This window comes from Pelodiscus sinensis, chromosome 1 (genome assembly GCF_052426305.1).
Source record: "Pelodiscus sinensis isolate ZL-2025 chromosome 1, ASM5242630v1, whole genome shotgun sequence".
In the NCBI taxonomy this organism is placed as follows: domain Eukaryota; kingdom Metazoa; phylum Chordata; order Testudines; family Trionychidae; genus Pelodiscus; species Pelodiscus sinensis.
The window spans coordinates 192,075,412-192,219,590 of NC_143052.1; the positions used below are offsets into that span (position 1 = coordinate 192,075,412).

Here is a 144,179-nt window from a genome sequence, read left to right on the forward strand (position 1 = left end):
GCTACACTAGCGCTCCGTTAGTTCGAATTTAATTCGAACTAACGGAGTGCTTAGTTCGAACTAGGTAATCCTCATTCCACAAGGATTAAGCCTAGTTCGAACAAGCTAGTTTGAATTAAGGGGTGTGTAGCCCCTTAATTCGAACTACTGGGAGGCTAGCCCTCCCCAGGTTTCCCTGGTGGCCACTCTGGCCAACACCAGGGAAACTCGTATGCCCCCCTCCCGGCCCTGGACCCCTTAAAGGGGCATGGGCTGACTATGGTGCCCGTGCCAGGTGCAAGCCTGCCGGCACCCAGCCAGCAGACCCTGCACCTGGCACGGATCGAGCCACCCACCCAATGCCCCCCAGCCCTCCCCCTCTTCCCGGGACCAGGCTGGCGGCTCCCGGGAGCTTGCCCGGAACCGCAAGAGGCGGGCACCCGCCTGGACTATTGTGGACCTCGTCCACGACCCCTGCACTAGGCACAGGAAAGTGGCCGGCTAGGGCAGGATAGCTGCCAGCCTGGCCACCCAGGAGCAGGTGTGCAAGAGAATCAAGGGGGTCCACTGAGACCCCCGACCCTGAGCCCTGAGCTTACAATGGCCGTCCTGGGTCAGACCAAAGGTCCATCTAGCCCAGTAGCCTGTCTGCCAACAGCGGCCAACCCTAGGGACCCTGGAGGGGATGGACCGAAGACAGTGACCAAGCCATTTGTCTCGTGCCATCCCTCTCCAGCCTTCCACAAACCTTGGGCAGGGACACCACTCCTACCCCCTGGCTAATACCACTCCATGGACCCAACCTCCATGACTTGATCTCACTTCCCTTTAAACTCTGTTCCAGGTCTAGCCTTCACAGCCTCCTGCAGCAAGGAATTCCACAGGTTGACTTTTTGCTTTGTGAAGAAGAACTTTCTGTTACTAGTTTGAAGCCTGCTACCCATTCCTTTCCTTTGGTGTCCTCTAGTCCTTCTTTATCGGAACTAATGAAGAACTTTTCTGTATGCACTGTCTCCATCCAACTCCTGCTTTTAGAGACCTCTATCCTGTCCCCCCTCCGTCTCCTCTTTTCTAAGCTGAAAAGTCCCAGTCTCTTTAGCCTCTCTTCATATGGGACCTGTTCCCAACCCCTGATCATTTTAGTTGCCCTCCCCTCTCCCTGCCTCTCTCTTCCCCTCTCCCACCTCCTTTTCCCAGTCTCCCCCAGTTTTGTTCAATAAAGACAGATTCCATTTTTGAACACAATTGTCCTTTATTTTGTACATCAAGAAGAGGGGCTAGGGAAGGGTAAGTGGAAGGAGGTGAGGGAGGAATGGGGCACGAGCCCCCGATGGGGAGGACTGGGCTGGCTCTGTGGGCTTCTGGGGGTGGAAGCTCTCCTGCAGCCCCCCAATTGCCCCCTCTCCCCAGATGGCAGCCTGCGGCAACTGCAGCCGGTCTGATGGCCGAGTGGTGTGATGTGCCCAGCGTGGGCATTCAGGGCAATCCAAGCCAGGACTGATTTGCAAGCAGGGCACCCCTGAGAACTGTCTGTCTGGGGTGGGGGTCGGGACCCTTTAAGCGCAGCCCTCGGCTAGCCTGAGACAGAATCTCCACGCTCTAAGTCCTCCTCTGATGCCCTGCCGGCACTGCTTCCGGCCATCCTTAAGCCTGGTTCAGGGTCCACTTAATGTGGACGCGCTAGTTCGAATTAGCAAAACGCTAATTCGAGCTAGTTTTTTAGTTCTAGATGCGTTAGTTCGAATTAGCTTAGTTCGAATTAACTAATTTGAACTAAGTTAGTTCGAATTAGCGCTGTAGTGTAGACATACCCTATGAGAGACAAAGGGGAGAAAGGAAAAAACCCAAATTCCTTTGTCCCAGTTTGAAAAGTCCCACCTACATTCCTATTGGTCACTCCACCTGGCTAGGTGTAGTTAACCCCTTAATCCCTAGGCTGCTGGCTAACCCTCATAATCATGACAGAGAAGACCCCAGTATTTTGGATTTACTATAGAGATTTATATAACCTGGTAGATTTAATATCACTGTTACCCCAATCTACACACTCGGAAATCAATTGTAATGTATAGGATTCATTTTAACCTTTTACTAACTCTCTTCTTTTTTATATTAATTAACCTTTAGTTTTAGTTTGCTCAAAGTTTGATTTTTGGGTAAGGTCTAAAGTATATTCTGACCTAGGATGAGTTGCTGGCTCTTTGGAGCTGAAAAAACCTAATGTGATTTATGTAATTTATTATTAAAACCAAAAGTTCAGTTTGTCTGGGTGATACACATGGGACTAGGGGGCCTGAAGATAACAGTTTGTGGTTTCATAGTAATTCGTCTATTATTTTGGAAGCACATTTTTTTAACTGGCTTAGTGCAATCTCATGACAGGATACCACCAGTTGTCTTCTGACAGTCTGACCTAAGCCTGGCACTTTTAGCCATGGGTGAACTGAGGCTGAACAAGGCAAGTCCTCAGCCTCACTTCTGCTGCCCATGTCCCTTGTGGAAGCCAAGCTTGCTCCCACTGTTGGTGCAGCCCCACCCACCCAAGCATGACTGGCCTGCAGCCTTCCCCAACTGTCCCGAGCAGGGGTGGTCCATAGCTTTCTCTGGCCTCCCCAGAGCACAGCCTGCTCACACTCCCACCCCTCCCCCACAGCACAGGTCCCCCCTTCCCTGAGCATGGGCAGCCTATAGCCTGACTCCTCTCCCCCAAGCATGGGCAGCCAATGCCCTGCCTCCCTCGGAACACTTGCCACCCATGTCCCTATCCTTCCCTGCCCCTCGCCTAACATGGGGAGGGCAGGCAGCACGTGGCTAGGGCCCTCCCAGAACACAGGAAGGGCAGATAGGCAGGCAGGCTGGCCCACAACATTTTGGCACCTGCGGTGGGGAGCTCAAATAACGCCCCCATGTCCCCTCGCTTGGGCCTAAACTTTGAAAGGTCTCAATTCTCTGGGTCCTAGTGGCACTCCCCATAATCTGGCACCTGAGGCAGCCACCTCATGGTATGGCCAGCCCTGGGTGGGCAACAACCCTACCCCAATCTTCTCAGCCCCAGAGGACAGGGAGGGCTGGCAATGCAGGGCTGAGACCCAGGCATCCCCAGGAGCCACACTGAAAGAGGTTGTATGGGGCAGAGTGTGAGTGGGGCCTGTGAGGCAGTTTGGGAAGGCATTGCCTTCCCTTGCTTCCTATACCCGCCACCCATTTTCTTTAGCTATGTCCCAAGCCAGCAACTGTGCCAACTTTCTCTCCTGGTCATAGGAACTGATCCAAAGCTCACGGGAAGTCAGTCACAAGACCTCTACTAATGTTGGTGGACTTTAAAGCAGGTTCACAGAGAAGGGAGAACTGTCTCTTCTGACAGTGCTAGCAGTAAAACTGGTAAGAGGCACACGATATCCAGCACAAGTTTCAACTCAAAAAAAGTTCTTAGTAATTCTGGCCTGCAGAAGCACAGTATTCACTCTGTGCAGTTAAAAGGGACATTTTCCTCCAACTCTTCTGCAACACGGGAGACTTAAATACACAGAAGGAGCTTTTGTGCAGACAGTGGAAAAATGAGTCCCTTTTAAAATCTGCAGGATCTTATTGATGTCTAACTTTGTTGTAAAAAGATGGATAAAGACTGGATTTATGGTTATCCTGAGTAAAAAGTTGCTAACTAGAACTCAGAGGCTAGTGAGGAGGAGGTTGGAAAGTATATGATCTGCTTTCATTTGCCTCTTCCTACATAGCTTTGTGTCATTCCTGGAACCACTGAGCCATTTGATAAGTGGAAGGATAGCTATTTAAGAATCTCTCCCCAATATGAACATTTTCATGAACTGCAGCCCTACTGCCACTAGGTCTGCACTTCTCTAAGTCTCTCAGAAGTGGCTGAAACTATTAATATTCAGATAAATTACATGTGGGTTTGTATGCTGTGTTATATGTCTTTCAACATGAAATATACCACCTATTTTCTGTAACAGCCTAAAAGTCTGCCTCTGATAAGAGTAGGAGACTCCCTGGGTTTTGTTATTATAGGGCCAGTTCCAAAGCCCAGTGTAGTCAATGAAAAATTTCCATTGCCTTCCATGGGATTAGGAACAGAACCGTGTCCTTGGTAGTATGGCACACCCACGGAACTGATTATGTTGTGAACAGTTACTGGGTTTGTTAGCCATTTAAAAGAAAATATGCCTGTTACAGCCTGGAGTGTCAACTAGTCAGTTCAGCAGATCTAAGAAGAAAAATACAGTGGCAGCTGCTAATGGTGAGTTAACTATAGTAAAACTCTCTTTCTAGTAGCTTGGAAGTCTAATTGTTTCAGTGCATTGCAGTGTGTAAACTACATTTTGGCCAGTAACATCTTTGTCAGAAAAATAAATTGCTAAAAGAAAATGTCACTGAATATGTAAACTTAAAAAAATCTCTCCCAAATCATCCAACTCAAATCTAAGTCCCACAATACACACTCATGAGATCGCATCTATGACATCAAATTTAGGCAGTTGTTTTAATTACATAGGTTTGTGAATCAATACTGGTCACTTAATTTTATTTTTAAAATTAGATAATTATGTCTTATCCCCAAAATTTGCAATTGCAGCAGGGCTTTATGCCAAAATTCTGCCAATTTGTTCAACCTCCCATCTTTGACTACAGTTATGTATGCCTACATAATGGATAATAAAAAGGCACACTTTTGGAATAAACACCTAAACAAAAGGTAATCCCCTCGCTAATAGGAGTGGCATAAGTATTAGAAAATAGTCAGTGGAGCAGACTCTATGTCTGTACCTTGGGCAAACATTTGCACTAGCACAACCTAAGTATAAAGTGGGCGTAAAATCGTCTCAATCAGAAGAGTGGCCATTTACACTTCCTTTGCATTAATGTAAAGGAGCCAAGTTTTTGTTTCTCTCAACCAGCAGGCTTTCCGTCTGGCCTACACACAATACCTTCATGTGGTTGGGAATTTTGACAAAGAGATTTCAATATTATTTCAGTCACTTCCATCAACCAAACAGAAATGAGTCCTGCTTTAGTCTAATACCTGGTCTAAAACTAAAACTTAGATTGCTCTAGTTACATTGGTCTGGGCTGTGAAGCATTTTATTGCCTTAATGCCATAGTTTGGTCAACATAACCTCCTGAATAGACATGAGTAGGTTGTCGGAAGGATTCTTTTGTCAGCATAGCTACTGCCTCTCAGGGCATGTCTACACTGGGGCATTATTTCAAAATAACTCCCCTTATTTTGAAATAACAAGGACAGTGCCCACATAGCAAGCCCATTCTTACGAAATTATTTCAAAATAATAGGCTTGTTATTTCAAAATAAGAACTCCTGCTTGTGAAGATATTTTGAAATAGCATTAGTGTGAATGCTCAGCTGCTGTTATTCCAAAATAACTACTTCACAAAGTTATTCAAAGTAATTACTCTCCAGTGCTTCCTGGGGCTCTAAGTCTAGGTAGCATGCCCACATTAAGGGAGCCTGCCTCGGACTAATTTTGAGGCTTCCCTGTAGTGTGGACACACTATTTCGAAATAGTTATTTCAGGAGTAGTTATTTCAAAATAACTTATTTCAAAATTATTTCCTAGTGTAGACATAATCTCAAAGCGGTGGATTATCTACATTGATGGAAACCCCCCTTCTGTCACTGGAGGAGCATCTATGTTATGAAGCTACAGGCCATAGCTGTGTTGCCATAGCAGCCTGAGTATGTGGCCTGAATCACTGCTTTTCAGTACACCTCCCATAGCCCCTCTCATAGGGACTCTTGGTTTTCTGTGTGCTGAGAGCCAGGAGGAGAATTTATCCTAATCTGGGCTGTGCCACCAGTTTTAGGGCCTCAAGTGGGCAGGTATCTGGTTTTCAACCAAACACCTGGTTGAAAAAGGACCTTTGCTAACCTGTTGCAAATGAACGAGTGAGTGAAAGTGAAGTAGAGCAGGCGATGGAGGGAGGGGAAGGGAGTGAGCAGGATGGCGCCTCAGAGAAGGGACGGGGCAAGAGTGTTAGGTTTTGTTTGGTCTGAAAGTTAGGGCCCAGTCCAGCAAAGGGCTGAGTGCTCTCATTGGCTTCAGTATCTCATAGTACATGCTTAGCCTTATTCAGGATCGAGCCTCTGACTTGGGGCCTTTGGCAAGTCCTTTGATTTTCTTGTGCTTCAAACAGATAGCTGGCTTAAATGCAGTGATTGACTGGCTGTTATTTCTGTCCCCTCTCTTCTACTTTTCACAAAGTAGTGTAGGAATTTTACTTCCCTGCACTGTCTGACAATACTACTTTCTCTCCAAGCCACTCAATAACTTAATAACCTTTTTTTCACTTTGGTGTCTGATCCTGAAATGTGCTCCTTTTTTCCTTTTCTTACCTTACTGCCTCATTCTATTCTTCCCACACCTTAACTAGTCTCTACTTTTTGCATATGTGTAAGACACAGAATGAACTAGTGGTTGGAGAGAATAGAAATTAGGATTGCCAGATCATATTTCTGACTCTGCTGTTTACTTAGGCTACGTCTAGACTGCAAGCCTCTTTCAAAAGAGTCTTTTTCGAGAGATACTTTGGAAAAAGCCTCTTTCGAAAAAGAGCGTCTGGACTACAACTAGTACTTTTGAAAAAGCAAGCCTTTTTCGACAAAGCACAGTTTGCATTACATAACGCCTTTTTTCGAAAGTGCTCTTTCGAAAAAAAGCATTCTTCCTCATAAAATGAGGCAGTCGAAAAAATTGCCGCATTCTTTAGATTTACTTTCGAAAGAATGCAGCAGCAGTCTAGACACAGGGGAAGTTTTTTTCCAAAAAAGGCCACTTTTTTTCGAAAAAACCCTGTAGTCTCATTGTCTCAACACAAAAGGCCACATTTTCAAAATACTCCACTAATTCCTGATGCATCAGCTTTGGGTGCCCAACATGACTTTTAAGAAGGGCTGAGTAGTTGTGGCCCTCATTTTCTCTAGCTGAAAATTTTGATATTTTGATTTCTATTTATTTTATAGGATTTATCCTATAATTCTATTTTTAGGATAATCTATCACCATGGTATCTGGAGACAAAAGCATTCAAAAAATGACATAAAAATTAATGGACACTTTTGAAAATAATGGCCTTAGTTTCTGTGTGCCTCACTTTATCCATCTGTTAAATATTTTATTTCCCAGGAATTAAGTTTGTGGGGTAACTTTAGATTTTAAAATAAAAATGATGCCATCAGTGTGTAGTTTCTGTTATCTTTACTCTGGTAACTTTCAGCTGTCTATTATTTAGTTTCTTCTCTTTTTGTTATTTTCCCTTTCTTGTCAGAATACAAGTTGCTATACACAACTTTGCAAAGCATTCTCATTGTAATATATCTTTTCCTTTATTTGTAGTCAGTGTCCTTCATGCAAAAGACATTGCATTAATTATAATAAAATTAGCTAGTTTAGGAAGAGATGTGCCTAAGGAATTAGGACTCCTAGAATTTTTGCTATGGACTCATAGGACCTTAGGCAACTTAATTCATCTGTGTTCTTAGTTTACTCATTTGTAAAACGGGAGTGCTACTGCTAATACTTACCTAACTCTTTCAGGCTGTTGTGAAGACTATTGTTTGTAAAGCATTTTGAAATTGGCAGATGAAAGGGACACTGTTTGAAAAAGATGGCCCCAACTTGCCAAAAAATGCTCTTGGGAGAGGAATGTGATAGATATGGCAACTTCCTGCCATATCCTTTGATGCCCTTATTGAATTAAGTTTAAGTATCTTTGTATTAAATGGTTTGTGTATGATTGTGCTGTACATCTTAGGGACGGCTGCCACAGCTTCTTCGGGAACCAAAAACTGGTGATTAAGGCAAATCATCAAGATTGTAACAACTTCAGAGTGGTACCACCTCCCAGGAAGGCTTCCATATAAAAGTTAAAACTAGATTTTCCTGAGAACAAGAGACTGTTTGATAAATGGCTTGAGTTTAAACTGGCTCATCTCTCTTCTACCTGATCCAGCAGATAGACAGGATTTTTTGTCTCAGGGGGACTCCAGCACTTGCAGAAGAGGTGGACAGACTTAAGGGACCCATAAGAGTGATGGGTGATCTCTGGTGAGCTTTTAGTGTGCATGTAGGACTGTCTATTATTTTGTATGTTTTCTCTGCAATGCTTTTGCCTGAAGAATAAATATGCTCACTTATAAAGAGCTGTGTAGTAACTTGAAACTGTTAGTAATACTCTAGTCCATAGATACTCAGACTGAGGCTTGAGAGCTGCTAGTGGATTTTTAATGTTTCACACATACAGAATGGGAAGCGACTGTCTAGGAAGGAGTACGGCAGAAAGGGATCTAGGGGTTATAGTGGACCACAAGCTGAAAATGAGTCAGCAGTGTGATGCTGTTGCAAAAAAAGCAAACATGATTCTGGGATGCATTAACAGGTGTGTTGTGAGCAAGACACGAGAAGTCATTCTTCCGCTCTACTCTGCGCTGGTTAGGCCTCAGTTGGAGTATTGTGTCCAATTCTGGGCACCGCACTTTAGGAAAGATGTGGAGAAATTGGAGTGGGTCCAGAGAAGAGCAACAAGAATGATTAAAGGTCTAGAGAACATGACCTATGAAGGAAGGCTGAAAGAATTGGGTTTGTTTAGTTTAGAAAAGAGAAGATTGAGGGGGGACATGATAGCAGTTTTCAGGTATCTAGAAGGGTGTCATAAGGTGGAGGGAGAAAACTTGTTCATCTTGGCCTCTGGGGATAGAACAAGAAGCAATGGGCTTAAACTGCAGCAAGGGAGGTTTAGATTGAACATTAGGAGAAAGTACCTAACTGTCAGGGTAGTCAAACACTGGAATAAATTTCCCAGGGAGGTTGTGGAATCTCCATCTGTGGAGATATTTAAGAGTAGGTTAGATAAATGTCTATCAGGGATGGTCTAGACAGTATTTGGTCCTGCCATGATGGCAGGGGACTGGACTCGATGACCTCTCGAGGTCCCATCCAGTCCTAGTATTCTATGCTTCTATGACCCTACAGCTCTTTGCAGCATATGGCAGTAAAACATTCCATTATTTAATTATTAACTGATCTAAGTTACTATCCAGTCAGGATGCTTTTGCTGTGCTCTTGACCTGTTGTGATGGATACAATAATAAAGCTTCATCTGTCATTTTACTGTGGCAATAATGTGTCTACATATAAAATAGTAAAGGAAACAATGAATTCACATTACTGCAACTCTTCTGGATAAGGATGATCACTTTTTTGGCTCCTGAACAACTGAGGTCTGAGTATCACTGCTCTTGGAGAGAAAGCAAAGCAGACTGATTGCTGGGAATAGTATAGTATAGCTCAGGGAACTGTGCAGCCTTCAAAGCCCAGGACAGAAGGGAGCAAGACACTGGCCTCTGCCCAAGAGATGTGGTTACTGGGAGCCAGAAACCTTTAAGTGGGTGCTCATGAGAGAGGGGGAAATAAGCATGCAGTTACTCTGAAAATGTGGGTGTTTAGATTTGGGCTTTGGCTCAATATACTGCTGAGATAAAGACCAGCTGTATAATTTGAATACAGATTCAAGTTTGTATTTCCACCCTCTCAAACTTCATATCCAAGATTTTGGTTAAGGCCTATATCTATGATTTATGTTTCTTTCCAGATGATTGTGAGGTTGAATAAGGGAATCTTTAAATTCTGGGATTGAAACTTGGCAATAAAGTGAACCTGGAATGTACATCTCTAGGGAATAATCAGTCTTAGACTCGAAGCTAGATAAAATGTAATGATTCCCTGTGGTACTGGTACAGATTTGATAGTCTTTTGGTCTCTTTGAGGCAGAGCTCTTGCTGGCTCTGTCATTGATTATGTTAAGAACATTATTTAGCAAGCAGAAGCCTAAGAGCTTGATTTGAGATCAAGCAATAGCTGTGATGTTCTTGGATAGAGTCCTTGCTTACCCATCTTGAGTTGGACTCGTGAGTGAACTGGAAAAGATACAGAGGTTTGTTTTGCATATACACACCCAACAGTTCAGGTTCTCATGGGGCTCCTCCATAAAATCTGAACCTCTGGAGTCTCCAAAATTGGATGGAAACCTTGTATCTCAAAGCACCGGATTTCAGATACTCTCTGCTTCCAATCAGACCAGAAGTAGTGTGAGAATAAATCTTCTCGTGGTATTTCAACACTTCCATTCCTGGCCATAATCTGGAACCGCAGACACATATGAAAATAAGAAATAAGGGATAGAGTTGATTGATTTTCTTTTTCATACCAAAAAAGAGCAAATCAAATACCAAGTTCCCCAACTGTGAATATGACTGATTCCCATAAATAACCCAAATATTACTGATCTTCCCACGTAGTCTGATAATTTAGTACTCTCTGGGCCTGCTGCTGTCAGCAGAGAGGAGAATAAAGATCTCCTCCCCAGCTGATTCAGCTCCTCCCCTCTGGAGGGAAGAAAAGCTCTTTTTCTCCCTGGCTGGTTCAGTTTCTGCCTCCAAAGCCTGAGCACGAAAGTGAAGACCCTGTTTAGCTCTTTGTTGTAGCTTGTATTCTCCAGGACTGGTGAGGGAAAGGAAATGATCCTCTTCTTCTGGGAGCTGCAGGACTTCCAGCAGGAACTGCAAAAAGAGAGGTGTGTCTAAATATTGGCTGAATATTCCAAATGGGAGAGGACCACTGTTCTGCTGAATGTTAGGCCCCTTACATATTCTCTCTCTCTTTCTGTCTGTCTCTCTATCTCTCTGTCAAGTTGAATTTGGGGTAGAAGTTTAAATAAATTTCTATTTTACCCAAACTACTTTGCATATTCTCACTTATTGGCCCTAAAGTTAACTACCTACAGGGGGAGGAGATGGAGAGGGGGAAGCTGATGATTAAATATTGTGATAACATACTGGAAAAGAACTTCAGAGAGAGTCTCTTTCTTCTGACACTGAACAGGGAACAATTGTTCATGGTAAGAGTGATGCTTAAAGCCATTCCCTCTTTCTTTTGCTTCACTAAAGTGACTCTTTAGTGCCTTTCCTAGTTCCCTGTCTGCTTTGTTTCCTACCACACATGCTCACAATTAAGTGTGAAATGTCATGCATTCATTAGTTATATGAAAATGCTAGTACTGAGGAAGAACCCAGACTTTTTAAAAATTAAGTGCCAAAATTTTAGTAGGAAGAATCCAAGGTTTATACATTTACAGGTATGTGATGGTGTGTTTGTTGCTTTAACTATTTATATAGCCATTCAGACATCCTAAATTGCATATTGAAATTTGAATGTGTATCATGTAAATTTGATTATGTGCATTGAGAATGTCGACTGGAGGCTTCTCTCTGACAAATTATCTGTAAATTATCTAAACGACTAATTTAATTAGAAATAGAAAAAATAATTTATTTTCTTTTTAAAATAACAGAGTATATATAACATATGAAAGTTGAGACTTCAATTGAGATGTTATATAAGTAATTTGCTGTACAACAAAGCAAGTAAAAATATAGAAGTATTCATGGAATCATATAATAATAGAACTGAAAGGGACCTCAAGAGGTAATAGAGTCCAGTCTCCTGCCCTGATGGTAGGACCAAGCACTGTATAGATCTGTGTTTCTTAAACTGTGTACTGTGGTACACTGGTGGAGGTGTGCCGCAGAGAACAGAATTCAAAATGGCCACCCTTAAAGGGGCAAGTGACTTTTTTTTTCCCCTGGCCCTTTTTCCTCCAACCTTTTTTGCTCAACAAAAAATCTTTGGTGTTTCCCATAAAAAGTTTGATTGGTGTTCCTTGGTCTTAAAAAGTTTAAGAAATACTGGTATAGATCACCCCTGACAGTTGTATCTCTAACCTGCTCTTAACTATCTCTAGTGATGGTGATTCCACAACTCCCCTTGGCAATTTATTCCAGTGTTTAACCACACTGATATAATGGTAGATATGGTGGCCATTGTATAAATGGAAAACAACTGCAGGAACTGTCCCTCCAGACATTGTCAATAAATATATGTGTTTTAATGTAAGGTAGTGCAACAATTATATATTAGATGTAGAATTCTTTGTTCATTGTATGTCCTAGATTGAGGTACTAAATTAATTCAGATTATTTTCTTTTCCTCTCAACTGAAACAAAAATAATTTTACAAAAACTGGACATAAATATAGCAGCAAGATGTGAAATTAATATCAGTGATTTACCTTAATGTGTTTTTGGTAATTGAGGATTTCATTTACTTTTAATGTTTAATTTTTAAAATGCAGAAATGCCACTTTTCACTAAAAAAATTACACACTGGAGTTATCATAGCTTTCATTGTTTATTTTTAAATACCAGTTCTTAGTGGGTTAAACTGAAATTCAGAAACTATTATACAAAGTATCATTCTACAAATCAATCTCTAAAGACCTGTCAGTTTTTAAAAGCAAAACATTCAGTTATTTCTTTCAGTTGTTGACTGAATTATTTACATTTCTTTAAGCAATGTAGAGGAGTTGGGATGAAAACCTGATTGGTAAACAAAGTTATCTAATTCTACAGTTAAAATTATTTTTCAAATATTTCAGTATCCAAACCCTGACTAAAGCCATGTATTGAAGCATGTGCCTAACTTGAACTATATTGTTAGTCATAGGTAGGACTTAGGGACCTTAAGAGTTTTTTCTCCTGCACTCATGTCAGGACTAGATGTTGTCTAGACCACCCCCAACAGGTGCTTGTCTAACCTGCTCTTAAAAATCTCCAGTGATGAGATTTTCCTCCAGTTTATTCCAGTGCTTAACTTTTCTGACACAAAGGACATTTTTCCTAATGTCAGACATAAACCTGCCTTGCTGCAACATAAATCCATTGCTTATTGTCCTATCTTTGATGTGAAGAGGAAATTTTTTTCTCTCTCCTCCGTGTAACAACCTTTTTATGCACTTGTTATCATGGCCCATCTCAGTTTTCATGTCTCCAGACTAGATTAAACCCATTTTTTTCAATCTTTCCTTATAGTTCATTTTTCTAGACTTTTAATCACTTTTCTAGCTCTTCTCTGCACTTTCTCCAATTTATCCATGTTTTTTCTGAAAAGTGGCACACTGAACTGGACACACCTACTCCAGTTCAGGCCTAATTAGCACAGAGTAGAGCAGAAGGATTACTACTTGTCCTGACAACATTTCTGCTAATACATCCCAGGATTGTGTTTGCTTTTTTGGCAACAGTGTCACACTATTGTTGACTTATATTCAGCTTGTGATTCAAAATGATTCCCAGATCCCTGTCTACAGTACACCTTCCTAGGCTGTCATGTCCCATGTAATAGATTATTTCCTCTTAAGTGGACTACTTTGCATATGTCTTTATTGAATTTCAACCCATTTACTTCAGACCATTTCTCCAGTTTGTCCAGTTCATTTTGAATGTTAATACTATCCTCCAATGTACTTGCAATGCCTCCCAGCTGGTAACATCCATAATTTTTATAAGCATATTCTCTATGCCATTATCTAAATCACGGATGAAGATATTGAACAGAAGTGGACCTCAAACTGATTTTTTGAGATGCTCTTCCAGCCTGACTGAACTACTATCCTCTGGCAACAGTTATCCAAAGTTTTATATCCTCTTTATAGTAGCTCCATGGAGATTGAATTTCTCTAGTTTGTTTATGGGAAGGTCATGTGAGACAATAGCAAAAGACTTATCAAAGTCAAGAAATATCACATATACCTTGTGAACAAGTTTTGATACCCTATCAAAATGAGCTATTAGGTTGGTATCACATGATTTAATTCTTGGCAAATTCATATTGACTGTTACTTATTGTCTTCTAAGTAGTCACAAATTGATTCTTTAATTATTTGTGTCATTATCTTTCCAGACACAGATGTTAAACTGTAGTTCTCTAGGTTGTCCTTTTTAGAGACTGGCACAATACTAGCCCATTTCCAGTCCTCTGGAATCTCTCTTCTCGTCTATGACTTTTCAAAGATAGTTACTAACGTCTCAGCTATTTTCTCAGTTAGCTCTTTGAGTATTCTAGGATGTATTTTATCAGGCCCTGGTCAAGACTTCCTCCAAACCAGTGGTTCCCAACCTTTTTTATACCAGGGACTGGCAAACCCATTCGCAAACTTTTGGCAGACCGGCATCATTTTATTTGCATAGTTGCATATTCATTATGCAAATAATGAATATGCAAATACACAAAACTGTTACTAACCTGCCAAAAGCCCTGGCTCCCAGAACCCCCCAGCCCTAACCCCTAGAGCACCCCCTCCATTACCCTCCAGAGTCCCCTGCATCCACCCCCCCAGTGCCAGCCTCCTGCCCTCAGAGCCTCCCAGTGCCAGACCCCATGCCTCAGTGCCATCCTCCACCCCTTAGAGCCCCGCCACTAGGCCCCCCAGTGCCACTTTCCTGTTTCCAGAGCCCCAATGTACCCAACCCCCACTGAGCCCTCCCCAGTGCCAGCCCCTAGGGCCCAGTATTAGCCCCATCCCCAAAGCTTCCCAGTGCCAGCCCAGGCTCCTTAGTCCCCCACTACTAGTCCCACCCCCAGTGCCTCCCAGTGCCAGCTCCCCATCCCGGACGTCACAGGGCCAGCCCCCCTCAACTAGCCATGTGTTGCTTCCCAGCACCAACTGAGCACTGTTGCTCGGGTTGCAGCTGTTCTAAGGCTGACATACTGGGCTCTGAACAGTGCTCTTCCATGTCTGGGAAGAGACTCTGCACCTGCCCAGTGCTGGCTGGTTGAGAGATGGGGCAGGACATGCCTTTCTCAATAGCCACACTGGCTCGGCAGCGCTGGCTATGGTACCCTGGCACCCAGAGCCACCGCGGCTCGGCAGCAACCTGGCGGTTGGGAACCGCTGCCCTAAACTACACAGCAGCAAAGCCCTGCAGCTGTTTAATCAGTCCTGTCCAGCCAGGCAGCACCGTGTGTGGAGCCCTGAGCCCCAAAGTGCGCGGGGCTGATTAAGGAGCTGCAGGGCTTTGCTGCTGTGTAGTTTAGAGCAGCTGCTATGCAGCTTATAAGGGACCCTTGGCCCTGGTGACTCAAAGATATCTAACTTGTCTAAGTGAATTTTAATTTATTCTTTTCCTATTTTAGCCTCAGATTCTACCTCATTTTCACTGCCGTTCACTATGTTGGACATCCAGTTTCTACTAAACTGTTGGTGAAAAGTGAAACAAACAAAAAATTGGTTAACTCTTCATTTCCAAATTTTCTGTTCTTGTTTTTCCTCCCTCAGGGTACGTCTACACTACAACGTTAATTCAAACTAACTTAGTTCGAATTAGTTAATTCGAACTAAGCTAATTCAAACTAACGCATCTAGAACTAAAAACTAGTTCAAATTAGCGTTTTGCTAATTCGAACTAGCGCGTCCACATTAAGTGGACCCTGAAGCGGGGTTAAGGATGGCCGGAAGCAGTGCCGGCAGGGCATCAGAGGAGGACTTAGAGCGTGGAGATGCTGACTCAGGCTAGCCGAGGGCTGTGCTTAAAGGGTCCCGACCCCTTCCCCGGACAGACAGTTCTCAGGGGTGCCCCGCTTGCAAAGCAGTCCTGGCTTGGATTGCCCGGAGTACCCACACTGGGCACATCACAGCACTCGGCCATCAGCCCGGCTGCACTTGCCGCAGGCTGCCATCTGGGGAGAGGGGGCAATTGGGGGGATGAAGGAGAGCTTCCACACCCAGAAGCCCGCAGAGCCAGCCCAGTCCTCCCCATCGGGGGCGCGTACCCCATTCCTCCCTCACCTCCTTCCACTTACCCTTCCCTAGCCCCTCTTCTTGATGTACAAAGCAAAGGACAATTGTGTTCAAAAATGGAATCTGTCTTTATTGAACAAAACTGGGGGAGACTGGGAAAAGGAGGTGGGAGAGGGGAAGAGAGAGGCTGGGAGAGGGGAGGGCAACTAAAATGATCAGGGATTGGGAACAGGTCCCATATGAAGAGAGGCTAAAGAGTCTGGGACTTTTCAGCTTAGAAAAGAGGAGACGAGGGGGGACAGGATAGAGGTCTCTAAAAGCAGGAGTGGGGTGGAGAGGGTGCATACAGAAAAGTTCTTCATTAGTTCCCATAAAAAAGGACTAGAGGACACCAAAGGAAAGGAATGGGTAGCAGGCTTCAAACTAGTAACAGAAAGTTGTTCTTCACAAAGCAAAGAGTCAACCTGTGGAACTCCTTGCTGCAGGAGGCTGTGAAGGCTAGAACTAGAACAGAGTTTAAAGGGACGTGAGATCAAGTCACGGAGGTTGGGTCCATGGAGTGGTATTAGCCAGGGGGTAGGAGTGGTGTCCCTGCCCAAGGTTTGTGGAAGTATGGAGAGGGATGGCATGAGACAAATGGCTTGGTCACTGTCTTCGGTCCATCCCGTCCAGGGTCCCTAGGGTTGGCCACTGTCGGCAGACAGGCTATTGGGCTAGATGGACCTTTGGTCTGACCCAGGTCGGCCATTGTAAGCTCAGGGTTCAGGGTCGGGCGTCTCAGTGGACCACCTTGATTTTCATGCACACCTGCTCCTGGGTGGCCAGGCTGGCAGCTCTCCTGCCCTAGACAGCCACTTTCCTGTGCCTAGTGCAGAGGTCGTGGACGAGGTCCATGATGTCCGCACGAGCCCAGGCGGGTGCCCACCTCTTGCTGTCCCGGGCAAGCTCCTGGGAGCCGCCAGCCTGGTCCCGGGAAGAGGGGGAGGGCTGGGGGGCATTGGGTGGGTGGCTCGATCCGTGCCAGGTGCAGGGTCTGCTGGCTGGGTGCTGGCAGGCTTGCACCTGGCACGGGCACCGTAACCAGCCCGTGCCCCTTTAAGGGGTCCGGGGCAGGGAGGGGGGCAGACGAGTTTCCCTGGTGTTGGCCAGAGTGGCCACCAGGGAAACCTGGGGAGGGCTAGCCTCCCACTAGTTCGAATTAAGGGGCTACACAGCCCTTAATTCGAACTAGTAAGTTCGAACTAGGCTTAATCCTCGTGGAATGAGGATTACCTAGTTCGAACTAAGCGCTCCGTTAGTTCGAATTAAGTTCGAACTAACGTCCGTTAGTTCGAACTAATGTTGTAGTGTAGACATACCCTCATTGAGTAATGGGCCTAACATGTCCTTGGTGGTCATCTTGTTTCTAATGTTTTTGTAACATGTTTTCTTGTTACCCTTTATGCCTCTTGCCTTAGCCTTTCTAATTTTATTACTACCTATTTGTGTTATTTGTTTATATTCAGCCTTTGTCATTTTACCTAGATTCTACTTTTTGTAGAATTCTGTGGCGGGTTTTAAGGGTGCAAGCTCCACACCCCGGAACTCCCGTCCGTGCCCCTGGCCGGGGCCGGCGGGGCGGGGTGGGGCTCCGCGAACCCACCGCCTCAGAACGCCCAGGTACCCCATCCTCCGGGGCCCGTGGGTGAGTCTGGTCCCGGGTGCGATCACCCCCCGCCCGGAGTAGGGCCGGGGGGGCTCGGCGGACCCGGGCCGGTACCTTCCCGGGCGGCCCCCGGCTGGGGGCCCGACCGGGGCTCTTGAGCCATCCCTCTAGTCCTGCTCCCTTCCTCTCGGTCCCCCTCGGTGGGGATGGGGAGGTGGGGTGGAGTGTGCGGCTGTTGCCGCCTTGAAGACCTACGCTGAGGTCGGGGGGTGGGGGAGTGGGGGACCCGGGCCCGCCCTCACCACCGGGTCCCAGCCCGAGGCCCTAAGTGGGGTGGGTGCCTTAAAGAGATCCCCCCACGGCAGGCGGGGCAGCCGCCCGAAACTCGCCTGCCCACGGGCGCCAAAACGGTCCCGCCTCGGACTCTTTCCAGTCCCGCGGCGCTGGACCCCCGGGCCGGCGCAGAGTTAAGTCGCTTACCCCGTCACAGACGCCGTGCCCGTCCCAGGGCGAGTCGCCAGCTGCCGGGATCGTCTCCCTTCGTTGCCCGGAAGGCCGGGTGCTTGGGGTGTCAGGCAGCCAGGGTGGCTGCCCGCTTGCTCCCCCTTTCCTGGGCGTCTCTGAGCCCCTGTTATGGGCGCGGGCGGGTGACGTCAGGGGCGTAAGCCCCGCCCCCTCCGGAGCACTCCCGCCCGGCTCCCGCCGGAGTGTGCCCGCGGCTCTGCCCCTGGGCACAAACCGGGGCGCCCTAGCCGGACATCTCCTGGTAGCCCGGGGTTTCCCCTGGCGCGCGCCCGCCCCTGCGTCTTGCCGCGGCAGGGCCGGTGGCGCCGCGCCGAGCGGCTTTCGGCCGTCCCTGGCCGCCGCTTCCCGCTTGCGAGGGGGGGCCTCCCCCGCTCCTAGTGCGGACCTCGCTGGGTCCGTCACAGATTCTTTTTTTAAATTTCAGATCATTGAAGATTTCCTGGTTAAGCCAGGGTAGTCTCTTGTCATATTTCCTAACTTCCTGCACTTCAGTTTGCTCTTGTGCCCTTAATAATGTTTCCTTGTAATATTACCAGTTCTCTTGATCTGTGTGTCTCTGTAGACTTGCTTCCCATGGCATCTTACCTACCAACTCTATGAGTTTGCTAAAGTCTTCTCTTTTAAAATCCATTATCTTTACTATGCTGTTTCCCCTCCCACTGTTAGAATTATGAATTCTGGAATTTTATGATCAGTTCCACTCAAATCGCCTTCCACTTCCAAATTCTTATCCACTTTCTCCTAATTTGTCAAAATGAAATCTACAACAGCCTCTTCCCCACTAGCTTTCTCCATCTTTTGAAATAAAAAAATGGTCTCTAATACGTTCTAAGAACTTGCTGGATAATCTGTGATCTGCAGTGTTATTTTCCTAACAGATGTCTGGGTAGTTGAAGTCCCCCATCACCACCAAATCCTAGGCTTTGAGTGATTTTGTTGTTTTGTCTGTCTCTTCTTCCTAGTTTGGTGATCTGTAATAACCCCTACTATAACATCCCCTTGCTTTTTGACCTCTTTTATCCTTATCCAGAGACTTTCAACAAGTCTGTCTCCTATTTCCATCTTAGTCTCAGACCAAATGTGTACATCTTTAATTTTTAAGGTAACCACTCCTCTTTTTCACCCGCCTATCCTTTCTGAACAAACTGTATCCTTCTGTACCAATATTCTGCTCATGTGTATTATCCCACCAAGACTGTAATGCCAATTACGACATAGTTGTGTTTATTAATTAGCATTTCCAGTTCTTCCTGCTAATTTCCCTTACTTCTTGAATTGTATACAAACACCTAAAATGATTAGGGATTTCTCAATCTCTCTCTCTCTCTCTTATTCCTGCTGCAATGTCCCATGATCCTCCCAAGTTCTGACCCTTCTCTCAAGTCACCATGTTTTTGACTTACCTGTGGACTTTTTGTCTTCTTGATTCCTTCTAACCTAGTTTAAAGCTTGCTAGGTGAACAAGTCTGTATCCAAAAATGCTCTGCCCCTTCCTCAATAAGTGGACCTTTTCTTTGCTCAGCAGACCTTCTTCCCAGAATAGCATTGCATGGTCAAGAAAATCAAAATTCTCTTGGTGACACCATCCACGCAGACATGGAATCACATGTCTGATGTTTCTGTCTCTGCTTAGGCCCCTACCCTCGGTGGGAGGTATTGAAGAAAAAAAACACGTGTCTCCTTTTCCTTCACCCTTACTCCCAGAGCCCTGTAATTACTTATGATCTGCCCAGGGTCACACCTCCCAATCTCACGCTTGCCCATATAGATGAGAAGCATGGGGCAGCATCAGAAGGCTGGATGATCTTTGTAAATCCTTCTGTAACATCTCAGATTCTTGTCCCTGGCAGGCAACATAGCTCTCATGATGCCATGTCATGAGATAAATGGGTGTCTCCTCCCTCTCAATAGTCATCAAACATCACTGTGATAGGGCGCAGTCACAGAAGTCCCCTTGGAATTGTTTCCCAGTGTGCTGATCATGACACTGACACCAGCCTTCTTGCTCTCTGGGACTCCCTACCACTCTATCCTGGGGGGCCACATCTTCTGGTCTCCCCCAGACAAAGCACAGGGTTGGGGTAACCACTCCCTGCCCCCGCAGAGCAATGCAAACACTGAACCACTTCATCAATGGGAGGATACAGGTCTAGAGCTCAGCAGCCAAGAAACAAGACCTCCCCCCAATTGAGACCAAAACCTTCCAGTGGGATCAAAATCACAGTGAAAGCTCATCGGGGTAAGCTCTGTTTATCGATGAAAGAGGGATATGCACAGTTCCTCCCCTCCCCCAGGTACCAGTTATTTACACTGGGCCTGATAGTAAACAAAAGCATTTTTAATAAGTGCACTCGGTAGGATTTAAGCAGTTGCAAGTGAAAACAGACAACTCAAAGTAAGTTGTTGAATTAAAATTAATACAAAACGCATAGCTAGGTCTAATTCTCTAAAAATCTTATTGCACACAAATTCTTACTCCAAAGAGCTGTTCTTATTTCAGGTGTAATCTTCAAGTCAGACACAAACCCTTTTTCTCAGACTTGGGGATCCATCCCTCTTTGTATTCTAGTGCATCAGGCCATTCTCCAGGCTGGCCAAAAGCAAAGGGCTGATAGCTTCCTATTGCTTAAATAGACTCCAAGGTGGCAATCTTTTTTATAGCCCCCCTTCCGTGATAAAATACTATGGTCAAAATAAAATACAGGACTATGTAGCACTTAAAGACTAACAAGATGGTCTATTAGATGATGAGCTTTCGTGAGCCAGACCCACTTCCTCAGATCAAATAGTGGATGAAAATTGTCACAACCATATATACCAAAGGATACAGTTAAAAAAAATAAGGGATCTTTCGGAAAAGGCTTTATTTTCTGAAAGATCCGCATCTAGACTTGCGCTTTTTTCCGGCAAAGCTCCGAGCTGGAAAAAAGCGGCAGCCATGTTTATGCAAATGAAGCGGGGGAGATTTAAATCCCTGCTTCATTTGCAATTGCGATGTGTCTAATTTGCATCCCTTTTACGGAAAAGGGATGCAGTCTAGACACAGCCCATGTGAATACTCACTATGAATTCTTCATTGTGCATGGATGCTCCAAAGCCTCAAGACCTCTTCCTGTAGTTCTACCTCCTTCCTGAGAGAGTCCCCCAGCAGAAACCTTCTACACAGTAGAAACCACCTTGGTTTTAGTGAGTGGAAAATATAAACCAAAGTCCTTGCAAATCCACACCAGGGTCTGGGTAGAGGCATCCAGAGCCAGGTTCTTTGTCTCAGTAGAGGTGCAAATGGGGACGGCAGGAGCAATGTTGTCACTGATGCGGCCCTTCCTAACTATAGCAATTATATTATGACTCCCTCTTACAAACTCCATCTCAAACTCTGGTGTTTGCTGTTCTCCGTTCACCTGCTTTCCTTAGCTTCTGGCTTTTAAGTAGGGTTGCCAGGTGTCTGGTATTGTACCGGACAGTCCGGTATTTGCGCGCTCTGTCCGGTAAAAAAATCAGAAAATACCGGACATGTGCAATGTCCAGTATTTTCTGATTTTTCCGGCTGCGCACCGGACATAAGCTTGGCATGGGCAGGAGGAGCGGCTGGGAGTCCCAGCTAGGAGGTGGGGCTGCGATTGCCGCCGGGAGCCCTCAGTCGGTTGAGTGTGAGGAGGAAGGGAAGCCTCCTCCTCGTTTGTGCGTCGCCGGGAGCCTGCGCGGGACAGGCAGCAAGTGCCCAGGTCAGTCCTGCTCCCCACCGGACGATTTGCTCACCCCCCTGTTCCCAGCCGGCCCCTGCACCCCCCCAGCTCTGCTTCCCGGTGGCCCGTTCCTCTTCCTGATCTCCCCCGGCCAGCGCCACTGCCCCCCTGCCCCCCACCAGCTCTGCTTCCCGCCCCCCCTCCTCCCAGCCACCCTCCCAGCCCCCGATCCTCCCCAGCTATGCTTTCCACCCCCCCTTACTCCCGGCCAGTCCCGCCCCCTCCTGGCTGGACCCCGCACCCCCAATATCCTGCAGCCAGCCCTCCCACAACCAGCCCTGCTTCCCGTTGGCCCCCCCAATCTCCTCTGGCCAGTCCTGTTGCCTCCCCCTTCCCGGCTAGCATCGCTCCTTTCCTGGTCGGTCTTCCCCCGCCCCTCCACCCCCACCCCCACTCCATGACTACCTGGTAACCCCTAGCAGTGATCCAGGTTCTTGGAGTTTTTTTTTTGCTTAACAACTTTGGTTCCCCCCCCCCCCTCCTTTTTTATCCTTCAACAAAACTTTTTCCCGGTGTTTTTTTTTTTGGTGGGGGGGGGGGGGTCGGTATTTTTGTTTTGGCCATCTGGCAACCCTACTTTTAAGGCCTTCTCTCCTACGTCAGCACCTGTTAATCACAAGGCTAGTTGAGGCTGGTCAGAAATGATTAGAGGAACCACGGTCCAAACAAGCCCCAAACACACCAACCCAACTGACCAGGGGTGATGTGTGTGGGGCACAAGAGTGGGCTGGGGCTGAGTCACTCTGCTTCCCCCCACTGCTTCCAGTGAGTGAAGGGGGGCCCGACCCCTGCTTCTGGCATCGGACGTCTGCTAGTTAACCCAGGCTACATCACTCAGGGGAGAGGGCTTAGGGGAAGAGGTGGAACAGGAGCAGGGACTGCAGTGGAGGGAGGTTGTCTAGGCCTTCCCCCAGGGCTATGTGTGGTGGTGGGGGAGTCATGGGGAGAGGCCTAGACAACCTCCCTCCACTGTAGTCCCTGCTCCTGTTTCACCTCTTCCCCACATAACCGGGCCCCCTGTTTTCTTCCTCAGACGTTACCCCTGCAACTCACCCTGTAACTTTAAGTCACCCAGGGTATGGCTACACTACCACCCTAGTTCGAACTAGGGTGGTAATGTAGGCAACCAGAGTTGCAAATGAAGCCCGGGATTTGAATTTCCCGGGCTTCATTTGCATCTCGCCGGGCGCCGCCATTTTTAAATGTCTGCTAGTGCGGACTACGTGCCGCACAGCTACACGCGGCACGGACTAGCTAGTTCGGACTAGGCTTCCTAGTCCGAACTACCATTACTCCTCGTGAAACTCCTACATTACCACCCTAGTTCGAACTAGGGTGGTAGTGTAGACATACCCCCTGTGCATAGGTGCTGACTTTACTTTCACCCAGGTGCTCCACCCCTGCTCCGCTCTGAGGCCCCACCCCATTCTTTCCCTTCCCCTGAAATCCTCTACTGCTCTGCCCCTTCCCAATGCCCAACCCCCACTCTATCCCCTTCCCCAATGCTCTGCCCCTAATCCACTCCCAAGGCTCTACACTCATCCCACCACTCCTGCCAGGCTCACACTTGCCAGCCACAGAGCACCCATGAAATTGACGTGTATGATTGGAAGAGAAAGAAAACCATAAACAGTTAAAAACCAAATAACCTAAAAAGGTCCCTCACCCCAAGATGAGTAAATGCACCTTGTTCATTCTCTTCTTCTCAAACTCCCCTGTTTGCTGTCCCCCCCCCCCCCCCACTAGCTCCCTTCTGACTTGCTAGCCACTCACTTGAAGTCCATGTGTTTCAGACGGGAGTTACTTTTGTCAAATACTGTACAGCAAAGAATGTAAAGCTATTAGAAATCAATATTTTTCTTTTGAAATTTCATCTGTGCTTCAATGATAACAAAAATGTTGGTAGGAGACCAACGGAAATAGTAAGAAAAGAAGCTGATTAGAACATTCCTTTGTCCCCAAAGGAAATAATAAATGCAGCGTCCTTCACATAAAATTATTTCTAAAATATTAGCTATAAGGCTTGTCATTCCTCCCATTGAAGTTAGTGGCATCAAACCCAGAATGGATACAAAAAATAAAAGGAGAGTAAGTGTTGAAAAGGCAGCCCACAACAAATACTACTAACTCATGCACTTTACAGCAAAAAAAGAGCTTGCAAACTAGTATTCAGCTGTGCCAAACTAGAATTCAGCCTACTAGATCAGTTAATGTAGCCCTACTGCCAAAGCAGGTTTTTGGATTAGATTCAGTAGCTGTTTCTTTAGAGCAGGAGCAGCCTACTGATGAAGAGTGGATAACACTGTCACATAAGGGAAAATGATGATTTCTTTTTACGGTATAGCTATTGCACACAAAAAATCGAGGAAAAAAAACAGAAGTAGTGCAGAATTTCATAACGCTCAAGGAAAACATGATTGTAAGCAATATTCATTAAAGAGACCTCCATATTTCCCAAAGGATACAACTGTCACTCGTAGTGTGAAATACATACCAATTCACTAAGCAACCAGAAGATGGCATAAATGCAGCAAGCCTGATGTGAGGAAAATTTCAGATCCCATTAAACATTACAAAAATCAGATGGCGAAATTGCCTGTATCGTGCTCAATACTGGGAACCTCACCAACAGACAACTTTCAAAGAAGAGCAACAAAAATGGTTAGAGAGAGGTGAATTTGTGAGGAAAGATTAAAAGCACAAAATCTCTATGGCTACGTTAAGCAATGTTGACCAAAGGAAATAGCTATCTACAGATATTTGAAGGAGATAAACAGCTAGAAAGGAGAGGGGTGATTTGAGAGGCACAGAAGTTATGGGACAAAGTTAAGAAAAGTTCAGTTTGTATATCAAGAAAATAATTCTGACAATGAGGCCTATTATAATGTGGAACAGATTCCCAAGGGAAGAGCTGGAAGTGCAAGCACCTCAATATTTTTTAAAGGACAAAACCATAGAAAATTCAATCCTGCATTGGCAGTGGAAGTTGGAATAACTGGCTGTTAGGGCTTTTGTATTTCTAATCTCTAGGGGTATGTCTACACTACCCCGCTAGTTCGAACTAGCGGGGTAGTGTAGACATACCCTAGGATTCTATGAAGAGAGGAAAGAAGGAAAGAACTGGCACTTTTGGTGATGGTCAAGAGCTTATATTCAGCAACCTAGCTGTATATTATTTTTTGTTATAACATAGCACCTTGGAGCTCCAGTTATGAATTAAGACCTCATTGTAGTAGGTGGTGTACAAACACAGAACAGTAAAAGACCTTGCCCCCAAAATAATACAATCTATTATTAGAATATTACCTAGTACCATGGTAGGAACCTACTGTAGCCTCTTACAGTCTGTTCTGTACCTCACCCTCAGTCTATTTTGATTATAGGGATGGCTTTTGATCTCTACAGCTACATGCTTTATACCTATAGGCTACGTCTAGACTGGCATGATTTTCCACAAATGCTTTTAACAAAAAAGTTTTCAATTAACAGCATTTGCAGAAAAGAGCGTCTAGATTGGCACGGATGCTTTTCTACAAAAGCACTTTTTGCGGAAAAGCGTCCATGCCAATCTAGATGTGGTTTTGCGCAAGAAAGCCCCGATTGCCATTTTTGCCATCGGGGCTTTTTTACGCAAAACAATAACGCGTTGTCTACACTGGCCCTCTTGTGCAAAAGCATTTGCACAAGAGGGCTTTTGCCCGAACAGGAGCAGCATAGCATTTCCGCAAGAAGCCCTGATTTCAGACAGTAGGAAGTCAGTGTTCTTGCGGAAATTCAAGCGGCCAGTGTAGACAGCTGGCAAGTTTTTCCACAAAAGCAGCTGCTTTTGCCGAAAAACTTGTCAGTCTAGACGCAGCCATACAGTACCGGGGAGAAGTTTTGAAGTGTGAATGAAACTGGTGAATGTTGATGTGTTCTGAAAAAGATAAAAGAATATCACTTTCTGCCAGTGCAAGGGGGTTTATTCCACCAAAGGGAAATACAACTTTGTTTCAGGGTGAAGTGGGAGGAAGAGTTCAGTGGGAATACTGTATTTTCTATAAGCAATTTCATCAGATGGTTCTTGTCCTCTTAACAAGCAGCACTTATGCTTGGAAAGAGAAGATTTGGAGAGAAAAAGAGTTTGTGCAGACATGTCAGAAGACAAGCTCTTTGAAAACTTCACTGAAACATTAATTAAGAATGCCAGTGCAAACCCATGTTCTCTCAAGTTCTCATCCAGTTATTACATTCTGTTCCTAGAATTTGTGCCAGCCTTGCCACAGCATTGTTGCCAGCAAAGCCTATTCTATATCACCGCTTATGAGGGAGTCCGGGCTAAACCCCTGCTTCCCCTTAGTCTTGGAACCCCAGAAGCTCCCATTAGCTTAAGAATTCTGGGAAGAAAATGAAGTTGTGAATTCTACTGCTAGAATGATATCTCATACTTTTATGTGTGTTTACTGATACTATCACACTCTGCATATGATAGCCAGGCCTCCTGATTTGTGTGCCAAGTAGGAAATTAATGAGCAGAACATGTGATTAAGGTATTGGACTGGGTTCTGGCCCTGGCTCACAGACCAACCTTTTGTAAAAACATGGCCAAATCACTTACTCATATGCCCCATCTATAAAATGGGGATAACAATATGCTGTTGCATGCTTTGTCTTGTCTGTTTTTAGACTAAGTTCTTCAGAGCATAGATTTTCTTTTTTCTTGTCCCTTAGAGTTGAGCAAAAAAAATCAGAATTGTGGGGAATTCCAACACATTGACATTTTTTTATCACCAATTGGGATGAAAGTGAAAATATTAACATTTTCCAACGTGGAAAAATTCTAAATACATATTCAATTCAGAATATGGTTGGCAGAGCGGAGGCGTGGCATTCTCTGCTTTCAGTGCCTTGCCTGCAGGAAGCAGCCTGGCTCCCTTCCCCACAGCTAGGGCAGCTCCCCTGCCCCAGGCAGGGCAGCTCCCCCCAGCTCCCTGCCCCCCCACTCCTCCTGCTGGCCAGGACAGCTCCCTGCCCCACTCCAGCCAGGGCAGCTCCCCCCAGCCAACACAACTCCTGACAGCTCCCCCACAGCCAGGACAGCTCCTCCCAGCTCCCTTCTCCCCCTCCCCAGCCAAGACAGATCCCAGTGCCCACTGCCCCAACACAGGTCAACTTCCAGTTTGGAGCTCCCAGGCTCCCAGCACCCTCCCCCTTCTGAGCAGGGCAGGTCCCAGGCCCCCAGCCACACCTTCCCCTGTAGCAGGTTTGCCCAGTCCCCTGGCCAGGCCACGAGGGACAGGAGAACAGCCCAGCCTTCTCCCCTCCTGGGGTTAATCCCACTGGGGCACAGCTCTGCCTGCAGAGCAGGGACCCCTGAATCCCAGCTCCAGTGTCTGTAACAGTCACTCCCATATGGCAGCCAGATGCTGCTCCAAACAGGGAATAAGTTAGCAGCCCATGGGCCGAGTGTGGAATGGAGGCTGTGCCTCACCAGGAGCGCAGGGAGTCCAGCTGCAGGTCTGGGCAGGATCCGGCCCACTGGCACCTGGATGACAGACTCCAGCAGCCCCCCCGGCACTGTCCGGCAGGTGTAAGTGCATGGCACATGTAGGCAGCACAAGATGGGGGCGGAGCAGTGGAGACACAGCCATGGCAGCAGTGGGTCCTTCACGTGCAAGATGGCAGCCAGATCTGCTTTTGCCTCCCGTGCCAGGCCAACCTGAGTGTATGTCTACTGTCCCAACAGGCCAGATAATGCTAGTAATAATAATAATTCTTAATGGAAGAAAGTGTAGTCTAGATAAAGACTAAAACCAAAGGTACTATGAGAAAAATGCCAACAAAAAACAATGACAATGATTCTTTCACCTGTCCTTTCCCCAACTGATCTGCTTGCCTTAAAGTATTGCTACCTTTCTAGGGACACTGAGGTGAGGGATAACCTCACCTGAAGGGGACATTTTCTAGAATGCACTGTACTACTTTATTAAACAATTAAGCATTATTAGTAACCTGCTTTCTGAATCAAAGTCCAGCCAGTAGCCTGGTACAAGTTTATAGCACTACAGTTTTTAAGGTTGTGTAGCAATAGCATTTACTAGTTACACTAAGCTTTGATATTGTAATGGTGGCAGCTGTTAATCAAGAAAAAAGATTAAGTGAATGTTAATGTTGGTAGAGGCTCTTCCTATGTACAAGAGCTGCAAATGGAATGTTCATTTCACAAAGAAAGAACTTATTCCCATTTCTTTGTTTAAATTGCATAGGAAAGGCAATCCTGTGGATAATTGAGAACAATTGATAGAAAAGTGTCTCTAATTCTGAGATAATATTTGTGATTCTTGCTTTTAACTTGTTTTAGCCAGAATTATTTATGAAGGACTCCTCATCTCTATCCTTGACATGCCCTATATGTGAATATTGATTGTTCAGTTTAGTATTAAAAATATAACAATCAAATGAATCCCATGTTTTCATCCTAGTCAAAATGCACACCAATTGATGCCGATCCCTGCTCAGCTTGTTGAAATCATGCAAACTGAGAGATGTATTGCACAATTTATGAGTGATAGATATAGCTACAGAAAGAGTTGAATATGTCTGCTATACTCCTAAAAGCAAATAACACACTTCACTTATGATTGTCGGAGAAAAATTAACTCCCAGTCAGACACCTAGAGCAATGTGAAGTAATTTCATGAACAATCATAGTTGGAAAGTAAGTGACATTCTCAATATAGCTGTACAACATACTTGGTGAATAAAGTAATCAGAAGGATAAGATGAGTCATACAAAAAAGCAGTCATAAAAGAGAATTAAAAACTAACCTTTTCCTGTGAAAAAGCATTACCAATATCATTTCTAATTATCAACAAACTCATTTCAGCACCGAAAATATTGTCATCACTAAGCTGTAAAACTGAAAGCTGTATGTTCTTTTAAAGACTGGAATACATAGAAAAATACACAGAAATGAAAGTTAATTTAATTCAATATGATAGTTGTCTGCTGGGTGCAAATTCTGTAAAAGGTATCCCAATCAGCCATCTTATTCTCCTTTCATAGAGAGGGATTCTTGTCAGTGGTCTTAGCACAGGACTGAACCAAGGAATTCCTCAGTTTTAAGCCAAACTCCGTCTCAAGCTTGCTGTGTGACAAGGAAGGTCACTTGAAATCAGGGAAGTTACATCAGAAGTGAAGGTGGGCCACTCTGTTTCTGTTCCCCATCTGTTAAATGGGGATGATCATACTTAAATACCTAATGTAGGTATTGGGAGGATGAATTAGTTGAAGTTTATAAAGTGTATTATATAGGAAATGTTTATTATTAGCTAACACGTTTATGAAACTGAATATAATTATGGAATTGGGCAAAAATTTTGTAACTACCTTCTTCCAGGGTCTTTATTCCTGAATACATCACCAGCTGTCATAAAGCACCAGCATCCTGCATACTCTTATGTATATTAACAAAGTACTTCGTTTTAGCTTTTCACCCTGCTGTAGAATGTTCCTGTAATTCTAACTTGTGCAGAATTGTTCTTCTACAGTCACTTCCTCCCTGACATCCCTTCTTGTGGTCAGTCTTTCCTATTTCCCAACCCTCATAAAATTTGGAGCCCTTGTTGAATTTGACCTGAAATGTTAGCTCTAGCTTATCCTCAAACTCATTCTCTGAACTCCAGCCTCATCCGGATGTGAACACAGCCTCCTTGGTCAACCTCTAATCTAAAACATAGACTAGATTTTTCTGTGTTACTTTAGGGTTGCACCGCTCCCAGTGATTTAATCCTGGGCCCATTGACTGTATTTTAGGCTTTGGCAAAATGCAAGAATTTTCAGTTTACTATTAAGACATTAAAATAACATTAGAGATAATGTATAGGGTACTGCTTGCCAAAGTGGTGAACATACTGTCCCTCAGAGTTTGCAAGTTCACTGCTGTTGACCCATTAGACTCATTTATTGTTATAACTTGGTCAGCTGCCAGGTATTCCCATAATGAAGACTGAGCCTCCATAGTAACTGACATTCAGCCATTTCAAGCACAGGAATCAGCTTAGCAAGGGAGCTTCACTAGGTACTTGTGTGCAATGAGTGTGTGTAGCCTAGGCTAGCAGACTGAAACCTCACTGGTTGTGGGGCAATACGACAATGGTTGTGGTGGCAAAGGACCTGTCAGAAGGACAATGCAGGGCAGTGATGGCTGGTAAATGAGTTCATGTTGACTGAAGGTGGGGTAGAGGAAAGAAGGGGACACTCAGGCTGGGTCTTGGAAGGGGAAGGTCACAGAGGGAGAGTGGGAGGTGGAGAGAGGAGTAGTTTTTATTCAACTTTCCTAAATGTTTTAAAAAATCAGAAGAAATCTGATTTGATTCAGTTGTAGGGTTGTCCAAAGAATCAGATTGATCTTGAATCTTAACTAAAACAATTTCACTATCCATAGTAGGCAGTCTATACCTATTCTGAATATGCCCTGGCTGTGTCTAGATTGGCAAGTTTTTCCGCAAAATCATCTGCTTTTGCGGAAAAACTTGCCAGCTGTCTACACTGGCCGCTTGAATTTCCGCAAAAGCACTGACGATCTCATGTAAGATTGTCAGTGCTTTTGCGGAAAAACTATGCTGCTCCCGTTCGGGCAAAAGTCTTTTTCCGAAAAACTTTTGCGCAAAAGGGCCAGTGTAGACAGCAGAGATTTGTTTTCCGCAAAAAAGCCCCGATTGCAAAAATGGCAATCAGGGCTTTTTTTGTGGAAAAGCACATCTAAATTGGCCATGGATGCTTTTCCGCAAAAAGTGCTTTTGCGGAAAAGTGTCCTGCCGATCTAGACGCGCTTTTCCAAAAATGCTTTTAACGGAAAACTTTTCCGTTAAAAGCATTTCCAGAAAATCATGCCAGTCTAGACGTAGTCCCTGTGTTTATTCCACATAGGAATGGAAGAGGTTAAGGGGGGCAGGTAGGGCTATTAACTCGGAGCCCTGGCCTACACTAGGGAGTTATTACAAAATAACAAGTGCAGTGTCCTTGCTACAAAGCCCGTTATTTCAAAATAAAGGGCTGGTTATTTCAAAATAATAACTCCTGCTTTCCACAAGGAATAATGCTTATTTTGAAATGCTTATTTCGAAATAGGGGTAGTGTAGATGCTTCACTGCTGTTATTTCAAAATAATTACTCCCCAGAGTTATTCTAAGTAATTATTCCCCAGTGTTTCCTGGGGTTCTAAGTCAAGGTAGTGCATCCACATTAAGGGTACATTTACACGGCAACATTATTTCAAAATAACTTAGTCTGCATCTACACAGCAGGCAGTTATTTTGAAATAATGTCAAAATACTGTCAAGCTGGAAGGCTTATTACTCCAGCTCCCGTAACCTTCATTGTACAAGGAATAAGAGAAGTCAGAGGAAGAGCGCTCTATTTTGAAATAAGTGCTGTGTAAACACTCCCAGTTTTGAAATAAGCTATTTCAAAATAAGCTACACAATTCACTTAGCTCAATTTGTGTAGCTTGTTTCAAGTTAAGTCCTGTTGTGTAGACGCACCCTAAGGGAGCCTGCCTCGGACTAATGTTGAGGCTTCCCTTCTGTGTGATCATGCTATTTCAAGATAGATATTTCAGGAGTTATTATTTTTGAAATAAGTTATTTCAAAATAATTTCCTGGTGTGGACATGCCCTAAAAGGCTTCACCCGGAAGGAAAACCAGGAAGCAGGCAATTGATTTCAAGCAAGCTCAGCTGTGCAGAAACAGACAGGGCCTCTAAAGCAGGAAGCTGGCAACAGACAGGAAGTGCTGCTGGGATAAAGCAGTCACTCTCTGGGAAGCAAGGTGAGAGTTTGTAGCTGATATACCCTGAAAAAAGGAGGAGAACCAGGAGTGATAGGAAGCAATCCAGGGAAGGAGCAGTGAGGATTGGGAGAATGAAGTCCAGAATTGCTGGGTTGAGGGACCCAGGACTGGAACCCGTAGTAGAGGGAGGGTCTGGGTTCTCCTTTCAGCAATTGAAGGAGTGGCATCTGAGGCAATGCATGGGAAGACTGCCTAGGATTTGGAAGAGGAGACTTTGATGTATCCTGAAAGGGAGGAACAGTGAATGACTTGGCTGGAGGGCTAAGATGAAGGTGACGCTGTAGTTTCTAGAGTGAAAAAGGGGTTGTCAACTAGAGAGAGCAATGGAGTGATGATGTGATGGGACAGAGCGGTGAGGAGGAGGCACCTGGCTAATAGTGTATGTATGGACCATCTCATCACAGGCCCCACGTCAGGAAACCCGTAAGTACATGCTTGACAATAAACATGCAGTTACTATGTCACTTTGACTTCAATGAGACTTGAACTGAAATGTTTCAGCTTAGAAAAGAGGAGATTAAGGGGGAGATATAATAGAGGTCTATAAAATCATGTGGAGAAAGGAGATAAGGAAAAATTATTTACTTGCTCCCATAACACAAAAAAGAAGGGTCACCAAATGAAATGAATAGGTGGCAGATTAAAGAAAAAAACGAAAGGAAGCCTTTCTTCACACAACACACAGTCAACCTGTGGAACTCCTTGCCAGAGGACATTGTGAAGACCAGGGCTACGTCTAGACTGGCATGATTTTCCGTAAATGCTTGAAACAGAAAAGTTTTCCGTTAAAAGCATTTGCAAAAAAGAGCATCTAGATTGGTACGGACGCTTTTCCGCAAAAGCACTTTTTGCGGAAAAGCGTCTGTGCCAATCTAGACGCGCTTTTGTGCAAAACAAATCTGAGCTGTCTACACTGGCCCTTTTGTGCAAAAGCTTTGCGCAAAAGGGACTTTTGCCCGAACAGGAGCAGCATAGTATTTCTGCAAGAAGCACTGATTTCAGACAGTAGGAAGTCAGTGTTCTTGCGGAAATTCAAGTGGCCAGTGTAGACAGCTGGCAAGTTTTTCTGCAAAAGCAGCTGCTTTTGCAGAAAAACTTGCCAGTCTAGACACAGCCCAGGAGTTTAATAGGGCTCAAAAAAGAACTAGATAAATTCATGGAGGATAGATTCATCAATGGCTATTAACCAGGATAGGCACAAATAGTGTCTGTAGCTTCTGTTTGTCAGAGACTGGAAATGGGCTGGAGGGGAGGGATCACTTGATGATTACCTGTTCTGTTCGTTCCCTCTGGAGCATCTGACACTGGCCACTGTCGGCAGACAGGATACTGGGCTAGATGGACCTTTAGTCTGACCCAGTATGGCCATTCTTATGTTCTTATGTAGGCAACCTGTGCCCGTGAGCCACATGTAGCCCATCAGCGTAATCTGATCGTGGGTTGCAAGACATTTTGCTGACTTTGACCATCTGTGTGTACCACAGTGGCTGTGATTCTCTGTTCCCAGCCAATGGGAGCTGTGGGAAGCTGTGGCCAGCATGTACATGTGGCCCCTTCGCCTGCAGGCACCATCCCCTCAGCTGCCATTTGCCAGGAATGGTCAACCTCAGCAAAATGTCTGACAGCTGCAGGTTCATAGAATCACGGAATCCCAGGGCTGGATGAGACCTCAGGAGGTCATCAAGTTCAGCCCCCTGCCTAACGCAGGACCAACCCCAACTAAATCAACCTGGCCAGGGCTTTGTCAAGCTGAGACTTAAATACCTCTAGGGATGAAGATTCCACTACTTCCCTAGGTAACCCATTCCAGTGCTTCACTACCTTCCTAGTGAATTAGGTTTTCCTAATATTCAACCTAGACCTTCCCCACTGTAACTTGAGACCATTGCTCCTGGTTCTGCCATCCATCACCACTGAGAACAGCCTCTCTCCATCCTCTTTGGAACCCCCCTTCAGGAAGTTGAAGGCTGCTATCAAATCCCCCCTCACTCTTCTCTTCTGCAGATTAAATAAGCCCAAATCCCTCAGCCTCTCAGAGGTCATGTGCTCCAGCCCCCACCACTGGACTTGGGCATGCGCTTAAAGTTAAAATAAGTTCACATCTTTGTGGTTTCCTGACTTAGGCCTTAGCTAGAAACAAAGAGTTCAATCCTACAAGGCTGACTTTAGTGGGGGCTGAAAGGAATCAGTGGTGCCTCTTAAAAGCTCTCAGTAGGGTGACAAGATGTCCTCTTTTTAAAGGGACAGTCCCATATTTAAGCCCTCCTGCAGGTGTCCTGACTTTTTCAAAAAATTGGCAAATGGTCCCATATTTTTGTCTCTTTCCCTCCCATCAGTGGTGGTGGGTCGTACTGCTGGCTAGCTGCTTGCTTAGCAGCCACCTCACCACCAGCAGTGAGTGGAGAGATCCAATGACTGATGATGGGGGTGTGTGTGAGAGGGTGGTGATTGGACAAAGCTGCAGCATGTGGAGGTGGCCACTCCCCCTGTTGACCCGCCAGTGCAATCCCTGCTTCATGCCAGCTCAGCAGGTTCCCCTCACCTCTGCCCCATTTCCAGCCAGCACAGGCTGCTTGCTGCGGTGACAGGTGAGTGCGGCCTGTTGGTGACCGGTTTATGCGTCACTTCATCTGACCACCCATTGGTCCTTAACTTGCTTCTCTTCTCCCTACCACCTCCCCTGAAGCCCCACCGCTTCTCCATGTCCCCTCCCCCGGCAGGCTGCATCCCGCTCCCGGTGCTATGTGGAGAACCAGCCCCTGGTCAGATCATTCAGCTCACCCACAGCCTGGCTGGTGGGCTCTTTCCTCTCCCCACTGCATCTGGCTGGGCTGGCAGCCATGAAAAGCACAAGAGCCTCTGGCCCAAGATGCTGGCCAGGAGAAGCCAAGCCCTGCATATGCCAAAGCCCTGCACAGCATTGGCAGGGGGAAGCTTCTCCACCACTCATCTAAGCTCTGGAGCAGCAGGGAGAAAGCTATTTCTAGACTGTTTGCACCCTGATCCTATAGGTCCCCAGAGAGGGGTGCTTAGCACCCCCTTCATATGCTGCAGCTATCCTATATCCTGCCTCCAGGGAGTGAGGGGCTGCTCTGTCCTCTAGGCAGCTGAATCCCTCCCTCTGGCTGGGTTCTTGGAAGCCCCTGAAGTCAGATTCCCTGAGCATCCTTAGGGCTTAACTACCTTTCCTGCTGTGCTGTAGCCAGAAGACATAAAAAAATAAAATTAATGGAGATTGCCAATCTCCTTGAGCTGAAAGGGACCTTGCAAGGTCATCAAGTCCAGTCCTCTGCCTTCACAGCAGGACCAAGTACCATACTCCCCAACAAATTTTTGCCCCAAATCCCTAAATGGCCTCCACAAGGATTGAACTCTCAACCCTGGGTTTAGCAGGGCAATGCTCAAACAGCTGAGCTGTCCTTTGAGGACTACATCTAGACTACAGCCCTTTTTCGGAAAAGGGATGTAAATTAGACGTATCGCAATTGCTAATGAAGCAGGGATTTAAATCTCCTGCGCTTCATTAGCATAAAAATGGCTGCCGCTTTTTTTCGGCACGGAGCTTTGTCGGAGAAAAGCGCCAGTCTAGATGCTGATCTTTCGAAAAATAAAGCCTTTTCCGAAAGATCCTTTATCCCTCTTGAAATAAGGGATCTTTTGGAAAAAGCTTTATTTTTCAAAAGATCAGCATCTAGACTGGCGCTTTTCTCCGACAAAGCTCCGTGCTGAAAAAAAGCGGCAGCCATTTTTATGCTAATGAAGCGTGGGAGATTTAAATCCCCGCTTCATTAGCAATTGCGATACGTCTAATTTACATCCCTTTTCTGAAAAAGGGATGTAGTCTAGACGTAGCCGAGGTGTCTGGGTTATGCTGGTGCCAAGCAGCAGCTTGGAGGTGTTAGCTGCATTTCTACACTATGTGGGCAGGAAGGGACAAGCTGCTTTTTTCCACAGAGGAATGGGGGAGTGGGAGGGAAGAGAAAACCTCTTAAAAAAAACATGGGCCAGGTCATCCCTACCCTCATCCCCACTCCCTTTTGGCTGGAATCAGATCCCATCCCTTCCCTCCTGTACAGTCCCAAAGGCTCCTGATTGGTGTGTTCTGGTGTGAACCCTGACAGAAATGGGGCAGGGGGGAGTGGAGTAGGGTAGCTGTGACCCTATATACTCCCCACACATTACCTTGAGACAACCCATTGCCAGGTATCATGAGAGGAGGGTCTGTCCTGGCGGCCCAGCCAGGCATGGAGGGTAGGGAGCCCTGGGTATGGAGGGTTGCATCAGGTCAGTTAGTCGGTCACCTCCATCCCCACGTGTGAGAGGTGCACAGGAATGTGTGTGCGTGCCACCACCAAATCATGCAAGCCTTAAAGATAAGAAAGTAAATAAAAAGATTCCAGCTACTCAGTATTTCCTTTTAATAGAAAGGAATGTTAATGCAATGTTCATTTGAATATTTGTACTGCATAGTTCTGGTTGATTCTCATTGAACTTGCTTGAATAGGAGTAATTTTGCCAGGTGTCCTGTATTCACAGCTGCCTATAGGAGGGGGAGGCGGACAAAAGGGTCAAATGCCACAGGGCCTGGCTGTTCTAAGGGGCATGAGACTCCAACCTGTGGCAGTGGCAGCATCTGAAGCCCCGGGCCCACTAAATCACTGCTGGAGGGCCACATAATGTGCCCAGGCAGCTGTCAGGCCTAGGGGAGGGGCGGTGTGCTCTGGGTGGCTCTGAGGGCTGGCTGCCCCTGGCTCCGTCCCTTCTGCCCAAGGCCCTGCCCCTTCCGAGAGCATGGAGCCGCCTCCCCTTACTTTGCCCAGGGGTCTGACGTGGCTGTTGGCTCCCCTACCCGTATTCAGCTTAGGGAATTATGGTCACCCTAGCTGTCAGCATCCTGCAGGATCAAAGCCAGTAAGAAACAAATTCCACAGTAGTGTGGGGGTGCCCGCAGCAGTGGGCAGGACGAACTGTGATTTAGTCTGAAGGAGAAGCCTTTTGTTTTTTAACCCACCCTGGGAATAGCCAGGTTAGGAACGTTCTGTGACGCTGACCCCTCTAGTTTGCTTGATCTTGGAAAAAAAAGTCATTCTGGAGCTTATTGGAGCAGTATGACATGCCCACACTGGCTGTGTCTACACTGGCCTCCCTTTCGGAAAAGGGATGCTAATGTAGCACTTTGGAATAGGCAAATCTGTGGGGGATTTAAATATCCCCCGCGGTATTTGCATTAACATGGCTGCCGCTTTTTTCCGGCTTGGAGATAAGCCTATTCCTTATTCAAGTAGGAATAAGAGATCCTCTGGAAAAGGCTTTATTTTCCAGAGAATCACGTCTAGACTGGCGCTTTTCTCCGGCTTATCTCCAAGCCGGAAAAAAGCGGCAGCCATGTTAATGCAAATACCGCGGGGGATATTTAAATCCCCCGCGGATTTGCCTCTTCCAAAGTGCTACATTAGCATCCCTTTTCCGAAAGGGAGGCCAGTGTAGACACAGCCACTAGGATCTACCTCACTGTTTTTTTGGGGGAAGGGGCGGGGGGTTGTTGGATTTTTTAGGCAATACATTATTCAGCCTTAGATTACAAAGAGTTGTACTCTCAGAACAGTCAGTGACCTTGAGGTTTTTGGAATGGGCACCTTAAGCAAGGTCACTGCTTTCACATCCTTACAACAAAGATTGTTGTCAAATATCAGCCACCTTCTATTGAAATCTTTAATTTTCCTTAACTAGAGAGAAGTGTATTATGGCTGCTCATAGAGGTCTTCTAAGCTATCACACATTCTGGATAATTTTTTTCCAATTTCAGCCCTGATTCAGCAAAGCACATATTTATATCCAGCTCTGTTCATCAAAACATTTAAGTATATGGTTAAATGATATTGACCTCCATGGGAGTTAAGCATGTGCTTAAAGGCTTGGCTGAGCAGAGAAAAGACTTAAGCACATGCTGATGATCAAACTCACATGCAAGAATATTGCAGAATTGAGATCTTAGTCTATTGAACAAGACATAGAGCTCAGTTGTGCAGTCTTCACTCATTTTGGAGAGCACTTACCCAAGAAATCCCCATGTGAACAAATTTTGCACAGTCAAGTTTGTTGTGATCAGACAATATAAATATTCATCAAATGTCTCCCAGTTGCCATATGGCAACTCAGGCCAAATCTACACTAAAGAAGAAGGTTGAATCAAGATACACAACTGCAGCTACATTAATTATGTAGCTGGAATTGATATTTCTTGATTCAAATTTCCCCGACATCTCCACAGTTGGAAGCCAACAGGAGCAAACAGTCCTGTTGGTTTCCCTTACTCCTTGCAGCAGCAGGAGTACCAACCACCAACGGTGGTACCCTCTGAGTTCAATTTAGCAGGACTTTATTATACCTGCTAAATCAGACTCCGGAAGATCGATCCTGGCAGAGTGAATCATCCCTCGAGTGAAAACATGGCCTCAGATACACAGGGGCAGTATTCCCTGTAAACTGAGCACAATGGCAGCCACCCAGGAGAAATTCAAATGCCATCTATCTGATTAGCAGAGCGCTCACAGCCTCCCATAGCCAGCAGCATGTATTTCTATTGGTGGTATACATCTGGTGGATGGAAAACAATTAGAGGGAACATTGGTTGAGGATGACAAATTTTGTAAGTAAAAATCTAGAGTAATTCCATTAAAACCAGGTGAGATATAATCTGAATTTATATTAGGGTAAATTGTTACTGAATATGGTCCAAGGTGAGTTTTTTTGGGTAAGGAAGTAACAAATGAAAAGCAAAGGAGAAGGACTGTGAGTATAAGATGTAAACCACAAAGACAGGAAGAGTATTTATGGGGGGATTTTAACAATCCAGAGAGCTGCTGGGTAGAAAATACAGACAAATGGGTATAATCAGAAAGATTTCTCAATTGCTTAGTGTAAAGACAACCTTTTGTCCAGAAATTAGAGACTCCAGCTAGAGGACAAGCCATTTCAGTTCTACTTCCTCCTCACAGGGAGGCATTGATAGAGGCTAATGGGGGAACTTGGAAGCAATGAGTTCAAACTCCTTGAAGTCAACATAGTAAGGAATGGGAATCATAGAATACAGCAGCACAAGGATGTTCACTTTCACCAAAGTACATATGGGAGAATTGTGTACGCTGTGATTAAGATGCAATGGGAGTAAGGTATCAGAGGGGTAGCCGTGTCACATGCATCTGACGAAGTGGGTCTTTGCCCACGAAAGCTTATGCTCCTACACTTCAGTTAGTCTATAAGGTGCCACAGGACTCCTCGTCCCTTAATGGGAGTAAGGACGACTGTGGAGGAAGGATTGAGAATTCTGAAAGGCACGTGGCACAATATTTCAATAGCGCAACAAATATATATAGCATTGGACAGATATAGGTCAATGCCAAGCAGACAGGTGCCTGCCCTGAAAGGCATTGTTTCAACTGGTTAATGACATTCTTCGCTTCTTGGATTAGCCTATTATGTAGTGGTTAAAAAGTCACCATGTTTCACCCTGCACAGGGCATTATTTAAGGCTATGTCTAGACTACATCCCTCTTTCAAAAGGGGGGTGTAAATTAGAGAGATTGAAATTGCAAATGAAGCTAGGATTTGAATTTCCCACGCTTCATTTGCATAATGGCAGCCACGCGTTCTTTTGAAAATGGGTATTTCGAAAATGAAACAGCTGTCTAGACACAATTCTTTCAGAAAAAAAAAAACCTTTTTTGAAAGATCCTGTAAATCTCAGGGCTGTGTCTAGACTGGCAAGTTTTTCCGCAAAATCAGCTGCTTTTGCGGAAAAACTTGCCAGCTGTCTACACTGGCCCCTTGAATTTCCGCAAGAACACTGACTTCCTACTGTAAGAAATCAGTACTTCTTGCGGAAATACTATGCTGCTCCAATTCGGGCAAAAGCCCTCTTGCGCAAATCATTTGCGCAAGAGGGCCAGTGTAGATAGCACAGTACTGTTTTGCGCAAAAAAGCCCCAATGGCTAAAATGGCGATCGGGGCTTTTCTGTGCAAAAGCGCATCTAGATTGGCATGGATGCTTTTCTGCAAAAAGTGCTTTTGCAGAAAAGCGTCCGTGCCAATCTAGATGCTCTTTTCCGCAAATGCATTAATGGAAAACTTTTCCGTTAAAAGCATTTGCGGAAAATCAAGCAAGTCTCGACGTAGCCCAGGTGTACAGGATTTTTTGAAAAAGGAGTTTTTTCAAGGGAACCGCATCTACACAGCAGTTTCACTTTAAAATACCTGTTTTCAAAAGAACGCGCGGCCGCCATTATACAAATGAAGTGTGGGAAATTCAAATCCCGGCTTCATTTGCAATTTGGATCTGTCTAATTTATATCCCTCTTTCAAAAGAGGGATGTAGTCTAGACATACGTGTGTGTATGTGGAGGGGGGAAAGGGGGAGTTAAACACTTTGCAAGCCTGGAGGAAAAATGCAGTCTAAATCTGTAGTAAGTTGTTATGAAAGTCTGTCAGCTGCTATGCTTTGAAAAATGGGTTTTGACATGGCATGAGAAGAGAATTAGGAAAGAGCTGTTGTACACACATACACTTGCTGAAAGTACATATCAATAACTTAGAAAAAATAAAAGAAACAATGCAATTACCAAAGGGCACAGGAAATCCATTGCATTCAGAATCAAGGTTAAAAGAACATACAAGGATCCCAGGCCTCTGAAACTATGAAAATGCCCTGTTAAGGTAGCCAAACAACCTTATCCCAGGGGTGGTGCCCTGAGCAAGGAAAAGAAAAACTGAGACAACCTTTTCCATTCATCACAAAGATGTTCCTTCCACCAGTGACGTTAGACTCTGTATGAAGACTGTTGTTCCAGATATGTGGTCATGTTCTTGGAAGGCTTTTTAACACCTGCTCTCGACTAGGGATGTTAAATATCGGTTAATTGAATAGTTGAGTAACCTCATGAATTCTTACTGGTTAGTCGACTATTCTATAGTCCCTGGGGGTGGGGCCGTCTGCCAGTGCGCTCTGGTCTCACTCCTGAGAAGACCCATGCCTCTCTGTGCTGCTGCCATTGTATCAGAGCCAGCAGCATAGGGTACCAGGTGAGAGTTGGTCCACAAGGGGAGCCAGTTTAAAAACCAGCTCCCCTTCTAGACTGGCTGCCTGTTGCCCTGTGCTTCTGCCTGTGATAAAGAGGCAGCAGTGTGGCGCGGCAGCAGACCCTGTCTAGGGTGAGGTCTGAGTTCCCGGACTCAGTGCGAGCCAGGACTGAGCCAGGCTGCTGGCCAGTCTGCTAAAAAATGTACTGGCAAGTGGGGGTTGGGGAAAGGGGACAGAATATATGTGTAGTCTATAGCATTAACCTATAAGCTTTTGCTTATTGGTTAATCAGTTAATCAACTACACTTTTACATCCCTACTCTTGACCTGCATTAACCAAGTTGCATGGAACAGTTTGTCTGTTTGGTCTGGAAACTTCCTTGTTTGTTACCAGGGTCCCAGCAGGAGGGTGAGAAGGACAGAGACCTGCTGTATGGGTACTGGAGAGCATCAGGCTATGACAGTATAGGTGGTATAGAAGTGCTTCATTTGCCCAATCCTTCCTGCATGGGGCCAGGAGAGTACCATCATGAGGCGAAGGGAAATAGTTCTTCCCTCCGCAGAGTTCTCTCCTCCTCCTTTCAATACAATGGGCCTTACTGGGAAGTTCAGCCATTCAGTGAGCCTAAATGGCATCTTCAGCCACAACAAACATGGGTGCTTCTTTCTAGCCTTCCCTTTACATTCCGCACTCCATGCTTCCCAGCTCTGGTGCCTGCATTCCATCCATGTTCTTCTCTCTCCATTCTCTACTTTCTCCCACCAGCTGCCTGTAAGAATTGTAGACAATCCCAAGCAAACAGGTGAAACACTTCCTGGGACAGTGAAACTAGTTTGTCTGACCCCATGCCTTCCTGTTATATGTGGTTTCTATCCATAAGGACCAAGAGTCCAAAATACTACTCTCCTTGGAAGAAAATGTCCCATGATTTAAAACTGCCTTAAATAGCTACATCAGACCGTAACATCCGAGGTTCTTAAAATCCACCATTGATGAGAGTATGAGACCCCACCAAAAGCATAATGCTAGAGAGGAATTTAAAATAAGGCAGCTTGTGATAAACCAGTAAAAAACCTCCCACCCTTTAATCAAGTACATTCCAGATGTTCAGGGGATGGGATCACTGTGCTTTATATTTAGGTATCATGATGTGGAAACAAATCAGTTTTTGCCTGAAGTAACTAAGGGGGCCTTGAAAATATAGGGCTTATAATAGCTGTCTAGACTCAACTTTGACTAAGGAATTGTTCCCAACACCTGTGTACAGTTGCACATGGCCAGAAACAAGGCCATACCAATATCTATTCAGCAGCACATTCCACTACATTTTCTATTATTTGTTTTACTGCACCCAAAAGTGTGCTGGGCCTTTTACAGACATATAAGTAGACAGTTCTTTACCTTATTTGTGTTTTATTGTGAAGTGTCTCAAAAGAGCTAGGACTTAGGCATAGTTCATATATATATATATATATATATAAACCATTGACCACAAGGAGTAAATTAAAGTAATGGTTAAAAAAATGAACTGCTAATTCAACCACAACTTCAATGGAAAATTCATTTTACAGCAAAAACACAAGCATATTTCTCTCTCCTTTGTGAGTTTAACTTGGAACACTACACAGCTTTAATTTTGGACTGGAAGCAGAGAGTTCTGGATGGAGAATTTCTAGCATCTGCTTTGCTGTGGCTGCTGTACAATGAAAAAATGGCATTTTTGTTAAAAATCTGCCAGTGAACTTAAATGTTTGGCTTGAATTTTCTGATCATTGTTCATCAGGTTGCAGCTGAAAAGAATCTGATCAATACACTGATGTATTTTTTTGTCTTGGAACAATAATTACATTTACACTTTGTTCACTGAAATACTAGGAAGATGTTTCCAGGGCTTTGTTATAATTGTTAGGTCTTTCCTCTTGTAGAAGATGACAAGATGCATCTTTTGAAATCTGTTGAATTTTAAGAAAAAGTACACTACAATTTAATACAATCCTTTTCTTTTTTCCTGCCTCCCAAGCATAATCCTAACTCACTGAAAGCTAATGGCCTAATCCAGCAACCATTGCAACTGATGGGAACCTTCTTGGGGACTTCTGTAACCACTGCATCAGCTACCATGAGAATGGTCAGATTCCTAATTCCTTGACTTATGCAAGTTCTTCGACTGGGCTTAATGGGATTGTTTAGGTGAGCAGGATTTTTCCCTATGAACATATTCCAGGTTGGCCTGACCTCAGTGACTCTTTATACTTTTAACGATTTGGCTGAGGGGCTGGTCAAACTGAGCTAAAAATTCACGCTGTGATTATTTTATAACTTGCCTTGACGTGCCTTTGTCAGGATCATGCTCGTCAAGAGCAGTTAAAACATACCTCAGAATTTGTTAATAAGTAAAAGTAGCTACAATAACACATTTCACATTAAAGAGGATGAAGGTGAACATTAAAGTTAAAATATTAAATATTAAGTTAAATATTAAACATTCTTCATCAAAGGTGCTAATATGTGTTATTTCCTTTCTGTAGTTGCAGGTAGAGGATTGTTCTTTGAACTCAGTGTGTTTGATGTAAAAGGGTGAAATCCTGGCTCCACTGAAGTCAATGGGAGATTTGCCATTAACTGGAATAGGGCCAAGATGACTTTATTACTACTTTTACTTTTCACCCATAAGTTTTATTGTCTGTACAACCTCTTCCAAATAACATTTCATTATACTTGGGGGGAGGGGGGAGAATAATGAAGTTTTTTGTTATATACAGAATTAACACATCTTTATCAATAAAATCACTGGAGAACTTCAGCAGATTACTTAAAACTTCTGATTTGTGACATTTTGTGCTAAATATGTCACACTGATATCAAGTCTCAGCGCATATGCTGGGGGTTAATTTACAATAGCCAGCACAATTAATGTGCTAACTAGTATTCAAACTTATGTTAGCTGAAGCTAGATTTCCACCTACTACAAGGAGAATGCTAGTTAATAAAGGCCTTACTGCTGGACATATCTGCATGTGAAAAGTTACAGTGAGTGGTGTTATGAAAATGAAGAGTGAAGTGCTGCTTCACTCTTGTGATTTACATTGTGAGCTCCTTTGGGTAGGGAACTGAGTCATGTACTTTATTAGAAATGCTAAACAAGAAGGAAGCTAGCTCCCTGCTAAGAGCTCACATGGATTGTTGGAGGAAATGATGAAACAGGACTGAGGCAGTAAGTTCCATTCAGATTCTTAGGTTATGTCAACAGCTATAAAAAACTTGTGTCATGAAGTCTCAGAGCCCAGATCTGCTGATTCAGGCTAGTACGGCTTGGGAGGTGGGATTAAAAATAATGGTGTAAATGTTCATGTCCATGCTGGAGCCTGGGTTCTGAAACCCACCGCTTTCAGGTGGTCTAAGAGCTTGATTCCAGACCGGGCCCAAATGCCTACACACCAATTTTATAGCCCCCGTTCTGAAGCCCATGTTGACTAACCTGGGCAAGTCACAGTCATGTCACAGGTCTTTCATCGCAGTGTAAGACACAGCCTTTGGCATGGGACACAAGTCACTTGGGAGACAGTATAAAGATACACTGGAGACTGTGGGAACTCTGCACACTTGTGTTGAATGTCTGATGCTATAACCTTTGCTGGGGATGTTTTTCTTTTGTTTCTGGATCTGTGAGATTGTTTCCCCCCTTTTCTTCTTATAACAAATACACTCTTAAATCCGCAAAAATAAAACCTTGAGAGAGAAAATTCCCTCGAATCACTTTTAAAAAAAAATGTTTCAGTTACTTAAGCCACACCAACAATGCATAGATCTTAGCCCATGGTTGTTTTTTGTTTGTTTGATTGTTTGGTGTGTGCCATATAAAATTATAATTCTCAGTGCTGCGAGAGAAACATTTGAGTTTCAACAATAGACTTTCATGTGTCGTCCACAAGGCAGGACCACAGAAAAGTTGAGTTTAGGTATGATATCTATGATAAATAACAAATGTTCTAACAAGCAAACTTGTTCCTGAAATGTACATACTAAAAATATTTCCTCTGGGTTCAGCAACACTCACCAATGTGCTATGTTAATGTTGAGTCTTCCAGCGGTTCCATAGCCAGTCCCTAATTAGCATCAGTTGGTGTCTAGGACTCTGGCAATTTCAACATCAGGTCTTGGTCCTTGTTAGCAAGAAAACAAACCTCTCCAGAACAGGTTCTTGTGCATAGTCACAGCCTCTCTTACACTTCATTGATTATGACTTCAGTGGTGGGGTGTAAATCCCATCAAGAAGTTAGGAAAATGATCTGCCCATCTGTAAACATGTTCAAGTTTTGTACATGTCTTGAGGGTTTGTGAGCTGTGCACAGTGTGTGCACAAGTAGCTACAGAAATTGGAAGCCCAGTCAAAGGCTAAGGCTTTATATTCTTTTGTTGCTTTATACCCTGTGTTCTGTTACAGAGTGTGCAGGAGAGTCATACAGGGGCCTCATCCAAACCCACTGAAGTCAATAGCAAGTGTTGCATCAGCATTTTGGCTGTAAGTAGAAAAACAGTTGACTAAAAATAGTCAAATAAGGAACAGTGCTTCAAACATGAAGATTCCCCTTTGAAATCATCTGTAAAGGAAAGTGATGCAAGGTAAGTTCTGCCTGTCTTGTGCTAGGACGAAGCATTTGAGAAATCTTCTCTCCTTATCTGTTGCCTACCAACTAATTTGCACAGCACAGGGGCCAGATAGAATGGCGACTTAGTGTTCCGAGTACTATACTGTAGTTGTGAGCTAACTAAGATGCTTGGGGTGTTCGTTAATTCTATGTTTGTTTATTGGCCTCTTGAAATGTGGCTGTGACTCCAGCACTTTGAGAATCTGCTGGCACCCAAAGGAAGTGCTTGGAATAGTGCACTTCTCTCTTTTCTGGGCCAGCTGTAGGAAGGGATATCTGACATCAGATTCATTCAGGCATTGTGCTTACATGTTTCCGAGGGAGACATCACAAGTCTCAAGGGAGAGTGAGGATCATAGGAGTGGAGTGTAAATAAGTATGGCCTGAGTACATGATCAACCCCTTGTTTTACTTTTAACCTTTAGTTCTCCTTGTGCCTCTTTTCAACTCTGCATTTTGCTTAGTCACTCCTGAAGGTAGCTTTATGTCAAGATAACATTGCTATTGTTTGAATTTCATTGTGTATCTTGGATAAATATCATCACACATTGGTGTGTGTCCTGTATATGTGCTTTCATGAACTCATTCTAGTAGATTTAACTAAAGAGGAAAAAAAATGAAGCTTAACTAAATTCCAAATCTGTCTGCTTCAGTATACTCCCAATTCAACAATCCTAAATGAAATTATGAATTAACAGGTATAGAATAAAATAATTTACATAATACTTTACTTGTCTCCATTAAATTAAAATTCTCAAAATTTCTCATGTGAGATTTCAAGGTGATAGAGCACAGTACATTGTTTTATTTCCTTAGAACTGCAAACACTGATTAGATGTTTCCAACCACAGAAAAGTCAGTGCTATCTAATATATTGTAAGATCAGTTCTGGACATTGCATTGAACTAAAATAAAGGAAAGCAAGCAAGCATAGATAAGTTGTTTTTCTGTATTTTACTGCTAACATAGAATATAAACACAGGGGTTTATTGTAGCACCAATGTGAAAGAGAAATAGTGTGATGGAACAATTGAGTACTGCACCTAGATAGAATAGTTCTCTCTCTCTCTCTCTCTTGATATACAGTGAAAGCTTTGTTATCCAGCACTCATGGGGTATGTCTAGACTACAGAGTTTTGTCGACAAAAGTGGACTTTTGTCGTCAAAACTATACCTGCGTCTACACTACCGCTGAGTTCTGTCGACATAATGTCGACAGAACTCAGCAGTTTTGTCGATGCTGGTAAACCTCATTTTACGAGGCATAACGCCTTCTGTCAACAGAGTTCTGTCGACAGAAGGTGTTATTGCATGTAAACTGTCCTTGCGTCTACACTGCCATGTCGACAAAGCAGCTTGCTTTGTTGACAGAACTGAATGTAGTCTAGACGCTCTTTGTAGACAGAAGCTTTGTCGACGGTATCTGTCAACAAAACTTCTGTCGACAAAACTCTGTAATCTAGACGTACCCATGGAGAATGAAACAGAAGACAGGACTATGTAGCACTTTTAAGACTAACAAGATGGTTTACTAGGTGATGAGCTTTCATGGGCCAGACCCACTTCCTCATTTCAAATTGTGGAACTAACCATCTTGTTAGTCTTTAAAGTGCTGCATAGTCCTGTCTTTTGTTTCAGCAAGACCAGACAAACACAGCTACATCTCTATTACTATTCCTCATGGAGAATGGACATGGCTGGTTAATTGAATGTGCCAGACAACAATGTGCCAGAATGTGCCAGGCTTATGACTCTGCGCTAGCCCCCTACTAGCAGATTTGGTTCCCAGCAGCTCAAGGAAGGCTGAGTGGGAAGGAGGTGTTCGCTGATGACATCAGTCAGCAGTCAGAAGCCCTGCAATGGCTGGCTGGCTGGAAGAGGTGAGAGTCAGGCTTGCATGCCTGAAGATGTGGCGGAATAGTGGCTGCGGGCAATGCTAGTGAACAAACTTTTCTGGTTAACAGAGTGATGGATAATAAAGTTTTCACTGTATATCCTAAATAAAATTAGGATGTTTCCCATAATATAAAATGCTATGACATACTCTGGATTTAAATAATCAGTATATTAAGAGTGGAAACACTAAAACATTATCAGAGAATCAAAACAATACATAACAATGTTTTATTTGTGTGACTGATTTATCTAGTTAGTGCAGAGGCTAGGGATGTAAGTGCCTGATAAGCATATGCTTATTGGGTAGTCGAGAAGAGACTTGGCTAGTCGCTCCCCCTCCCTCCCTGCCGGCTTAAAAGTCAGTTCCCCCCAGCACTGTCTCTGTGGGGGGCAGGGGAGGCAGAGGCATAGTGGAGGGACCTGGCACAAGCTGGCAATCAGCGGTCCCGGACACTGCGCCTCTGCTTTTTAAATTTATTAGAAGCCTGGCAGCTCTTAATACATGTAAAAGGGAGACCACCACCCAGGTTAGCTCCCAGGGCCAGAAGCTTACCCTGCTGTGAATCTGCAGTTTCCTCCCTTATCGACTAATTGAGTAGCCGATGGAAATTTCATTGACTTTTCAATTAGCTGATTAAATGCAATTTAATATCCCTAGCAGAGGCAGCATCTGTTTTCATTGAATTGCTGCTTTCTCCTCCTGTTATGCAGCAGCTGGGAAAAATGAAGTCAAAGTCAAGATCTGAATTAATGTTCCAAAGGTGACAATTAAACTGAATGAGGGCATGAAAAGGATGCACAGTGACAGTGGCTGCAGGCATTTTACCTGCAGAGGTCAGGAACAGGTATACTAGTTCAATCTAGTCTGTGCAGAAAGCTCCCTACTGCAGTCTGAACCTCTCTAACCTGGGACTCACTGGTTCAGCAACATCTGTGGTCTGGCAGGACCACAAATATTCCAGGGCCAGAGAGTCCTGATGCAGGGCTGGTGGCCAGAAGTCCTGTGGGCCAGTAGAGCAGCGGCCACAAGCAAGGCCAAGAGCCTGGTGTGTGGCCCAATGGACCCAGGAAGCCTGGTGGGGCTGGCGGGGGGGGGGGGGGGGGGCATGGAGGGGGAGAAATTACCTCATTTGGAACCAACCAGGTGCACGGGTACCAGACCAGGGACTAACCTGAACTCCTTGTTGCATTTTTGGAAAAATTGTAGCTTGCTTTTTCCAGGGCAGCTACTTTGTTTGCCATCTTCTCTCTTTCTGCTGCTCGGCAGATTGAAGAAGAATCCAAGACATTTTAACAAGAGGAAACTGTGAGTCGAGGTTCCCTCTAATTTTTCCATTCAGACGCTAATCAGCTGGGCAACATTTGAATCTCTTCTGAGTGGCCGCACAAGCACACAGCTCCCTGGGAACATTGCTATGGGCCCATAGCACATCACTGGTGTTGGTAATTAAAAATTATTAGGTTGCTGGATAAAAAGATCTTTGCCACTTGAATTTGGCTGGAGCTTTGTGGCCACTGGGGAGTTTCTAGACCTCTCCCCTGAATTGTGCTTTTATGGGGGGAGGCTGCTTTCAGGGCAGACCTGGCCATTAGTAGGCCAGCTCACTATGTGTGCTCAGCACCTCTACCTTCTCCTGTGAGAGAGGAAGTTGAAGGAATGTCTGAGATGAGGAGAAGGGGAGAAAAACTGGCAGGAGAACTGAAGAAGGGAGATTGCAAGTCTCAGTTATCAACACAGCGGAATCAAGAGCAAGCTGTTCAACAACCGTCTGCAGAAGGTGCTGCCAAGAAGAGCCTTGAGTACTGGTGATGGCAAGAGGCATGTGTGGAAATGATGCATTTTAGGGCAGAGGTGGGGAACCTCTGGCAAGCTGGCTGCATGCGGTTTGTCAGGGTTAGCCACTGGTGGGCCACCAGAGGGTTTGTTTACCTGAGCATGCACAGGCATGGCTGTACACAGCTCCCAGTGGCTGCAGTTCATCATTCCTGGCCAATGGGACCTGTGGGAAGTGGCATAGCCCTCACCTCCCGTTGGCCAGGAATGACAAACTACAGCCACTGAGAGCTGCAGGGCTCCATGCCTGTGGATGCTCATGTAAACCAACTGTCCTGGGCCTGTCAGTAGCTAACCCTGGTGAACCGTGTCCACCCCTGTTTTAGGGGGATAATAAGGTTTTGACCAATTAAACTATGACAATTAAAGGTGCCACAATATTTCTTTATGAAAATATGGGTGCATTAAGCTTGAAGTCCTGGCTACACTGCAGCTTATGTAACCACACTGTGCAAACCTAAAGTCTTCCCCACCTCTTCCCAGGTGGAGGGTCCGATTTTTATGTAAGCTCCCTGCGTGCTGCCAGAGAAATGTGAAGAGTCCAGTATTCCCACTGGGCTGTGAGGCAGCTTCACAGGGGATGAATCAGCCCTGCCCAGTCAGAGGCTCAGGGCTCTCTCCAAATGTAAGAGGACTGTGAGCCCCTTACTAAAACTCAGTGGGAGTTTTTGGTTGGCCAGCTCCCAGTACCAAAAGGGGAAGGGCCCATGAAAAATCAGGGCCCTGAGACTGACTGATCCCAGGGACAATGGGAAAAAGCCAACAAAAAGCCAGGTCAGTCTGATTGACAGGTTGGACAGGCCAATGAGGGAATTAGAGGGCCAGGTTCCATGGTCTGTGTGAGCTAGGATTTTCTGGGTCTGAGTCAAAATGGGGTGAGAGCTAAGAAGAGTAGCAAGGGGTCCAGGCTGTTCTGAGGAGCAGACCTGCAGTGACAGAGCCAGACACACACACATCCCAAGGAGTGCAAGCTGTGCTGAGAGACAGACCTACAGTGACCAGAGCCAGAGGGGTCAGAGGAGCAACATTATTATAAGTATTTTGGATGTTCTATATTTTAATATATAAATATTATAATTATAACACAGAATGCAAAGTGTACAGCGTTCACTGTGAATTATATGTTTGCCAGGCAAATAAGAAGAAGGCAGCATTATCTCCTGTAAATGTAAGTAGGTTTATGTTAGCGATTGGCTAAGCAATAAGTAGGACTGAGTAGACTTGTAGTTGACTTTGGTTTGTTTGGAGTGCAATTGCATAAAAAAAATCTGCATTTATAAGTTCATGACTGAGAATTCATGACTGAGATTACACTACAGTACTTGTTCTAAATGAATTGAAAAAGTACTGTATCTTTTGTTTATTTGTTACAGTGCAAATATTTTAATAAAACTAATACTTTAAAGTGAGCATTGTACACTGTGGCTATGTCTAGACTGCAGGCTTCTTTCGAAAGATGCTCTTTCGAAAGCATCTTTCGAAAGAGCATCTTTCAAAAGATTGCGTCTAGACTGCAAGCGGATCTTTCGAAAGAAAAATCCGCTTTTTCGAAAGAGAGCACCCAGCGAGTCTGGATGCTCTCTTTCGAAGACGGCCTCTTTACATTGAAGAACGCCTTCCTTCGAAAGAGGAACTTTCGAAGGAAGGCGTTCTTCCTCGTGAAACGAGGTTTACCGCCATCGAAAGAAAAGCCGCGTTCTTTCGAAATCATTTTGAAAGAACGCGGCTTGAGTCTGGACGCAGGGGAAGTTTTTTCAGGAAAAGGCTACTTTTCCCGAAAAAAACCCTGAGTCTGGACACGGCCTGTATTCTATGTTGTAATTGAAACAAGCATTTCAAACTGTAAACAAAATCCAAAATATTTATAATAAATGTAAATTGGTATTTTATTATTGCTTATCTGTGTGATTAAGCTGCAATTAATCAAGAGTATTTGCCTCTAGTTAATTTGTTTTGTGTTAATCTCTTGTGTTACCTGTGATTGACACACACACACACACACATACACACACACATATATATATATATATATATGTGTGTCAATGTCAAAGGCCTTCATAGTGGTCCTATTCTTAACCTGGCAGGAGGAGAGTAAACGAGGCAGAGTTCTAAACTGATTAGTTCAATATACTGGAAGGCAGAGGAATGAAATAGAAAGGAGACTGAATGGAAGTATCACTTAAGGACATAGGAAAAAGTGGTTCTCCCCCCCCTCCCCCCCTGGAGAATATTTTGAAAGGGTGTGGTACAAGGAAACAAGGAGCCTGTAGATGTGGCCAGGAACTCTCTGCAGGCTTAATGATTCACTCTTAATTTGCAAATATATATAGTATCAAACTTGATTATCTTGATTATTTTATTACTTGTTTTTAGGCTTCAGAAATTGCTGGCAGAGAGAGCAGTAGCCCTGTAGTCCTTACCTGCTTCGGGGAGGAAGGGCATTTTCTTAACCACCTTTGAGTAACAGTCAGCTGGTCTCTTCTTGGCTAGAGCTGTGTGAAATGTTTTGTTCATAGTGCAAGTGAAAGGCCATGCAAACAGCCACCTGGTGTAGAGAGTGAACTCAAAACCAGACAACAAGGTGCCTTGTGAATCATTTTTGAGCCTGCAAACTTCTTACCCAGAATTAGAAGTGCCTGGAGTAATGTGAATGTCTGGAGGTTAAGTTTAATGAGTTCATTTCAGGCTGATTGCAAAAGATCCTTGGTGCAAGTTATACTGTAAATTCTCTGGAACTCTGGCTGAACAAACTCCATATAATCAAAGGGTCTATCATGTTACTGTCTGTGGTTGTATGTTCAGACAAGGTAAAATTCATCCTTGTGCAGAGGGCTGGCATGTAACTAGACTGCAAGTAGGATTTGGCTGTTTCTTGCCCTCCTCAGATAGTCAAATTAGACCCAAAGAGAATTTTTTTCACTGAGCTTTGCATATCGTTTCCCAGGAGTAAAGCAACTGTATATATTGTAGCTTTTAAAATTAACCTTTCATGCACAAAGATAAATCTGCATTTATAAATTCATGACTGAGAATTCATGACTGAGATTACACTACAGTACTTGTTCTAAATGAATTGAAAAAGTACTGTATCTTTTGTTTATTTGTTACAGTGCAAATATTTTAATAAAACTAATAATTTAAAGTGAGCATTGTACACTGTATTCTATGTTGTAATTGAAACAAGCATTTCAAACTGTAAACAAAATCCAAAATATTTATAATAAATGTAAATTGGTATCTGTGGGAGGAATGATCAGAATTTATATTTTTTTCCATTTGTAATACAGGCAGTCCCCGGGTTACATGGATCCGACTTACATCGGATCCCTACTTACAAACGGGGTGAGGCAACCCCGCACTAGCTGCTTCCTCGCAGCAGACCAGGGAGATGCGACGCTAGCGCCTCCCCCAGCAGACTAGGGAGATGCGGAGCGGCTTTTCTCTGCAGATACCTCAGCTTGAGAATAAAGGACTGAGGGAAGTGAGGTGTGGGAGAATAAAACTGAGCTCTGGAGAAATGTTTGGCTAGAGTTTCCCCTACAATATGTACCAGTTCCGACTTACATACAAATTCAACTTAAGAACAAACCTACAGTCCCTATCTTGTACGTAACCCGGGGACTACCTGTACTGTATTTTTTTAATGTGTAGCTCTGATTTTCTGTTCAGAGACCAGGCCTGTGTAAACTTAAATCTCCACTATTTCCCTTTCTTTGTCCAGCTACTAATTCCATCTCTAATAATATGTGTACAATTCACTGCGATAAAGAGGTGCGATTGCTGCATGTGTAAATGTACACGCTAGTTTTGATCCAGCTAGTACAAACTTAGCATCCAGGACCTTAGGAGCCAGGTTGGGGAGTGAGGGGAGAGGACCGCACAGGCCAGACTATGGCTCCTCTGGGGAGGCTGGAGTTGTGCTGCCTGTCTATTGCGGGGACACAGAGACAGGTTAGGGGGAAGGTTTTCCCTCCCATGACATGGCTACGGGCCAGAGGGGAGGGGTTTGGGACAGGGGAGCTGCTTAACTTGGCTAGTATCTGGCAATACAGTGAGGCCTGGCCCCAGCTGGCCACTCTCTTCCTTGTGAACCATCTCCCTGTTGTTACTCTGCAGTGCAGCTGTCCCCTGCATTTGCTATCCCAGTCATCATTGCAGAGCATAACTGTCCCTCTGATCAGACCCCTCCTTTTCCTTGTTATGGAAAACAATGGAATTCCAGGCACATCCTATTGTCCTGCACAACCAAATCCTGACCTTGCTTTAAATTAGGATAAGAGGAAGTTGCCTACCAAATTTAGTGGTGGTGGCTCTTCCCATTTAGGAGGAGTTCTTGAACAAATGGACAGACTTATGGACAGACAAGCACACAAACTCTCTAAGGGTATGTCTACACTACCACCGCTAGTTCGAACTAGGGTGGTAATGTAGGCATACCGCACTTGCAAATGAAGCCCGGGATTTGAATTTCCCGGGCTTCATTTGCATAAGCCGGCCGGCGCCATTTTTAAATGCCGGCTTGTTCGAACCCCGTGCCGCGTGGCTGCACGCGGCACGGGCTAGATAGTTTGAACTAGCAAGCCATTCCGCACTATCTGTACACCTCGTTCCACGTGGAACGAGGTGTACAGATAGTGCGGAATGGCTTGCTAGTTCAAACTATCTAGCCCGTGCCGCGTGCAGCCACGCGGCACGGGGTTCGAACAAGCCGGCATTTAAAAATGGCGCCGGCCGGCTTATGCAAATGAAGCCCGGGAAATTCAAATCCCGGGCTTCATTTGCAAGTGCGGTATGCCTACATTACCCCGCTAGTTCGAACTAGCGGGGTAGTGTAGACATACCCTAAAATATATAAAGAGATTTGGTAGGCCATGTTCCTTGTTTGTTAGACCAAGATACATATCTCTGGCTATGTCTATAGACTGCAGAGTTTTTCCAGGATACCGGAGGTATACCAGAAAAACTCTGCCACGTCCAGGGAACACATCCGCTTTTTCAGAATGGTTTCCGAAAAAGTGGGCATGTTCTTATGGCATCCCTGTATTCCTCTCAGTGAGAGGAATAAGGGATGTTCTGAAAGAGGAGGTTTTTCTGAAATTTGGCCCTGTGTAGATGGGCCAAATTTCAGAAAAGCCTCTTCCACAAAAACCAGAAAAAGATACGCAAATTGTGGTTCGTAATTTACGTATCTTTTTTCAAAAAAACCCTACAGTCTAGATGTAGCCTCTTTCGTACCAACTGCAAAAAAGAAAATGAAATAATCAGAGCAGGAGAAATCAGTGAAGCAACAGGCAGGAGGTTAACTTCATAAAAAGAAAGCTTTTTCAAGGGGCTATAGTTGGAAGATGGCAGTGCTGAGGCCAGGGTGGCATACATTTATCAAGAGCAAAATAGATCATTTAGCTTTACCTCAAAATGTCAAATAGTTTGTGCATTAAAATCTAAGATAAACTAGAAATCCCTGCAGGTACGCTTCCAGTGGAGCACAGCTGGGTGAGAAATCATTTTCCAGCCTTGGGAATTTTTAAGAGTCCCAATTTGTTTCCTTTCACAAATCAAAATGCAAATGTGAAAACTCAAAAATATACGCAAACTGACAAACCAAGCACTTTTTCGTTTTGGTTCAATTGAAACAATTTTGGCTTTTGTTTTGATCTTTTTTTTGGTTTTCATTTTTTCAGTCTAATCAGCCAACATTTTAAACTGTCATTTTGAAACAAACAAAAAAACCCAGATTTTTTTGGTTTGAAATTGCCTAAATGAAATATTTTGACCATTGTAAATCTTTTTGGTTGCATGTTTTTAAATGTATTATACCCCTGTTTTGCGATAAGTTTTGATTTAGATAAACTGGCTTTGGTCAATAGTTCTCAACCAGCTTTTTACACTGGAGAGTCAGTGTTAGCCAAATGGTAATGAACTAATATCAGCTTTCCTCTGCTGCAACTTGTATTGAATAACATGAAGTATGTATGAGATGAATCATCACAAATTAGACTCAACAAAACAAATGTATTTGCAAATCCGGAAATCTTTAGACAAGTCTAGTTTTTGCTGCTGCCTGTAAGGAGACTTGTTTTTCCTGTTGTTCAGTGTCTTAACAACATGTCTTATGTTGGTGACACTTTCAGGAATGTGGGCACATGAGGCTGCAGATTCCCTGGACTGTGGTGGTGGTTTACTGCCATGTCTTAGTTTAGCTTTGGATGTTGCTGCTCTTCAAGTTCCTTAGTCATACTTTAGTCCAGGATTGCTACAGCAATGAATAATGACCCTCAATCTGTATACTGTATGGCTAACTGAAATTCATGCTTAGATTCCTAAATAAGTGGCCTGATTTTTTTCAAGGAGCAAAGCATCTGGAGTGCCCACTGATATCAGTATAGGTTGTGAATTCAGCCTGTCTGAAAGTCAGTTCACTTACTTGCCATCTAAGGTGTAGATGTAGGTGCCTAAACAAGGGTGAAATCCTGGTCCTATTGAAGTAAATGAAAAAACTCCTATGGGCTTGAACAGCGTAAGAATTTCAACCAATGATTTTATCTCCAACTGTGCAAAAGATCACATGTCGGTCTCCTGTCCCAGGCACTTTGAGACTCACCTTCCTACACTGGTTTCCCCTTGCTCCAGAAAGGAACTAAGGGTATGTCTACACTGCCACCCGAGTTCGAACTAGGGTGGCTAATGTAGTCATTCAAAGTTGCAAATGAAGCCCAGGATTTAAATATCCCGGGCTTCATTTGCATCTTGCCGGGCGCCGCCATTTTTAAATCCCCCTTAGTGCGGACTCCGTGCCCGTGGCTACACGCGGCATGGAGTAGGTAGTTCGAATTAGGCTCTCTAATTCGAACTACCGTTACTCCTTGTGGAACGTGGTGTACCGGTAGTTCGAATTGGAGAGCCTAATTCGAACTACCTACTCCATGCCGCATGTAGCCACGGGCACGGAGTCCGCACTAAGGGGGATTTAAAAATGGCGGCGCCCGGCAAGATGCAAATGAAGCCCGGGATATTTAAATCCCGGGCTTCATTTGCAACTTCGAATGCCTACATTAGCCACCCTAGTTCGAACTAGGGTGGCAGTGTAGACATACCCTAAGTTACTACTGGCCCATACCAGTTGTAGATTGCTTCATACTCTGTGCCAGCTTAGGTGTTACAGCCAAAACTCCAACCATTCTCTAATCATCTCTGTCCAGTCCCCTCTTGCCTCTATGGGAGTGTTGGGAGAGTGTGTGTGTGGGGGCGGAGGGGGAATGATAGAGGATACAAATCAGACATCGGGAATGTTAACACATAAACTTGTAGGGGAACATTTTAACCTCCCTGACATTCAATAATGGATAGAAGGAACAAAGGAATTTTATCACTGCTGAACTGGAATTCATTTACAAGTTTGACACGGTTAACCTGGATTTAAATAAAGATATTAACTGATTAACTCACTAAAAAGCGGCTACGTCTAGACTGGCATGATTTTCCGCAAATGCTTTTAACGGAAAAGTTTTCTGTTAAAAGCATTTGCGGAAAAGAGCGTCTAGATTGGCACGGACACTTTTCCGCAAAAGCACTTTTTGCGGAAAAGTGTCCGTGCCAATCTAGACGCGCTTTTGTGCAAAAAAGCCCTGATCGCCATTTTAGCCAACGGGGCTTTTTTGCACAAAACAGTACTGTGCTGTCTACACTGGCCCTCTTGCACAAATGATTTGCCCAAGAGGGCTTTTGCCCGAACGGGAGCAGCATAGCATTTCCGCAAGAAGCACTGATTTCTTACAGTAGGAAGTCAGTGTTCTTGCGGAAATTCAAGGGGCCAGTGTAGACAGCTGGCAAGTTTTTCCACAAAAGCAGCTGATTTTGCAGAAAACCTTGCCAGTCTAGACACAGCCAGTTTCCCCAACTTTTGAAAATTGCATTTTCACATCAATAGCTATGAAAGGGACCTATCCTGCCTACTTAATTAGCTTCATTAACAGAGGTCCTACAATTGACAGGTAACTACTTTTGCTGTTATATATATTTTGGATTCTGTATTTTTCACTCCAGTTCTTCTAATGAAGTGGGCTTTACCCATGAAAGCTCAAGATCTAATGTATTTGTCACCTTCTAAGGTGCCACAGGACTGCTTATTGTTTTTAAACAAAGAAAGTCCTTTCCCACTGCTTTACTGGTTCATTGTAGCCAGTTTCAAATAACAGTAATCAGCACTATTGAAGCAAGAGCTTGAGAGGAATATACTCTGCTAATATGAATACACTACATTGTCTGCATTAAAGGAGACATCCATTGTGTGGGGGAGGGAGAAGAGGGACAATCATCCTTAAAATAACTTTCCTGATTAATTATTCCCCCTTTAACTCTAGCCACGTGACAACTTAAAACATTCCTTGCAGACCTTAAATTTCTGAGATCCCTGATTATGTTTCATGCCTATAATTTTCAGCTGCAGATGATTTGCTGCAGGTTTTACTTTACCTCAGAAGAACAAAACACTCATTGTACAATCTTCCTCAGGCAAATTGTCCCAGTGACCACCTGCAAGCAATAGCTTCTGTCTCTGAAGGGATTTTGCTCAAACTTTCTAAAAAGAATTCACCTTCTGGGTAGAGAACAACTATGGAAAAATGAAGCCCCAAAGGTCAACATTTTGCAATGTTTGAGCATGTGAAAACAGGGTTATAATGGAAACTATTTTGCAACTATAGTGATAATGGGTGTGGCCAGCACCTATCATCACATCTTTCAGTGTCTGCAGTGTTGTTTGTAGCTCTGTCAGTCCCAGAGAGACAAGGTTAGTGAGATACTGTGTTTTATTGGACTAGCTTAATCAGAAGGAATAATTTTTATCCCTTCTCAGCCCTAAATGTAGAAGGATAAAGGATAATAGTTCTCTTTTCTATAGATTGTTTTTTAATATTGAGTAATTTTAGCTACATCTGGAAATAAATGTATTTTCTGACTTTCCAGGAACAATTCTTAATTTTTCCACAGTAAAAAGATCTCTGTGAGATAGATAGTTATTATACTGAATTTGAGAAGCAGGATATGTGTATTTTTCTCTTTATTACCATCACTTCTTGGACTTTTAATAAAATTTCACAGGCCCTATCAACCTCAATATTTTTCTCAAGGCTCAGTTCTGAAGCCTTTCTTAGTTAAGTATTTGCAAAAACATAGATATCATTACTTTTGATTGTAGTCAGATGAAGAACTCTCAAATGTTTATTCAAGATGCTATTTTCCAGGAATACACATTTGGAATGCAATAAGGCACTGCTTTTTTTGTTTGTTTTTTTAAAGTTCTATTTACACGGGATCAATCTAGTCTGTGGGCATTTGAAACTGACTGTACTAATTCCATGTAGTGATGCTTAAATCCCCAGAGGCCTGACACAACTTTGTTTGAATTCATGGGAGAATTTCCATTTGTTTCAGGGGGTGTTGGGACAGGTCCCATAATTACTCTAGTTTTCTACAGCAGGGCTCCATTTGAAGTGATAAAGGCTTTTCTAAGTGTTTAGGACCATTGCTCTGAAGCATTTCTCTTGTTTGAGAAGTAGTTATCATGGCCTCCCAGGGAAGAAACCTCAATAGAGGTTTTTCATTTTCCGCCCCATTGCACAAAGCAGTTGTGTAGTATACCTACAGCCTGAGAGACCTGGATGAATGATTTGTATCCTTCTGTTCCTCATTCAAGAGGAGGAAAAGTAGAGGCATGCAGGAAATATCTATAGAGCTTAGTAAGGTAAAAGCAAGTGGGCAATCTTTTCCCCTAAAATGATCTTGTGTGTGTAATCAGTGAAAGCTCATTTTGTCCTCCCACCACAAAATACAGCAGATGGGCCAGTCAGTCACTCACCAGGAGAGTTTTGGGGTGGGAAAGGGACATGTATGAGCTTCAGGCAAGTGAGGGGAATTCTAGCTGTTTTGACCGTTGCATGAATGTATCAGGCCAAAAATATTTCTTGGATCTAAAACCTTTTAAAATTTACATTTTGGGACATGAAGGAAGTTTGTATTTGAATTCCTGCATATCAATCTAGCCCTTCAGTTTTGATTCTGGGGCACATTCAAAACTAAAAGGGTTTGATTTAACAAATGTAACCAAAGTGAAGCGCAGATTCACAGGAACAGCTATAATCATAACTGTGCTTTCAATGCATGGTTTCACGTAACTAACAAGATAGCAGTTCTGTGGCTGCTCTGATAAAGTTGCTAATCAGGTGGAAAAACAAATAAAGTCCTCGCTGTGCACGGATTCGAACCTTCTCAGCAATACCTTTATTGGTGAAATAAAATTACCTGATACAAAGGAAGGTATTTTCAAAGGCATTAATTAGTAGGGGTTACTCTTCTCCCACTAAGGTCAATGGAAATTGTACCATCTACTTAAATGGGAGCAGAGTAAGAACATGGTGGATGCTTTTGAAAATCCCACCCACATCTTTTGTGTGAAGCTCTTCAAGTGGAAAAGATGCCCAGTCCAACTGTTTGCTCTTATGTGCATATGTGACCATCAACCAGGGTCTGAGTCTCTCATCCCCCCTCACTCTGACAGACAAAGGAGGGCTTGTCTAAACACACAAATTGTATTCTTATTCTATATATACCATGATACAGTAAAACTCCAATTGTCCGGCATCCAGTGGTCCGGCACTCCCAATAGTCCGGCACCAACTGGAACCCGGAAGTGCTCAGGCAGCTGCTTCAAGAAGTTGTTAGTCAATTACACTACCGTCAGCTGGATCTACAGGTGACAGGCTCGCAATTTATCTTTCCTCTACTGCCTCTGGCAGGGATGGGGGGAGGAGTGAGGGGCGGCGGGGAATGGCGTGGCAAGGACCAAACCCTCCACCATTTTGCAGGGAGGCAAAGCCTGCAAGCGGCAGCGGCAGAGAGGGGGAAAGAGGCAGGCAGCTGCTTCAAGAAGTTGTCAGTCAATTACATTACCAGGGCTTTGCCTCCTTACAAAACGGCAAAGGGTTTGGCCTTCGCCGCACCATTCCCCATCCTTCCGCCCCCACCGGAGGCAGTGTGGGTCCCAGCAGACCCATCACAGCCCCTCGCCAGAGTACTTCCTGATAGTCCGGCATATCCAATAATCCGGCACCACCTGGGTCCCAAAGGTGCCGGATCGTCGGAAGTCTACTGTACAATCCTCCTAGTGTGGACTTCTTTAAAGACATGACAAAAGTAAGATGAAGACCCAAAAGTGGAGAGCACCTAAATGTCAGGGAGTGAAACTGAAGTGAACATCTTCTCTCCCTCTGAATACCTGATCTGGGACTACTGAAGTCCAGGGCCGCTTTACCACTGATTTCAGTGGAGCAGAAGTGAGTCAGTCCCATGGCCCACAACTGCCCTAGAAACAGCACATTTAGTTGAAACGTATGTGCTCGCCACCTCTTCATCTTTCTTTAGCAACAATTCAGTCATTAAGAAACAGATCTGCCAGTCGGATTCAAAATTACGGTTACAAATAAAATCTGTAATCACAGGAAAAGTATGCAAACAATATAAGATTATTTAAAAACAATGAAAGAAAAAATACCAAGGAGAGAGTTGCCAATGGGATTTTAAAAAGGGTAAGTAACTGATATACTGAAAAAGCAGTTTTGACAAATTTCTACTGATTGTTTGTAATCAAGCTGTATAGTTTGGAAAGCCATACATTAGTATTTCCAGAATAGAATGTCAGAAGGGATCTTGTTGGTTAGCCTTTTCTAATTAGCCCAGGAATGTAAAAAGAAATTTCAAGTTACGATTTTTTTAAAAAAATTAAAATTATCCTTATAGAGTGCAGTGTATACCATCTTTTGAATAGGAATTGATTTTATTTATATAGATTTTATATGTTAAATAACCAGGTCTCATTTAGCTAGAATGACTGACAAAAATGCATTTGGGGCTTAATTTTTGTGTGAGAGAAAAGTTGTTATGCTGAAAGGAATGTTTTTGGTTATGTTGGCTATTATCTCTATCAGCTACTTCCTAACCAAACTACATTTTAAGGCAACACACAGAAACCTGTTGGAGAACACTTTAACTTGCCCGGGCATTCATTAATGGATCTCAAAGTCACCGTGTTGTTTCAGGCAAATTCCACAAGCCAAATACACAGGGAAGCCTTGGAAGTTAACTTCAGTTACAGGTTTGGACCCATCATAAAGATATGAATAAAGGGTACAACTAGAGTGGTGGGTTTTAACAAAACTCCGCTGTATCCAGGGAACATGTTTGCTCTTCCGGTTTTTTTGGCGGAAGAGCAAACACGCTTTTTTGGGAAGCCCTGTATACCTCGTTCTATGAGGAATAAGGGCTCCACTGAAGGAGGAAGCTTTTCTGCCATTTGACCCCATCGGGATGGGGCTAAATGGTAGAAAAGCCACTTCCAGAAAAGCAATCAGAAAAAGCTATGCAAATTGCGAGCTCAATTTGCAGAGCTTTTTCCGATAAAAAAGTGTAGTCTAGACCTAGCCAAAGACATTACCTAGCTAGCACACTACCTTCCACATCCTGATGACTTAAAAAAACGAACACTGGGTATTTGAGAACAGTTTGTAACATGAACAATCCAATTGACTTTTTTCCCACTTTTTCCCTTGCTTCTCTCTCTCTCCCTCTTCCCCCCCCCCCCCCCCCCAATTCCCTACTATTTATTTTGGAACTGGACCTTTAATACTCCATTCATTTGAAGAAGTGGGTTGGGCCCACAAAAGTTCATGATACCATCTACATGTTTTGTTAGTCTTTAAGGTGCTGCTAGACTATTCATTTTTTAAAAGTTTTTACATTTTGAGGGTACATCTATACTACAGGACAAAGTCAAATTAAGCTACACAATTTCAGCTATGTTAATTGTGTGGTTGAAGTTGAAATAGCTTACCCCGGTTTTTGGCACTGTCTACACTGCAGGAAGTTGAAGGAAGAGCACTCTTCTTTTGAATTCCCTTACTCCTCGTGAAAGCAGGGTTACTGGTATCGATCGGAGCTCCCCTCTCAGTTTGAATTAACTGTCTTAACTAGACCACTATTTCGAACCCTGAGGGGTTTCCAATGAGCTTACTTTTTCTCCTTCATAATTCAGGGAATCTACTTGGCAATTTTTCAGTCATTGTTTTATTGATCTAATGCCTTTACATTACTAATGAGATTTTTAAAAGTCAATAACAAAACCAGAAAAAATTACATTTTAGTGATTGATGTGAAAACCTCAACTGGTATTCTGTTTTTTTATGTAAAGAAAATGTTGAAGTTTCTTGATTTTACTCTTTAGATATAGACACATGTTTAAGACAAAAAGCTAAGTAACTACAGAAGACAGCAAACCACAAGGACCAAACTTAGAACAGGCAGGGCTCACAGCCAATGAACCTCAATATTTTGTTGAAATTTTGTCAATATTGAAAAATTAATTTTAATATTATGAGGAAGAGCTTAGATGTTTATATGACCTCCATCACCACAGTATCAGAGCACCTCACTATCTTTAATGTATTTAATATAGTCTATGTCTAGACTGCAGGCTTCTTTTGGAAGAAGTTTTTCTGGATGAGATCTTCCAATAAAATTCTTCCAGAAGAGAGCATCACTACAGCAAAAGCGCATCAAAAAAGATAACGTCCACACTGAATGGACACTATCTCACATTTAAGCTGTGATTACTATGGACAGAATGGCCACCAGGACACCTGTGATTTTTCCTCTTTCCTCTCCTTTCGAAAGAACTCCCTCTTCCTTATCCACACATGCCTTTTTCCTAAAGAGCTTTCGGAAAAAGGCTTCTTTCTCATAGAAAGAGGTTTACCAATGTTGGAAAAACCCCTCTATTCTTTCAAATTTTTTTTCAAAGGAATACAATTGCAATGTGGATGTATGTGAAGCTTTTTCAGAAAAAGGCCTCCAAGATCTCAGGAGCTCCCTGTCCACTGCTCTGTGTGGCAGAGTTTTCATAAACCCAATAAGGTTGCTCCCTGAATTTCTGAGGAGGGATGGGGTTTGACTGAGACTTATTGTGGTTACTTTCACTGATCATTACATATAGTTCAAAGCACATACAATTCGTTAAGCAGCGATTAATTTTTTTTAAAGAATAAGGAGCAACGGGAAAGGCTAAAGGAAAACACCCCACCCCGCTCTGTGGCAGGGGGACATCACAAACAGCATCACTGGAATGTAAAGGAAGTTCACAGTCTGCTTCTCACTTGTCCCAGACCTTGGTCTCGGGCCCTGGCTGTTCTGCAGGGACATTTGTGCTGGTGCTGGCCACATGCCTTCTAGGTAGCAGAACCTTTCTTCCTAGCGTCAGCTCCACCCTACACCCCACACATTGGGGTTAGGATCCCCCCTCCTAACCTGGCCTGCAAGTCCTCTTGGCACATGGCATCTCCCTCTGCTGGACCCTCTAGCAAGGAACCCCCTTGCTGTCCCCAGATCAGTGGCTTTGAAATAATATTTAGGGTGGGGGTGCTGAAGTGCACCCCCCACCTTACCCTGTTCTTACTCCTCACTGTGCTCGGCTTGGGCCATAACAAGAGATGGCTGTGGAGTCTTGGGCATGGGGCTGAGGGTCAGGGTCCTGCTGTGACCAGAGAGCCCTGATGGCCAGGACCCAGAGCCAGCAGTCAGGATCCCAGAGGTGGAGGGAGCTGGTGGCCTGGACTCTGGGCAGCAATGGGGCCCTTGGGTACAGGTTGGTGGCTGGGACCTTGGAGCAGGATGCAAAATCTGGGGATGTTGCTGCACCCCTCCTTCCCATGCCTATGCCCCAGCTGCTCACCGCTCCCGACTCTGGACTGTTTCTGCCCGAGCACCACTCTTCTCAGCACCAATGCTGTCCTGCCTTCAGCTCCCTGGGTCCTGGCTGTGCTTGCTGCAGTTCTGCTCCCAGCTCAGCTCTGCTCCCTGAGCTGCTTCTCTGACTCTACTCCCAGCCCCAACCTGCTTCCTGGGCTGCTTCTCTGGCTTTTGTGGCTGAAGTCCTGTTGCCAGCATGGATCTGCTCCCTGGGCTGCTTCTGTGGCTCTGTCTGGCTATCACGGCTCTGTCTGCTCCCCAGCTCAGCTTGGCTCATGCTCAGGCTCGCTCCTTAGCTTGGTCCCACTCTGCCAGACAGGCAATTCCAGAGCAGAATGGGAACCTCTCCCCTCCCCCGGCCTCCTGACTTCCTCATTAGCCTGGCCACCCTGTCAATCAGGCTGACCTGGAACACTGGCCTCTCCTCATCGTATCTGGGGTCTGTCAGTCTCAGAGTCCTGACCGACCCTTCCCCTTCTGTTTGGAACTGGGAGCTAACCAACCAAAAGAGCCCCACTGTGTTTTAGCAAAGGGCCAACATACAGATAAATCTTTACATACAGATAAATTGAGTCCTGCACGGATACAAAATTTGTATCAACATCTGCAAAAATGAGCAGTGGATATCCTCATCCCCACCAGTGTATATTTCTGGATTTGCAGGGCTTTACAGATAAACTGAACTTCAGGGGTGTTCCTTATCATTGTTCTAAGTCTGAGCTATAGTAAAATGCAGGACAATGTAGCACTTTAAAGACTAACAAGATGGTTTATTAGATGATGAGCTTTCGTGGGCCAGACCCACTTCCTCAGATCAAAGGATCTGAGGAAGTGGGTCTGGCCCACGAAAGCTCATCATCTAATAAACCATCTTGTTAGTCTTTAAAGTGCTACATTGTCCTGCATTTTGCTTCAACTACCCCAGACTAACACGGCTACATTTCTATCACTGAGCTATAGTAGTGAGGTACAGCAGAGAAGATAACCTGCAGTTTCAGCACTTTTAGACAGGGACCTTTTATCTACAATTCTCTGGAAAGAGTCTTGCACATTATGGACTTCGTAAATAATAAATTACACACAAAGGGCTACATTAAAGGAAAAAGTTGGGAGGAGTCAGATTTATATTTACCAGTGGACCCATAATTTTGCCACGTTGTGCACTGACTGAGGCTGGGATCGTGTGGAAAAAAATTGTATGTGATCACGTAAGGAAATGCTGTATCACAGCACATATGCACAAAGGGATGGTATGGCTTTCCTAACTTTCAAGTGCTTAACTTTGCAACCTTAACATAGGTTTTTGCAAGTAATTTTCTAGATGTTTGTAAAATGTATTATTAACAGGGTGTGAACGATGACCCTTTAGCACTACAGCACAGACTGCAGTTGCTGCTGCAGCCCTACTCCCAGCATGGAAGTGGGACTACTGCCACTTGAGATATGGGGCTTACTGTATCAGTTAACAGCAGGAAAAGGCTCTTATCCCAGAGCAATTATGTTGCTGGTGCATGTTCTAAGTCCAAGGCATGCCTGAGGGGGAATCTCTCAACCTACTTCTGTTTCTCTCCCCACCCCCTGGGAGTTGGAGGAACTGCTGACCCATTTTGGTATCCCCAGATTGAGGCTGGGATGCTGAAATAATGTGCCAAGACTGGTCAGGGCTCAGTCTACCCTCTTTTCATCTCCAGCCCAGCCCACCAGCTACCAGTGCAGTATGTGCATCTTTGGTGGCAGTGTGGGCCTGATGCTTTAGAATATTCACATTCCGTTATTATATTGGTAGGCTGCCACCATTTTCCTGACAAACACAAGTGAGAACTGGGAAGTAGCAATTTAACCATTTATAGCCTAGCTGACCTTGAATGGAATTGCTCTAGTTCCAGGGCTTTATCCCTGCCCTGTTCCAAAGGTCTGCAGCAAACAAAGGTGAAGAGGCAACATCTCAAAAAAGGGACTCTTGTTTATAATGCAGGTCATTAGACAACCTAAATATAGGAGTTTCTGCCAGCTCCCTTTCTATTAATAATTTAAAAAGGGACACTCAGGTCCAAGGACTGGGGCAAGAGAGCATGTGTGATCAATGTGAAATGTATTTGTCTCTGACAAGGAAATAAAATCACATCTTACTTATGTCCTTCTAAATTTGAAACAGCTGTTGCCTTCTGGCACTGCCTAAATGCCTACATACTTGACCACATGAAGGCAGAATTCCAGGCCTCTAGTTTCCTATGGTTGCATATCGATGACATTATTAATCTGTGTTTACCAATGCCACTGTGGAAAAGGGAGTTTTGTTTCTGCTTGTATGTTTTCTTTGACATGATTTTGTCAGTAGAAACCATATTTAAAACATCTCTCTCACCTCAACACTGAAGGGGACAAAATTAATCTAGCATCAAGGGCGCCATCAGAAGTTTCTCTGGTTGGTTGTCTCAGTGGTCTGTTTCATTGGACCAGCTTGCTACACCATAATTCAGGGAAGCCATGCATCTGGGAGGATGCATGTCAGAGAGCACTCTCCCAGAGCCAGCAGATCAGTGTTTCCAGTACTGTAATGTCTCCCCTTTCATTTCTGCTTTTGGGATTTACTTCTGGGAATCCCATCAAACAAGAAAGTAGTGCCTTAGGCACTTTGGAAGGACTATGGATGGCAAAACACACTGATCACTCTTCACATTCAGAGGTACCCAATTTTCTCCAAATCAAATCTGCACCACCTCACTTTATTTTCTACATCTGGTAAATAACAGAGGAAGTGGCACACAGGAAAGCTCAGAATAAGTCATCAAAAAGAAACAGTGGCGTGGCTAACCAGCTTGGAAACATTAGTGTTCAGGGATTTTAGCTATGACCATGGTTGTTATGGTTCAGTATGCTAAAATAGTCCTGCTATAAATTCATTTCAGATGGGTTTCAGTCTCCTTTTTGCCAGAAGGAAGGGGATCATCAATAATGTTGACCTTTTTTTTTTTTTTTGGTCTTTATTTTATTTTTCACGTGTGCAAACCTTGTGCCCTTATTTGTTTCGGCAAGAAGGCCTTTGAGGGACTTTGCTCACTGTGGCTAAAGTTTCTTCCAAGATTAACTGACGTTCTTTAAAAGTACATCAGTTTCCTTTTAAGCAGGTATTTGCTTACCACGTAACTGGGTGTTAAATGCTATTGTAGTTATAAAGTTTGCTGGGCTCAGCTCTAGATTTCCTTAAGACATACTGCTGACATCACTGAATCTCTCAGATTCCTTTCCCTCTCTCTCCGGTTTCCTCCTTCAGGTAATTCCAACTCAGACTCTTACCAACTTGGTTTTGACTGACTGAGTCAAGGAAGACTTTTGAAGGGTATGGGGGGAGTGTTTAAAACATGCATCTGTACTGTACCTAAAGGATACTCATTCTTTTATAAACAGTTGTCTGACCTGTCATGACGATAACATCTAGTAAGAAATCTGAACATTGATCTTTCACAGGTAAGAACTAATTGGTTAAAAAAAATGTATTCATGGTTAAAAGAAGTTTGAAAATTTTGGGTTAAGTAAAGCTTAATGAGTCCATTTTCTCCTATTTTTAGCTATGTTAGTAATGTATGGTTCCAGATATTATCTGCAAAAGAAAATCTGCTTATTAAATCATGCCTGCATATGAAAAATAGAACTACCAAGCAGTTCAGTGATGGTGCAGCAAAGTCTGTCATGTTTTATTCTTCCCATTCATGCAATAATCCAAACATTATATTTACAATGTGTTTTGGTGTGTAATACAAGAGTTATCTTTGCAAAACTTTTTCTGTTATGGTGTTTTTCTGAAGACATTGTTAATTATTTTTGTTCTGTTAGAAATCTGCTTTTGCTAAAGTTCAGTCATTTATTTCTCCTTTTTCAGTGGAAAAATCAGTTTTAGTTTTCACAGTGGGAAACTAGACAATCATTTTAAATTCTCTGATGCATATTTGTATAAGAAAGGATTTTGTAAATTTTCTGTTGTAGGTTTAAGTCAGGTAAACAATTCTGACTTGGAGAATATTGTGCACTTTTTCCCAGCTCCTGAATGGTGTCTTTACATTTCTTCTTTGTGTATAACAAGTCTGACTTAGTTTCAGCAACAGGACTCTTAAATCTGACTTTCAAATTTTCTATTACTTCTCTATCGCTTAGTTATACCTTCCCTCTATTGTTTTTCTTTAGAATTTATACTTTGAGCATATTTATTGTTAAATTGTATTTCCCATGTCATGTAGGTTATGGAAATGAAACAAAACTAGCATTTCTACAATAATTATATTATCTTTATAACCAACATTGTTTCTCCACTTAATTTTGCTTATATTTATAGTCATTTTAGAGTCCTCTTCATCTTAATCTCTGAGTGCTCACCTTAAACCTTGACATTTTTTGGTTTTGAATTCTGATATGGTATCATCACTCACAATTTCTTCTTTCAAAGCAGGGAGGTTGCAGGGGCATTTTCAAAACAGAACTGCTACAGAAATAGCTTTATTTTTTTCTGTTGTAAAATGTTGCTCTGGGCTCTCTGCACTGTCTGGTAACCAATTTATGTGAGGAAGAAAGGCTCAAAATATAACTTAGTGCAGTCGGTCGTACATTAAAAACTGGCATCATTTTTGCAAACTGGAGCACTGAGGAGACCAAAAACTTCCAAAAGAATTCCATGTGGGTAAATTACACATGGACTAGAGACAAAAACAGCAACAGATGACTTGGGCTTCACTCTTTCAACACCTCAGTCCCGTTACTTACAATAGACTTTCAAATGAAAACAAATAGTGCTTTTTTTACGCTGGTTGCTCATGCAAAGAAAAAAATAAACAAGGCATCAGTTTGCAGTACTGATTGAAGCTGAAATTTTGGTTTGCACAGATTTTACAAAAAATGCTCTTTTATGCAGAGCCAACCACCTCCTGGACTTCCCCTCTCCCCTTAACTGTTTTGTACACAGAGCTTCAGGACATTGGAAATAAACTCAAATTCTCTTTGCTTCTAGAAAAACCAGAGTGAATTGTGGGTTGATGGGTTTGTATTTAATTTGGCAGGGGGTTGCGGGGAAGCAATCTTTATCTTTTTGCCTATAGGAATATATATGTAATTAGGGAAAACACTATCTGGTCCCTCAAACAGTTAAATTCAAACTCAAATATGAGTTGAATCCATTAAATGTCAAGTATTTGAAAGCTGCCTTCCTGCTGTGATGTCCCTAACCCACTGGAATTAAAGCGCGTATGTGAGTTACTTGAATGAGTTCCTACAGACTCCAGGATCACCTCAGCACTCTATATATCTGTGCTGCTAATCCGTTAAAAGACTTGGAGCTAAGACAGGAGAGTGTGCGCCCAGAGTAAACGGCACAGTTGAAGGAGACAGAACTCTTATACCTGTGGCATATAAATTTAAAGTGAAAGGCCAAATCATTCTCTTGGCATCTAGACATGCATGGGATTAAATACAATGCATTCCAGCCTGAGCCAGCTGATAAATTCTTCATATGGCAGGAAAAAGGAATATCAGCAGCATCTTTCCTTAGGAATATGTTAAAGTCCATTGCATGGACAGTGCATATTGCAGGCTTACTGTGAGTTGGAGGATGGGCCAGGTGGAAAGTAAGCAAAACAAAAAAGGGTGACTTTTTATGAATCATCACCACCCTAGCAGCCAGTGGAAACTCTTGTGCGATTGCAGGCACAGGGTTAGTTGAAAAATTCAACACCGTTCATTTTTGCTCCCCTCCGGGACAATAGTTATTGTACAGGAGAGAAATCCTGACTCCAGTGAAATGCCTGGTAAAACTCCCATTGATTTCAGTGAAGCCAGGATTAAACTCCAGCAGTGGAGTGGAACAACGCTGCTTTGGGGTAGGCTGGGGACAGGGAGTATCATGGAAGGACAGGTGCTGCATTTGGATTTACTGAATTCTACAAGGTGATAATATGAGATGTTCCAGGATTTGCCTAGGCTGAACAATGAGGAAAAATCCATCCTCCCGCCTGCATGATACAATGGAAATTCTGTTATTGAAAAGTCCCCAAGTCTTACAAATATCTTTTGCCTCCCTGTGAATTTCCCCGTAGCATGCCATATTACACTAGTACTTTGGGAACTATGCTGGTATGCTTTGGATTTCTTTGTGGAGCTGAAGATATTATTGTTGGCCTAAGCTGCTCTAAATGCTTTAGGAGATGCCTGCTTGAGACAGCCCCGCTACCCCTTTGCTTGTGCTATAGCTGCTGCAGCTGAAACCTGCAGAGGTGCTCAAGGTGGAGCCAAGGAGTTGCTGATGTGTTACTTTCCTGGAGGAGTAATTTAGGACTTTGTTCCCCACCGTGGTTCAAAATAGCCCAATCTGTTGATCTTCAGGACAGGCTGCAAAGTTATTTTGTTTTCTCTGGCATTTAGGGAGGGATGGGGGTATCTGAGGATTAGCAGTTGAGAAGGGTGAGATATTTTCACCTGTTGTTTTTTGTTTTGTTTTGTTTTGTTTTTAAAAAAAGAAGCTTGGCCAGTGTAATGTTGTTATGTAGTGAGGATTGACAGCTGGACTTGGTGTACGCCATGTGTTTTCAAATAAGTGTAAAAGGCACTCGAAGCTTTGGCTAGCCAATTTTAAACTTCCTTTATAAATCAAAAGTAATAAAGTACAGTAAGTTGTGATCAGCAGTGGCATACTAGTGTGACCTGCTTAGATTCAATTTGTTTCCACAGCTTCGGCTCAAGTGCTCCATACTAGAGTAAATCACAGCTTGCTCCTCTTCTCTAGTTTCATAGATTCCAACGCTGGAAGGGACCCTTATAATCATTGAGTTTGACCTCTTGTATAACACAGGCCATAGAACTTCAATGAAATCATTCCTAGAGCACAGTTATTAGGAAAAGAGCAATTCTCGAGTCTTATTGTCATCTACACTTTTTTTAAAATCTCACTTAGCACTTTTGTGTTAAAGATATTTAAAAATAAAGATTATCCATTGAAACAACTGGTGTAATTTGTAATGGAACAATACAGAAATTGACACATTTCATTCAATGCATGTCCTTAAAAATGCTGACTTAAAAGTGGATTAGAGTGAGTTGCTGGGAAAACATGAGGTCAAGTGACAAAGATTTTGTCAAAATTTCTCTCCTTTTTCATAAAAAAGCTGGGGAACCTCCTAAAAATATTTTTTTTAATCTTTCAGCCAGTTACATAACTCTGTGGACAATAGTTAAGGCCTTATCAAACAGTTCATTATGTCACGAGTAATTGATCATAAAAAATAAAAGCAAATATAATCATGAAAGAGACATGGATATTGTACATAAGACTGTTTCAACACATTTCATCAAAACTTTTCTGTCAGTGGTGGGGAGAGGGAAAGGGGTGTCAATAAATAGACATTTTCTGTGGAAAATTTGTTTTTGTTGACATTTTCCACAGACCTCCCCTCAATTTTCTGACAAGCTCTGATTATAATACACAACTTCCTGGTCCCTCTCCCAGCATTTTCACTCTGCCTCTCAGCTGGTGAATCCACTGTCATTCTCTAGCCCCACCAAACAGTCCTGGCTTCCCTGCTGCCTTAGTCATCTGCGACCGTACACAAAAGAATCTAACCTAACTTCCTAGATGCTAAACCTATTAACAATCTCAATGTGGCCAATTAACAGTCTCAAGGGGCAGAGCCTTGGGAGAAAGGGCACCCGAAGGGACAGGACCTCAGGCAGAAAGGGATGAGCAGGGGCTAACTAGCCTCCCCACACCCGGCCCTCATCACTGCTCAGCCAGTGCTCAATGGGGACCTGGTGGTGATTTAAGGAGCCTGGGGCTCTGGCCACTGCTGCTGCCTCAGTAGAGGTGGAGTCCAAGAGCCCCGGGACCTTTTGAAATGCTGGGCCCAGAGTCAGTTTCCCCCCATTAGCTCTCTCCCCTGTTGGAAAACCTGAACAATCCTACCCCCTCCCATCCCAAAAAAACGTGCCACAAAACTACAAAAGCAGCCCACGTAGGAAAAATTATGAGACATCATAGAAGGAAACCAAATGTGATCTCTGTGATTTTTGTGGAAATGTAAATCAGACTGTCCCACCTATAAAAAAAAGGCCCTGACTAGTGTTCCCTGTAAGCTGAGCACTTGGGTGGCCACCCAGGAGAAATTCAAGTGCCTCTCCGCTGATTGGCAGAGCATCCACAGAGGCCCACAGCCAGCAGCATGTGTTTCTATTGGTGGTGCACATCTGCACATGCTTTTCTACACTTAACAAATTTTAATCTGCACCTGGGAGGAAAAAAAACTACAGGGAACATTGGTCCTGATCCTGGTATATGTGTGGTAATGCTTAGATGTTCTAGCAAATTTGCAGATCTCTGTTTTTTTCAGAATTTAACTGAGGCAGCATTTGCATAACATTTCATGCAGTGAATTGTGTGAATACAGAGGACTGGATGGATCAAGAAATTAGTATTTAATCAGGAAACTTTTTATTTCCTTCTGGCAGCTGTTTTGTGACCCATCTGGAACATGCCCTTAGCCTCAGCCAAGTTCCTGATACACTGTTGTTACATCATAAAATCCACTGTCACCACACTCGTTCTCTCTGGCAGTCTCACGAGAGAGTCAAAGATTAAAATGGCATAGCATATTAAGTGCTGCTTCAACAGTAAAAGTGGAAGAATATCAACCAGGCAGTGAAGGAAAACTTGCACTGCCGTTGATATTAATCACAGTGAATAATAGTCTCAGAGGGGTAGCTATCTTAGTCTGTATCTGCAAAAACAACAAGTAGTCCTGTGGCACATTAGGCTATGTCTACACTACAGCACTATTTCAAGATACTGAAAGTATTCTGAAATAGCTATAGTCTTTTGAGCAAACCCATTATTTCGAAATATAATGGGCTCACTATTCCGACTTCCCTGTAAACCTCATTCCACAGAGTGTAAGGGTCATTTTGGAATAGCGATTTACTTTGAAATAATTGCTGTGTAGAAAGCGCCAAATTTCGAAATATCCAAGTTATGCAATTTCCATAGCTCAAATTGTGCAGCTTATTACAAGCTCAGGAAGCAGTGTAGATACACCCTACTTGAAACTAACAGATTTATTAGGGCATAAGCTTTTTGGGTAAATTCAACTTCATGAGATGCATTTTGGTAGAAGTCACAGAAGGAGGAGTATAAATAAAGAAGAAGTTGCTTGTGTTAATGAAGCTAATCAAATCAGAGTTGGAATGGGTCATTCATAGCATTAAATCTGGAGATGTGAATATTCAGAGATAGGAAATTGTCTTTGTAATGTGTTAACCAGTTGAGATCCTTATTCGGTCCTAAATTGATAGTGTTGAATTTGCAAATGAATTCCAGTTCATATGTCTGCCTTTTATAATTGGTTTTTGAAATTCTTCTGTAGAAGGATGGTTACCTTCAAATCCATTACTGAATGTCCAGGGAGGTTAAATTGTTCCCCCATTGATTTATGTGTTACCCTTTTTGATGTTTGATTTGTGTCCATTTATTCTTTGGAGCAGAGACTATCCAGTTTGGCCAATATAGATGGCAGAAGGGCATTACTGGCACTTGATGGCATATGTCACGTTAGTAGATGTGCAGGTGTATGAGGTCTTCATGCTGCGATTTATGTGGTTAGGACTTATGTTGATGTTGCTTGTACAGATATGTGGACAGAATTGGCAATGGGTTTTGCTGCAGGAATAGGTTCCTAGGTAAGTGAATCTGTGGTACATTGTGTGGCTGCTGGTATTTGCTTCAGTTTGGGGGGAGAAGGTATGTGTTTGTAGGCAAGGACTGGCCTGTTCCTCAAGACCTGTGAGGGTGAGGGATAATTTTCTGGGTTGGTTGTAGATTGCCAATGATACACTGGAGGGATTTAAGCTGGGGGCTGTAGGTGATAACCAGAGGTGTTCTGTTATTTACCTTGGTGGGCCTGTCCTGAAGAAGGTGAATTTTGGGTACTTGTCTAGCTCTGTCAATCTGTTTCTTCACTTCCCCTGGTGGATATTCAAGTTTTAAAACTGATTGATAAAGATCCTGTAGGTGTTTGTTTCTGTCTGAAGGACTGGAGCACATATGGTTGCAGCTTAGGGCTTGGCTGTAGACAACAGATTATGTAACTTGTCCTGGATAGAAGCTAGAGGTATGTGGGTAAGAAGAGAGGTCAGTAGGTTTAGATAGAATTCATGAGCACTAAACTCAATTACAGATACATTAAAAGGCAAACACAATAGTGCAGCTTACTATGCTTTCTTTCCCCCCGAAGTTTGTCGTCTTATTCTTCATGTCCTTGCTCTTGAACTAACCGTACCAACATACTCAAAGCTACATACTGTTTATGCCCTTTGCAGCTCCCATACGTGATAGTGTGAGTGTCATGCTATGCGACTCAGAGGTATGTGGTGTTTGAGGTCATCCCACTTCAGGAGCGTTGCAATTGAAAAAGGTATTGCACAGTACATTTGGATTTTCTGAACCAGAAAAATTTGCCTTTTGATCTTTTTATTTCTTCCAAGTATAAAATAAGCAAGTTGTGACTTGACTGTCAAGGCTTCAGAATAACACGTACATTAATTTTGCAACATCATATTCAGTGCTTCTCTATGAGAAAGAACTTACAAATACTACCATGATGCCATTTGTCAGTGCTTGTCCTTTAGTGGAATCCAGAAACTTGTTCAATGGAGCACTCCCGGTGATATATCCTCCTAAAGTATCCTGTAAAGGAAATTTTGGTTTTGCTGAGTGTTGTCATGCTTTTGTAGATTTACTGTTCTCTGAGTCGCTCTCTGTAGATTTTATAGAACACCTTTCTCCTGGAATGCTTCTGAGTCATGGCTAGAAAACAAAAACAAACACCTCCCCTCTCCCTCTTCCTTTCCCTCACCCTGCCCCCGCCCCTCCCCCCACACACACACATTTGCTCTTAGATACTTCAGACAGTCTTATAAAACTAGTTAACCATTACAGGGTGAAAGTGCCTAGTAGGCAATAATCTCTGAACACATCGGTTAAAAGTACATTGCTTAAAAACACATGCTGTAGGAGCTGAAAGGTTAACATGGGAATACACACACACACACGCGCACACACACACACACACACACAAAGAAGCAAGAACAACAGACAGACCCTTGTTTTTCAGCCTCAGAAAACAAATAGATCTGATTTTCACAATCTGCTTAGCATCCAGAATTCCCCTTGAAATCAATGGGACTTTTGTGTGATCAGTAACTTTGAAAAAGTTAAGATGAAAGGGAAAGACGGCAATGCAGAGCAGTATCTGTCAAAGGCTTTGGGTGACAGCACAGGCTCTAATTTTCTCTCTTTTGCCTTTCGTTATTGTCAATAATTCTCAGTGGATGCAAATATCACTAAGAAACAATGGTGGAATTAAGAAACAAATATCAGTGTGGGAGATCAAAATGTTACAAAAGATGTAGGGCTGATAGTGCACAGAAAGTTCAATGAGTTTGCAACGCAATGTGCTACTAAAAGAATTCCAATACAATTTTGGAGTTGCATACATGTAGAATCATAAGTCTCAGAGGGCTGTGTTAGACTGTATCCTCAAAAACAACAAGCAGTAATATGGCACCTTAAAAACTAACAGATTATTTGGGCATAAGCTTTCATGGGTAAAAACCCACTTCGTTAGATGCATTGGAGTAGAACAATAGCAATGAGGGCTAGGAGGGACCTTGGAAAGTCATTAAGTCCACCTCATCAGTGTGAAGGATGGCAAAGTGAACCTAGACTATCCCTGGCAAGTATTTGTCCAGCATGTCTCTTTAAATCCCCAATGATGGAGATTCTACAACCTTCTTTGGAAGTCTTTTCCAGAGCTTAACTATCCTCCTATTTTAAGAGTATTTTCTAATACCTAACCTAAATTTCCTTCACCGAAGTTTAAGCCCTTTACTTTATGTCCTAACTTCAGTGGTCATGGAGAACAATTGATCACAGTCCTTTTATAACAGCTCTTCACATATTTGAAGACTGCTATCAGCTTCCTCCAAACTTTTTTTTTTTTTTCAAAATAAAATGTGTCCTGTGTTTTTAATCCTTCCTCAAATTTTCTAAAACTTTTATCGTTTTAGTTGCTCTGTTCTGGGCTCTCTTCAATTTGTCCACATCTTTCCTAGAGTGTGGCACCCAGTATTGGACCCAGTACTCCAGATGAGGCCTCATCAATGCAAATTAATGTTCATAGGTCTTTTCTAGTTATTATTTTACGATCAGTCATAAAATCATATCAGTCACTAGGAGGTGATTCATAGTATATTATGTAGTAAAAACAAGAAAAGATTTTAATATTCTGTTGTATTTTGGTCTACACTACCTCTCAACTCAAGCTTCAGAATGCCTTATTAGATTCACTTATTTTTAACACTTATTAATAGAATAAGAGTTACCTTTGTATAGAATCACCAGTTAATGGTATGGTTGTTTGCTAGGGCTGGTCAAAAAATACAATCTTTAATTAAAGTGTTTATTTTCAATGAACATTTTAAAAAATTTCATCCAAAAACAGAGGCCTGAGAATCAAAACATTTTTGGTTGAAATCTGAAAACATTTGTATTCAAGAAATACTGCAGTGTGTCTCATATCAGGGATTTGGTTTGGCTTTCTCATGACACCATTCTTCTCTTTGGACCAGGACTCCTGTGATGCATTACTTTCCCTCTCCAAGAAGGAAGACTACAGAGTCTGGCTATGATGGACTGGGTCAGGTCCGGACACTGCTTAGGGTGTCCGCTCAGGGTGAATTGCTCAAACTCAGGGCTCCTTACAGCCCCAGACTGGAGACCGTTCCCAAACAGGTCACAAACCAGTCACGCAGAGCTCATCAGCTGCCAATCTGATCCGCAGGAAGCCTCATGAGCAAATCCCCTCAGATACCCCAGCTCTCCCTGTGCTACAATCAGCCCTGGGCCTACACACAGGTGATGGGTTATAGAACCCAATCTCACCTACCCTGAACAGGTTCTTCTGGTCCCAAGAAACCAACCACAGTTCCCAGTCAATTTACACTTTGGATCTTACCCACAAGATTATAGTGGGCCAATCCTTTAGAAGCTAAAATCTAAAAGTTGATTAATAAAGGAAAGAAAAGAAAAGCATGAGAGTAAGGTTAATAAGGAGAAGACGTTACATGCATTGAATCACCAAGTTCTCAATGAAGGCTCTCAGCAGAGATGTTCCAAACTGATGTCTAAAAAGTCTCTGGTCTACATCCTATATCAGGATGGGCCAACAATTCTTCCCAGCTCGCTATTCCTCGCAAGACTGTATCTGGAATCAGTAGCAAAATTGAAGGCCAGATGGAGTCCGCCTCATGGCATTTTATATCCATCCCTGGTATCTTTCAAACTGGAGCAGGTCACTTGGCCCAGTGACCTATCCCTGTGTCCCATGTCAGCAGTCATGATGTTGGCTGGTTTGCAGATCCCAGACACATTCCTCAGGTGTGTATTGGCCTCTCTGAGAGCCTCTTCCCTGGAGCCTTGCTAATTAGCATAGTCAATGACTGAACATTCCTGGCCTATTGCTCTGTCTCTTCCAGCATAAGCACAGAGTACATATTTATAACTCCATATACAGATATCACACAAGTACATGAATAACATATATAAAATCAGTAGAACGTAAGCTTTCATTTGACATCTCACATGGCTCTCTCTGTACAGATTTTGGGGCAAGCCCCTCCCCTTTGGGCACAGCAGTGACCTGTCTGATCCCCTTACATTTCAGTAACGTGACACTGGCCTATAAAGGAGATCATAAAATGGAGGCATTCAAACTATAATCCATGAAATGCATTAACATTTCTGACTATAAATATTTTTGGTTTTTGGCTGCATAGTTTGGTTTTCAATGTTTATCTCAAAAGCTATCATTTGTTTTCATTGAAATTTTCAGCAGAAAAAAAATCTCCCACTATCCATCCAGCTCTCACGTTCAAATTTAAATGTCGCCCTGTTCTCTTTTGTGATACAAATGTTATGAAGCCATTAAAAGCCTGGTAAGTTACTTTGTCAACAAAACATCTAGAAGTGACATTATAAGATACTTGGGGAAGGGTCATATTTGCTATTCTGTTAAAGCAGAGGACTTGGAAAACATCAAAGTAACTTTTGGCCTTCTTGGCATTTGGAAAAGTTAAGACCAAAAGAATTTTAAATTATTACTCAAGTTGTTGAATTTTGTAGGGTTTTAAAAATAAATTTGGGGAGCTTTGAAAAAAGAGGAAACCTGGGTCTCAACAAACCATTAAAGAAGTGTCCAGTTTAATTCTTCAGTGATCACATTCCCTAGTGCATAAGATCATTGAACTTTTAAGCTGAGATTGGATCATAAAGATAAGATGGAGAGTAAATAAACAAGCATGACAACTTCCCTTCAGTGCAGTTATACATATACTGACTTTGAAAAACAGGTTGGTATTTATCTTCTTGGGAATGTACCATTAGTCTTCCAAGCATGTTGCAAGACAGCATAGCACAGCTTATCCAAGGGTTTCCTAAGGAGTCATAAAATGAAGAAAAATAATAATTAGGATGGAGTACCACAAAGTTATCTCTCCCTCTCCTTCTAATAAAGAGATTTTGCATGAATTCTGCTACCTTGATCTCTGCAAATAGTTCCATTGACTTAGATTGGTGGTGGGCAACCTGCGACCCAGGGGACACATGCAACCCACTGGGGTTCTACCTGCGGGCTGTGCACCCGCTGTGTTTTCCTCCCTGAAGCTCTGAGAGGGAGGGGGAAGAGTGAGGACACAGTGCACATCAGTGTATTTATGACACTCCACAAGTGCTGGGGGAATGGGGCAGAGAGCAGTTGTATGAGCCACAGGTAGAACCCCAGTGGGCTGTGGGCCAGAGGCTGCCCAGCACTGCAGCCCACTGACACAAAGGATGGTCACTCATGCAGCCCATTTGATAGTCTTTGTTGCCCATCACTGGCTTAGATTGTGCTCCTGAGATGACCCATGCCGAAGGGAGGCTCACAGTACCTCTCCCTTTCTGCACATACCCACAGAGCACTTTCCCTTTCTGGACTCCATGGTGGTCTCTCTGAGGGTCTGGAGAGGGGAGTGTCTCTGCTGCAGGAGAGAGCAGAGAGTGTGGTGGGAAACTGAGCCAGGGGAGACACACTATTGTCCCTTCCATTTCCATGGCATTGACTTGGAAAACAAGATACCTGGGACTATTATCTTGTCCACATATGGATGCTAATGGCCACTGTAGCCCAGTCCAAGGAAGCCACATTGCCCAGGTGCTCTGTGTGGGTGGCCCTGACCTCCAGCAGATTCCAGCCTGGGAATCATAAGGTTTGGGTTAGAGATTTCCTCCCCCAGAGCCTGTGTTAAGGGCCTCACCACGGGGCTGGGATACCGGTTTTACTGGGGCTACATATGGAATAAGGGTATGTCTACACTATAGCGCTAATTCGAACTAACTTATTTCGAATTAGTTCATTCGAAATAAGCTAATTCGAAATAACGCATTTAGACCCAAAAACTAATTCGAATTAGCGTTTTGCTAATTCGAAATAGCGTGTCCCCACTGATTGGTCGCTGGGTCGCATTTAAGGGCAGCTGAAACCGGTTCCGGCAGGGCATCAGGTCAGTAGTTGCTTTGTGTGGCTGCTGTCTGAGGCTATCTGAGGCTTGTGCTTAAAGGGACCCCCCTGGACAGCCGGTTCTCAGCTTTTCCGCTTGCTTGCCTACCTCGCCGACAGACAGCAAAGTGTTTTCCTCTCTGCCTGCCTGTGTCGGTGATTCCCATTGGGGACACCGCTGCAGTTGGCACCATGGAGCCAGAGCTCACCCTGGGCATGCTGCTCCAGTTTTTGGACTTGCTGCTGCAAGCCTGCCAGCAATGGCTGGAGGCTACCTGGCACCATCTGGTGCACATCAGCTCCCTGCCTCTCCCTCTGGCCTCCCCGGGGGTCGTGGAGGAGCCACAGCAGCAGCTGGACACCAGTGTGTCTTCTGCATCTGGTGTCTAGACACCAGCAGCGACTGGTGGGACCGCATCGTCCTGGAGCGCTGAGGAGACCAACAGTGGACCCAGAACTTCAGGATGAAGAAGGACACCTTCCTGGAGCTCTGCGAGTGGCTTGCCACTGCCCTGCGGCTATGGGACACTCGCATGAGGCCCGCCATCCCCCTCCAGAAGCGTGTGGCCATCACCCTGTGGAAGCTCTCCGTGCTGGACAGCTACCGATCCGTCGGGAACCAGTTCGGCATGGGGAAATCCATCGTTGGAGGAGTGCTCATGCAGGTATGGAACTCACCGGCCACTGGGCCCAGGGGGAAGGGAGCTGCAAGGAGGGGATGGGCTGCCCCAGGGAAAACGGGGGAGGAGGTGAAAGTGCCCTGCATGGGATTGTTCGGTCTGTCCCGGCTGTACTACGTGTCCCCCGTGGTGGCCAGGATCACAACGGGGGTTGCTTCCGGGAGTGGGGTACGGGGCAGTGCCAGGGAACGAACACTCCCAGCCACCCGGGTGCCCCAGTGATTCGCAGTTTTCTGTGTCTCTCTGCAGGTGGTCAAGGCCATCAACTGGGTGCTGCTCCGCAGGGTGGTCCACCTCGCCGACCCGGACGCCGTCATCTAGGGGTTCATCTTCCCCAACTGCGGGGGGGCCATTGACGGGATACACATCCCCATCCATGCCCCAGAACACCAGGCCTCCCAGTACATCAACCGCAAGGGGTACTTCTCCATCCTGCAGGCCGTGTCTGATCGCTGGGGCTAGTTCACGGACATTAATGTGGGCTGGTCTGGCAAGACACATGACGCCAGGGTGTTCCACAACTCCTCCATGTGCCAGAGGCTGCACGCTGGGACCTTCTTCCCCACCACATCAGGGTCGGGTACCTGGACATCCCCGTGTGCCTGGTGGGGGATGTGGCCTACCCCCTACAGCTCTGGCTGATGAAGACGTACACTGGGCACCTCAACCCCTCCAGGCAGGCCTTCAATGCCAGGCTCACCAGGGCCCGCATTGTGGTCGAGGGGGCCTTCGGATGCCTGAAAGCCCGATTTAGATGCCTCCTCACCCGCCTCAACCTCGCCGAGCACAATATCCCTCCCATGGTGGCAGCATGTTGTGTGCTGCACAATTTATGTGAAAGGAAGGGGGAGGCTTTCCTGCCAGCCTGGATGGCTGAGGCTGAGCACATGGCTGGCCAGTACATGCAACCCCGCACTGCCGCCGTCCAGGAGGCCCAGCGGGGGGCTGTCCAGATCCGGGAAGCCCTGCGGGAGAGCTTCCTGGTGGAGGAGGAGGACTGACCTCTCCCTTGCATGCCCCACTGGGGCCTTCTTGCACCCTCCCCTCTTTCCCCTTTCCCTTCCCTAACCTCCCTTCCTAATGTAAAATAAACACACCTGTTTTGTCAGAAAACTCTCTGTTTAACTGGGATGGGGGGAGGGAGGAATGAAGGTGGGAGAGGGGAGGGGGAAACCTGGTAGGAGGGTGCTGGAAGGGGGAGGAAGGGAAAGCTCAGGGTTGGGGGGCCCTGCTGGCTCTCCTGTCTCACAGCACTGCAGGTGCGGGGACGTCGGGGGGAGTGGGTGTGGAGAGTGGGGCAGGAGGGACGGGGGTGCAGAGAAAGTGGGAGGGGGAACAGGGGTGGGAGGAGGAGCGAGAGCTGGGGCAGCCGCAGGGGCTGGAGCAGGAGGAGGCAGGAACCTGTCCACCAAGGTCTGGAGGTGACCTCTGAGGGCACGGCTCTGCTCCTCCAGCACCTCCAAGCTCCGTTGCCACAGCCACAGGTCCTCCCAGACCCAGTGGTCCTGGGTGCGGAGCTGGTGCTCCAGTAGCCACAGGTGCGGCCGGTGATAGTCCTCCAGGTTCCTGGTGCACCTGCTGGCCCAGGTGCAGGTGGCTCTTGCAGATGGGGTGGTGCGCCCTGCAGTCCCAGGTGCTGCAGCTGTGGTGAAACAAGAGCAGTGGTCAGTTCTCCCTGGGGACACAGTGAGTGAAACCCAGCCCCCCTCTGCAAGGCGAGGTCGGCGTGTGGGGAATGGGCCAGGGCCCCTGCGTGACACCCAGCTGCTGCTCCATGGTGGGCAAGGCCCAGGCACACGGTTCCTGGGCTCCCACTCCCCTCATGCTCCCCATACACATAAGGGGAGCATGATGGCACTCACATGTGGATCCCTCCCCGGCCTCGGACGACATAGCTGATGTGCTCTGTGGGGTGCCTCAGGGGTCCTGGGCAGGCTCCCTGCAGGCTCCTGGCTCTCGGCATCCTCCTCCTCCTCCTCTGTGTCAGGGACGGGGCCCTCTGCCCCAGAGTCGATCACCACACTGGGGGCATGGACTGCGTGAGCCCCCAGGATGATGTCCAGGGCCTCGTAATGAGGGCATGCCTCTGCGTCGGCCCCTGGCTGGGAGGCCCTGGAGTACACCTGCCGCAGGTCTTTAATCTTGCAGCGGACCTGCTTCCAGATCTGCATGTGGCCTCTGGCGGCCAGGCTGTCAGCCATGCGGCTGTACGGCTGCGTTCCTGTGGCTGGTGCAGAGATTGTGGACGTTGGAGGCCTCCTCCCAAACCTGGAGGAGGTCCACGATCTCCGCACTAGACCAGGTGGGTGCCTGCCTCTTGCAGCCCCGGGCAGGCTCCTGGGAGCCGCCAGCCTGGTCCTGGGAAGATGCGGAGGGCTGGGTGGCAGCGGGTGGCTGGCTCATGCCGTGCCAGGTGCAGGGTCTGCTGGCTGGGTGCTGGCAGGCTTGCAACTGGCACAAGCACTGTAGCCAGACCGTGCCCCTTTAAGGGCTCCGGGGCTGGGAGGGGGGCAGAAGAGTTTCCCTGGTTTGGCCCAGAGTGGCCACCAGGGCAAGCTGGGAAGGGCTAGCCTCCAACCATTTCGAATTAAGTGGCTACACAGCCCTTAATTCGAACTACTTAATTCCAACTAGGCATTAGTCCTCGTGGAATGAGGTTTATCTAGTTCGAATTAAGCGCTCCGCTAGTTTGATTTAAATTCGAACTAGTGGTTTGTATGTATAGCCCCTATTAAAGTTAATTCGAACTAACGGGTGTTAACTTGAATTAACTTTGTAGTGTAGACATACCCTAAGCTACTACAGTGTGAGAACGAAGATAACAGAAACAGACCCTTCAGAACACTACAAGAGTTCTAGTTAGCTTTGGAAATAGAGCGGGGCTCTAAGAGGAATGCAGGGGCCCCCTTTGGCCCTAAAAATGGCTCCCCTGAGAGCAGCAGTTGGGGCAGTGTGGGGGAAGCCTGCCATGCTGCAGCCTTCCTCCTCTCTTCACTGTGGATAAGGAGAGAACCATAATGCTGTCAGTCCAGCACCTTTCACAAACCCTCTCTAATCTCCCACCATATTGGATTAAAGGGACTTTTTGAGGTTACAGCTGCGAGCTACCATTTCCTAATAAAGCTCCCCGATATTGTTCCTCATTGAGCTCTGGGGTTTTTTTTAACCTCCCTTATAAAACATCAGTGCATTCAAGAGTGTTACTGGAATACTTTGCATAAACAGAGCAGGGAGACACACCATCTAGTCCCTTACCTTACTTTCACTTTATAATTATTTTTTTAATCTCTGTAGCACTCTGTATTTACAGCTTTAAAGCGCAACCCAATAGTGTTGGATTCCAGCACCATAAACGTACTTCCACAGCACTAGAATGTTCCCATTAACCCTCTCATGTTTGTCCTCTGAACAACAGGTATAACCAAATTCCTCTGGAGGCCTTTCCTTCCTCTCCCCAGAAATGTGCAGAAGTGTGAGGAGAAAGGCATTTTTCCATTCACTGCATGGGGAGTATGAAAACTTGGCACACATGGCAACTATGTACTGGAATTTGGGTGGGTCTAGGAAAAAGCACAGACTTCAGTGGAAAATATATATGGGTGTGTGTGCGTGTGTGAGAGAAAACTTTTAAAACCATAAATTGACCACATGCATGGACCAGTGAGGAAAGCAGAAATTTGTCTTGAAATAATACACTCAGTTGGTACGAAAAATAAGCACTGTTGCCATAATTTGAAAGTGCCATTGGTATTTTAAATATCATTCCATTAGTTTCATAGTGGCAGATGAAAGATTCCACTTTTGCCCAAGCATTTTAATGGCTCATATGAACTGTTTTAGTGCTCATTATAAGTTCAAACCATAGCTTTAAGCCATTATCCACTAAGGTAGGGGTGCGGAACCTAAGGCCTGGGGGCCAAATGTGGTCCCCAGCATGCCTGGACCCAACACTCAGGGCTCCTCCCCCCATCACTGGGGAGCCCACGCTGGCATTCCAGACCCACTGCCCCCTGCCTGCCTGATTTTTCTGTGGGTCAGCAGCTCCTGGCCCAAAAAAGATTCCCCACTCTTGAACGATGGTGATGGTGATGGTGAGGGCTCAGTGGCATATGTACCACCAGCTGCTGCCAGAGGTAAGTGTTAGGTCTAGATCCCCAAAGGTGTGTAAATGTGGAACTCCCATTGAAATCAATGGGCAATTCAGTGGGGGTATGTTTACACTAGCCCCCTAGTTAGAACTAGGGAGGCTAATGTAGGCATTCGAAATTGCAAATGAAGCCCGGGATTTAAATATCGCGGTCTTTATTTGCATGGTCCAATCCGGTCACCATTTTGAAATTGCATTAGCCCGAAGTAACTGCCCACTGCTACACGCAGCAGTGAAACGGTAATTTGAACTAAGTCTTTAGTTCGAATTAACTGTTACTCCTCCTGGAATGAGGTGAACCGTTAATTCGAACTAAAGACTTAGTTCGAATTACCATTTCTCTGCCGTGTGTAGCAGTTACTTCAGGCTAGTGGAATTTCAAAATGGCGACTGGACAGGAACATGCAAATAAAACCTGGGATATTTAAATCCTGGGCTTCATTTGCAATTTCAAATGCCTACATTAGCCTCCCTAGTTCGAACTAGGGGGCTAGTGTAGACATACCCTATCTTTGACAAATCTGGGTTTAGGCCCTTGTTCTCCATTCTGTTAAAGGAGCTGCTTTGGGAACATGAACTGCATGTCGTCTGCATGAGTGTGCCTTCAAACCCAGGTGTTTCCAAATCCAGCCTAGATCCAGCGATATCTCACAAATGAACACTTGGTTAATAGGCCACTTGGTTAATAGGCCAACCTGCTCATACTTGCACCTGCTTGTTCTCAATCCACTACTTGGCAAAGATACAGTAATTGTGTTGCACTGGTAGATATGTTACCGATGGCATACTTAGATGGTGGGATAATGCACATTACAGGGGTGTAATTTCTAAAGCAAGCTCTACTGTGCTGCACATTAATAGGACTGTGTAGACCCTTCTGCTGTCCCAAAAGTTACTTTTACAAAATACACTGCCAGTCATTTGTGAGAGTACTATCCTCTGAAGTGCTATTACATATTGTAAAAGGTAACTTGAGGTGGTCAGAATGAACAAAATATATCTAGTGATGCGTCATCTGTAATGCCACCCCATACCCTGATTTTCCCAGACAATACCAGTTTTTCATTTAATCAGTTCATGTGTTTGTATGGTTAAGAACTAAAGAGTGTTTGTTCAAGCCTGAGAGGAATTTGCCATGTTTATTAAGACAAACAGTCCATGAGAACAAGTGGTTGTGTGCTTTGCAACATTTGGAGTTTGAAGTGAAAACTCAAGTGAGCGAAGTCATTGTTGAAGCTGTTCTTTGACTCGGAGTGAGGGTTCACCATGCTTATGTGGTAGCACACGATCAACCCATTCAAAACGCACAGTAGGTGCAAGAAAATCCTCCACTCCAAGTAACATGCATATGTCACTGCTGTGGCCGAAGCTAGCAGTATGACAGCAGCACACATTTTCGAAATTAGGAGTCAGGATTTCACCCATAGGATGGTGGGAATTTTGCCATTGACTTCAGTGCAGGCAGGTTTTAACCCAATATATACTCTTATTTTTTGAATGGCTATGTCGCAGCCCTAAAAATAATGTCTACGTAAGTGTCCCAGTTTTTTATTTTGAAACGATAAAGTTTTATTTTTACATCATGGCTCTTTATTAATTAACCAATGAAACTCATGCCTGGGCAGAAGCCCAGCCAGCATGAAATCTAAAGCCCCATTTACTTCCCATTTACACCTTTATAGCTTATGGCACTAGACTTTCTACTGCCCAGCTATACAAGAGTAAATTTCACCCAGAGCTTAGGCTTTTGTAGTGTGTTTTCTAGCCACCCATGCAAATTAGCGAAATTCCGCTATAATTGGGATTTTTAGCCCAGGGCTATCCTTACCCAGACAGAATAGACAGCAGTGTAGGGCATCTGAAAATGTGGGGCATCATTGCATCTTAAAGTCCACCCACATGCTCTTCCTATCCATGGTCTGTGGCTTCACTTCTTTGGGAGGGGATCTAGTTAACTTAAAACTGAAAAAGCCTGCCAGACCTAGTAGCAGAACACTGAACCTGTGAAAGAGCCATTAAAATGGTAATGAAGCCATTTAACAGGCATTTGCCAACATCAGGTATATGTTGTCAATTTCTGATTTTACTGTGGTAGGCCAAGTCTATACTGGTGCTATGCAGCACTATAACTTTCTGGCTCAGGGGTTCAGTGCTTTTTTTGTTTAAAAGAAAAAAAAAAAGAGGTGCTGATACTCCAGGGGAAAAGTTGCTGAACTGTGACTGGAGGTGCCGGTACTGCATCTGGATTTGCTGGTACAGCATACTGAGCAGTACCATCACAAAAAAAGCACTGCAAGGGTATAAATAAACACCCCACCAAGCACAAGAAATTACAGCGCTGTAAATTGCCATACTCTTGACATTACATCACAATCTACATTACATCTTATTTAGAAAATACCGGACATTTGTATTTTCTCATTTATATTTTCTCAATTTGTTTCCCAAACAGAAAGCTCAAATACTTGACTGTCCGGTTCAAAACTGGATACATGGCAACCCTACTGTTTGCTACTGCCCTCATGGAGGTGGTTTATGTAGAGCGCTAGACAAGGGTTTAAAATGTTGCCGTGGCAGTGCTGCTGCAGCTGCGCTTTAAACTTTTAAGTGCAGACAGAGCCCTTGTCTACAGCACCTTAGTTTAAAATTTGCTTTAAAACTATTTCATTAGTGTGTTGCTGAAGATTATAAAATCTCATCTGTAAAAAATTCACCATCCCTCTGGGCTGTCGTTGGAGGGGAAGGGGGGGCATGTTTTATTACTACCTAGCTCAGGGGTGAGCAAGGTGGTTATACCGAAACAAGTAGTGTAGACCTTGCTTAGTATTTAACAGAGTGAAATTAAAGCTTTGCTGTAAAAGCCAATAGGCTTAGATGGGGGTGGGGAGATGGGTGTGCTTTGTCTTCTCATCTGCCCTGAAGAAACTTGTTCACACAGGTAATGGAATTCTTCTGCATAGCACAAGCACTTCCTGCAAAAACCAGCTTATAACAAGTTTTGAGATGAAACCTGGAGAAGAGGAGTCATCCTTCCTTGGAAACACACTTTATAGTGCTGTAAAATCATAAGACCAGATTCACTGGTGTTTTCTGGTCATGCAAAGCAGCCATACATCTTGTTTGATTAGCAGGCTATGCCAAAGTTATTGCTACTTTGCATAATCGCTGAAGCATGCCTGTGAATCTGGCCCCTAGCTCTTGGAGATGAAAAACTCCACAAGTGTGATGGGATCTCTCCCATTTCTGGGAAAGAATATGCTGTCTTCCCCCCACACACACACTAGATTAGATTCTAGCTTCAGGAGATCTGAGCTAACCAAAACCAAAGACCAATAATATATTGTCCTTTAAATAAAAGGCTTTGTATTCCTTTTCTTTCCTTACGAAGCATTCTGTGCGTACTGCATACCAGAATAATCACATTTTATTATGATGTTTCCAAGGTGGTGCATTTTTTGTATTTCCTCATATACTTTCTATTTAGCCCTTTTTAGAGCTTTGTTAGCTATATTCATCATAACAGTATGTAAAATAATTTTTAAAGACACAGAGAGAACAGAGGAGTTAGAGAGTAAAGGGGACTTCTCTCATTGTTACTTACACCCACCCTTGGTTCACTATAGGTGACACTCTAAGCATCCTAGGTGCTGACTAAAGGAGGTCAGCCAGTTACTAACAAAATACCATTTTCATATTTAGCGTGGTTGTTATAAAATCTGTCATATCACAATTTTGAAACCCTCCACAGAGAGCCACATCTTGCTGCCACACATGCCCTCTGCTATGAAAGCAACAGTGTGCAGAGACCAGTTAAAAGCAAACCCCCAACCTGACAGTAATAGAGCACGTGTCGGTAGCAGGGAAATGACTTAGTAAATAGTGTACCGTGATTACACAGAAGAAAGAGCTGTTCACCACATGTATGAATGAAACACTATATGGAAGCACAGACAATTCTCCTAGAGCATGGCAATGTGTAACCGATTTACTGTGTTAGTTCCAAGGGGCAGATTGTGCCTGGTTAAGCCCACATTCCTTTTCTCACCTCCTTCCCAGAAGCACACAGAGAGCAAACTCAGGCATGAATTAACCCTGCAGTAAAGCCCAGTGGACAATGTGGTGTCCCTCTTTAAGGAGAATTTCAAGAGCAATGCATGGTCCTGATTTCCACTGAGGCCCTAAAATCCTTGATTATATGACCCTCCCAACCAATGTTGGGGGGAAGCCCTGATCAACTGATAGGGAATTTTGTGGAGGCCCTGGTGTCCTTATTGAATTTTCCATGGAGGGTTCTTATCTGGGTCATATAATAACCACCACTGGGGAGTTAGCATGAGAGACACAGCAGCAGGAAGGGTTGGCCTGTTAAAAAGAAAAAGAAGGAATAACTGAAATCGGTGACAAAGGGCACATGGCCTTAGGACAAGGCAAGCAAGGTGGTTACCTTGGGCCCCACCTCTTCAGAGCCCCACGCTGCCCCAGCTCACTTGCTGCCCTGGCTGGGAACTGCCCGGTCACGCGGTGCAACCAACCACAACATGCCGCGCTGGACCCGGAAACTCTTTGGCCAGGCCTGCTTCCATGCACAAAATCCTGCAATGAAAGATAATTTTCTGGGAACTTAACACATTATATCAGACAGATGCTCAGCTGTTATAAACTGTCCAAGTTCTATTGAGGTAAATGGAGCTGCCCCAATTTACCCCAGCTATGTTGTGGTTGTATATAGTTTCTAGTATGAGAGGGGTAGCCGTGTTAGTCTGGATCTGCAAAAGTGACGAGGAGTCCTGTGGTACCTTATAGACTAACAGATGTTTTTGAGCATAAGCTTTCGTGGGCAAAGACCCACTTTCCATGCATCTGACGAAGTGGGTCTTTGCCCATGAAAGCTTATGCTCAAAAACATCTGTTAGTCTATAAGGTGCCACAGGACTCCTCATTGCTTATATAATTTCTAGAAAACCAAATAGGTGGTAAGACACCTGTATGTGGTCTGTGGGCCACTATTGAACCAAGGGCCTAGAAAATCTCTTGTATCCCAATATGAATTCTCTGAGTTATCTGGGTTGCTTATTATTCCTAATTTATTCACAATGAAGGAATCCTGCCCATTTACAATGATACCTGTAGGTGTAACTGTACCTTCCATTTCACTAAGTATAGCTGAGACTTAAGGCAAGCTTTTGTCTACCTCCTTATCTACTTGCTGAACTCCTGACTAGGAAAAACTCTGAGTAAGTTAATACTGTTGTGAGTGATAGAGTTGTCAATTTTGTTAACATTTATGCTCCCAGTGGAGAGCGGCACACGTTAAAATATATTTTCTCTACTCTGTGACAGTGCTGCAGTGGGAAAACTGGTTTAGGTTGAAATAATTGACTTCAATGGAAACGTGAAAAGAGTGTAATCTAGTTAATTTTAGATTCATTGTTGGTCAGTGAATTGAACACTCATCTGAAGGCCAGGAGCCCTGGAATCTCTTTTTGGCTTTGCCAAGACCTGCTGTGGGACTTTGGGTAAGTCCCTTTACTGTGCTGTGCCTCAGTTTATTTTCTCAATCTTTATCGGCCTTGTCTATTGGCTTCCGAGCAGTTTGGAACCGAGAGGAAGTAAATGCATGGTTGTGCAGGTGGTATTGGAGAGAGGGCTTTGGTTTCTTCAACCATGGAACTCTGTTCCGAGCACAAGGATTGTTAGGAAGAGATGGGATCCACCTAACCAAAAGAAGAAGGAGCATCTTTGCGAGTAGGCTTGCAAACCTAGTGAGGAGGGCTTTAAACTAGGTTTGTTGGGGGGTGGTGACCAAAGCCCTGAGGTGAGTGGGAAAGTCAGATATGGGGAAGAAATGCAAAGAGGAACGAGCAACAAAGCAGAACCCCTGATTCGAATGGAGAAGGTAGGACCAACAACTGGTTATCTGAGGTGTTTGTACACTAATGCGAGAAGCCTCAGTAACAAACAGGAAGAATTAGAGGCCCTGGCCCAGTCCAAGAACTATGATTTGATTGGGATAATAGAGACTTGGTGGCATGACTCACATGACTGGAAGGGTATAGACTGTTCAGGAAGAACAGGCGGGGGAGAAAAGGAGAAGTTGCACTGTATGTAAGAGAGCAGTATTATTGCTCAGAACTTCAGTATATAGAGGGACAAAAGCCTGTTGAGAGTCTATGGATTAAGTTTAGAGGTGCAAACAACAGCAGTGATGTTGTGGTTGGTGTCTGCTACAGGCTGCCGGATCAGTGGATGAGGTAGATGAGGCTTTCTGTAGACAACTAAAAGAAGCTTCCAGATCGCAGGCCCTGGTTCTTGTGGGGGACTTTAATCACCCTGACATCTGTTGGGAGACCAATACAGCAGTACACAGATAATCCAGGTAGTTTTTGGAGAACGTTGGGGATAACTGCTTGGTACAAGTGCTGAAGGATCCGACCAGGGGCCGTGCACAGCATGACCTGCTGCTCACAAACAGGGAGGAACCAATAAGGGAAGTAGAAGTGGGTGATAACCTGGGAAGCAGTGATCATGAGATGATAAATTTCAGAATTCTGACCAAAGGAAGAAATGAGAGTAGTAAAATACACATCCTGGACTTCAGAAAAGCAGACTTTGACTCCCTCAGAGAACTGATGGGCAGAATCCCCTGGGATGCTTACATGAAGGGGAAAAGAGTCCAGGAGAGCTGGAAGTATTTTAAAGAAGACTTATTGAAGGCACAGGAAGAAACCATCCCGATGCGCAGCAAGAGAAGCAAATATGATAGGAGACCAGATTGGCTTACCGGGGAAATCCTTGGTGAATTTAAGCACAAAAAGGAAACTTACAAGAAATGGAAACCTGGACAGTTGACTAGGGAAGGGTATAAATATATAGCTTGAGAATGCAGGGGAGTTATCAGGAAGGCGAAAGTGCAATTGGAATTGCGACTAGCTGAAGTACTCAATGCTTTCTTTGCCTCTGTCTTCATGAACAAGGTCAGCTCCCAGACAAATGCACTAGGCGATGCAATATGGGAAGAAAGTGGACAGCCCTTGGTGGGGAAAGAACAAGTTAGGAACTATTTAGAAAAGCTTAACTTACACAAATCCATGGGTCTGGATTTAATGCATCCGAGGGTACTGAGAGAGTTGGCAAATGTAATTGAGGAGCCTTTGGCCATTATCTTTGAAAAGTCATGGAGATCAGGAAAGATCCCAGATGATTGGAAAAAGGCCAATGTAGTGCTCATCTTTAAAAAAGGGAAGAAGGACAATCATGGAACTGTAGACCAGTCAGCCTTACCTCAGTACCCAGAAAAATCATGGAGGGGATCCTCAAGGAATCCATTTTGAGGCACTTGGAAGAGGAGAAAGTGATCAGGAATAGTCAGCATGGATTCATAAAAGGCAAGTCATTCCTGACCAATCTGATTAGCTTCTATGATGAGGTAACTGGCTATGTGGATATGGGAAAGTCAGTGGATGTGATATACTTTGACTTTAGCAAAGCTTTTGATACAGTAACCCATAGTATTCTTGCCAGCAAGTTAAGGGGATATGGATTGGATAAATGGACTGTAAGATGGATAGAAAGCTGGCTAGAAGGTCGGGCCCAGTGGGTAGTGATCAATGGCTTGATGTCAGGTTGGCGGTCGGTTTCTAGTGGAGTGCCCCAAGGATCGGTTCTAGGACCAGTTTTGTTCAAAATTTTTATTAATGACCTGGATGAGGGGATGGATTGCACCCTCAGCAAGTTTGCAGATGACACTAATCTAAGGGGAGATGTAGATATGCTGGAGGGCAGTGATAGGGTCCAGAGTGACCTAGACAATTGGAGGATTGGGCCAAAAGAAATCTGATGAGGTTCAACAAGGACAAGTGCAGAGTCCTGCACTTGGGAAGGAAGAATCCCAAGCATTGTTACAGGCTGGGGACCAAATAGCTAAGTAGCAGTTCTGCAGAAAAAGACCTGGTGATTACAGTGGACGAGAAGCTGGATATGACTAAGGCTAATGGCATATTAGGTTGCATTAAGAGGAGCATTGCCAGCAGATCCAGAGATGTCATTATTCCTCTTTATTCGGCTCTGGTGAGGCCACATCTGGAGTACTGTGTCCAGTTCTGGGGCCCCAACTACAGGAAGGATGTGGATGCATTGGAGAGGGTCCAGTGGAGGGCGACCAAAATGATTAGGGGGCTGAAGCATATGACCTATGAGGAGAGGGTGAGGGATTTAGGTTTGTTTAGTCTGCAAAAGAGAAGAGTGTTGGAGGATTTGATAGAAGCCTTCAACTTTCTGAAGGAAGGTTCCAAAGAAAATGGAGAGAGGCTGTTCACAATAGTGACACATGGCAGAACAAGGAGCAATGGTCTCAAGTTACAGTGGGAGAGATCTAGGTAGGATATTAGGAAAAATTATTTCACTAGGGCTACATCTAGACTACATCCCTTTTTCAGAAAAGGGATGTAAATTAGACGTATCACAATTGCTAATGAAGCGGGGATTTAAATCTCCCGCGCTTCATTAGCATAAAAATGGCTGCTGCTTTTTTCTAGCACGGAGCTTTGTTGGAGAAAAGCACCAGTCTAGACACTTATCTTTTGAAAAATAAAGCCTTTTTTGAAAGATCCCTTATCCCTCATCCGAAAAAGGGATGTAGTCTAGATGTAGCCTAGGAGGGTGGTGAAGCACTGGAATGAGTTACCTAGGGAAGTAGTGGAGTCTCCATCCCTAGAGGTTTTTAAGTCTTGGCTTGACAAAGCCCTGGCTGGGTTGATTTAGTTGGGATTGGTCCTGCCCATGGGCAGGGGGTTGGACTTGATGACCTCCTGAGGTCTCTTCCAACTCTATGATTCTATGAATGGATTTCAAAGATTCGGGGAGAAGAATGAATGCCCTGTGGTAAGGGTGCAGGCTTGGGTGACATGGGGTCTGTCACAGATTGACTCCCTGTGTGAATTTGAATAAATCACTTAGCCTGTCTATCTCTGCCTCAGTTTCCCCATCCATAAAAGGGGGAAATAGCACGGCCTTACCACAAGGTATACTGCCCTCATTTCCACTTTATCTCAGTACAAGGTGTTGTTAATAAATGCAGTACATGTATGAGATATAGACAGAGGGAGGACGCAGCCAGAATTTACCTGAGAACCACAAAGGGTTTCCAGGTTATGGCTCCACAGCGTCCTAGAAATCTTGAGAACCTCAAGGTTTCTAGGCTCTTTGCTGTGGAGTCTAGAGTCAAGCCATAATTAGCATGGGGACTCCCAGCTTCATGCCAGAGAAGAGGTGTTCCAGAACCATGAACCTGGATGACTTGAGGTCCACATCCCCAAAGTCAGCCATACTGGAGGGTCTAAGAGACAAAAAATGGTCTCCAGAGTTCTAATCCTCTCTTGGCTACTGTTACGCAGCTTTGGATAACACATTGGTCTCTGTGCTTCTTCCTGCCTAGGTAAAGTGGGCTGGGAATGTTTGTCTGCTTCACAGCAGTGTTATAAGGATTAATTAATGTTTGCATGACACTTTAAAGCTGCAAGTGACACAGTGGAGAAGTGCTAAGTATTATTATGATAAACATCGACAGCTGATAATGGCTTTTTGTAACCTGCAGTTTAATTCTAGCACTCCAAGTCTCAGGAATGGAAAGTGTGACTCCACAGTGAACTAGTGTCTGTTTAGACTTGCCCTCCTAAAGAGACAGGTAAGGCTTGCATCACATGAACTGGGGGAAGGGAAAGCCTCACTCAGAAGTTAAGAGTCAGAATGCCTGGCTATGCTAATAAAGACGAAAGATTAAAGGTTTTGAACTTAAGGAATTTGAAAAAATAACATCCCATCAAGAGCCACATTAAAGTCCTGAATATTTTGTTACTGTGGAAGTCATTCATAAAAGAGTTTGAACATAACAGATTTCTGGTGATTCTTTGCATAAATGTTTGTCTCTGCTCCAGCACCATTTTATAACTTGTTTTATACAACAGCAAAACAAATTTTAGCCGTGGTTTAGTTTGTTTAAAAAATGGTGCTCATGAAAGATTCCAGACTGACAGCGCTGTGGACAGCAAAACTCCTCTGTTTCTCTACTGAGCTTGGGCAGGGGCAGTGAAAGTTTCTCCATACTGCAGGGTCTAAGTTCCTCGAACCTCTGTGGGATTCTGATCCAAAAGGCATTGAAAACAATAGAATATCTCCATTGACTTGGATGATTTTCAATCTACCTATCTTCTTTTATTCTTCTGCCCATCATTGTAGTACTTGTGCACCTTCCACATAAAATTAACGGCAAGGATTCTGAGCAGGCCCTTGGAGAGAGCATGATTCCCATATGAATCTCTGCTGGACACAATGGAACACCTTGACTTTTTTGGTTTGACCTTCTCTTTGATTGACCAAATGTCTGTCAGGAAGAGTAAAACTTGTGGAGAAATAAGAACTAGTGATTGGGAGGTGGCAAATGGAAGGGTTATTAAATGGCTAGCTTCAGGAATGGATCTATTAACCACAGGTAGATATATTCATAGGCACGATGGCCCACGCCTTTCACAAATAAAAAGCAATTTATTTAAAAATATATTGACACTGTTGATCAGATGGACTATCAACCTGTCCTTCCCTGCTCCCAGCTATAGAGAAAACTTGTTACTTCAGCCAAGAGCCTACCCTGGAGCCTAGAAGTAATAGTTGTCAGAAGAGTACATGGTCTCAGAAGGCTCTATTACTGGTTGCTCCTGCCTGGGGAAGGGAAAGAGCTCTTTTTCAGGAGCTGACACCTTTCTGATTGCAAGTATTGGAACATGGAGGAGGGTCTAGACTCTCTAGAGGGTTGACTGTCTCAGTGTAAATCCTGCCACCCTCCAGCGCTTGTGTAGCCCAGAGGCATAGTGGGGAGGGACAAAGCAGTGAGAATTTCTGAGATACTTGTATGACCCACTGGACCTTGTACAATCTGCCAAAGATCTCAGAATGAAAAAAAAAATATGTTTTTTTTAATGCTGATTGCTTCCAGTGACTAAAAGAACAATGTACATTTTATCCATTTATATCCAAGAGGAGAGTGGGGGAGACTCCAGTCACAAAGCATTTTTGAGAGAGGAGGCATTTGAGGCCATTTGATCAAATACTGCTTTGGGACTAGTTTAATCAATTTGTATAGGCCCAAGGAGATCCTGAACAAGTAAAACTGATTGCACGGAGTGGACATTTTTGTGTGTATGCAAGTAGGTCTCAACTCTTTGATATGTGACCCTCAATGCTTTTTTTTTTTTTGTGATGGTACCGCCTGGTATGCAGTACCAGCACCTCCAGATGCAGTACTGGCACCTCCAGTCAAAGCTCAACAACTTTACCCCTGGAGTACCGGCACCTTTTTTTTAACAAAAAAAAAAACACTGGTGACCCTTATAGTCAATGTTAACATCACAATACTTATTGTCAATGGTTTGGACATAAATCTAAGCTTTCTTGGTCTTGTGTGCATTACAATCCTTTAGCAGTACACAGTCTAGTGGGGAATATCTCTTTTGTTGGTTCCAATGTTCCAGCCAGAAATCTGGAGCAGCTAACTTTTGGCCATTGCAATACAATACAAATCTGAGACTGTTCCTTCCCTTCCTTTATTATGCTACTGTTTCTTTAATTTGTCAATTCACTCTGTCTTTAGAGTTGGGGTGGGATTTGGTTTTGTGTTTAACTAGAAGTTTTGGCTAAGTAACCAGATGGTTTTCCCTTCAATATAAATCAACTTGTTTGATCCCTTACAGTTAGCAAATGTTCTATTGTTATTGGGAATATTTCTGTTTCTTTGAAAAATGTAAATTTATTTTTTTTAGGAATGTTTGTTGATTCAAGAAAAAAATTGAAAAGAAGTAGAATAAAAACCAGGCAGGGAATCTAGACAGAACTAAAAACTTCCAGATGTAAGGAAGTTACAGTTCAGAAATCTTTTAAGGTACCTGTATATAAAGATACATAGGGAATAAGATGGAGAATATTAAAGATAATATTATTATGGCCTTATATAACTCAATGTCTTGCCCTCATTTGGGCTACTGTATTAGTTACTTCATTTCCGAATTAGGAGGAGTTCAGAGATAAGTGAGGAGAACTATTAATGGCACAGAAAATCACTCACATGAAGAAAGAAAAGATTGCAATTGCTAGCCTTAGAGAGGAACTGACTAAGAGGGGGAAAGTATGTGAAATAGCGATGTCTACACAGCAAAATTATTTCAAAATAATTTAGTCCGTGTCTACACAGCAGTTATTTTGAAATAATGTCGAAATACTGTCAAGCCGGAAGACTTCTTACTCCAACTCCTGTAACCCTCATTGTACAAGAAGTAAGGGAAGTCGGAGGAAGAGTGCTCTATTTTGAAATAAGTGCTGCATAGACTCTCCTAATTTTGAAATAAGCTATTTCAAAATAAGCTACGCAATTGACGTAGTTCAATTTGCGTAGCTTATTTCAAGTTACGCCCTGCTGTGTGGACACACCCTTAGAGAAGGTTGTTGGCAACTTCTGTACAGTCTTTCTCTCTGCACTGGTCTACACTAAGGAGTTTTTTCGAAATAACTCCCTTTATTTTGAAATAACAAGTGGAGTGTCCGCACTACCAAGCCCGTTATTTCAAAATAAGTGGCTAGTTATTTTGAAATAGTAACTCCCGCTTTCTTTGAGGAATAATGTTTATTTCAGAGTAGTTATTTTGAAATAGCATTGGTGTGGATGCTCCACTGCTTCTATTTCAAAATAACGGCTCCCTAGAGTCATTCAGAGTAATTGCTCCCAAGTGCTTCCTAAGGCTCTAAGTCATGGTAGCTTGTCCACATTAATGGAGCCTTCCTTGGATTAATTTTGAAGCTTCCCTGTACTGTCGACACACTATTTCAAAATAGTTATTTCGGGAGTTATTATTTCAAAATAACTTATTTTGAAATAATTTCCTAGTGTAGATATGACCAAAGGGAGACTGCCATGGACTAATTTTGAGCCTTCCTTATACTATGGACAAGCTATTTCAAAATAGTTATTTCAGGAGTTATTTCAAATTAAGTTATTTTGAAATAATTTCCTAGAGTAGACATGCCCTCTAATCTCTACAAGAACAAGGGGACATTCAATGACATTGAAAGGCAGCAAATACAAAACTGATAAAAGGAAATGTTTATCCATACAAATCACAGCGAGCCTGTGGAATTCATTGCCATGAGATATCATAAAGACTAAGGGTTTAGCTTGAGGAGAGAGGGGGGCAACCAGTTAGAGACAAAAAGCCAAAATAGCTGTGGATAGAGCCATGTATTATATATTTATTTTTATATATGGATAGATAGATAGAAATAGTACACAGAATGTACTGATAAAAATAACATTACAGGACATTTCATACAAAAATCGATAAAAAAGTCTCTAGCCAATTAAAAAAATCATGGCCAGTCCATAGATCTTCAGAGAATTTAACAAGGAATAAACATCAAATAAAAAAAAAGCCCTTTAAAAATACAATAATATTCTCACACTAAAAAAAAAAAAAAAAATTCCACCCTGTATTTTAAATTTAACACTATTGCCTTATTATGTCCTGTGAGTTTTTTAAAACTAAGTGGAACTAAGAAGTAAATTAGCACAATATGAAATGCCTTTTTCACTCCAGCTTGTTGATCTCTGGTATAGTTTCCTCATTTTTTTTACTTATGAAGATTATGGCTTTTTTATAGTTCTAAAAATTCAGGTCTGTCCCAGACTGCAAATTTGAGAGGTTCAAGAACAATATCTTAGAATAGTTGCTTCAGCCTGGCAAACAATAGCCTTTAGATTTTCTTTAAAGAAACACAGTGTAAACCAGGAACATGCTGATTCTTTTTTTGCCCTGGAATTTAAATATGACATCTATGTTGGCTGCCTTGTTCTGCATCCATGAAGACTTTGAGTTTAAGGTGCTTCACTCCCCCTCCCGCTATAACCCAATGCTCTCCCCCCCCCCGAGCCAGGCACTCCCAGCCCTCCACTCTAACCCAATCCCTCTTACCTCCCCCAGAGCCCGGCACCCCCAGATCCCCGCTCAAACCCAATGCCCTCCCCCAGAGCCAGCCACCCCCACCCCACAAAGCCAATCCCCCTCCTCTTCCCTGGAATCAGGCACCTCCATCCCTTCCCCCACTCTAACCCAATGCCTGGGTCCTGGAGCCGCCGCCGCCACACCACACGCTTCTCCCTCCAGGCGCTGGGTGCGTGCGCAGAGTGGTTGGCTGTGAGCAGTCCGGGCATGCAGCACAGAACTAGCAAGAGCCGCATTTCTTTAAGCAAAAACCTGCATGCGGCTCGAGACCTGCGGTTTGGCCACCCCTGGGTGAGCTGGTTCAAAAAGAGATTAGATATTTATCTGAGTAACAAGAATATCTTGTTAAGCTAGAAAACATTTTAAAAGCCAAGAGCTTTGGAAGGGATAAAACCTTCAAGCTTCAGGGTGCAGGCCAATCTCTAACAATTTGGACTTGGAAAAAAATAACCGTAGGTGCAGGTTATTTCATCACTGGCTATAAAAGGGTTTATTCCCCTGAAGTATCTGACACTGGCTACTCTCATAGGCAAGGTACAGGATTAGATGGACTGCTGTTCTGCTACAATATGGAAATGCCCCTGTTCCAGTATTCATGCAGCAAGGATGACACCAAAGAGAGGAAGTACTTTTATAGGGAGAGAAACCCATCATGTATTTCCTGTGAGAGGAAAGAAATATACTAGAGGAATTTGAGATAGTGCAGGAATAGATGATGTAACAGGGAGAATGCAGGAAGTCAGAAAAAAAGACCAGGCTCTGATGGGATCCATTCCAGGACACAAAAGGAAGTATCTGAAGAGCTGAGAGCCTTGAGATAAAACAGAAATACAAATCAAGAGAGGAGTATATAGCACAGACCAGACTGAAGCCATTCTAATTCATATATCATGAAGATCCAGAAACCTACAGATCTGTAAGTCTCCACTACAGAAGTGGAGAAAAAGCTGGGGATGCCAGGGGTAGACAGGGGTGAATGGGAAGTTTCTTGGAACATTTTGTAGGTCACTTACAGATAAAGTGAGGTCTTGGAAGAGGAGGCTTATAGAGAGCAGCCCTGGGAAAGAATCGTGCCTGAGAATCACAGTTCCTTCCGTAGCTCCTCCCTGCTCTTTTGGAATCTGTTTTGATATAGCCCTTTAGGATAGATGTACACTGGGATCCTGGGGTTTGGGCAAAGAGGCTGTTTAATTGTGGTGTAAATGTCTGGGGTCAGGCTGTGCTTGAATTCTGGGACCCTCCCATCTCATAAGCCCAGCATTTAGCATGCCCCACAGCTCAGCTCCCCTAACTGGTGCACTAAAGGGAGAGGGCAGATTTCTGTCTCTCTCCACTTATGCCTCATGAACCTGCATAACTGGGGGAAGATAGCAGCTCTGGGGAATCTGCTCTGTCCTCTGTGCACAAAGCTGTAATGCTGATAGGCTACACACAGGAGTAGGACTGGCCCTTACGGCCACTGCATGGCCTCCTGCTCAAGGTACAATTTGGCCTTTAGAAGAGTAGAAGTCATTTGTGACAGAGAATTCATTGTAACCCATCACTTCTCATGAATGGAACCAGAGACTGGAGAAGTGAGCTTTAGAGGAAATAGGGCTGATAGCAGGACAGATTTTAGGCACTTTTTGTATCAATATCTTATCATGGCAATGCTTGACATGTGCAGTGGGACCTCTTGACTATCTGGCATGCAATTTTTCTTACTGAGTTGTGCATTGCATGTTGCGGATGCTTACATTCTGGGCTTGTCTAAACAGCAGTTGGTCCTATACTGCTGTGTTTTGTTTTGCTTTTTCTGCTGCCTCCTGTAGTTCTTTTTAAGATCACTTGGCCTTTTTCTTTCTTTTCTGTTTATCTGGACATGCTGCACAGTGTGTGTGGTGGTATGATTGTCACATAAAAGGTCTCCTACTGGGATCATCAGCACATTCCTATTTTTTATATTTTAAAACTGAATCTAAAATAAGAAAAATGAGCTTTAGTGATTTAAAACAAAATCTGAATAAACTACAGTGTGACAAAATAAATACAATTTTAATTACAATTTTCCCTGAAAAAACTGTAATTTGGTTAATCAGTGTATTTAGTAAACAAAACTCCTTTTTATTGACATAACAGGAAAGTTACAACAGTGAACAATTATGTTGTTGTCCTGGGTTAGCACACCCACCCTCCACAAATACGTCTTGAGTTTCCTGCAAGCTTCTTTTAAGTAGTTACAAGGGAGAACTTTTTTTTCCTGTGGTTCATAAAAAAGAAACACTTATTAAAGCTTTTTTTTAAGCAAAACAATGGAACAAACCAATGTTTGAGCCAAAAGCACAAAGGATGCACGGGGAGCTTTTTTTAGAGCAGGAAGTTTTGTTATTGGAAACTACTGTAATATGCCCTGTCCTTGCACTACGTAATCACTGTCTTGTCCTGGAAGCAGTGGCTATTTGCCTCATCCAACTGGCCAGGCAATCTTCTCCTGCACTTTGTGCATTTTATTCCATCCTGAAGGAACTCCCACTTCATCTCCATCTGGTCTGAACTGGGTTCACAGTAAACAAACTTCTTGAGTCTTGTGCTCCATTGGTTCCCGTGTTTGCACAGGTCACGGCCTAAGACCAGAATGCTGATTTTGTGAATTGCCTCCTGGTTTCCACTGACTGTTTGAAATTGGAGTTCTATATGTTGCAAAGGGCCTTGAAGAGTTTTCAGGTGCAAATATTTATTTCCAGAACTCTCCTTTATGTGTTCACAAGACTATGTAGTTTTCCTGTAGCTTAGTTATATGATTAGGGAAGAACTAGAAATTATTGATTAAATTGCCTGTGAAAGTTAATTGACTATGATCAAAATTTTGTGTTTTATTTTGTGTTGTTTTGTGAGACAATGCTGGTCTGGTATTCTAAAATAAGCATTAAAAATGAGTTTATTTTAATGAAATCCCTCTCTTGAATTATTGAGTGGGAATATATTCAGGAGTCAAAACAAGTCTCTGTTGCTTTCTTGACATAATAAATTAGAAGAATTTCACCTCATGCCTTTTTAAAAAACACAGTATTAATATAGGATTTTAGGGTGGGCACATTTCTTTTCCAAGCTACCATGTGTCTTTATATGGCAGTGACTAAAGTCAAAATATTATTATTTTTTTAAAGTCAACCAGCTGTAATATCAGACTTTTTGTTCCAGGAGCATCCCTTTGTTACACATATGTAATGCAGTCATGATTCTGTACATTCTGTCCTTCAGAATTTTTCTAATGATTTTCTTTTTTTTTTTTTCCTCCTTAGAACTGAGGAACTGAAAATGGGCACCACTCAGATGAATACATCGAGTGCCCCACTTGTTAATGGTCTCATCAGTGCAGAACTGAAGACCCACAGACCCCGGGTGATGTCCAAAAGTGGTCACAGCAATGTGAGGATTGACAAAGTAGATGGTATATATCTGCTTTACCTTCAGGATTTGTGGACCACAGTTATAGACATGAAGTGGAGATATAAACTTACCCTGTTTGCTGCTACTTTTGTGATGACCTGGTTCCTCTTTGGAGTTATCTATTATGCCATTGCATTTCTTCATGGAGATTTAGAAAGGGATCATTTCCCCCCCAAGCATATGCCTTGTGTCAAGGAAGTAAACTCGCTAACTGGGGCATTTCTCTTTTCTTTGGAGTCACAGACAACAATTGGTTATGGCTTCCGTTTCATCACAGAGGAGTGCCCTCATGCCATTTTCCTCCTGGTTGCTCAGCTAGTCATCACAACCTTGATTGAGATCTTTATCACTGGCACTTTTTTGGCCAAAATTGCAAGACCCAAAAAACGGGCTGAGACTATTAAGTTCAGTCACTGTGCTGTAATTACCAAACACAATGGAGAGCTTTGCCTTGTGATCAGAGTGGCAAATATGAGGAAGAGCCTTCTGATTCAGTGCCAGTTGTCTGGGAAACTTCTTCAAACCTATGAAACCAAAGAAGGGGAGAGGATCCTGCTCAACCAAGCCAGTGTCAAATTCCATGTTGACTCCTCTTCAGAAAGCCCATTTCTGATTTTACCTTTAACCTTTTACCATATTTTGGATGAGAGTAGCCCTTTAAGAGATCTCACACCCCAGAACCTAAGAGAAAAGGATTTTGAACTGGTTGTCCTCTTGAATGCCACAGTAGAATCCACTAGTGCTGTCTGCCAAAGCAGAACTTCTTATATCCCAGAGGAGATCCACTGGGGTTATGAGTTTGTGCCTGTGGTTTCTCTCTCCCAAAATGGAAAATATGTTGCTGATTTTAGTCAGTTTGAGCAAATCAGAAGAAGCGTAGACTCTACTTTTTATAGCATGGACTCTGAAAAACAGAAACTAGAAGAGAGATACAGGCAGGAAGAGGAAAGAGAGAGAGGACTGAGAACAATGTTGTTACAGCAAAGCAATGTTTGATTGTGTGAGGAAAGGTTAGCATCTAGTAATACCTATTTACAAACTGAAACAAAAGCACACATTATATGCTGATTGGCTCTTAAGAAATGCAGCAGAGCAAATGCCTGGGTATAGAGAAAATCTGTTCTTTTGTCAAGTTGTTAAGTATTTGGATTAAGTAGACAAGATTTCTTTGTTTATCATAATGACTTTTAAAAAGTGAGATTTATTTTTATAATCTGTCTTGTACCAGCTGTCAGATCAGACATGCTACTTTCCATTTGGTAAGTAGAGTTTGATACTGTGAAAAGATTTCTTCACATCGATATTTGCCATGATTTAATTATAAAAGTGGGATCTCAAAAGTTAGCACACAGTGCTTCCAGAAGGAAATATGCTTCTTTAAAATGTTTATTTTCATACCAGTGCTTTATTTTCTTTAAGTGCTTTTCATGTTGTGGAAAATAAGTTAATGTGAGAGAAATGTGGTTCAGTCAATATAGACATGCTATCGCTGGCAAACACATTCTTTTATCTTGAATGAGAGAAAATGACTTGTATCCTAATAGCCCTGCTGGGCTTTGTTAAAAGAGTGATTTCTGCTCCACTGGGGACCATTAGTGTCTTGAACGCTAATTTGGTTTTTTACCATGTTAATGGCTGGCTTGTATGTAATATCTAGGAAGGAGCTGAGGGCTGTTAACACAGAATCAAAACAGTAATTAATTAAGTTAAAATTGAATTTGCCAGGACTTTTGTTTTCACAAAGCAAACATTTTTGCTAGCAGCTGTTTCTGCTAGCAGCTCACCAATACATTTCTAAAGGTTGCTAGTTTTGCCATGGGCCATATTTAATTTTTGTTAAATGAAATCTTTATGACATCTGTAGCCAATATTTACTTTCTGGCAACTTTAATGGATAAACATTCCTTTGATCCATTTCAGTTTCAGTCTATTAAACCATTCTATTAATAAAAGAGTGGCATTTGAGCAGTTGCTGATTTCTTTGTGGCACAGTGAGAGGGTGTGGTAGTTAGGACAGGCGCTGCTAAATGCTTGGCATATTTATTTACATACAGCAAAAGCAAAGATTGCTGATCAAACGACTTTAAATGGTCAAGAAATGGGGGGAAAGCTGTGGAGCAGAGGTGGACTGGAAACATGCTTGCTGTGTGAAGAAGAGCTGTCCAATATAATTTAGAAATGATTTTCCTCTCAGCCCCATGTGTGCTTTTGCCAGTGGCAGTGATGCATTCAGAGGCCCTGATATGACCAACCTAGTACATACAAAAGTCCCTGTTGACCTGACTGTGAGCTTTGGGTGTGTTATGCGTGAAGGCTGGGTGTAGGTCTGAGAAGCACTGGGTCCTGGCTTTAAGGTAAATCATCCTGCATTCTTAAGTTCCCTTGCAGTCCTACATTTCTGTGATTTTATGCCAAGAAAAATGTTAGTTCTCTTGCACATAACCAGAACTAGAGCTGTGCAAATTTAAAGGGTATGTGTAGTTGAATTACAGGTCACTAGGCTAAATGCAGGCATCAAAGCATTGTATTATACAGGAGGTCAGACTAGATGATTCTAATAGTTCAGTCTGTCCTTTGGCTCTATTCATATACTTGTACCACATAATAGTAGAAAATATGTCCTTTTTTTCTCATGCTCATAAATGATCTTTGAGCAGACTTTGATTTTGAAAGTGTTTTAATGATTTGAAATGGTCTGACATAAACAAATGTCAGCCTAGGGATCGTTTATGAGGGAGAAATGAGCCTAGGTCTCCCACATCCCATGTGAGTGCTCTAACCACTGAGCTAGGGATTGTAAAGTGGGTGTCCCTTCATGTCTTCCTCCGGACATTTTGTCATCAGTGGGTGGGCTCTTGTTTGTGAATATCTGAGTAAGGTTAGATGCCTATCTCTGAGAGACCAGCTGGGTTTAGCACACACTCCTCTGGTCAGTGTCTTCCACTTCCACTTTTGTGGATTCCATTACAAATGCCCCTCACTCCCCAGTCATTGAACAGGGAGCGCAGGCACTGAATTTTGCTTTGTTATTCCTGTGATATTTCTAGGCACCTAAAAGTTAGGTACCATGATGCTTAGTTTTGCAAAGCCTAAATTCCTTTGTGGTCACCAATCTGAGTGTATGTCACTGTGTAAATGCATTTGCACAAGGACTTGTGAATAAAGTGAATGAGTTTTTTGTTTCAGTGTCTGAACCAAAAAATCTGAAAAAAACAATTACTTCATTTCAAACTGCAGTGAATTCTCATTGAAACAATACCAAAACACAATGTATTTGTGTTGAACAAAATATTTAGACTATCATTTTATTATGCAAATGTTCTGAAACAAAATGTCAAAAGGGGTAGTTTTAAAAATGAACATTTTTTTCAGGGTTTTTTTTTCAGTCAAACCTATTCATCAAGTTCAACTCAAGTAATTTTGCATTTGGGAATGGTTTCAGTGTCCGTCAATATTCTTTTTTTGGCAAATTTACTATTCACTAAATTTGTTTTGTTCCGTTCTACTTGAGAAGCTTTTGCTTTCTAAACAAATGCAAAACTATTTGCAAACAAAAATGTCCCTCATGTTTGGGTAGACAAATAAAATGGGTCATTATTACTAAAGTGAATTCATGGTTTTATATTCAAACAAATCTCCACCATTACAGTTGGAAGGATTTGCACAACTAGAGTGAGAACACTTCCTATGGCAGACAGCTCTCAATTCATTGATTGCATCAGACCCATAGTGAAAAGCAGAACAAAAGAAAGCATTGTGCAGACTGGAGCTCTTGCATATTCGGTATTATAATTCTGCCTGGTTGGAATGTAACCATTTATCCGCCACATGTATGTAGATTATTACATGAGTAATGGAACATTATGCTCCTGTTAGGCTGGTGAGCCAACAGGGTATTTGGCGAAAATATCAGATTATCAGGTCAGGGTCTTCTTAATGGAAAAGATTTCTGCTGAACATCCTGTACCGAACTGGTTGAAAGAAAATTTGAAACATTTCCAGTGCTTTATATTTTCTCTCAGCAGGGGCCACTCAGAATTGTCCTGTTATGAATCACTTCATAGAAAACAGAAACAAAGCAATGTAAAACACAAGTAGTACAGCAACTTCATTTTGTATGTATTGTATATAGTTTTAATAATAAACTTTTGATTATTATTGCACCTCTCAACAGATTGCATAAGCTGTATTTAATTCATCCAGTTTCAAAGTCTGTGATTGTCAGCCTGAACATGCTGTTATGTGATGTTTGGAAACATAAATTATAGGAGCTAAAAGCTATTTAAAAATATAGGTATCTGCTAGAAGTTTGATAGGAGACACAAACCTCAAATTAATATTTTCATTAACAAGATACTTTGCGTCTAATTTTGTACTTCATCCAAACTTTTGTACTGGAGTAAAGAATTAGACAGGAAGCTTTAAAGAAACTTGTATATTTTAAATATTTGTGCATCGCTTTCACATGACAAACTTTCCCCATATACTATTCATGTTAAGAATCTAATTGTTTGATTTCAGGAAGGGTTATAACTCATTTACTTTCCTCGGCTAAGATGATATATCCTTGAATCACTGAGAAAAGTAACACATGGTCTGGTAGCATTTTAAAGACTAACAAAACATGTAGATGGTATCATGAGCTTTTGTGGGCACAGCCCACTTCTTCAGATGACCGGCTAAGTAAGATTTTACTTAGCAGGGATCAAAAACACATTTTTTTAAAGTTAGGAATTTTTTGCTTATCCCTTAATCAAATAATTAAATTTGTCTGTGAAAATGTACACACTTCAGTGCTCCAGATTAAGAAATGCCTAGAATAAATATGAAAACGCAGAAACCTGAAATGAAGTATGTAATTTCTGCTAAACTGCTAACTTTGCTGCTTATGGCAAGAAAAGGGAAGGCTATTTTCACAGAGATAATTAGAACTGCTCTGTGAATGTTGCATTAAATAGGAGAGATCTTTAAATAAAGGTATTTATGTTATCATACACTAGACAAATCTTGACGGGAGTAACACATATTATGGTAATGGTTTTACCTAATCAACGAAGGATACCTGTTGTGTGCCATAAAGATACAGTTGTTTAGCATGAGGCTGTAGACAACTGCCTTCCTCTTGAGAAAACAAAAACTAACAATGTATCTTGACCTTAACTTGACTCTCTACCAATACTCTTTGGCTAGGATTGCTCTACTTGTTAAAGTCTCAGTATTTGCTGATGAGGCATTTGACTAAGAAGAGACCTGAAAATTAACCACAGTTCCAAAAGAGATCTGCACAGTTCCCTACTCTTTTTTTCTCCTAATCTCTTCTGTAAAGTAATTTGGCTTGATTTACTGTTTACAGAGTGCCCTGTGGAACAGAATACCAGAAAATAATTTGTGGGATTGCTGGAGAGTGCGAATTTACACAAATACCTCCAAACTACAGCCCTCAGTACATACCATGTCATCTTTTACTTGCCAAATAACAATACAAACTCTTAACAAAATACAAGGCAGAAGAATTGGAGAGGAACACCTTCCTTCTCTGGGAGGAGATAACGTGAAAGTCTTCAAGATACTAAGGTTACTAAAGGGTAACATCTAGGGTTAGAATCACAAAAGATTTGGGCACCTAACTGCGATGTTAGGTGCCTAAATCCCAGAATCAGACACCTGTAGGCAACTGAATTTACTCAATGCCTAAATGTCAGTATACATTCTCTAAGCACCTGTTTCTGCCTCTGTGCATGTAAACTACCCACCAGTGCCAGGTAGCCAGATGACTAACCATGAACAAACTAGGGGAAGATAAATGTTACTTGCTTGTATGGCCCAATCTGGTAAGCATGCTCAGACTTCACCCTCCTCATTTGACCCCTATAGGGGAGCTTACACAAAATAGCTACAAGGCAAGTGCCTTTTAGCCTAGTGATTAGGGTTCTCACCTGGGCTGTGGGAGACCTGCAGTTCAAGTTTCCAATCTTCCCGACAAGGAGAGAAGATTTAACAGGGATCTGCTACCTCACGTGAATGCCCAAACCACTGGACTAAGGAATGTTCCAAGGCAGCTCCCTCTCAGACTTCCCTACAGAAGCTGTTCCACTGTGGGCAAAGCATGAAAGCTCCATGCGACAGGGAAAGTAGAGTGAGCTCAAGCAAGGGATTGGCTCTGTAGTCTAGTGGTTAGCACTGCCACGTTGGAAATGGGACAATTAGGATTCAGTCCCCTGCACCAGTGACTTTTTTATTGATAGCTACAGTGAAATAGCTTCAATGAGGGAGACTGAGGAACCCTATTAGCTAAAAATGGTGAGGGAGCTGTTCCTCCTCCTTCTCTTCCCCTCCTGCTTAGGCCTCTTGCACAACGGTAGAGCCATCCCAGCCCCAAGAGAGCATTCGCAGTTGAGAATCCCAAGAAGAGGAAGGCTCCTTGGAGCTTGGAGTTTGGAGCCTACTTCCCTGAGAGAGGTGAGGATTAGGACATGTTCCCTGCCTCAGCATCTGCCATTGGCTAATTTACCCTGGGAGCCATGTAGGGTGCTGATTTTTGTGAATCTGCTTCAGAGGTGCCTATCTCTCCACATTCAGGGTGTGTCTAGACTACATGGCTCTGTCGACGGAGCCATGTAGATGAGTTTACTAGACATAGCAAAATGAAGCAGCGATTTAAACAATTGCTGCTTCATTTACATAAAATGGCCGCCGCGCTGTGCTGATCAGCTGATTGTTGGCACAGCGCGGTAGTCTAGACGGGGATCAGCCAACCCCAGAACCCTTTGTCGTCAGATCCTTTATGCCTCATGAAACAAGCTTATGCCTTGTGACTACCGCGCTGTGCCGACAATCAGCTGATCGGCACAGTGCAGTGGCCATTTTTATGTAAATGCTGCGGCGATTATTTAAATCACCCTCAGTGTATATGACGTGAGGCACCTCACCCTGGCTTTGTGAATCTCAGTGACTTTTTAGGCTCCTAAATGTTGGGTATGGTGATGCTCAGCATTGCCATGCCTAACTTCCTTTCTAAACCTAGCTCTTTGAGGTAAGGAACCATATGCCAGTGCTTGATTTCCCCATGCTTTCCTCTCCAAATAAATCACAGAGAGAAACTAAGTTGATTTTTCCTCCTCCCCATAGTACTTAAGAGAAAAATGAACAGGCGCAGAACTTAGTGGAGCAATAAAATGTTTACAGACAACAGCTCAACCAAAAAATAACAGAATATGTTGACTGGTAGTTCTAAAAAAGGCTTTGATCTCCACAATGGCTCCCTTCTGAAGCACTGATCGCTAACCCAGGACTTTCTGATCTGGCAACATTAGTAGTCCAGAATTATTTTAATTAGCTGGATGACCACTTATCATGGATGTGGACAGGTTTTCTGTATCCCCTACCCCCATTACCCTTGTCTGTCCCTCTCCTTGAAGCTGTGGAGCACCAGGCTAGGTCCAGAAGCAGAGCCTTGGGACTGGAGGCTGGGACCTTGGTGGGAGCAGAGGGGACAGCAGCTGGGACCTAGGGACAGCAGCTGGGACCTAGGGCCAGCATCAGAGCCCCTGGGCCATGGTTGACCTCCTGTGGTGTGCCAAATTCTCTAGTTGAGAAATGCTCAGTTTCTGATGGTGTTGGACTAGAGAAGTTCAACTTTTACTAAACGCACTGGCCTGGACAAATGAACTTAAACTTGGGAGGAGGAGGAAAACCAAGCAAAACTTGCTTCTGGTGTAATTTCCCAGGCTAGGTCTATACTACAGAGTTTATGTGCAAAAACAGCTGATTTTGCACAAAAACTCATGGAGCATCCACACCTCAAGCGTGTTTTTGTACCAGTAGGTATTCCTCCTTCTACAAGCAATAACTCCTTTTTGCACAAGAGTTCTTGCGCAAAAAGGTGTGTGTGGATGGGCAACAGGGTTTTGTTTTTTTTTTTTTTGTTTTTTTGCACAAAAACAGAAAAGAGGAAAAAGCACGGCTGAGGACGTTGGGGAGATTCCCAAATCTGCACCGTCCTTTGTGGGTGATGAATCTGAGGAACTGTCCCGGATTGAAATGTCATTAGAGGAGGTTTTGGAACAAATAGAAAAACTTAATGTTAACAAATCTCCAGGACCGGATGGCATTCATCCAAGGGTTCTAAAAGAACTCAAATGGGAAATTGCTGAGCTATTATCTGTGGTTTGTAACCTATCCCTTAAATTGGCTTCCGTACCTAATGACTGGAAGGTAGCCAACGTGACACCAATATTTAAAAAGGGCTCTAGAGGCGATCCTGGCAATTACAGACCGGTAAGTCTAACTTCAGTACCGGGCAAATTAGTCGAAACAATAGTAAAGAACAAAATTGTGAAGGATGTAGAAGAATATAATTTGTTGGACAAAAGTCAACATGGTTTCTGTAAAGGGAAATCCTATCTTACTATTCTATTAGAGTTCTTTGAAGGGGTTAACAAACATGCGGACAAGGGAGATCCAGTAGATATAGTATACTTAAGATTTTCAGAAAACCTTTAACAACGTCCCTCACCAAAGGCTCTTGTGTAAATTACATTGTCATGGGACAAGAGGGAAGGTCCTTTCTTGGATTGAGAACTGGTTAAAAGACAGGAAACAAAGGGTAGGAATAAATGGTAAATTTTCAGAATGGAGAGTAACTAGCGGTGTCCCCCAAGGGTCAGTCCTGGGACCAATCTTTTTCAACTTATTCATAAATGATCTGGAGAAAGGGGTAAGCAGTGAGGTGGTAAAGTTTGCAGATGATACCAAACTGTTTGGGATAGTCAAGACAGAAGCAGACTGTGAGGGACTCCAAGAAGATCTCACCAAACTGAGTTATTGGGCAACAAAATGGCAAATGAAATTTAATGTGGATAAGTGTAAAGTAATGCACCTCAGGAAAAATAACCCCAACTATACGTACAGTATGATGGGGGCTAATTTGACTACGACAAATCAGGAAAGAGATCTTGGAGTTATCGTGGACAGTTCTCTGAAAACTTCCACACAGTGTGCAGCGGCAGTCAAAAAGGCAAATAGGATGCTAGGAATTATTAAGAAAATGATAGAAAATAAGACCCAGAATATTTTACTGCCCCTGTATAAAACTATGGTACGCCCACATCTTGAATACTGTGTGCAGATGTGGTCTCCTCACCACAAAAAAGATATTTTGGCCTTGGAAAGGGTTCAGAAAAGGGCAACTAAAATGATTAGGGGTTTGGAACGGGTCCCATATGAAGAGAGGTTAAAGCGACTGGGACTTTTCAGTTTAGAAAAGAGGAGGCTGAGGGGGGATATGACAGAGGTATATAAAATCATGAGTGGTGTGGAGAGGGCCGATAAAGGAAAGTTATTTATTAGTTCCCTAAATAGAAGAACTAGAGGACACCAAATGAAATTAATGGGTAGCAGGTTTAAAACTAATAAAAGAAAGTTCTTCTTCACACAGCGTGTAGTCAACCTGTGGAACTCCTTGCCAGAGGAGGCTGTAAAGGCTAGGACTATAATAGAGTTTAAAGAGAAGCTAGATAATTTCATGGAGGTTAGGTCCATAAAAGGCTATTAGCCAGGGGATAAAATGGTGTCCTTGGCCTCTGTTTGTCAGAAGACAAATCGCTTAATCATTGTCTTTGGTCCACCTCCTCAGGGGCACCTGGTGCTGGCCACTGTCGGCAGACAGGATACTGGGCTAGATGGACCTTTGGTCTGACCCAGTACGGCCATTCTTATGTTCTTATGTTCTTATGCCCTGGTGGTCATTCTGTGGATAGCAATCAGCACTTTCTTTCGAGAGAGCGTCCATGCAGTCTGGATGCTCTCTTGTGCAAAAGCACATTGCTTTTTCGATGTGTTTTTGCAGTGTGGATGCTCTCTTGCACAAGAATTTTTTGTGGAAGATCTCTTCCGCAAAAAGCTTCTTGCACAAGAAGCCTGCAGTTAGACATAGCCCCAGGTCCTCCAGTTCTAGATAATACTTGGGTTCCCCGGGCTTTTTTAGATTGTTGGAAATGGTTCTCATTCCATTTATTGAAATGTTCCTTCACAAGAAAGTTGCACTAATACTGTATGATATTGTTAACAGTGGCTCCTTATCCTATTCCTGTGTGGATTAATTAAATCGAGATATGCTTTAGACAGAGAGTCAAATGCCCTGGGTGTAATGCCACTGAAGGCAATAGGGCAGATTCTTGGGCTCATAATGGTCCTTTTGCACTGTTCTGATGGTGGTGTAAAGCTGACATAACAGTTCAGCTGAGAATTTGCCTTCGGTAGGTTGAAAAGTCATAAAGATAGCTTGGGTCCAATGGAAGATGGGCTTCATTTCAATTTTTAAAAATGACATCCTATGCAAAAAATGAGTTCACAATCAAGGTCATAACTAAATATGAAAAACGTTACATGCTGAATAATTTTGATGAATTAATCACAGATAAAAAATATTGAATTCTATCTCTTATACCTTAAATATACATTTTAACTGGAATTTAAATGCAGGTCTTTTCAGTGCTAATATTTAGTAGATGAGTAAATAAGAGTTGCTAGAGATGGGTAGTAGCCAGAAATGAAATGTAAGTGATATTTTCAAATCTGTCCATCTGCTATCAACGTTGAGTTGTCCAAGTACCCATCTGATACCTGAATGCTGTTGGTAATTAATAACAATGCTTATTTCTTATATATCACTTTTCATTAGTAGATCTCAAAGTATTTATCAGTGGGATCAGTATCATCATACCCACTTTTACAGAAGGGGAAACTGAGGCATAATAGCAACATGAAGTGATTTGCCCAAAGTCACACAGCTGGCTAGTTGCAGAACTGGGGATTAGATCCAAGTTCCTAACTCCCAGTTCAATACTCAGGCTATTAGGCCATGGTAGTTATGTGACATTGCTGCTGTCTATTGCACACCACTGGAATCTACTCTGTCAGTAGCTCTGGCTGTTTTCATCTCACTCCCTCAATGCTTCTCAAGTCTGTGGCTATAAATCTCCTGGAATATTTTAGAACAATGAGCTCTACAAATAAAAGGTATTAACTGATTTATTAAAAATACAACTTCTCACTCTCTCTCTCTCCCTCTTTCTCTCTCTCTCTTTCAGTTTCTTTTCAGATCTGTCATCTACCTAAGAACTTGTTTTGGGAACGTATTTCTTTGGATAGGCTTTTAAAGAATAGGGAATTGGTGCAGTGTCCCATTATCATGTCTTTTCTAAGAAAGTGTTAAGTTTTGTGTGGCTACTGGTGAGCAATATGCTGTGTGATGGGACAACCCTTTGGCAGTAAATATAATGCAAGCAAAGGGACGGTCTAATTACTAAACTAAATTATTCTAAATGTGCATTGACCAGTTATTGAACTTATCCTGAGAAACAGAAATAGAACCACTAATTACTGGGTACTATATTTCCACTCCCACTCCTGTAATTGTCAATATGATGGCCTGAACCATCAATTTAATACAATTGATGGCAAACCATACATAAGGTGTTAGCCAAAACTCACAGCATGCAAAAGAAGCCTTCTCATAGACTTCAAAGGGCTTTGGAGATTGTGAGACAAATCCAATACTGGACTCAGGATACGTCTAGACTACATGCCTCTGTCGCCAGAGGCATGTAGATTAGGCTATCAGACATAGTAAAATGAAGCGGCGATTTAAATAATCGCCGCTTCATTTAAATTTACATGGCTGCCGCGCTGAGCCGACAAACAGCTGATCAGCTGTTTGTCGGCTCAGCACGACAGCCATGTAAATTTAAATGAAGCGGCGATTATTTAAATCGCCGCTTCATTTTACTATGTCTGGTAGCCTAATCTACATGCCTCTGGCGACAGAGGCATGTAGTCTAGACGTACCCTAAGTGAATTAAATTCCACTGAAATCTATGGAATTGCATCATGCCAACAGTGACTCTGGCTCATAAGCTTTGTTCTATAGGCGGAAGAGGCTGCATCTCTCATTTCAATAGTTTATGTGGCAATTCAGTTTTCATGCCTATCAGCACTTAGACTGCATCCTGTGCCCAATTACACTGTGAAGGTTTTTCTTTTCCCCTCAATCATTTCAAAATGTGTTCTTGTGTTTCAGAGCACTGTTGAAACATTAACCATTTGCATGGATACATTCTTTATTCTTTTCATTATACTTGTAAATCCCTGTAGCCTCTCTCTGTTAAACACTGGTAGGATAATAAAGTTGATTACATTATTATGATTTTCACGGTTTTCATTTAGTGGATTATTGGCGGAAACATGAAATCACATGGCTTGTAAAAGTTCAGAGAGGATGCACTATGGGATTTGAATAGATGTAGCAGAGATTTAGGGCTGTCTGAATACTGGCCATTCCAGAAAAGAGTCTCCATTCTGTGCATATATTAGAGTCACTGGGTTAGGGTCACAAAAGGACTTAAACACTTAATTGCTACAGGCATTATTGATATTCACAAATCCTAAAGACACTCGAAACGCTAAGTTTTTGCAATAAAAGTTCCCTAGGTATCTGCTTCTGAGCATGCACATTTCAAACTCACTCTAGGCACCTGAATGCAAATTTGCTTCTGGCTAAGCCTCTCGTCCATCATCTTGCCTGTGAGCTGCAGTCCAGTAGGCATGCTCTGAGGATCCTGAACCCCACGCAAAACAGCTTGACAGCCTATCATCCCCGGAAAGATACAGGAACAAATTATTAAACAATCACTTCACAGGTATCTAGAGTATAATGGGGTTGTCAGGAATCACCATCACAGATTTGTCAAGAACAAATCATGGCAAACCAAACTAATTTCCTTCTTTGACAGGCTCACTGACCTACTGCATGCGGTGGAGGGAGCAGCAGACTTGACACATTTTAGTAAGGCTTTTGACACAGAAACCACCTCACATTCTCCTAAGGACACCAGAGAAATGTAGTCTAGAAAAAAATATTATAAAGTGGGTGCACAACTAGTTGAATGACCATACTAAAAAAAGTTGTGATAAACGACTCACCGTAAAACTGGGTGGGAGTATCTAGCAGAGTCCCAAAGGGGTGAGTCTGGGGTGCAGTTCTATTCAATATTTTCCTTAATTACTTGAATAATACAAAAGCTTAGGGGGTAGTCTGTACAGGATAAACTTAAAAAACAACAAATGGTCTGGTAGCACTTTATAGACTGACAAAACTTGTAGGTGGTATCATGAGCTTTCGTGGGCACAGACCACTTCTGCAGATGACTGCAGTTATGAGTTTAGGATGTGCAGACTCCGCAAATCAACAAAATGAAATGTAATAAAGACAAGTGCAAAGTACTACATTGAAGAAGAAAAACTCAAATGCATAAGTAGAAAATGGGGAACTATCAAGATGAAACTGCTGCTGAAAAGGATCTGGAGGGTTATAGTCAGGGCTTGCCAAGCCGCGGCGAGCTCTATTTGTCAGCCACGTGGTTCAGCATACTGCGCATGCGCTGATTGCGCTGCGGCGCCATGCTGAGCTATAATCTACTCGCCTGTGGTGAGTAGATTACCTAAATTGTCAAGCCCTGGTTATAGTGGACCGCACATTTCATATAAGACCACAGTGTGATCCAGTTGCATGGAGTGCCATATGTATGTAAGACATGGAGATAATTGTTCTGCTCTACTAAGTACTAGTGAAGCCTCAGTAGGAATATGTTTTAGGCATCACCTTAAGAAGGTTGTGAGCAAACTGGAGAATGGTCCTCAAGATACAGCTTCGCTGGGCAGGGCACATCGCCAGGATGGAGAACCACTGCCTACCCAAGATCGTGCTGTATGGGGAACTGTCCTCTGGCTACCGCGACATAGGGGCAACACGAAAGCGGTACAAAGACTCCCTGAAGAAGTCCCTCACTGCCTGCTGTATCGATCACCGTCAGTGGGCAACACAAGCAGCTGATCGCAATTCCTGGCGGCACACAGTCCACCAGGCCACCTCCTTCTTCGAAGATACCCGCAGGGCCTGTATGGAGGACAAAAGGAGAAGGAAGAAGAACTGTGACCCCTCAGCACCTATCCCGGATCAGACCTATATTTGCAGCCGTTGTGGCAGGACCTGCCTGTCCCGCATAGGCCTCGTCAGCCACCAGCGTGCCTGCAGAAGACGTGGATTTCCTTCCTAGATCTTCGTTCGCGAAGCCAAGCCATGAAAAAAAATGACACAACAGTGTTCTTTCAGAATAACTGACAGGCAAAGTTGAACCTGGGGCCACAGCAGGTTTGTACATGAGCCTCTACTGCATGGGTGTTTAGCAAAGGCTGTAGATCAGGTTCATTATTCTCACAGTTAGGGGTCTAGATGCTAGTAGGTGAGACAGTGTACTGCACCTAGAAGGTGAGTGGGTTACACTATCATTAAAAAAATCCTGTTTGCAGCAGCATCTATTCAACCATCCCTTATTTTTTCACTAGCTGTATTATTTTGATGTGAGGGAATGTAGCAGATCATATTGCCATCTAGACCAGGGTCAGGTCTCTCATTTTTCTGTGAAAAGTCTTGGCTTAGCATGTTACGCTTTTGCCACTATTATCAGGACATTTTCTTAGCTGAATAGAGTTCATGATGTGTTTTCTGGCTCATTTTCTAAATTAGCTTTTGGTGTTGAGGAGAGGCTGGCCCAAAGTCCCATTTCTAACATATGCCCTGCTAGTTCAGCAACTGAATATTTTGCAAGGATCTCAAGCCAATATTGAGCACTGCCTTGCATTACTCTTCAAACTTACAACGCCACTGACTAAAACATTACTTCTTCATGCCCCCGAGCTGCTAAAGCATGACGGCAAATTAGTCCTAAATAACAATCTAAAAGGCTTATCTGCTGTTTCCTTTGCCTGTATTTTTTGCCTGCCCTCTTCTCAACCTAGTATTTACTTGTTATGGTGCAATTATAATAGCAGCAGACCCCAGTCATCTGCAAGCAGAATAGAATCTGGGACTTTTGGAGCTGGAGTGCATGAGCTTCCACTGTATCAGCTAAAAGCTAACTGGCTATTTGCTAAGTCTGTAGAGCAGGCTTATTATTCTGTCTGAAAGTGGTCACAGGGCTGCTAGATGGGACAGTGCACCACACCCGGAAGGTGCGTGGGTTACACAATCCTGTTGGAAACATGACATTTCTGTTTTTTCAAGGTAATGCATAGATTGGCTTGCGAGCAAATTAGCTGCAATCTAGATGAGACAGAAAAATTACTCTCATTGAGGTATGGCCTCATCCAGCTCCCACTGAAGTCAAAGCAAGGACTCTCAGGACGTGTCTACACTGCAGGCTAAAATTGAGTTAAGCTATGCAACTTCAGCTAAGTTAATTGCATTGCTGAAGTCGAAGTACCTTAATTCGACTTTTGGCACTGTCTACACAGTAGGAAGTTGAAGGAAAATCACTCTTCCTTCTACTTCCCTTGCTCCTTGGCTACATCTAGACTGGCATGATTTTCTGGAAATGCTTTTAACGGAAAAGTTTTCCGGTAAAAGCATTTTTGGAAAAGAGCATCTAGATTGGCACGGATGCTTTTCTGCAAAAGCACTTTTTGTGGAAAAGCATCCGTGGCCAATCTAGACACGCTTTTGCACAAAAAAGCCCCGATCACCGTTTTCGCGACTGGGGCTTTTTTGCACAAAACAAATCTCAGCTATCTACACTGGCCCTTTTGCGCAAAAGTTTTGCGCAAAAAGGACTTTTGCCTGAACGGGAGCAGCATAGTATTTCTGCAAAAAGCACTGATTTCTTACAGTAGGAAGTCAGTGCTTTTGCGGAAATTCAAGTGGCCAGTATAGACAGCTGGCAAGTTTTTCCAGAAAAGTGGCTGATTTTCCAAAAAAACTGGCCAGTCTAGACACAGCCCTTGTGAAATGAGGGCTACAGAAGTCAGCATAAGAAACCTGTTATTTCAAAATTATTTTGAATTAACAGGCGTGCTGGATAGACGTGCACTTTGTTATTTCAAAATAACATGAGTTATTTTGAAATAAGCACGCAATGTAGACATAGCCTCACTGACTTCCATGAGAGTTTTACTGGGCCCCTAGAAAGAAGGCAAAGATTTTTTTATGGAAACTTTGTTTGCTACATGGAGCCTATTACAGAGAGGCTACGTCTACATTGGCATGATTTTCTGAAAATGCTTTTAACGGAAAACTTTTCCGTTAAAAGCATTTTCGGAAAAGAGCATCTAGAATGGCACGGACACTTTTCCGCAAAAGCACTTTTTCCGGAAAAGCCTCCGTGCCAATCTAGATGTGCTTTTGCACAAAAAAGCCCTGATCGCCATTTTAGCCATCGGGGCTTTTTTGCATAAAACAGTACTGTGCTGTCTACACTGGCCTTTTTGTGCAACTGATTTGCGCAAGAGGGCTTTTGCCCAAATGGGAGCAGCACAGTATTTCCGCAAGAACACTGACGATCTTACATGAGATCATCAGTGTTCTTCCGGAAATTCAAGCGGCCAGTGTAGACAGCTGGCAAGTTTTTCTGCAAAACCAGATGATTTTGTAGATAAACTTGCAAGTCTAGACACAGCCCGACAGTAGCTAAAGAAAAATGTGCACAGTTTCATTTCCTGCAGGTTCTTGCATTTTTGCTAAATTTTGTGGCAGCATGAGGCAGGTTTTAGATAGCTCACATTTAGGGATGCCAGATGGTTTCAACAAAAATACCAGACACACCTGACATTACATCGCAATCTACATTGCATCCTATTTAGAAAATACTGGACATTTATATTTTTTCAATTTGTTTCCCAAACAGAAAGCTCAAATACTGGACTGTCCAGTTCAAAACCGGACACCTGGCAACCCTATTCACATTTCATTGGGTGACATTCATCTCGGAACAGCAAACCACCCGCCAAAAGCCTATCCAATTTGTAAGCCCTGCCAATAGAGTTAAATGGGACTCTTGAGCAGCAGGAAAGCCTTTGTGGAGGCCCCCTACACAGAGGTGCATTTCACCTACTTTGAATATTTTGCACTGTTCTACCAGACACTGTAAGTGCAAATTCTTCATGTGATGAAGAGCTCAATGTTGGAATCTCAGATGCAAATAGCTGCTACTTTCACTCTTTTTCAAGGTTTAAAGTTTCAGGGTGTGAGTAAACATATGTAACTATCTGCACACAGCTCTACGTTTTCTCCTCCTTTTGCACATACTCTGACCTCTCTGACTCCAGGGTCAGGAAGTTAAACAACACATTAAAGGCCAGATTCTGCCACTCTCACTCACAACGAGTTGTTCCATTGACTTCAGTAGTATTGCTCAGAAAGTAAACTACAACTCAATGTGAGTAAAGGCAGACGAATCTGGGCCTCGGTAACAAAATACTACTACATGCTTGTTTTACCCACATTCTGTTTCATGTTGACAATAATGTACCACAGAGAATTCCAAAATTCAGCTTTAGAATTCTTTGGTGTTATGAATGGGTGAAAAAGCAGTGTTTGAATCCGGATGGGGTTTAGGCAGGCATTGTGGTTCAGGGCTGACTCAGGGCTAGCATTCAGGTTCATAGTTGAGGGAACGGAAATGGCATATGTTCAACTGATGAGATTCCTTACCAGGAAGGCTGTCCTCGTGACAGTTCAGTCCCCTGTGAAGCAGGGTTGTGATCTTGCCATATCCTGAGTACTTCCAGTCCAATGCTTCAACTTTTGTGAATTTCAATGGTATGATTCTAGCAATTTGCCAAGTCATGCCCTGGAACTGCAAGACACAACCTTTGTGTTTCTAAACCAAATTCTGAACTAGAAGCGCAGAAACAGATTTGGATCTGAGAACTGAATCTGAAGTCCTTTGAAATTTAAAAGAGATTCTGGTTTCAGGCCTATGCCTTGTTATGCCCAGACATGTTAATATACATTGTGGCTTATTTACAGCTTGATCCTGAAAGGTGCTGAGCAACACCAGGAGGTGCTGAGATTCCTTAACTCCATTGGCTTCAGTCTGAGTCGAGGATGTTCATCTCACCCTGCTCAGTTGCCTGCACATTCAGGACCTTCTTAGACAACTTTTCCTCAATGGCCTGGAATGGAATAGTTTAATTCAAAAGTAGATTGTCCTTAAAAGTGCCTACACTGCCTCTTACGCAGAAAGTGCCTTTTTCATCAGGAACCAACAAATCCTGCAGCTAGACAAGCAACTTCATTTGAAATATGTACTGGATCTTCCCACCTGATATGCTTGCTTCATGTCATAAGTCTGTTTGCACTTCTATCCGTGCAGTGCATTGCACCCCTTTTCCATTACTGTTCACTATTTAGCCAAAAGGGAAAGGATCCAAAGGATCCATTTACCTTTAAAATTATTGTATTGCATTAGCATATTCTATGCAGGGACTACAAACATGGCTGAAGCATCCTCCAGTTATTTAAAATCTTAAGTGAAGTTTTGCTATGACCCAACATATCCGTTCAAAAACCTGGTGTCATGCCACCAAAAATCAGAAGATTGGCTTAAAAGTCATGAGATATTTACAAATACTAAATGTTTTTATGTCCTTCCCATGCTAGTATTAGTGCACAGGGCAGAAACCAATCTCTTCCAATTTCCTCTGTCATTTGCTGCTGCTTCCACTTGCTCTAAACATACACACCCAAGAGTTTACAATCCAAATGGACAAGACAACCCAAGGGATGATGAAAGGAAGGATTATCAACTACAATTTTCAGATGAGGACCTGCTGCCCAGAGACTTGCCCAAGGCCACACAGGAAATCGGTAGCAGAATGGGAATTGAATCTGGATGCCGAGACTATGTTTACACTGCAATCAAAGGTGTGACTGCATCAAGTATAGGTATACCTGAACTAGCGTTACAACCTTCTGTCCATAAGCCAAACCAACCCTAGTGATTAACCAGCTAACAGTAATTTAGACCTTGTCATTGTATAGCTTCTCCACCAATAGTGTGCGGCCTGCAAATCTCCAAGGTTGGCCAGCAGAGCACCTGTGTGATGCTAAATTACATGTGGTACAAGCCTCAAGTGAGCTGCAGTGCAGGATTTGTCTCTATGCCTATGATATTTTTAGCCACATGCCAGAAGAGGAAGGGTATAAAGATCCTTGGAGCATTTTCAGTTGTGTGCACTAAATATTGTCCACAGGAGAAGCTATTTTTCTTGAGTTCAGTTGGTGAGGGCTTCCTACTGGTGGAAATATGAAATACCATAGCACTCTCCGGTTCAGTCCAAGGCAAGGAGACTCAGCGCCTCATAGGAGGCACTCAGCACCTTGCAGGCTCTGGCCCAATACAGCACTGCTCTCTGGGGTCACATTACTTAGTTGTTACACTTGAGGAGATGCTGTCTTGCACCAAGAGAAAATGTAGTAAACATCACATTCTCACAGACATCCATATACATGCTATCAAGTGGGGGCTTCTGTGATTCTCTGTTTCAATTGCCATTGAAGGAAAAGCTAATGAATGAAATGATCCCAATGAACGCATCTACACTATAGCTGTAGCAAGTGACCAGAAAGCTGAAGGGGCCTGTGAGGGGGCTATTCACCTCTCTACATTCCTGAAAGGGTGAAGGTAGGCTAGACAGGCCAATTAACCACCTAGGCTGGAGCCAGGGATCAATAATGTTTTGTTAAGGATGAAGGTCACCTGGGCAGGAAGAGATGGTGCTTCTATCAAAGGAAGTAGCTGGGACTAGAAGGAGGCTGCAGGGGGAAATAGTCTGCAGTCATTCCCTGACAGGAGGGAGGTTTGTTAGAGATTACAGGCTGTGGCACAAAGCCAGAGGGAGAAGGAGCTACCAGGAGCAGAGGAAGCTTGGATGGGTGCTAAACCCAGATATGCCAGAGGAAAGGAGGGGATAGGACAGACTCCAGGGAAGTAACAATCAGGTCTGGGAGTAAGTAGAACCATAACTGTGAAACCAAGGTTACGCCTAGACTGCACGCCTCTTTCGAAAGAGGCTTTTTCAAAAGATACTTTTGAAAAAGTCGCTTTTGAAAAAGAATGTCTAGACTACAATCAAAACAGCAAGCCGCTTTTTCAAAAGAGAGCACCCAGGCAGTCTGGATGTTCTCTTTCGAAAAAGCACAGTTTGCATTCCATAGCGCCTTTTTTCGAAAGAGCACTTCCAAAAAAATGCATTCTTCCTTGTAAAACGAGGTTTTCTGCAGTCAAAAAACCTGCCGTGTTCTTTCGATTTACTTTCGAAAGAACGCGGCAGCAGTCTAGGCGCAGGGGAAGTTTTTTCCGAAAAAAGGCCACTTTTTTTGAAACTGCCCTGCAGACTAGACACACCCCATGGGTGTGTGGGCTGAAACCTGGGGAAGTGCATGGACCTGGATTCCTCTACTAGCCACTGGGTATGAGGCACAGCTTTGGATGTGGAAGGGAGGGCTGCCTAAAAGGACAGTGGGGCAGCTTGTCCAGGGAAACATTGACAGAACTTCAGAAGGGGAGAATGAAGTGCCCAGGTCATAGGGTAGAGTCACAAAGAAGAAAAATAGCCAGGGTCCTGGGGAGTGAAATGGACACAACAGGCTGCATGACCTCAGGGTGTCTGACCAGAAGCAAGCTAATCCCTAGCTGAGTTATGAGGAGGCAGGACAGCAGTGAGTAGCAACCCCATTACAAGGCCCAAATGATTAGGTGTCCCCCCCTCCACCCCCGTGACCTGAGCTCTAAATTGGTAACTACCACTTATATGCCTAGTTTTGTGTTACAGTGGAAAATAAACAGGAAATAGTTCAGTAACTGGAGCATGACTGGAACAAACTCTACTGTGGTTAAAAGCCTGTGCATTGTGGATACATAACCCGGCTCTTCAGGGTTGGCAGGCGTTTTGCTTTGATAATGAAAAATGTTTGAAAGTAAACGTCCCATATTTTAAAGAATTCATATAATCCATCAGAAATGACAACCAACCCTTGAGCACTGGTATAAAAGGTTACTTTATGTTGAGCATGCATAGTAAAACCTTCCCACCTATAGTCCCTAATGCAACTCTTCATCCTCTTGCGTAATGAACTCCTGATGTCTGTGACAGAAATGAAGGCGAATACTGGTGAACCTGCTAGGTAAGCATTTCAGAATCATGACATGCAGCCCAGTGATTGAGACACTGTGTAATTTACAGTGCGATAGTAGCATGTTTAGTGAATGCAATGGGGGGGCAATGGGAAAAATAAACAAGGAGGCAAGACAATGGCTTCCTACTGAAGCCCATTTAAGTGCAGTATAGAAAAACAATAGGCCAAGTGGCTAGCCTCAAGGATAATGTATCTTGTCTGCAACACCCTGTAATCCTTGTGTTGCCAAAGCTAGGAGGCCAGAGAGCAAATGGAAAGTGAAAATTTAAAAAGCCTTCCTGAAAAGGAGTTGCTTGTGAGCCGCTGTCTATGCAGACATGCTGGTACAGACAGCGTTGTGTGGAAGAGTTTGAAGGAACTGGGCCTGTCAGACCCAGAGAATGGTGAGCCTTTGGGAACATAAGAACATAAGAACGGCCGTACTGGGTCAGACCAAAGGTCCATCTAGCCCTGTATCCTGTCTGCCGACAGTGGCCAGCACCAGGTGCCCCAGAGAGGGTGGACCAAAGACAATGATCAAGCAATTTGTCTCCTGCCATCCCTCTCCAGCCTCTGACAAACAGAGGCCAAGGACACCATTTTATCCCCTGGCTAATAGCCTTTTATGGACCTAACCTCCATGAAATTATCTAGCTTCTCTTTAAACTCTATTATAGTCCTAGCCTTCACAGCCTCCTCTGGCAAGGAGTTCTACAGGTTGACTACACACTGTGTGAAGAAGAACTTTCTTTTATTAGTTTTAAACCTGCTACCCATTAATTTCATTTGGAGTCCTCTAGTTCTTCTACTTAGGGAACTAATAAATAACTTTTCTTTATCTGCCCTCTCCACACCACTCATGATTTTATATACCTCTATCATATCCCCCCTCAGTCTCCTCTTTTCTAAACTGAAAAGTCCCAGTCGCTTTAACCTCTCTTCATATGGGACCTGTTCCAAACCCCTAATCATTTTAGTTGCCCTTTTCTGAACCCTTTCCAAGGCCAAAATATCTTTTGAAGAACTAGGTGTGTGCACAACAGGCTTTATTGTTTTCAATTTATACTTTCTATGGAATGCTTCTGTTCTAAATATATTATCCTTTCCTTTAAGGAGGCTGTTTGATCACTAATGACCACTGATATTGCAACAGGGGGAGAAGCATTGTATACATTGGACCTGCTGAGGTGATTGTAATTGAGACCCAGGGGACTGCAACCCAGCACCTGGCCTTGAAAGTATCATTTCATCCTGAGAGAGAAGACAGCCCAAGGACTGAGACATAGAGGAGTTTGCACTGAGAGCTTGTCTGTTGATTTAGCGAGTCTAGTAAAGACCCACTAAATCAACCACCAATCACTCTCCTGTCAATGCCAGTACTTCATCAGAACTAGATGAATATGGGGAGTTGACGGGAGAGTTTTTCCTGTAGACCCTGCAGTAAGTAGCTCTAAGCTACGTTGACTAGAGTTACACTCCTAAGGTAACTTAGATTGTGTAGCTTAGTTCAACTGGACCTTGTAGTGTTGACTTGCCGTGAGACACCAGGAAGGCTTAAGCACACAGTTTTCCTAGTAACTTTGAAAGCTGTATGGGTAGTTTGGAAAAGAAATCTGTTTGAAACCAATCCTGTGAACACGCTTGTTAGATCTTTTCAGTATTCCTCCTCCCGTGTCCTTTATTAACAATAAACACTCCCCACATCTTCTGCTTACTAAATTAACTTAACAGGGTTTGGGGAACCTCCTTGCAACCAGCATTCTCCGCTCCCCACATCCATACCATCTGAAGCATACATCTCTATTGCAGCCTTGTGAATTTGCATGGTGCACGATTCCAGGCTCCCAGAGAAGTAGATTACTTTTAGTGCTCACTTTCTCAGGGATTTTAACCCTCTTTGTCACATGCATCTGACGAAGTGGGTCTTTGCCCACGAAAGCTTATGCTCCTACACTTCAGTTAGTCTATAAGGTGCCACAGGACTCCTCGTCGCTTTTGTCATTGTAGATTACAAACAAAGCTGAATCCAAGTCAATGGCCTTTCAGTTTTGTAATACTCAGATAATTTTTCAGAGTTGCGATAGCAACTGGTGACAGCTGAGCTATTAACTGTAAATGTGGCTCCCTTATTTTCTTACTGTTTCATGAATACCCAAAGCATAATGATTATATTTACCTGAAGCTTTGTTTAACTCAAGCTCTTTAACTTAGAGAAGAGTGCAACTGTAACCAGTGTGCCTGGGGGTGAGCATGCTGAGAGTGCTCATTTAGGGCAAACCCCAAAGAATGGCGTAGAAAATACTCCAAACCAACCAGCAACAAAACAACTTCTGTGATACCTTACTGGATACCCAGAAACCAGTTCCCTTAAAGCAACCTTTGGGCTCCCTCCCAGACAGCAGAGTCAAATATGATGAGGATTACTGAAAATCTTGTTCTTCATATAAAAAGTTCTGCCAGTCCAAAAGATCAGCACATTATTGAGCAGGTTAATTAATATTTCTGATCTTACCTAAATACATGCTTACAGACAATTCTTACGAACTAAGCGAAACTTTAGTAAAAATATAAAGAGACACCATTTTGGTTAAATGAACGTTATACATACAAGCAGGAATAGAGTTCTTAGGTCAGTTTCATATTAGGGATACAAAATACAGGACTCTGTAGCACTTTAAAGACTAACAAGATGGTTTATTAGATGATGAGCTTTCGTGGGCCAGACCCACTTCCTATTTGATCTGAGGAAGTGGGTCTGGCCCACGAAAGCTCATCATCTAATAAACCATCTTGTTAGTCTTTAAAGTGCTACATAGTCCTGTATTTTGTTTCAGCTACACCAGACTAACATGGCTACATTTCTATCACTATAGTAGGGATAGTGAGCTGTAAAGTTGCAGAGTTTTTTTCTAGAATTACAGCATAGATTTAGTCCAAGGCTGATATTTCAATCTTGTGGCTCAAGTTTCCCCTGATGAAATTTAAGAGATTTGAGATGGAAGTATCAGGCCATAAGAGCACTTTATACAGTTCCCAAGCAGCTTCTTGAAAGCATGCAGTCCATGGATGAACAATAGGCAATTATCCTAGCTTTGAAGTAGACCTCCTATTTTCTAAGTATTACCAGGAATTATCTAAATGGATGCATATAAGGCAATTGCCTATTTCCTGCCATTTGCAAATAGCTTGCTCCAGACTTTCAAGAGAAATTGAGACAGTGATAGCATTATATTTGCAAGTCTCAGGGCATGTCTAGACTACGTGCAGCTTCTGAAAGAAGATATGTAAATTTGGCTAGAATTTGCGTAGCTTCTTCCGTTTTTTTTTCCAGAAGAGGCTTTTCCGATATTTGGCCTGTCTACACAGGACCAAATATCGGAAAAAAACCTCTTTTGAAAGCCCCCTGTAAACCTCCTTTTAGGAAGAATAAGAGGGCTTTTGAAAGAGGGTTTTTTTCTGTTATTTGGCCCCAGGTAAACTGGCCAAATATCAGAAAAGCTTCTTCCTTGGAAAAAAATGGAAGAAGATAGGCAAATTCGAACCAAATTTGCTTATCTTCTTTCGGAAGTCACACGTAGTCTAGACATGCCCTCAGAGTGGTAGCCATGTTAGTCTGTATCTGTATGAATTACAAGGAGTCCTGTTGAATTTTAGGTTATGTCAACATTTCCAATTTATTTCAAAATAAGTTATTTCGAAATAACTCCCAAAATAACTGTTTTGAAATAAGCTTATTTCTCTTCACAAACAAGAGTTATTATTTCAAAATAACAAGCCTATTATTTTGAAATAATAGGCTTGGTAGTGTGGCCACTCACCTAGATATTTTGAAGAAAGGGTAGTTATTTCGAAATAACTCCCCAATGTAGACATGCCCTTAACAATTATTAGGGGGGTAAAACCCACTTCATCAGATGAAATGGAGTTATAGAGGCAGGGATGTATATGTAAATGTATAACAAAAGAAAGAAGTTACATATTGACATTGTCCAGCATGAAGAGCAAGCTTCATGGAACAGTTTGATTTACAGGGTTGACTTTTGTTTAAAGACCAAATCCCGTGTGCTTTACTCACGTGAGTAGTTCCATTGATGGCAATAGGCTCAAAATCAACATGATTTGGCCCTACGATACACAGAGGCAAGCATTCAAACATATTTTAATTAGAATCATAAAAATGTAGGGCTGGACCTAAGGAGTCCTCTTACCCCTTCTTCCCCCATGCAGAGGCAGAACCTAGTACCTAGAATTTCTCTGACAGGTATTTGTCTAGCAACTTGTACTTAAACCTCAAGTGATGGGGTTTCCACAACCTCCCTTGTTAAGCTACTTCAGTGTTTAATTGTCTGTATGGCACAAAAGCTTTCCTAATACTAAATCTCTCTTGCTGCAAACTGATTACTTCTTGTCCTACCTGTCACAGGTCAGTGCAATTGCACCTGCATTTCCTCTTAATTGTTCAGCAAAGGCAGTCATATTCAGCTGTCCAACTCCCCTGGTCATTACCTACAGCTTTCTTGATTCTGATTGGAGTGTTCCCAGGTCAAACAGTTCCCTGCCTTTAGTGTGTTATTCCCAGCAAAAGATCATTTGCCTGGGCAGTTTGGCTTGCTTCCACCTTCCAGTAGTTATACATTATTACACACATTTCCTATGCAAGCTTATTTATTCTTAAGGGAAAAGCATGACAGAGAAAACACTAAAAGCAACAAAAGACACTACGGCTGTGTCTAGACTGGCCAGTTTTTCCGGAAAATCAGCCGCTTTTCCGGAAAAACTTGCCAGCTGTCTACACTGGCCTCTTGAATTTCCGCAAAAGCACTGACTTCTTACTGTAAGAAATCAGTGCTTTTTGTGGAAGTACTATGCTGCTCCCATTCTGGCAAAAGTCCCTTTTGCGCAAAACTTTTGCACAAAAGGGCCAGTGTAGACAGCTGAGATTTGTTTTGCACAAAAAAGCCCCGATCGCGAAAATGGTGATTGGGGCTTTTTTGCACAAAAGCGCGTCTAGATTGGCCACGGACGCTTTTCCGCAAAAAGTGCTTTTGTGGAAAAGCGTCCGTGCCAATCTAGACGCTCTTTTCCGAAAATGCTTTTAACGGAAAACTTTTCTGTTAAAAGCATTTCCGGAAAATCATGCCAGTCTACATGTAGCCTACATGTATGCTAAAGATTTTATCAGTGTGATAATTTCAGCTGTCTACAACATAGGCTCGGGCATGTGAGTCCTTCAGATCCCCAAAAAGGGTCTCTTTTGTTTTCACAAGTTCATCAGAGATTCAGCTCAGCAGGGGCAGATGAGGATTGTGCGGGGCCCAGGGCAGCACAATTTCGCGGGCCTCCCCCCCTTTGACACGGCGTATGCGCGGGGCTTCTTGAAGCACAGGGTTCGCCCTGCCCTATATTTGCCACTGCAGCTCAGAACCAGCAATCAGGCTTTTTACATGACCTCAGTAGGCCAAGTCCTTTCAATCCTCCTTGGATCAGGGGTCCTGTCTCCTTGCTGGATCAGGAAGAAGGCATGAGCTTGTTTAATGCTAGCTTATTTTTCCAAAAATCCTTTCTTTGTCTGTTGGTCCCCAGAGTATCTGGTTTGAACTAGTATCTGCAAATCTCAGGGCTTATAAGTGAAGGAATTACATGCAGTCTCACAAGAACACATAAACAATTTTTAATACACAGGGCCCTACAGGCACTAAATTCAATTCAGTAAAGTTTAACTCATTTCAATAAGGTTTGTCCACTATATTGTTATAGATGTCATACTACCCTCAATGGGCATAGAGAACAATAGATTGATACTCTCTTTGTTATAACCTTGTATATGTTTGAAGACTGTTGACCCAGAAATGCTTTTTAAGGTTGGGCAAAAATAAAGGAGCGCCACTTGCAAAAATGTCAGAAAATAATATTTGTTGTACCATGTAATACCTATGTACAGAAATAAATACCAAGGACCCCAAGAGTTTCCTGATCATATGAAAGTTTGACTCGAAGCTCATTTCAGTCAATGGAAATACTTTCATTGATGTCAATGGACTAAGGACCAGGCTCACAGAGAGCTATGGAAATAAACCCTTCTTCCCCAAAAGGTTATATCTATGGTGGATATAGCATGGCTGTATTGTGTAGGGCTGGGTAGATATTGGATTTGAGGTACCAGGGCAGAGTGTGCATCGCACCTGAGAAACACAGCTCTGGGTACAGATCTGTGGAGGACATTGTTGCTCACAGTGTTTCAGGACAGGGTTGGGTCAGGGAGAAATAAGCAAATGAAATCTACAGCCGCTTAGGCCTTGTCAATACTTGCCTGCACCATCCATCTACTTCATCTATGCAATAGCATAGCTGAAGTCGACATACTCTTCACAGTGTCTTCCAGGCACTAAGGTCCGTGGGGGCTGTTCTCCCACTGATGTCAGCTACTCTTCTCATCTTGGTGGACTGTCAGTGTCGACAGGCGCACGCTCTCAGAAACTGATCAATCGTGTCAATAAATCCATGGTCAGTTGATTGATCGCTGTAGCGTTGATCCACAGTGTAGTGTAGACAAGGCCTTAATGAGCTCTCCTAGGATTGTGGGCTGGTGAAGGATTTTTCATTCCAATTTTAGATGGACAGAAACTGATCTCCAGTACATTATTCTAATTCAGCAACATGACTGTAACATGGCACATACTATATTCCATTCAATCCACTGACCAGTATACTTTGGAATGACATCATCAGCTCCTAGGAAACTCCAGCTAATATAGAACACTGCAGCACATCGTCTCAGCAACATGGATTATTATGGGCACATCAGACCTGTCCTCCACTCTCCATTCTGGCTTTTCATAGAATTTCAAGTCAAGGTCTTATTTTCAAGGCACTTAATGGACTGGGCCTGGCATATCCCAAAGCTAGAGCCCTGGGATGATAGCTATGGCACTCCTCAGGCACAATGGACTTTCTTCCATAAAGAAAAAGCCAGCCTATGAGGGAGATGGAGCTTTCTCAGAGGCCACTGTAAGACTGTGGAATGAACTCCCACAGGAACTAAGGACCATCATAGACCTCACCACCTTCTTCTCCTCTTACAAGATGCATGCCTTTAACCTTGCCTTCTCTGCCACTGTTGATCTTCCAGGGTTTGAATTAGCAGGTATAGTGAAGACAAGCTAATTCAAACTAAGAGGGGGACTCCAGTCGATGCCGGTAGACCTGTTTCCATGAGGAACAAGGCAAGTCTAAGGGGAAGTGTTCTCCCTTCAACTTTCTGCAGTGTGGACAGCGCCAAAAGTCGAGTTAAAATACTTTGACTTCAGCTATGCAATTAACGTAACTGAAGTTGTGTATCTTAATTTGACCTTTCCCATAGTATAGCCATACCCTAACATAAGCAAAGAGCAATGTGTGCATAGGAAAAAAAAACAAGCCTACTAAATCAAAATATTACACTGTTGTCTCCCACGGAGAGGGGCAGAACAAAATGAACCACACCATAGATATTAATCACTTTGTTTAATACATTACTGCAGCACACTCAGATAGTGTGGGGATGAGGGCAATATAAGAATCTCTGTCAAACGGAATGTCCACTGAAGTGAAGAGAGTTTTTCCATTCCCTGCAATAGATGTTGGCTTGGGTGTTTAGAAAAAATGGTTTTCTGGTGGGTTCCATTCCCAAAGCAGAACCAAACATTAAGCCAATTAGGGACTGAGTGATATAAGATGAACCTTGGCTTTAAAAAAAATCAATTGATATGATTTTTTTCCTGGCAGCATCATTCAAAGTTCAGACATAAAGAAAAATTGTATTTCAAAATGTACATGACAGTATATATGAAATGTGAGGGTTTGCACTTGCAATGTATATTAGCAGAATGAAAGATGATAACTTCCTATGTAGCAATGGGAACAGGATGAGAGCATAGCAAACCTATCATCTGGGTAAATGCAGATCACTCAGACAATGACTCTGAGAAGCAGCTGAGTCCTCCTGTTTCCTTTGATGAATAAAGACCTCTGCTTCCTCTTCATTCACAAAAACAAATATTTGGCTGACAAACATCTTCATTTCCTCTGAAAAGATGAAGAAAAGTCTAGGTATTTCCCAGTTGTGTATATTCCCCAATTACAGAGCTGGCATGCATCAAGGAATTGTTTCCTCTTGCAACTGCTAAAACTTCACACAATGGACCAGGTCCTCATCTGGCATAAACCTACCTACTAGAACCAGATGAGGCTGTTTCCTGTGTGTAGATGGGGAAATTCAGACCTGCATACTTGAATTAGTGATAGCTATGGTGCAAGCTGTAGTCTAAAAAAGGAATCAGATCATTCATTATCATGGTTTAGTCTAACCCTAATCATGCTACTGACTAATAATTCATTCTCAAATAATCTCATTTCTCCGCCTCTGTCTTTCTCTTCTGAATAGGGTTAGTCCAGGACAGTCAAAAAACAGTCTGTGCACTGTATCCAGCCCACCAAGCTTTAAATCCAGCCCACAGCCTGCCTGCGGCATGGAGCAGCACTGCTCAAAGCAGCTGGCTGCTCCCTGTGGCTTTCTGTGCTTCCAGGGGTAAGGAAGGCTTCATGTGCTGCCCCCCTCGTGAGCAAAATCTCTCGGCTCCTATTGGCCAGAAATCAGCCAATGGGAGCTGAGAGATTTTATTAAGGGCGGGGGCAGTGTAGGACAATTCATCAGCACCTCTTCTCCAGGTCAGAATCCTCTCCTGCACCCATACTCATGCCCAGATCCTCCACCCTGGTCCCCAGCCCCAGGTCACAACCCCCTTCATCACCCAAATTTCCTCTCAGACCTCACACCCCCTATCTCAAGCTTCCTTCTGTGCCCAGCCTCCAGCCAAGGCCCCTACCATAGAAAAGCGCAGTCCTTGACCACTTACTAAAATCTTAGAGTAGCGCCCCCCCCACATCAAAAATTATTGCCCACTCTTGGGTTAGACAGTGGTAAAATCTCTCATGCCTTGTCTTCTACCACTGCTACCACAGATAAAGCCACATTAATAATGAGTTTTCTTTCCTAAGGCAAGCAATGAAAAGAGCCCTAGGATTGTTAGAAACAAACGCCTTATTAAGCAATATTCTAGAGGAAATCAGAGTATCTTGTCCCCTTTCCTCTCTCTACTTGAATAACTCTTGCAGTTATTGTGCAAGGACATTATCTAGCTTTCAGCGTTCTTGACCAGCAACACTAATCTCCAGTTTCTGATCTCTGCAATTCTGTGATGCTGATCCATTTTATATTGAAAAACTTTGTTTTAACTGGGCAGCAACTTAAATATTCTGTGGTATCCAGCTTTGCTAGGTCACAAACCAGCACTTTTCTTTTGTGAACTTTACAGGCTTAGAGAGAGGAAGAGCAACTCCATTTATAGGAGAGACTGTACAGTTCCAAGCTTTTTGTGGATTATGTTCTGCATAATGGCACGTTTTAGAGCTAACAGTCTCCCCTGAGGTAAACACAATGGAAGCAGATTTTCTGCTTTGGGTTCTTGGCATCTGGGACTGAAAAAAGACTTTGCAAGTGGTGAAAAATGAGGCTATTTAGAGAAGTTTTGCTAACAGAACTCTTTGTTTACCTGGCTTGTCACCAGCCCTGGCAGATCATAACAAAATTACAGGGTTAGCTCAAAGTAAAAGACCACGGGAGTGAAGAGTTTCAGATCAGCATGTTTACACAAGCATGCACATGTGTGTGCCTTGTTGACTCCCACCATTTTAAAGGGAGGTAAACTGGGCATGTCTTTCACCTCTCTCCCCACTAGCAGGCCAGGAAAGAAAGGGATAGAGTGAGTCCACAGAGAGTTTTGACAACCAGGAGGATCATTTGACAAAGAAGAAGAAAAAGCTGAAAAAGAAGAAGCTGTATAGAAAATGTGTGTGAAGGATCAAGGTTGGGTTTATTATTGTCTCCCTTTCTGGAGCATAATGGAACAACATAGAATACTAGGACTGGAAGGGACCTTGAGAGGTCATCAAGTCGAGTTCCCTGCCCCCATGGCAGGACCAAATACTGTCTAGACCATCCCTGATAGACATTTATCCAACCTACTCTTAAATATCTCCAGAGATGGGGATTCCACAACCTCCCTGGGCAATTTATTCCAGTGTTTAACTACACTGACAGGAACTTTTTCCTAATGTCCAAACTAAACCTCCCTTGCTGCAGTTTAAGCCCATTGCTTCTTGTTCTATCCTCAGAGGCCAAAATGAATAAGTTTTCTCCCTCCTCCTTATGACACCCTTTTAGATACCTGAAAACGGCTATCATGTCCCCCCTCAGTCTTCTCTTTCTAAGCTAAACAAACCCAATTATTTCAGCCTTCCTTCATAGGTCATGTTCTCTAGACCTTTAATCATTCTTGTTGCTCTTCTCTGGACCCTCTCCGATTCCTCCACATCTTTCTTGAAATGCGGTGCCCAGAACTGGACACAATACTCCAACTGAGGCCTAACCAGCGCAGAGTAGAGCAGAAGAATGACTTCTCGTGTCGTGCTCACAACATTCCTGTTAATGCATCCCAGAATCATGTTTGCTTTTTTTGTAACAGCATCACACTGCTGACTCATATGCAGCTTGTGGTCCACTATAACCCCTAGATCCCTTTCTGCCGTTCTCCTACCTAGACAGTAGCTTCCCATTCTGTATGTGTGAAACTGATTGTTCCTTCCTAAGTGGAAGCACTTTACATTTGTCTTTATTAAACTTCGTCGTGTTTACCTCAGACCATTTCTCCAATTTGTCCAGATCATTTTGAATTATGACCCTTTCCTCCAGAGCCGTCGCAACCCTTCCCAGCTTGGTATCATCTGCAAACTTAATAAGCGTACTTTCTATGCCAATATCTAAATCGTTGATGAAGATATTGAATAGAGCCGGTCCCAGAACAGACCCCTACAGAACCCCATTTGTTATACCTTTCCAGCAGGATTGTGAAGCATTAATAACTACTCTCTGGCTACGTCTACACTGGCCCCAAATTCCGGAAAAGGCATGCAAAGCAGGTAAGTCAGAATAGGGAAATCCACGGGGGATTTAAATATCCCCCATGGATTTAAATAAACATGTCCGCCGCTTTTTTTCCAGCTTGGGGAAAAGCCGGAAAAAAGCATCTAGACTGGCGCGATCCTCCGGAATAAAGCCCTTTTCCGGAGGATCTCTTATTCCTACTTTCGGGTAGGAATAAGAGATCCTCCGGAAAAGGGCTTTATTCCGAAGGATCGCGCCAGTCCAGATGCTTTTTTCCGGCTTTTCCCCAAGCCGGAAAAAAGCGGCGGACATGTTTGTTTAAAACCGCGGGGGATATTTAAATTCCCCGCGGATTTCCCTATTCTGACTTACCTGCTTTGCAAGCCTTTTCCGGAATTTGGGGACAGTGTAGACGTAGCCTCTGAGTATGGTTATCTAGCCAGTTATGCACCCACCTTATAGTAGCCCCATCTAAGTTGTATTTGCCTAGTTTATTGATAAGAATATCATGCAAGACCGTATCAAACGCCTCACTAAAGTCTAGGTATACCATGTCCACCGCTTCTCCCTTATCCACAAGACTCATTATCCTATCAAAGAAAGCTATCAGATTGGTTTGACAAGATTTATTCTTTACAAATCCATGCTGGCTGTTCCCTATCACCTTGCCACCTTCCAAGTGTTTACAGATGATTTCCTTAATTACTTGCTCCATTATCTTCCCTGGCACAGAAGTTAAACTAACTGGTCTGTAGTTTCCTGGGTTGTTCTTATTTCCCTTTTTATAAATGGGCAATATATTTGCCCTTTTCCAGTCTTCTGGAATCTCACCTGTCTCCCATGATTTTCCAAAGATGATAGCTAGAGCCTCAGATACCTCCTCTATCAGCTCCTTGAGTATTCTAGGATGCATTTCATGAGGCCCTGGTGACTTGCAGGCATCTAACTTTTCTAGGTGATTTTTAACTTGTCCTTTTTTATTTTATATTCTAAAGCTACCCCCTTCCCACTAGCATTCACTGTGTTAATCATTCCTTCAGACTTATCTGTGAAGACCGAAACAAAGAAGTCATTAAGCATCTCTGCCATTTCCAACTTTCCTGTTACTGTTTCTCCCTCCTCACTGACCAGTGGGCCTACCATGTCCTTGGTCTTCCTTTTGCTTCTAATGTATTTATAAAAAGTCTTCTTGTTTCCCTTTATTCCCGTAGCTAGTTTAAGCTCATTTTGTGCCTTTGCCTTTCTAATCTTGCCCCTGCATTCCTGTGTTGTTTGCCTATATTCCTTCTTTTTAATTTGTCCTATTTCCATTCTTTATATGACTCCTTTTTTATTTTTAGATCATGCAAGAGCTTGTGGTTAAGCCAAGGCAGTCTTTTGCCATATTTCTATCTTTCCAATACAGTGTAATAGCTTGCTTTTGGGCCCTTAACAATGTCCCTTTGAAAAACTGCCACCTCTCCTCAGTTGTTTTTCCCCTCAGTCTTGATTCCCATAGGACCTTACCTATCAGCTCTCTGAGCTTACCAAAATCCGCCTTCCCAAAATCCATTGTCTCTATTCTGCTGTTCTCCCTTCTAGCCTTCCTTAGAATTGTGAACTCTTTGGCTACGTCTACACTGGCCCCTTCTTCGGAAGGGGCATGCTAATTTTGAACTTGGGAATAGGGAAATCCGCGGGGGATTTAAATATCCCCCACGGGATTTAAATAAACATGGCCACTGCTTTTTTTCCGGCTTGGGGAAAAGCCGGAAAAAAGCATCTAGACTGGCGCGATCCTCCGGAATAAATCCCTTTTCCGGAGGATCTCTTATTCCTACTTCGAAGTGCACGAAATGCATGCACACTGATAACCTTCCCTCCACTCCCAAAGGGGTGCATTACACTCCTTGTCTTGCACAGCTGGCTAGCTCCCTCCTCTCCGCCCCACTTCAATTCTCCTCTTTCTCACAGGGTAAGGCTACTTAGAGTCAGATTAAAACAACTCAGTGCTTTAAGATGTAGTCTCCCTTTGCCCATCACTCCCTTTGCCTGCATAATTCCATGGGCACTTGACAATCAGTTTAGTCAAGTAAAAAAAAAAATATTTTTTTGAGGAGAAAAATTTAAAATGTGATTTTTTTCACCCATCCGTGAATCTATGAAGTAATCAAGTAAGCCTATTGGATCTTATATGTCAATGTCCTCCTTCTAGTGCATGGGCCACATTCAATGAAGGCAATGGGAACACATGCATGCATCTAAATCAATGGTTCTCAACTTGCAGCCCAATCAGCATACATCTACAGCCCATGTGACCTGACACAGCCCCTGTGACATCCTCAGAGCCATATAGGTAGTATAGGATGTGGCCCACCTAACACATTGTAGTCCACATATGCAGCCCACAATGGCAAAAAGGTTGAGAACCGCTGATCTAAATGCAGAATTGGAGCCTACACATGTAATATTTTCCAGTGGCTGTAGCTGAGGCAGAGCTAGCTGCCTTTGCACTGTTTTCTCCAGAACATTTCCTCTGTTATCAAAAATGACCCAGCCTGGAAACTAGTGATCGAGTGAAGTGTTTACTTGATTGTTGAATGCTGATCAAGTGCTGGCTGCTGCATGATTTTTGGCTGATGTCAGTGGTTTGCAATGTTGTCTGATTCTGAGATAGCACCAGAAACCATGGAACAGGTGGCAGTTCTTGAACAATAGTCAATTACACTTTTAGTCAAATATTTGTTCGCTTGTCCAGACAATGTTTTCTTGTGGAAATGTGTTTACACTGTGTCCTTGAGAAGGACACTTATGCTAACTCCCAGACAGAGTTATGTGCAATTTTGGAACAGTGGAACACACACACTGACATCTTGCTTCAGACAAAAATCTACATATGGAAAAAAAAAACACCATGAGACAAGAAAAATGCCATGGAAGCAAATGGTAGTTATTTAATTTTTACCTGTAAAATAATCCCTCAAATGGTCAATCTCAGTGTTTTAACTAGAAGCACTGCTTCCTGCTCTAGATTGCATTAGTATGAATTAGTATTTACAAAAAAAAGTTAATGAACTACATTCGGACTCCAGGTTCAATTCCTGCATCTGCAATATGTTTCCTGTATCACTTTGATCGTGTCGCTTAGGGATGGATTTTCAAAAGTACCGTAAGTGACTAAGGAGTACTAGTAAATGGGATTCTCCATTAATATCTCCATGCTTCTATTTTCTATTGCTAATACAGGTTGAACCTCTCTAGTCCAGCATGTTCAGGACCTGACTGGTGCAAAACCAGAGAATTTATGACACCATGGGAGGTTTAGCAACATTACCAAAATTTCCACTGCTTACTGGACTCTTAGAAGAGATTTAGAGGTAAATTAGAGCACAGAACACTAAGAACCAGGACTGGTGGCTGTAAACGAACTTTATTGGACTGCAGGAAACTTGGCCACACCCATGATAAGTGGACATACGGATAACTAAAATCATGCTGGACAATGGAAGTTGCCAGACCAGAGAGCGCCAGACTACAGAGGTTTAACTTATATAGGGATAATAATACTTTTTTTCTCCTACCCTTTGTCTGCCTTGTCTATTTAGACTGTTGAAATTCTGAGACAGAAACTATCCCTTACTAAGGGCTTACTTACACAATAGAGCAATCTTGGGGTTGGTTTCTCAAGTGCATTAATGTTTTGCACATTGATTGGTCTCTGTAGATCCAGATGGTGCACTGTAAAGGTTCCCTAGGATGCATTAACATACTATTGCTTCCAAGAGTATTACATTAAACCACACAAGTAGGGTCTACCCAGACCAATTAATGTGCAACACATTAGCACACTTGAGAATTCATGCCCCCCTGAAGAGTGCATTACCCCCTCTGGGTAGAAAAGCAAACCTTAAATTGCTGTGTGGGTGGGGGGGGGGGGTCCAAACAGTGTAATAGATCTCTAGACAGTACTATCATGCTATTAAAAGTGACAATTTGGCTCTTTTTACTCTCCTTTCCTTTGCATGTAATTCTTACTAAATATTTGCTGAATGTTTTGGATGAATAATTTTCAGCCTATAAACTATTCATGTCACCTATTGGCAGTTGTTTAGCTATGAAGGGTGTGGGTCCCATAAGTTATAGGGTATATGTTTTCTGTTTCCTGAGTGGAGGATTAATACTTTCTAAATGGAATAATAAGAAACAGCGAATAACAAACTATGCATTGAATGCATTTTCATATGGCTAAACAGTTGCACTAAAGTTGGTAAAACAAAGTATCTGTGAAAATTTTCACAGCTACCCTGCATTTGTTTGAATACTCATAAATAAGATGACCCCATGATTACTGATCTCAATATAAGGGTAACCAGATGAAATGCAATGGCCTGTGTACTGCAGGAGGTCCACTTAGACAATCTAAAAGTCCCTCTGATCTTTTAATCTATGAATTATAACAAGCCAAACTCATTTCCCTGTTCACAAAAATAAGAGTGGCTAAACTGCTACAAATGCAACCCTGATACTGAAATCAAATGTGTAATAATTTTAGCTCAATAGTTATTTTATGTCTTCTTTCCCCACCCCCTGAAACTCATCTTATTCCCAATTGTCTTTCCTTTAAAACTCTCATTTTCTATCAGGGAAAAATAACATTAGTATTTCTTCTGCTAAAGAACCTTATGGAAAATTTTTAGTATCTAAGGGAGCCACTCCTGTTCTGTGGTGACTGTAGAGAGACAATTGAAAATCAATCGCTATTTGAGGAATTCTGCTTTTGTTTTCTGTCATGGCTGTCTCAGTTATAATATGACTCCCCATTTCTTTACCCTTACATATTCAGGCTGTGTCTACATTGGCATCCCTTTCCGGGCTTTTTTCTGACTCAGGGTTTTGCCATTTTCCAGAAGATCCCTTATTCCTACTGAAAAGGCTTATTTTCCGCAAGATCCCGTCTAGACTGGCGCTTTTCTCCAGCAAAACCCCGAGCCGGAAAAAAGCGGCAGCCATGTTCATGCAAATGCCGTGGGGGATATTTAAATCCCCCACGGCATTTGCAATTCCGACTGGTCTCATTAGCATCCCTTTTCCGGAAAGGGCTGCCAATGTAGACACAGCCTCATTGTTTAGAACATAATGTCTCATTTGAAATCCTCTACAGGCTGATGACTAAGAAATTATTTGTATTCCAGTAAAACCTGTGTTATCCGGCAAGCTCAGGGATAAGGGCATTCCGGTTATCTAAAAATTCCATTTATCTGAGGGTCCCATCAATCTAGGAAAAAAAAACAATGGACAATAATAGTAAAACTCAAGTTTTTAATATGGGTAGTTTTGTAGTGTGAGGCAGTTGGTCTCACATTTCTATTTTGAGTTAAAGATGATTAGTATTTCTTAAATAAAAAATTGTTGAGCCAATCATGATAAACCAAGCCAGGCCTGTGCGCCTGAAGATGTGACAGTGAAGTGGCTGGGGACAATGCCGGTTAACAAAGTTCTCTAGTTAATAGAGTGCCGGATAACAAAGATTTCACTGTATATACCTCTTTTCTCAGGATACACCTACACAGGGGTGTTATTTCGGAATAACAGTCATTATTCCAAAATAACAATGTGAGCATCGCCACAGCAATTCCATTATTTCGAAATAAATTTGAAATAATGGATGGCTTATTCCGACTGCTGTAAACCTCATTCCATGAGGAATAATGCCTATTCCAAAATAGCTATTTCGGAATAGGTCATGTGTAGATGCGGCAGCTGGAGTTAGTTCAAAAAAAGGGGCCTCCAGGAAATCCCATGGGTACCCGGCTGGCCACTTTGTCCACACTCATCAGAACTCTATAGTACCCCTTTCCCTGCAGCCCTTAAAGCTTCAGCCACAGGGGAAAGGGCTTGTAGTAGGAAGTTGGCCTTAACGGCCCATAGCCACACTGCAGCTGCCACAGTAACTCAATAGGCCATCATGAGTGACCCGTGAGTTCCCTAAGAGCCTTCTACTGCTCCCAGGGAGCAATCTCACATCTCCCAGGAGCCTGCCAGGCACTGCAAGAGGTGCATGCGGCCCTGGTCTGGGGCGGAGATCCTGGCCCTCATAGAGATTTGGGGACAGAATCTCTGCTCCAGATGGCGCAATGCTAAAATATATGGTCTCATGGCTGACAGCCTGGCCACAAAGGGCCATATCTGGACCCAGGAATAGATCCGGACGAAAGGTAAAAAGCTCCACTAGGTGTATGCCAGGGCCAGGAAGTGCATGATACTTCTGACACTTGGATGGGACACCCTCCCACCACAAGCCACCACTAGAAGGAGGCTGGGGACATGACCACACACACATGCAAGGCACAGGCCCCCAGTGGGGAGGCCCAGGGGAGAGTGTCACTGGGGTCCGTGTGAGAAAATCTCCCTCAGGGCATCCGGATGTGCACACCCCCTTGACGTGCCTGCTGGATGGCAGCTGTGCGTGACTGTTCAAAGGCTCTGCTGAACCAGCTAGCCTCTGCCCCCAACCAAGGGAGGAATGTGTCCCCTCTTCCTTTCACAGATATTGTGGAGCACACAACATGCGGCCACCACTTGTGGGATGTTCCACTCCCCAACGTCCAGTTGGGTGAGGCGGCATCTGAACTGCATCTTAAGATGCCCGAAGGTGCCCTCCACCATCATGCGGGCCCTGTCCAGCCTGGCATTGAAGCGGTCCTTTGAGTGGTCAAGGTGTCCGGTGTAAGGCTTCATAAGCCAGGGCAACAGAGGGTAGGCCGCATCCCCCATCATACAGAGCGGCATGCCCACATCCCTGGCCCCGACAGTGACGTTGGGGAAGAAAGTGTCATCCTCCAGGTTCTGAAAGATGCTGGAGTTTTAGAATACGCATGGGTCATGCGCCTTCCCTGACCACCTGACGTAGATGTCGGTGAACTGCCCACGATGGTTGACCAGGGCCTGCAGGACAAAGGAGAAGTACCTCTTGCAGTTGATATAGACAGATGCTTGGTGGTCGGGGGCCCAGATGGGGATGTGAGTGCCATCAATAGCCCCCCTGAAGTTGGGGAAGCTTATGGTGGCAAAGCCAATGATGATGGGGTCCATGTTGCTATGGTGGATGATCCTGCACAGCAGGATGGTATTGATGGCCTGTACCACCTGTAGAAGGAGACAAACAGAGAATCACTGGGGTGCCAGAATCCTTGGGAGGTCCCCAAGCCCACCCTTCCTTCCCCAACACACACACCAGGAGCAAACCCCTACATAGCCCATCCCACAGCTGGGCTCTGTGAGGGCGTGACTGAAAAACCACACGGGGAACGGGGCTTCCCCCACCCTCACCCCCACTGGTGACCCACTTTAGGGATGGCCACCCACTTTAGAGATGTAAGGGTAATAGCGGACCACAAATTAAATATGAATCAACAGTGTGACGCTGTTGCAAAAAAAAAGCAAACATGATTCTGAGATGCATTAACAGGAGTGTTGTGAGCAAGACATGAAAAGTCATTCTTCCACTCTCTGCTGTGCTGATTAGGCTTCAGTTGGAGTATTGTGTCCAGTTCTGGGCACCACATTTCAGGAAAGATGAGGAGAAATTGGAGAAAGTCCAGAGAAGAGCAACAAGAATGATTAAAGGTCTAGAGAACATGACCTATGAAGGAAGACTGAAAGAATTGGGCTTGTTTAATTTGGAAAAGAGAAGACTGAGCGGGGACATGATAGCGATTTTCAGGTATCTAAAATGGTGTCACAAGGAGGAGGGAGAAAAATTGTTCTCCTTGGCCTCTGAGGATCAGACAAGAAGTAATGGGCTTAAACAACAGCACGGGAGGTTTAGGTTGGACATTAGGAAAAACTTCCTAACTGTCAAGGAGGTTAAACACAGGAATAAGTTGCCCAGGGAGGTTGTAGAATCTCCATCTCTGGAGATATTTAAGAGCAGGTTAGATAGATGTCTATCAGGGATGGTCTAGACTGTACTGGGTCCTGCTATGAGGGCAGGGGACTGGACTTGATGACCTCCACGAGGCGTACAGATAGTTCGGAATGGCTTGCTAGTTCGAACTATCTAGCCCGTGCCGCGTGTAGCCGCGCGGCACGGGGTTCGAACAAGCCTGCATTTAAAAATGGCGCTGGCCGGCTTATGCAAATGAAGCCCGGGAAATTCAAATCCCGGGCTTCATTTGCAAGTGCGGTATGCCTACATTACCACACTAGTTCGAACTAGGGTGGTAGTGTAGACATACCCAAGGTCCCTTCCAGTTCTAGTGTTCTATGATTCTCCAGGGGGATGGCGGGTCTCAGGTGCATGTGTTCTGTTGCATGAGGACAGGGTGAGCCACTCATACAGCTCCAGAAATGTGGTGTTCTGCATGCTGGTCAGCCTGCCACTCCATGACGAGCCGTTCCTACAAGTCAGAACTGGTGTCCAGCTGCCAGAAGCAGTGGTGCACAGTGGGGTGCAGCTGGAAGAGCAGTGCTCCCAGACAGAGGTTGAAGGTCTCCTCAAATAGCTGGCTGTTGCATTCCTGCAGGGCCAGAAAGCCAGCCTGCAGAAACTGCAACATGACAGACATGGGCCATTGACTACCCAGAGGCAGCTCTGGCCCCAAAGCTGGATAGTTGAGGTGTTCGTAAGGGCTACCACAGTAATCAGAGCAAAGGCTTTGCTGTCCCTCAATGAGGTAGGCAAAGGTGAAGAACCTGAGAAATGGCTGTACAGGAGTGTCTCTTTAACCACAAGTCTCAGAGAGCCTCAGGCAGCAGCTCAAGAAAGTAACTGCAGTCCTGATGTCCTGCCAGAAGTGGTTCTGAGTGGCCTTAAATGCAATTCAGCATCCAATCAGTGTGGACGCTCTGTTTCAAAATAGCTATGCGCTATTTTGATGAGCATTTTGTGTTTAGATGTGCTATTTCAAAATAAGCTATTTCAGAATATTTCTTCCAACATTGCTTATTCTGAAATAAGCGTGCAGTGTAGACATACCCTCAGAGTCCTCTTTAAGGCATTTTAAGGCCCAAATCTGTTCCCAGTCAAGATAAGCATTTTTTAAATTTACTTGAGCAAACTTCATTCCTGATCTAACTACTGTGTGATGTTTCCACATCCTCATATCCAGTGTTTTCCCCAGGAACTGAAAACTGGCCGGGGGGCGGGAGAGGTTCAAATTTATAGGGATGGGGACCGTAAGGGCCAATGAGTGGTGAGACAATAAGGGTGAAGTGGGGCTGTATGTTTTCTAGTACCCACCATTTTATATTTATCCATCTCAACTACACATAAAACGATGGGGTCTAAATTAGCTGTTAACACTGAAGAAAGAGTCATTGTGAAGAGTTCTCTGAAAACATCCCTCCCTTTTCCCTCCAGCACATCCCACTTACTGTTGTCCTTGGTTAATGGAGACTCAGAATTCAGAGGTGCTTTCATACCAGTTCACTTCCTATGTTTGTGGGGGGGAGGGAAGGGCGGGGAGAGAGAAGGCACTTTGCTTGTTCCTCCAACCACTCACCACTCTGGCCACTGTTGTTGATTGTGCCATTGTTCACTCCACCACTCTTACCCTTAATCGAAGCAGTGACTGCTAACAAAACATGTTCTCGGAGAATTTGTAACTGTCGTCCCCCTTGGCATCAGAGAGGCTGCTCACTTTTGTGGACAGTGAAGACTCGGCATGTCCTCCAGCCATTCAACAGGTGGTCTACCTTGCAGCCATACAATTGCCAATATAGCATTCCAGCTTCCCCACCCCCAAAATGAGGGTTCAGTGTCCCACTAGCTAGTTAGTAGCCCCAAACTCCTGGCTGGGTACATGGCAAGAATCTAAGGCCCTCAAGCTCCTGGTTGGAGCAAACAGGAATAAGTAAACAGTCTGTGTTACTGTTCTTACGGCTAGTGTGCTGTCAGCCCCGTGGATGGATCAGGATAAGGGGGATGGGGTCTTACAGTGATGGGCAATCCTGCTACTGGGTTGTTGGGGAAAAGTGTGGTCATTTTGGCAGCACAACTGGACCAAAGTACTCCCTGGGCTACTTTCTACTGATTCTAGCTGTCACAGTTTCACTGCCACTGGGAACAGCTCTGTCTGACTGTAAAACAGCCCTTCCTCCAGTCTCTACCTGCCCAGCTCCACACTGCTCAGGGGAGGCAGCCAGCATGTCCCTCCAGCTCAGGGGCAACCATGAGAGCTCTTTGTGCTGCCCCTGCCATGAGTGCCAGCTTTGCAGCTCCCATTGGCCAAGAACCATGGCAATAGGAGCTGCTGGGGGTGGTGCCTGTGGGCAGGGGCAGTGCATAGAACCATCTGCCCACTCTTCCACTGAGGAGCTGAAGGAACATATTGCTGTTTCCCAAGAATTGTGTGAGGCCAGTGCTGCCAGAAGCCTGTACCTTGACCCACCCCCTGCCTTGTACCCCAATCCACTGCCTCAACCTGGAGCCCCTCCTGCACTCAAAACCCTTCATTTCTGGACCCATTCTACAGCCCACTCACACAGCCCATATCTCCTGCCTCAGTCCTTCTTGACTTGAAGGACTTGATATACTGTCTAGACACGAGAAAACCCTTCTATTGTCATAACAATGTAGCGTCCCATGTTCAGTGGCCTCTGAGCAATAAACACAATCTAACTAAAATATATATTCCATTAACTGCTGTGCTGTA

At 43.6% G+C, this 144,179-nt stretch overlaps 1 protein-coding gene and 1 long non-coding RNA gene across 7 annotated transcripts; one reads left to right on the forward strand and one right to left on the reverse strand.

The window, feature by feature from the left end:
* Nucleotides 1-10,441: 10,441 nt before the first annotated feature.
* KCNJ15 (potassium inwardly rectifying channel subfamily J member 15) lies at nt 10,442-105,729 on the forward strand. 6 transcript variants are annotated; one of them, XM_014575451.4, is made up of 4 exons: nt 10,444-10,580; nt 44,912-45,090; nt 67,048-67,107; nt 101,407-105,729. In XM_014575451.4, exon 4 carries the CDS (start codon nt 101,423-101,425, stop codon nt 102,548-102,550), a length of 1,128 nt encoding a protein of 375 aa, XP_014430937.1. In that variant the 5' UTR covers nt 10,444-10,580; nt 44,912-45,090; nt 67,048-67,107; nt 101,407-101,422; the 3' UTR covers nt 102,551-105,729. The 6 variants fall into 6 exon arrangements, with proteins under 6 accessions (XP_075768031.1, XP_014430937.1, XP_075768055.1 ...); XM_075911940.2 differs by lacking the exon at nt 67,048-67,107; XM_014575454.4 differs by lacking the exon at nt 44,912-45,090.
* Nucleotides 80,959-99,079, reverse strand: LOC142821151 (uncharacterized). The gene is made up of 3 exons (XR_012898101.2): nt 98,234-99,079; nt 88,531-88,679; nt 80,959-81,581 (listed from the first exon to the last, which is right to left on the reverse strand). It is a non-coding gene; the product is annotated as an uncharacterized LOC142821151 (long non-coding RNA).
* Nucleotides 105,730-144,179: the final 38,450 nt, after the last annotated feature.

What these genes read in the sequence shown, in the direction of transcription:
- KCNJ15 (XM_075911916.2), top strand. Translation starts at nt 10,525, where the DNA reads ATGATCCTCTTCTTCTGGGAGCTGCAGGACTTCCAGCAGGAACTGCAA. An exon ending in CAGGAACTGCAAAAAGAGAG is followed by an intron (nt 10,581 to 101,406) that starts GTGTGTCTAAAT and finishes TTTCCTCCTTAG; the next exon opens with AACTGAGGAACTGAAAATGG.